The 142,433-nt window shown below is 37.2% G+C and overlaps 1 protein-coding gene and 1 non-coding gene across 2 annotated transcripts; one reads left to right on the top strand and one right to left on the bottom strand.

The window, feature by feature from the left end:
- Nucleotides 1–30,966: 30,966 nt before the first annotated feature.
- Nucleotides 30,967–116,819, bottom strand: ASZ1 (ankyrin repeat, SAM and basic leucine zipper domain containing 1). The gene is made up of 13 exons (XM_037064220.1): nt 116,706–116,819; nt 116,199–116,298; nt 109,663–109,785; nt 106,837–106,948; nt 67,254–67,365; nt 66,594–66,728; nt 57,095–57,219; nt 56,309–56,384; nt 55,215–55,271; nt 53,835–53,944; nt 40,729–40,834; nt 37,013–37,126; nt 30,967–31,435 (listed from the first exon to the last, which is right to left on the bottom strand). The coding sequence occupies exons 1-13, from the start codon at nt 116,808–116,810 to the stop codon at nt 31,283–31,285; spliced, it is 1,428 nt and encodes a 475-aa protein (XP_036920115.1). The 5' UTR covers nt 116,811–116,819; the 3' UTR covers nt 30,967–31,282.
- On the top strand, nt 98,646–98,778 carry LOC118999592 (small nucleolar RNA SNORA66). Its single transcript, XR_005069147.1, has one exon. It is a non-coding gene; the product is annotated as a small nucleolar RNA SNORA66 (small nucleolar RNA).
- Nucleotides 116,820–142,433: the final 25,614 nt, after the last annotated feature.

Here is a 142,433-nt window from a genome sequence, read left to right as displayed (position 1 = left end):
GGAAAGGAGGAAACAAAACTGTCATTGTTTGCAGATGACATGATAGTGTACATGGAAAATCCTATAGACTCTACCAAAAAACTGCTCGAACTAATAAATGAATTTGGCAAAACAGCGGGTTACAAAGTCAATATCCAGAAATCAAAGGCATTTTTGTATACTAACAATGAATCAGCAGAAGCAGAAATCAAGAAAAAAATCCCATTCGATATAGCAAAAAGAAAAATAAAATATCTGGGAATAAACCTAACCAAGGAGGTTAAAGACTTGTATGCAGAAAATTACACAACACTGAAGACAGAAATCAAGGAAGACACAAACAAATGGAAACATATACCGTGTTCATGGATTGGAAGAATTAACATCATCAAAATGTCCATACTACCCAAAGCAATTTACAGATTTAATGCAATACCTATTAAAGTGCCGATGGCATATTTCACAGACATAGAACAAACACTTCAAAAATTTGTAGGGAACTACAAAAGACCACGAATAGCAGCTGCAATTTTGAGAAAGAAGAGCAAAGTAGGAGGGATTACCATACCTGATATCAAACTGTACTACAAGGCCACTGAAATCAAAACAGCCTGGTACTGGCATAAAAATAGGCACATAGACCAATGGAATAGAACAGAGAGCTCAGAAATAAACCCAAATCTCTACAGTCAATTAATATTCTACAAAGGGGGCAGTAACATACAATGGAGTAAAGATAGCCTCTTCAACAAATGGTGTTGGGAAAACTAGACAGCCACATGCAAAAAAATGAAACTTGAGCACCAACTTACACCATACACCAAAATAAATTCAAGGTGGATAAAAGACTTAAATATAAGCCGGGAAACCATTAAAGTCCTAGAGGAGAACATTGCCCGGAAAATCTCAGACATTCCACGCAGCAATATTTTTACTGATATGTCCCCTAGAGCAAGGAATATAAAGGAAAGGATACACAAATGGGATCTCATCAAAATTAAAAGCTTCTGCATGGCCAAGTAAAACAGTATCAAGATACAAAGAGAAGCAACAGTTTGGGAAAACATATTTGCCAATGATAGCTCAGACAAAGGTTTAATATCCAAAATATACAAAGAACTCACTTGACTCCACTCAAAGAAGATGAGCAACCCAAGTAAAAAATGGGCAGAGGACTTGAACAGACATTTCTCCAAGGAGGACATAGAGAGGATCCACAGACACATGAAAAGATGCTCGATATCACTAGCTATCAGAGAGATGCAAATTAAAACCACAATGAGATTCCACTTTACACCGGTGAGAATGGCTATCATAAACAAAGAAACAAACAACAAGTGCTGGAGAGGTTGTGGGGAAACGGGGACCCTAGTTCACTGTTGGTGGGATTGCAGACTGGTACAACCACTATGGACAGCAGTATGGAATTTTCTAAGAAAACTAAAAATGGGCATGCCTTTTCACCCAGCAATTCCACTGCTAGGAGTATATCCTAAGAACCCTGAAACACCAATCCAAAAGAACCTATGCACCCCGATGTTCATAGCAGCACAATTTACAATAGCCAAGAGTTGGAAGCAACCTAAATGCCCATCGGTCGATGACTGGATCAAAAAACTATGGTACATTTACACAATGGAATTGTATGCTGCAGAAAGGAAGAAGGAGCTCCTACCCTTTGCAACATCATGGATGGAGCTGGAAAGCATTATGCTGAGCGAAATAAGCCAGGCAGTGAAAGACAAATACCATATGATATTTCCTTTAATAGGAATGTAAACAACAAAACAAACAAGCGGGCAAAATGTAACCAAAGACACTGAAATACAGAACGTGCTGACAGGGTCCAGAGGGTGGAGGGGAGAGAAGTACAGAGTAAAAGTGGATGGACTCACATGAATAAGTATGAAGGACACATGGACAATAACTAAGATGGGGGGCGGAGATGGGAGGGGGATGGGGAGCACTGGGGGGGTGCAGGGCTGGGAATACAAGAAAGGAAACTGTACTTGAACAAAAGTTAAATAAAAAAAAAGAAACATCCAATCAGAAAATAATGAAGAAACAAGAATTCAAAACAATAAGGAGAGGCTTAGGAACCTCCAGGACATCTTTAACATTTCAATATCCAAATTATAGGGGTACCAGAAAGAGACCAGGAAGAGCAACAAATGAAATAGTTATTTAAACAAATAATAAAGAAGAACTTCCCCAATCTGACAAAGGAAATACACTTCCAGGAAGACCAGGAAGCTCAGAGAGTTGGACCCAAGGAGGAATACACCAAGGCACACCACAATAACATTACCCAAGATTAAAGAGAAGGAGAAAATCTTAAAAGCAGAAAGACAAAAGGAGACAGTTACCTACAAAGGAGTGCCCATAAAATTGTCAGCTGATTTCTCAAAAGAAACCTTGCAGGCAAGAAGGAGCTGGAAAGAAGTATTCCAAGTCATGAAAAGCAAGGACCTACATCCAAGATTGGTCTATCTAGAAAAGCTTTCATTTAGAATAGAAGGGCAGATAAAGTGCTTCTCAGATAAGGTCAAGTTCAAGGAGTTCATCATCACTAAGCCCTTATTATATGACATGTTGAAGGATTTATGTAAGAAAAAGAAGATAAAAAACATGTACAATAAAATTATAGCAAAGTCATTATTATTAACAACCACACCTAAATCAAAAACAATAACTAAGCAAACAACTAGAACAGGAACAGAACCACAGAAATGGATGTCACATGGAGGGCTAGCAACAGGGGAGTGGGAGGAGGAGAGAGGGGGAAAAGGTGCAGAAAATAAGTAGCATAGATGGTAGGTAGAAAATAGAGAGGGGGAAGGCAAGAATAGTATGAGAAATGTAGAAGATAAAGAACTTATAAATATGACACAGGGACATGAACTAAAGTGGGGGGAATTGGGTGGGAGGGGGTGTGCAGGGTGTAGGGGAGTGAAGGGGGGAAATGGGACAACCGTAATGGCATAATCAATAAAATATATTTTAAAAAGACCAAATACCGAATTAACTTCCATTTCTAAGTTAGCAAAAAACATATTAGAACACAATAGGAAATTATTATTATGCTACTGGACATACAGTGAAGTCCAAGTATTTGTAACAATGATGAACAGAATAGAACATAAAATGCAGATCCATAAAGTCATAAAAAATTGGCATGAAAATATGGGACTCTTAAAATAAATAAAAAAGATTGTTCAAGAATGGTGGTGTAAAAATTGGTTCACTATACGGAAATAAATGCTATTAGACTCCTATTTCACACTGTATAAAAGCAATTTTCAGGTATATTAAAGACCAAAATATGAAAGGTAAAACTTTAGAAGAGAAGAATATATAGGTAGATTTTCTGAATGTCTGGACAACAAAGAATACTATTGAAAATGTAATAGGTAGGAGTCAATCACGTTACAGGTAAAGGATTATTTCAACTATTTAAAGGATTATAAGCTAAGAAAAAGATGATCCAGTAGAAGAATAGGGGACTTCTGTTCAAGATGGTGGTGTAGGTAAACATGGCTTGCTTCCTTGTACAACCACATCAAAATTACAACTAAAATATAGAACCATCACTCAGAACTGTCAGAGATAAAGTTGAATAAAAGTCCAACAACTATGGAATGACAGAAACCACATTCATCCAGACTAGTAGGAGGGGTGGAGAAAGAGAGACGCAGAGACATGGAATGGGCTGTTTCCACAGCCAGTGTGTGTTGGATAAATATGAGGAGAGATATCTCAGGATTGAGGGGTCTTGGCCCACACCAGAACCCCCAGTCCAGGGTTCCAGTGCCAGATAGATAAGTCTACAACTTCTAGCTGTCAAAATCAGCAAAGATTGAGTTTGTGGAAGAAACTGCTCAATTCCTGAGCAGTTCCTCTTAAAAGGGCCTGCACACGTACTTCCTGACTCATTTCCTCTGAGCTCCAGCACCAAAATAGCAGCTTGAAAAGCACCAGTGGCACAAAGGGGAGGAACTGAAGTGTCTGCCATCAGGTCGAGCTGGGGGACAGCTTTCTTCCAGACAGAACTGCAAACAGAAGCCATTGTTCCTTTTTAAAATTTTTTTAAATTTAATTATTGTTCAAGTACAGTTTTCTGTCTTATATTCCCAGCCCTGCCCAGCCCCCCATGCTACCCACCTCCTTCCCATTTCCACCCCCCACCTTAGTTATTGTCCATGTGTCCTTTATACTTTTTCCTGTGAATCCTTCCCCTTTTCCCCTGTGATTGTTCCTTTTCAGAGTCCTATTTCTACAGAGCCACAGAACTGTTAGGTGGGTACCATATCTAAGACTTCATCAACCTGGCTCTCACTTCATGCACTGTCCTAGTGATTCCCCGAGGCCCTGTGCCAACCAACTTATAGGCCTACCCAAGCTGTTAAGTGGCTTTTCCATTTGAATGGCTTGTCTTGGCTCATGTATCATATTTTCCTAAATCCTCTCAAACTAGCAACAGCCAGCCTCAATGAGCCCCCATCCCCCAAACCTCTTGCTGAGTGGCCACAGGCCCAACACTAGTGGCAACTGGCCTTGGTTCACAGCCTGTTCTTGCTTGGGTACTTCAAAGCTCATCACAAGTAGCAGCCATCTGCAGATCACTTTATAGTTTATGCCAAGTGGCCCCAAATAATGAAGCTGACCTTGGCATCACCTGGAACCCTAGAGACTGCACACCCAGTGGACAGCTACAGACCACATCAGAGCACCACCACCCAGCCATCTCCACAAGTGAAACATTCAAGGGGAAGATTCAGCAGGCTCCAGAGCTCTGCTGAAGTTATGCACTGCTCCATGGAGTGGGCCCCCATATAGCTGATCCTCCATGGAAGGCAGAGGTTGGTGGTCAGTGGTCCTTGCAGCTGACTGGCCTGGTTAAATCCCTCCCATAGACCTGCCAAAAGCAATCAAGGCTCAACTACAAGAGGAGGTGTATTTAGCCCACATGGAGGGCACACTCAAGGACCCAGCTTGGGTGAAAGGGGAGGCTGTGAAACTGGACCCCACAGAACAGCTATTACATTAGGCCTTGTTACCAGGACAGGGAATAATAGCAGCTCTACCTAATACACAGAAACAAACATGGGGAGGCTGCCAAAATGAGGAGACAAAGAAATATGGCTCAAATGGAAGAACAGATCAAAATTCCAGAAAAAGAACTAAACAAAGTGGAGATAAGCAATCTATCAGATACGGAGTTCAGAACACTGGTTATAAGGGTGTTCAAGGAACTTAGTACCTCAACAGCATAAAAAAGATCCAACCAGAAATGAAGTATATACTTATTGAAATAAAGAACCTGTGGGACACATGAAGCTCAGGATGGCTATGAATGCCCAACACAAAATCATAAATTTACTTAAAATATTATGGGATTTTTTGGTGATTGTGTGTCACAGTATATTGAATGTGTGGTCCAAGAAAACTGTCCTTCTAGTGTGGCCCAAGCACACAAAAAGGTTGGACACACCAAAAAGTTTGGACACCCCTGATTTATAGTGAATCAACAGAGTAGTAAATGAAGCTGAGAATCAGATTAATGATTTGGAACATAAGGACTCAAAATAACAGCCAATCAGAAGAACAAAAAGGAAAAAGAATCCAAATAAATGAGGATAGTGAAAGGCGCCTCTGGGACAACTTTGAGCACACCAATATTCTCATCATGGGGTGCCAAAAGGAGAAGAGAAAGAGCAAGAAATTGGAAATGTACTTGCAAAAATGGTGAAAGAAAGCTTTCCTAATTTGGTAAAGGATATGGACATGCAAGTCCAGGAAGCACAGAGAGTCCCAAACAAGTTGGATACAAAGAGGCTCACCCCCAAATACATCATAATTAAAATGCCAAAAGTTAGAGATAAAGAGACTCTGAAAAGGAGCAGGAGAAAAGCAGTTAGTTACCTACAGGGAAGTACCTACAAGACTGTCTGCTGAATCTCAAAAGAACTTTGCAAGCTAGAAGGGATATGCAAGAAATATTCAAAGTGATGAAAAGTAGGTACCTATAGCCAAGATTGCTCTACCCAGCAAAGCTATCATTTAGAATTGAAGGACAAATGGAGAGTTTCACAGACAATAAAAAAACTAAAGGAGTTCATCACCACTAAGCCACTATTATATCGAATGTGAAAAGGACTTATTTAAGAAAATGATGAAGTCTCTGAATAAAATGGAAATAAATACATATCTATCAACAACTGAGTCTAAAAAACTATGCAAACAAGAACAGAGACAGAGTCGTGGATATGGAGAGCATTTTGATGGTTGCCAAATGGCAGGGGAGTTTGGGAAAATGGGTGAAGAGGTGAGGGGATTAAGAAGTACAAATAGGTAGTTACAGTATAGCCATGGGGATGTGAAGTACAGTATAGGAAATGAAGGAGCTAAGGAACTTATATGCATGGCCTATGGGTGTGAACAAAGGTGTGGAATTGCCTGAGGGAGTAGTAGCTTGGTAGAGGGAGACAAAGGGGAAAAAATTGGGACAACTGTAATAGCATAATCAATAAAATAAAATTTAAAAAAAGAAAAAGAAAAAGAGGGAGATGATAGTAAAAAACTATCATGGAGAAAGTTTTTCTCAGGGGAGATAAAATGGTCCATAAACATCAACAGGTGCTCAATTTCACTAGTTATCAGAGAAGTAATGAAATAAAATCAAAACAACCAACTCCACTGAATCCATTAGATAAGAGAAAATGTATATCAGGTACTATTAAGTGTTGGTTCTGGCTCTGGGGTAATGAACACTCATATGCTGCTGACAGATTTGTAGATTCATGTAGGCTCCTGAGGGAGTGGGAAGCAGTGAGCAGTCAGGCTGTCACCTGGAAAAAGATGGCAGAATAATTCAAGGAGTTTTGATTTACAAGGAGACTATTTTTGGAGGTACGGGCAGAGGAGGTGTTACCTATCCCCCAACAAACCGGAAGGGACAGGGAGAGGGAGTGTAGGTTGCTGGGATCCGGAATGAGTAAATCTGGTAGAGGTTGTCTTGAGGAGCTGTGTCTTTCAGCTGAGGGACAACGATACCAATCTTACACAGAGTAGAGCCAGGTGAATACCTGGACCTCACACCCCCTCAGGTGTTCTGCTGGGGTTCCTTGTTAGGCATACTATCAGGAGCCGAAGGGTCCACTGCTGTCGTACCTATTTTCAGCTTCCCAGGGAGAGGTTTGAGTGGAGAAAGTACTGGATGGGGGGTGGAAGACAGACATACCTCGCAACATAAACAGTTAATGAAACTGAAAATATTTGTGCCTTACAAGTATGTACAGTGCAGAATTATTGAGAAGAATAAGTCAGAAATAACTCAAAAAATTTTATCAATGGGACAACAGGTAGGAAAAACATGCCATGGACATATGATGGAATATTATAGATTAGTTAAAAAGAATTACATCTTCATTTTTTAACATGAATGCATCTCAGAACAAGATTAAAGGAAGAGCAAATTGCAAATGAGACAACGTAAGTATTAACTCTATTACCTGGGAATGCCTTTGGCACCATAAACAGAAACCACAACCCAACCACAAACCCAACCACAGTAGTTTACAGGAAATAAGGGTTTATTTTCTCATACAGCAGAGTTAGACCACCCAGAGCTGGTGCAGCTGTTCCAGGATATACAAAAACAGGGTTCTCTCATTGTTCTTGGTCTATGGCTCCACCTTGTAGGTGGATACCTACAGCTTGCAGCCGTAGGTAGCAGCCCCTTTTGTGTGCTTAAAATTGAATTACTTCAGGTTATTTAGCAATTCCAAGTTAACTTGACTTTCCATCCATGCCTTTAGTACTAGTTGAAGTATACATGAAGTAGAAAAACATTTTAAAAATCAGGCGAATTTAATGAATAAAAAGCTGAAGAAATGTATACCTCCTAGATGAATAAGCTCTGGTGCCCACATGTTGTGTACAGGTTTCAGGGAGATGAGGTTCTCTGCGTGGCTGGAGAAGGTGAAAGTGTGTTAGGGTAGGTATGAAGCAGACGGTATGAGAATGAGTCACACACCTCACACCTCCACCAATTTAACCAAGGAACAACAGGAATGCAAACTCCGCTTTCTCCACTATCACATGTGGGTTTAAAAACACTTTATAGACAAGTGGTTTCTACTTCTAACCTGCAGCTGATTGCACATCTCTGCATTTGAATTTGGTACTATCTGTTAAATAAGGAGAGAGAAAATAGAGGGAGTCTTATCAGATATTTATTGTCTGCTTGACCTAATACCTATTTTTTACCTTGTGGATTGTGAATACATCTGTTTCAGTTTATAGAACTTAAGCAAATTTTTAAAATATTTTATTTATTTATTTTTAGAGAGAGGGGAAGGGAGGGAGAGAAATATCAGTGTGTGGTTGCCTCTTGCTTGCCCCCTACTGGGAACGTGGCCCACAACCCAGGCATATGCCCTAGACTGGGAATCCAAACTGCAAACCTTTGCTTTGCACTCTGGTGCTCAATCCATTGAGCCATGGCAGCCAGGGATAATTTAAGCATTTTTTTCCTCATGAGTGAGGTATTTAATTTTTCACATTTTATTGTTGTTTAAGTATAGTTGTCTCCATTTTCCCCCATCACTCCCCTCCCACCCCAGCCATCCCCACCTCCCTCCCTTGATTCTACTCCCCCCCCTTGGTTTTGTCCATGTGTCTTTTATACATGTTCCTGAAAACCCTTCCCCCTTTCCCCCCATTATCCCCTCCCACCTCCCCTCTGGTTACTGTCAGTTTGTTCTTAATTTCAATGTCTCTGGTTATATTTTGCTTGTTTGTTTGTTTTGTTGATTAGGTTCGACTTACAGGTGAGATCATATGGTATTTGTCATTCACCGCTGGGCTTATTTCACTTAGCATATGCTATCCAGTTCCATCCATGTTGTTGCAAAGGGTAGGAGCTCCTTCTTTCTTTCTGTTGTGTAGTGTTTCATCACATAAATGTACCATATTTTTTAATCCATTCATTTACTGATGGGCACTTAGGTTGTTTTCAGCACTTGGCTATTGTAAAACTGTGTCACTACATGATAGAAAATATTTCCCTTAAAATAAAACATATTATTTTAATGAAATAAACCATAGTGCTAGCAATTAGCAACATCTGACTTCTTTCCTATGTAGAGTACCACTTTTGGTGCAAGGCACTGTAATAAATGCTTTATGGTGAATAACAACAACAGAAGTTATACTGACTACTATTTATTCAGTATATGCCACATATAAGTCATTGTGGAAAATTCTTTATTTGCCTTAGTTCACTTAATCCATATAACAGCTTTACAGGTTCAATTAAATCGATTTTTAAAAACAGGTTTTGTTGTCCCCTATGGGGGGAGAGAGATAATGGGGGAAAATAAGGGAAGGGCCATCAAGGAACACATATAAAGGACACATGAACAAAGCCAAAGGGGGTAGGCTCCAGGGTGGAAAGTGGGGATGGGTGGGGCAGGGGAGCATGCTGGGGTGAAAATGGACACAACTGTACTTGAACAACAATAAAAAAAGAAAAAAAGAAAGAAGAAAAACAGGTTTTGTTGAACTAGCTAAATGACTGGCATATAGTAAATGCCCAATTAAAAGTAATTATTTATAGTATGTTTACCATCATCATTCTCATATTACAGATGAGAAGGCTGAGACTTAAGAGTGCTTAGATCTAAAATATTGCATGGCTAATACGTGGCAGAGCTAAAATTGGAACTCAGGTCAGTCCGGCCACAAGTCTGCATTAATTATGAAACTATAACTAACTATAACCATTTCTCTGTCATTACATTTGACATTTTAATCATAACCTGATCTCAGGTTAAGATTTTTTATCTTTCAGCTTAGAATACTGAATTTCAGAGAAAATAATTATTAATAATAGTATTTCATGACTCTTGCAAGACACTGATGGTCAGTGACAGCTTCCTTAAAAGCAAATACGGAGGTGAGGATTAGCATGTAGGATATTGATTAGGGAGCCTTCTGGAGAGCAACACCTTTGCAAAGGAAGGGAAGAAAACAGGTTTGGGCTGGGGGAGAAGATGGGCTGTGATACAATCTCAACGAAGGCCTCAGCCAGCCCCACCAGGAGCTCTGAAGCAGGATGGACCTTCAGAGTTATCCTGAGTTGAGGAGATGGCTCCTGAAATTGGGACCTTTAAGTTCCTATATTAATTAGTCATTCCTGGGAATAGGACCTGCTTTAGGGAAGGCAGCTTTCTTTACTAGAGAAAATACACAACAGGGCTTATCTGCTAGATGCCCTTCAAGCAGCAGTGGGAATAAGTCCTTTATTCCTGAACAGAGATCTGGATCCACTTCACAGCATTCACTTAAGTATACAAAACCTTACTAAGAAGAAAATCCACAATTTTTCTTTCAGTCTATGATGTTATTCCTGTTTTATCTAGAAACTGATTTAAAAACTTTGCATAACAACTCTAATCTTCATTTCCACATTTTATATCCAATCTTAGTAAACCACAGTTAGCCATGAGTGCTATTGTAATAATGCCATTAGCATGACAATTGATTGTAATATTACCACTAAGTGGGTAGTTACAGTATTACTACTAAAGGTTACATTGGGGGGTGGGAGATATTGTACATATGCAACTCCCAAAGTTGGATTACCACTAATAAACCTTGAATCCACGATAAGTAGTTTACTTTAAGTCTGGTCTAAATCTCTTTTATAAGATTTCACACATTAAGAACTTTGTTTATTTTCCCTCCCGTAGCTGTTTTTTGTAGGAGGGCATTGGCTGAAGTTGAGCCCTACTCCCACAAGGAAAGATAAGTGAATCTATCTCCACATTTTCAACTGTGGAAATTTTTAAAAAGTGCTCAACCACACCCTATCCTATGAAACAGTCTTATCAAGTGGTTTTAAAACAAAACAAAACTTATATCCTTAAAACACCACGGATCCCATTTTCTCTCTTAATACTAGCCACAATATTTAGGTTTTCTGATCGTATAAAATACATAATGTGTGGGTATAGTTTCTTAAATATATGGGCAAAAGTAGGTTTATAGTTCTGATTATTCAAGACAGAGTTTATTGTACTAATTTATTTGTATTCTAAATGTAAACTGACTTTTGCCCACCCCTGTATACTAAACACTTAGTAATTGTGTAGAGAGTTGAAATGTCATTACTAGTTTCCAAAAATATTATAAATATCAGCAATAACTGAACATTAAGAACAATTCTATCAGATCTCTGAATGAGAGATCAAACACAAATTGCTTAATGAGGGATTCAACCCTAGTGACCACTGATGTGCTCATGTTACCGAACAAAGGGTCCGAGGAGGGGCGGGCAATACTTGGCCCACCCAGGGATGCCAAAAACTGCTACAGAAAACAGGGGCCCCTCCCAAGGACGATACACTAATATCTATAGGGCTCTTCTGTCCGCCGCCAATCAATGCTAGAGATTTGTGAAAAGGAAACAAAATGTTTATTTAATGCTATTCAGGCCTAATGCCTTCCTTAAAATATTAAAGTCTTTAAGGGTATACACCTACACACACACACAGCGCTCCCTTCTCCCACTGTCCCAACTCTGGGTACCGTAAATCAGGAAAAGAGCCCACATCCGTTTTTCAGGTCGCTGGCATGTGAGCTGTGTCGCCTGCCTGTCCAGGCAGGATCTCCAATTAATCCAAAGTCATGTGGCACCTTTCACTGGCAAGAGTTCTTTGTACCAAGTTCTAGTCCAAGTCTCTCCTGGTTTCCAGGCCACTCAGCCAAAGGGAGCACGCCAAAGCTGCGTGGGCTTCTTCTACCAAAGCCGCACTCCACCAGAAGCACATCTTTCTTCTTCACCTGGCCACAGGGATCTCCATTCTGGCAAAGCTGCGTGGTTTTCCCTTTCACCTGGCCAAGAGGGGGTCTGCACTCTGCTGAAACTGCATGGCTCTCCCTCCTAATGGCTACAGGGGTCTACATCTTCCTAAATAGCGTGGCTCTCCCCCTCACCTGGCCAAGAGGGGGTTTCTTCACTCTGCTAAAGCCACATGCCTCTCCTGCAGGCACTCTCGCTGAGAAGCAGCCCCAGTTCCCGCCTGGTTAGCTGCCACTCACTTCTCCCTGGCCTAAAACTTGGCCACAGCTATTTAACATATCTATGAAACCAGTTAAAGGTTATAGATATGTTAAATGACCATGCCTGCGGTTAGCTGCAAAACTGTTGCTATGCAAAACAGCTCTCAGTGGTCCTGCTCCATTCGTTCCTTCCCCCAACTGACAGCTTGTTGGGGGGGGGGGGTGAGGATATCTTAATATTTCCTCTAATATTCCTGTACACTTTGAGTTCTGGACACCATTCCAAATCTTTTCTGGGCCCCCCCTTGGCTGCACCCTGTATCACTCACACTAAGCCCCTAAGGTTTTATTCTAATTTTAGAATTGTAAATTGGACCCATTTCTGAAGATGGCATTATTCTGATTCATTTAGTCTTAGAGATAATCTTTTCTGCAGATGAGGAAACCAAGACCCAGAGAATGCACACATTATTGACAACAAGGCCAGAACCCACTGCTCCATCTCACTGTCAGCAGAGAGGTAAAGGGCAGATTAGGGGTTGAGAGGGAAGAGGCAGCATGTTAACAGTAAACACATACTTCAAAATGAAAAAAAATAAAGATGATTAAAGTGTTAGAAAGATTCCAGGAAGGAAGGAAGTTCATGGAAACAATTACGAAAGATTAGTTGAGAGGAAAAAGGTGAATAATACTGTCTTATTGAGATAAGTCCAGAGATGGTGTTACTCTTAAAAATTTCCTTATTGTATTTATTCTACCTCCAGAAATGTTATATAGTATTAAAACCTTATTCATTTTATTTAAAATATTGATAATATAAACTTACAGGTAGAGAAGTGTAATAGAGCATTGCTCAAATGCTTCAGAATTAGTGTTTCTAATAACTAACAAATGTGTCACCTAAGTCCAGTATAACATTTTCATTGGCATGCGAAATAAATGTATTACTCACTAGTGGATGTGCCAAAAGGAAAATCCCCACCCTACTTCCACCCCCACTAATCCACAAATGATTATTTATTAAGTAGTGACAGAGCAGCTTGGAGTGCAAAACAGAAGTCATCATGGTTATCTGTGTTCCCAAATATTAACTTTTGCAGCACTAAGATCAAAAAAAAGTTTGGCACTATAAAATCACCCCATTAAAAAAAACCTCAATTTTGATCTGATACTTAAAATCATAGCTAGCTTCATTTTTGAAAGATAACCTTTTAGACTTCTAAATATACCATTTTCCATATTTAATAAATATAATTAATTAAAATGAGGTGTCAGCTGAAACACCTTTCAACAGGAAAGTTTTCAAAATTAAGAGTGTAGCCTTGACTTACCCATCATTTATTTAGTCCTAGTATATCGTGGTCAAACCTAGGTAATCTTTGCCTTTTGTTTCCAATAGACTTGAGGTAATCTTAGAATTTCAGCATCCTATGATATTAAGCTAGAGCCAGGTAAAGTTTATGTGCAAAGTACTTACCTAATGTTTCTGGCTTTGAAAAAAATCTTGCATACGGTTCTGGGTGAACCACTACACTAAGTACATAGCAGATACCCTAGACATACTGGTTAAGGAGTTTCACTGACAGTATGAAAATGTGAGGAGCTCCACGGTTGTACTCTAGAGAAACAAGCAAAACCAAAGAAAGCTATAAAAATACAACCTTTATTTGAAGTCTCTGGAAAGAGCCCTAAGGGATCAGAAAAATATGAAGATACAGTTATTCAAAGAAATAACTGAGCCACTAATAATACTGAGCCATGACCCATTCCCTCCCTTACGGCCAGCCCTCCACCCCAATCCCAAATCAGCTCAGTTTGGCAGAGTAATTTCATTCTGGGCATAATGTGGCCAAGAATATGGGACTCCTCCTCTCAGCTTCCAAACAAGGGCTATCATATCTTACCTGAAGGATAAACTGAGTATTTCATAACCCCGCCAACTCTAAGCTTACATACCTAAATTCTGGTAATTGTGTCTGAGCGGCAGAGGGCTCCTTCCACTGAACCCAGTAGAATGAGGACTACTCAGGAATGGCAGGCCAGAAAACTGAAACGGTGACCTCTCTCATCCCAGCTCACTCATAGAGCACAAACAACGGGAAGCAAACCCAGAGGATCAGAGATTACTGCCTTACCCAGCACCCAGAGAGTAGTGGTTGAGAGATTCTGCCCACAGGGAGAAGCAGTTCATAAGAGAGCATAAAAGTTATCCCCAAAGGAACCGACTGTATTTGAAAAAGAATGTGGAGAAAATTAAGCCTAAGGGTACACTTGCAGACTAATAAATCTCTTAATTAGAAGCACAAGCTAAACTGTAGGCCAGCTAGTTTATCAGAGAAAATCAGGGAATGAGACAGCTAAGAAAGGCCCTCCTCTAGTCAGAATAAACTTCAAAAGGTAGTTTTAAAAACCACCCCTGCCCAAATTTAAGTCTATCAGACTGCTGAGCAATTCATACCAAAACAATATCAAAAACAATAAAACAATCAACCACTAATTGGTTGAACCAGAGGGTGGGGTGTAATACCAAATGAGGCCAATAACTTTCCAGAGGGATCAGGAAAAGAGCTAGTCAAAAAGAACTTTGTAAAAATCACTATCATCCCAGGATGACTGTGTGCCAGAGTGCACCCTCTGAGAAGTGACATCAGGGGCTTCCTACTTTAGGGGAAACAAACTTTATTAAATAGTCCTGCCAAGTCACTCAAAAAATAAATGAGCAAACAACCACAACAAATATTCATTGGCAGGAGGGAAAGCGGAATTGCTTTCCAGAATTGCTATATTATCTAAAATATCAGTTTTTAACAAAAAGTTATGAGACATGAAAGAAACAGGAAAGTGTGATCTATGCACAAGAAAAAGAGCAGGCAACTAACTGTGAGAAGCACAACATGTCATATTTTATGAAAACTTCAAAGAAGCCATTATAAATATGCTCAAAGACCTAAAGTAAACCATGCTGAAAGAAGGAAGGTATGAAGAAAATGTCTCATCGTAACCCTGGCCTAGTGTGGCTCAGTTGGTCAAGCACTGTCCTGTAAACTGAAAGTTTCATCATAGAGAATATTTATAGATAGAAATCATAAAAAAAAGAACCAAATGGAAATTCCAGAGGTGAAAAGCACAATAACTAAAATTAAAAGTCCACTATAGTGGCTCAACAGTAGATGTGAAGTGGCAGAAGAATTACTGAAGATAAAAAGAAAGGAATAGAAAAATACATTAAAAGAAATAATGGCTGAAAACTTCCCGAATTTGATGAAAATCTTAATCTACACATATAAGAAGTTCAAGGAAGTCTAAGTAGAATACATACAGAGATCCATACCCAGACACAAGAAAATAAGAATGTTGAAAGGCAAAGACAAAGAGGAGACCTTGAAAGCAGCAAAATGACTTGCCATGTACAAGGAAACCCCAATGAGGCTAACAGGTGAATTATCATTAAAAACAAAACAAAACAAAACATGGGCACTAGAAAGCAGTAGGATGGCGTAAAGTACTGAAAGAAAATAAAAACCTGTTATCTTATAATTTTATAATTAGGAAACCTTTCTTTGAAAAATGAAGGCAAAAAGAAAAGAAATTTTCAGCTAAACAAAAACACAGAATTGCTCTGCCCTTACCCTACCCTGGCCACAGTGGCAGAGCACCCAAATGAGCTTGTGACCCCAGTGATGCACCACCGAACCAGCCGACCCCCCACCCCACTACCGCAGCAGTGGAGGACGGTGCACGCTAGCACCGCTGTTCTGGGACTGTGCTCCTGCTGCAGCAGCAGAGGCCGGGCTCTCACACCTGCAGTCCTGGGGACAGCACACACCCAAACCCACAGCCCAGCGGCTGCCCATCCTGCTGCAGCAGTGTAGGCTGAGTGCTCATGCCAGCAACCCTGGGGACGCAGTGTGCCAGACCCCCACCTGCCAGAGGCACCTTGCACCCAACCCCACCACCCGGGTGTAGCAGCAGAGGAGGTGTGCACCTGAGGCAGCCAGGGTGGTGCCCAGACCTGTAGGGCCAACTGGCTCTCTAAGAGGAAGGTGGAGAAGTCTGGGCAGACAGCAGTAGGGCTCGGGGAGTCAGCAATCCCCACCCAAAAAGACTTAACTCAGTGAAGGAGCCAAACTACTCTGAGGAGACTCTGAGTCCCTAGCACCTAGGACAGCAAAGAGTGAAAAGGTGGTGTGTGAGCTGCCCCAAATTGGTGCACCTCAGGGACAGAAAAACTGGTGGACACATAGCATAGGCTGGGCCCGAAAGGCACTGGGAGCCTGGCAGTGAAATTTGGAACTGGGCTGGAGGCTGGGCAACTGCGAAGAGTGTAACTCAGACCTGGGCCCCATCTTCTCAAAACCACAGAAAGGGAGAAAACCAAGAGCAATCCCCCTTCAGCCTGCTGCAGCCAGAAGACCAGCAGAACTGGCTTGGCTTGTTCTGCCAAAAGAGCAGGAGGCTTCTTTTTTTTTTTTTTAATTTCTTCTTCCTTCCTTTCTCTTTCATTCCTTCCTTCCTGTTTTTTAAATTCCCACAAGTGAGACAATAAAGCCTAGAGCTGTGAAAGGACCACAGACCCAAACAGGGGTCATCCTAACAACTGAGACAATGAAATAAATTTCACTTTGCTATTCCAGAGAATTTGCAAGTTATTGTATATTTATATTATTATTTTTCCATTATTTTACATCCTTTCTTTTATTAGCATTTTTTTATTTCTCTTCTGTTTAGTCTTCTTCCCTTGGTTTGTTAAATTGCATCATTTGATTGGTTTACCTTGTTTTCTTTTTAATAGAGTATTTTTAGTTTTCCATCTTTCATTTCACTTGTGTCCCAACAGCACACCACTCTAGGTCCTGTATTTCCTATTCTTGTTTCAGATCACATAGACTCTGTCATATGATTGTAGCTCCATTACTATTGTAAATAAATGCTGTTCTATACAATTGTAAATACTACACAGCATCCCTCTCAGGTTTTAGCCCACTTCACTGTTTCCAGAACTTTATTACTGTTGTGGTTAACTCTATTCTCTCACACACTGCCCATATTTTCTATCCTTTATCCTCACTTTAACTTATAATCTGACCTCCCACGAGCTCACTGCTTTCTAGATTCAACTCACAGTATTTCCCCATTATAACAAGAGTCTTACCTTTTTCTACCCTTTCTAAAAAGCGGCGAGTTAGGTGAAATATCACAGTTAACACTATACACATCCAAAGGACCTCCTACCTCTTCTGTATGGGTTGGTACTTTAAATACCATAGAATGCACACCTGCTGTCTTAAACCATTTTGCCTTTCCCCTCCAACTAATCACAAAAAAGAATAGGTGGGAGCTGTGAACACCAGTATACCTGCTAGAAGAGGAAACTCACCAACAAAGGAACCATCACAGATAAAAACAGAATAAGGTGAAGGATGGAGTGAAAGCCACACTAACCTTCACCCAGAACTGATCTGGAAATACAACTAAATGGTGGAGAAATTACCCAGAACAAACAACTGAACAATAGTGAGAGAGAAGCCTCAAAACTTCAGACAGAAGAACCAGCCTCAGCACAACCTGTCCACACCTGCACAAAAGAATACAAGATGTAGTGGACAGTGACCCTCAGTGAACCAGTCTGAGGGAAGGACCCACCAAAGAAAAACCAAAGAAAAACCAAAACCATAAATAACAGCCCAAGACCAGTGAGCTCAGGAGATCAAGGAGACTGCACCACTGAATCTCACAGGTCTTCTACCATAGTAGTTCACACCATAAACCCAGGAAGCAAGAACAGATCAATTTAACAAGCAAAGGCAACAAAAAAAGAGTTTCACAAACAATGGGGAGACAAAAAAAAAAAACAATCCCCAAATGAAAGGAGAGGAGGAAGACTCAGAAAGAATGATAAATGAAATAGAGACAAATCAACTATCAGATATTGAGTTCCAAGCTATGGTTATCAGGAAGCTCAATGGGCTCACAGAGAATTACCAGAAACTACAGGGAAACTACAGCGAACTCACTGCAAACTATATCAACATGAAAAAGGAAATAGAAACTATCCACAGGGGCCAAGAGGAAATGAAGAATACAATTTCTGAATTAAAGAACACAGTAGAAGGAATCAAAAGCAGACTGGATGAAGCAGAGGATCGGATGAGCGAGGTGGAGGACAAGGTAGAGAAACAAAGACCCGACCCAGAATGAGCCAGAAAAGGAAGAGAGGCTCAGAAAGAATGAAGAGGGGATAAGGGAAATGCAGGAAAACACGAAACATAATAATATCCTTATAATAGGAATACCAGAAGAAGAAGAAGAAAAGCAAGGGGTAGAAAACCTGTTTGAAAAAGTAATGATGGAAAACTTCCCTAACTTCATGAGAGAAAAAGTCACACAAATCCAGGAAACACAGAGTCCCAATCAAGAGGAACCCAAAGAGGCCCACCTCAAGACACATCATAATTAAAATGGCAAAATTTCAAGACAAAGAGAGAATCTTAAAGGCAGCAGAGGAAAAACATAAAGCAACATACAAAGGATTCCCCATGATAATGTTACTAGCTGACTTTTCAATGGAAACACTCCAAGCCAAAAGGGAATGGCAAGAAATATTCCAACTAATGAAAGCCACGGGCCTGCAATTAAGACTACTATATCCAGCGAGGCTCCCAATTAAAATGATTGGTCAAAATAAGGAGCTTCCCAGACAAAAGCAGCCTTGAAGAATATACCTCCTCTAAACCAGCTCTGCAAGAGATGCTAAAGGCTCTGCTTTAAGAACAGGAAGAAAAGCAGTGAGGAAGGAACACAGGTACAAAAAAATGGCAATGAGTAAGTACCTATCAATAATAACCTTAAATGTAAATGCCCCAATCTAAAGACATAGAATAGCTGAATGGATAAGAAAGCATGACCCACACATATGCTGCCTACAAGAGACCCACCTGAGGACGAAAGACCTACACAGATTAAAAGTAAAGGGCTTGAAGCAAATTTTCCAAGCAAATGGACAGGAAAAAGAAAAGCTGGGGTAGCAATACTCATATCAGACAAAACAGACACTTCATAATACTTAAGGGAAGAATCCATCAAGAAGACATAAACATTTTAAATATATATACACCCAACATAGGAGCACCCAACTACATAGAGAAAATTTTGGAGGACCTCAAGAAAGTTATTGACAGCAACACAATTACAGTAGGTGATTTAAACACCCCACTGTCAAAAATGGACAGATCTTCCAAACAAAATATCAACAAAGAAATTGTGGCACTGAACAATGCCCTAGATCAAATGGACTTAACTGATATATATAGAGCATTTCATCTCAAAGAAGCTAACTACACATTCTTTTCAAATGCACATGGAATATTTTCGAAGACAGACCACATGACAGGACACAAAACAAGCGTCAAGAAATTCAAGAAAATTGAAACCATATCAAGCATTTTCTCCAACCCCAAGGGACTGAAACTAGAAACCAACCTCAAGGTAAAAACTCAAAAACACTCAAACTCAGGGAGACTGAATAGCATGCTATTAATGGGTCAAGAATGAGATTAAAGAAAAAATCAGAAGGCTTCTGGAAACAAATGAAAATGAACTCACAACAATCTAAAAGTTAAGGGACACAGTGAAGGCAGTACTGAGAGGGAAGTTCATAGCAATACAGGCCTATCTAAAAAAGATAGAAACATTTCAAACAAACAACCTAACCCTATACCTACAAGAACTTGAGGAACAACAACAAAGACAGCTCAGAGCAAGTAGAAGGAAGGAAATAACCAAGATCAGAGCAGAATTAAATGACATAGAGACTAAAATCACAATGCTAAGAATCAATGAGTCCAGGAGTTGGTTCTTTAAACAGATAAACAAAATTGACAAGCCTTCAAGCAGGCTCTTCAAGAAAAAAAGAGAGAAGACCAAAATAAACACAATCAGAAATGAAAGAGGAAAGATTACAACTGACACCACAGAAATACAAAGGATTGTAAAAAATTACTGTGAAGAACTATATGGCAAGAAATTTGAAAACCTAGGTGAAACGGACAAATTTCTAGAAAAATATAATCTCCCAAAACTGAATGAAGGAGCAGCAGAAAGCCTGAACAGACCAATAACAGTTGATGAAATTGAAGCACTATTCAAAAAACTTCCAACATACAAAATCCCTGGATCAGACCGTTTTGCATGAGAATTTTACAAAGCATTTAAGGAAGGGCTAACCCCTATTTTATATAGATTACCCCCCAAAATTCCAGAAGATAGAAGACTCCCAAATTCTTTATGTTGCCAGCATCATCCTAATCCCCAAACCAGATAAAGACAGAACAAAGAAAGAAAACTTCAGGCCAATATCACCCATGAACATAGATATTAAGATCCTCAACAAAATATTGGCAAAATGCATCCAGCAATACCTTAAAAAAAGCATACACCATGACCAAGTGGGATTCATCCCAGAGATGCAAGAATGGTACAATATTAGCAAATCAATAAACATAATACATGATATAAACAAAATGAAAGACAAAAATCACACGATCATATTAATAGATTCAGAAAAAGCATTTGATAAGGCACAATACCCATTTGTGATAAAAGAACTCAGCAAAGTGGGAACAGAGGGAGAATTCCTCAACATAATAAAGGCCATATATGAGAGACATATAGCCAACATCATACCAATGGGCAAAAACTAAAATCTTTCCCATTAAGATCAGGAACAAGACAGGGGATACCTGCTTTCACCATTCCTATTCAATATAGTATTGGAAGACCTAGGCACAACAATCAGGCAAAAAAAAAAAAAAAAAGAAAGAAAATGCATCTAAAGTGGAAAGGAGGAAGCAAAACTGTTATTGTTTGCAGGTGATGTGATAGTGTACATAGAAAATCCTATGGACTCCACCAAAAAAACTATTCGATCTAACATTGAATTTGCCAAAACAGTGGGATGCAAAGTCAATATTCGGAAATCAAAGGCATTTTCGTATACTAACAATGAAACATCAGAAACAAAAATCAGGGAAAAAATCCCAGTTGCTATAGCAACAAGAAAAATAAAGTACGCAGAAATAAACCTAACCAAAGATGTAAAAGACCTGTACTCAGAAAACTATACAACACTGAAGAAAGAAATTAAGGAAAACACAAACAAATGGAAGCATGTACCATGTTCATGGTCTGGAAGAATTAACAACATCATTATGTCCATACTACTCAAAGCAATTTACAGATTCATCGCAATCCTTATTAAAGTACCAATGACATATGTCGCAGATACAGAACAAACATTTCAGAAATTTATATGAAACCATAAATGACCCTGAATACCCTCAGCAATTTTGAGAGAGAAGAACAACGTAGGAGGGATCATAATACCTGATATCAAATTGTATTACAAGGCCCCTGTAATCAAAAGAGTTTGGTATTGGCATAAGAACAGACACATAGACCAATGGTGCAGAATAGAGAGCCCAGAAATAAACCCAAGTCTCTATGGTCAACTAATATTCAACAAAAGGGACAGCAACATAAAATGGAATAAAAACAGCCTCTTCAACAAATGGTGTTGGGAGAATTGGACTGCTACAAACAAAAAAATAAAACTCAATCACTAACTTACACTACACACAAAAATAAATTCAAGGTGGATAAAAGACTGAAATGTAACTCGTGACACCATAAAAGTCCTACAGGAAAACATCGGCAGGAAAATCTTACACATTCCACGTGGCAACATTTTCACTGATATATCTCCTAAAGCAAGGGACATAAAGGAAAGAATAAGCAAGTGGGACCCTATCAAATTAGAAAGCTTCTGCAGGGATAAAGAAAATAGCATTAAAATGAAAAGAAGAGGGGACTTCCGCCAAGATGGAGGCATATGTGGAAACACTGTGCCTTCTCCCACAACCAAGTTTGAATACAACAAGGGTTTGGAGAAACAAAGACACAACCAAAGGACAGAAAATTGAATTATATGGAAGTCCGACTACATCTAACCGTTCAACGGGGATGGTAAGAGGGGCGGAGCCAGCAGCGAGCAGGGTCGGGCAGGACAGGGCCCCCCGACCCAGGTGCGCAGGCAGACGGGAACCAGTTGGGGTGCGGGGCAGACCGCGGGCGCATATTCGCGCACAGTGAGACAGACCACGCAGGCCCCAGGGGGCGAGGGCTGACGGCGCTGGCACACTCTTGTGCAGTGGGACGAAACACATGGGCCCGGTGATGGCAGCAACTGCGGCACCGGTGAGGGCAATGGCGGCGGGAAGCGGACAGGACACCACAGTCCCTCTCTGACCCCGCCCCCACATACAACGTCACAACCCAGCGACTTAGTTGCCCTGCGGCACCGGTGAGAGCCATTGTCCCTCTTTGACCCCGCCCCCACATACAACGTCACAACCCAGTGACTGAGTTGCCCTGCTCTGGTGAACACCTAGGGCTCCGATCCTGCTCCTGCTACGTAACAGGCACGAACAGCCCAAAAGATGGCCCAAGAAGAACTCAAAGTCCCAGAGCCGATAACTCTAAGCGACCAAGAAATTGCCAGCCTCTCAGAAGCCCAATTTAAGACACTATTTATCAGGATGCTCACAGAACTGGTAGATTATAGTCACAAATTAGAGGAACAAAGTCACAAATTAGAGGAACATATGAAGGCTAAACTAATTGAAATGAAGGGAGATGCACAGGAAACCAATAGTGATGGAAAGGAAAATGGGACTCAAATCAATGGAATGGACCAGAAGGAAGAACAAAACATCCGACCAGAAAGGAATGAAGAAATGAGAACTCAAAAAAAGAGGAGAGGCTTAGGAATCTCCAGGACATCTTTAAACGTTCCAACATCCGAATTATAGGGGTACCAGAAGGGGGAAAGAAACAGCCATGAATGGAACACTTATTTGAACAAATAATAAAGGAGAACTTCCCCAGTCTGGCAAAGGAAATAGACTTCCAGGAAATCCAGGAAGCTCAGAGAGTCCCAAAGAAGTTGGACCCAAGAAGGAACACACCAAGGCACATCATAATTACATTAGCCAAGACCAAAATGAAGGAGAGAATCCTAGAAGCATCAAGGGATAAGGGGACAGTCACCTACAAAGGAGTACCCATCAGACTGTCAGCGGATTTCTCAAAAGAGACCTTACAGGCAAGAAGGGGCTGGAAAGAAGTATTCCAAGTCATGAAATCCAAAGACCTACAGCCAAGATTGCTTTATCCAGCAAAACTTTCATTTAGAATGGAAGGACAGATAAAGTGCTTCTCAGATAAGGTCAAGTTCAAGGAGTTCATCATCACCAAGCCCTTATTATATGAAATGCTAAAGGGACTTATATAAGAAAAAGAAGATGAAAAATATGAACAGTGAAAGGACAGCAAACACAGAGTTATTAACAACCACACCTAAAACAAAAGCAAAGCAAGAGGACAGCTAGATCAGAAGTGGAACCATAGAAATGAAGAACACATGGAGGGTTAGAAACAGGGGGGTGGGAGGAGGAGAAGGGGGGAGAAGGCACAGAAAATAGCATAGATGGTAGGTAGAAAATAGATAGGGGGAGGGCGATAATAGTGGGGGAAATACAGAATCCAAAGAACTTGAGACACGTGGTTAAAAACTAAGGGGGGGAGAATGGTGGGGGAGCGAGGGTGTGGGTGGAGGGAAATGAAGGGGGGGAATAGAACAACTGTAATGGTGTAATCAATAAAATATATTTAAAAAAAAGAAAAGAAGAGAAACTATGTGGGAAAACATATTTGCCAATGATACCTCAGACAAGGCTTTGATCTCTGAAATATATAAAGAAATCACAAGCCCTGGCTGGTGTAGCTCAGTGAATTGAGCGCAGGCCTGTGAACCAGAGGATCGCGGTTCGATTCCCCGTCAGGGCACATGCCTGGGTTGTAGTCCAGTTCCCTGCAGGCCAACTCCCAGCAGGGGGCGCGCAAAAAGGCAACCATACATTGATGTTTCTCTCCCTCTCTCCTTCCCCTCTAAAGATAAATAAATAAATAAAATCTTTAAAAAAAAAAAAAAAGAAAAGAAATCACACAACTCCACTCCAGGAAGACAAAAAACGCAATTAAAAAATGAGCAAAAGACTTGAACAGACACTTCTCCAAGGAGGACATATAGAGGACTCAGAGATTTGAAAAGATGCTCAGCATCGCTAGCTATCAGAGAGATGCAAATTAAAGCCACAATGAGATACCACTTCACACCAATGATAATGACCATCATAAACAAATAAACAAACAACAAGTGTTGGAAAGGATGTGGAGAAAGGAGAACCCTAATGTACTGTTGGTGGGAATGCTGATTGGTGCAGGCACTGTGGAAAATAGTATGGAATTTTCTCAGAAAACTAAAAGTGGAACTGCCTTTTGATTCCATTGCTGGGATCATATTGTAAGAACCCTGAAACACCAATCCAAAAGAACCTATGCACCCCAATGTTCATAGCAGCACACTTTACAATAGCCAAGTGCTGGAAGCAACTTAAGTGCACATCAGTAAATAAGTGAATCAAAAAACTATGGTATATTTACACAATGGAATACTACAAAGCAGAAAGAAGGAGCTCCTACCCTTTGCAACAACATGGATGGAACTGGAAAGCATTATACTAAGTGAAATAAGCCCAGCAGTGAACGAGAAATACCATATGATCTCACCTGTAAGTGGAACCTAACCAACAAAAGAAACAAGCAAGCAAAATATAACCAGAGACTTAAATTAAGAATAATCTGACAGTAACTAGAGGGGAGGTGGGAGGGGATAATGGGGGGAAGGGTTTTTAGGAACTATGACAAAGGACACATGGATAAAACCAAGGGGGAGGGTTGAAGCAAGGGAGGGTGGTGGCTTTCTGGGGTGCAGGAGAGTGCTGGGGGGAAAATGCAGAGAATTGTAATTGAACAACAATACAATAATTAAAAAAAACATTAGGGTTAGGGTAAAAGAAAAAAACAATTGGTAGGAGACCCATCTTTCAAGAAATACTAAATAAAGTTCTTTAGACAGAAAGTAAACCTAGTTAGAAATCTAAATCCACACATAAAAAATTCCAAAAAGCAGTGGTAAAGATAATTATGTAATCATGAAAGACAATATAAATGTATCTTTCTTCTCTTAGTGACTGTATGTTTGTGTGTGTATATATTTATTTGTATGTATTGTTGGGCCTGAGAGAAATGTATTATATTTGAATATAACAGCACAAAGGAGGTAGATAGGAGTAAAGTTGTAGTGGAGGATGAAGATAACACCAGATGTTAATTTGAACCCACAGGAACAACTGAAGAGAAATAGAATTGGTAAGAGTGTAAATATAATACTGTATAGGAATAAACTTGATCATTTTTTTTCTTTTTAAGATTTTATTTATTTTACACTTCCAGCCAAGATGGAGTCATAGGTGGAAATACTGTACCTCCTCGCACAACCAAATATAAGGACAATAAAGATTTAGAAACAAAAGCACAACCAGAACAAGCAAAAAATTGAACTGTACCATAGTCTGACAACAAGGAACCATTCATCCACACTGGTAAGAGGGGCGGAGTTGGAAGCCAGCAGAGAGGGATCCGAGTAGGAAGAGGCGGTGGTTAGCAGAACGGTGTGGGGAGGAAACAAGCAAGCCCAGTGAGGCCCCCAAGGTGGTTGGTTGACCAGAGACATACATTTACACACAGATAAACCAGGCAAAAAAAAAAGGCAGTGAGACAGACCACCCAACCAAGCCCCAGTGTGGGGAAATAAAGCCTAAAACACCAATTGAAGAAACTTTCGGGAGTTGAGGTGCTTGGAGAGGCTCCCAGCCTCACAGGAGAGTTTGTTGGAGAGACCCACAGGGTAACAGAATGTACACAAGGCCGCCCACCCGGGAACCAGAACCAGAAGAGCCCAATTTGCTTGTGGGAAGCGGCAGAGGGGACCGAAATTTGAGAGAGTGGGCAAGTGCCATTGCTCCCTCTCTGACTCCGTCCCCACATACAGCATCACAACTCAGCTACTGGACTGATCAGCACTGGTGAACACCTAAGGCTCCATCCCTCATAGGTAACAGGTGCAAACAGACCAAAACAATATGTCTCAAACAGAAGAACAGTTCAAAGCCCCAGAGCCAATACTTTCAAGCAACCAAGAGACAGGCAACCTATCAGCTGCACAGTTCAAAACGCTGGTGATCAGGATGCTCACAGAACTGGTTGATTTTAGTTGCAAATTACATGAAAAAAATGAAGGCTACACTAAGTGAAATGAGGCAAAATATACAAGGAAACAATAGTGATGGGAAGGAAACTGGGACTCAAATCAATGGAGTGGACCAGAAGGAAGAAAGAAACAACCAAACAGAAAAGAATGAAGAAACAAGAATTCAAAAAAATGAGGAGAGGCTTAGGAACCTCCAAGACATCTTTAAACATTCCAACATCTGAATTGTAATGGTACCAGAAGGGGAAGAGAAAGAGCAACAAGTGGAAAACTAATCTGAACAAATAATAAAGAAGAACTTCCCAAATCTGGCAAAGGAAACAGACTTCTAGGAAGTCCAGGAAGCACAGAGAGTCCCAGAGAAGTTGACCCAAGGAGGAACACACCAAGGCACATCATAATTACATTACCCAAGATTAAAGAGGAGAAAATCTGAAGCAGCAAGACAAAAGGAGACAGTTACCTACAAAAGAGTGCCCATAAAACTGTCAGCTGATTTCTGAAAAGAGACCTTACAGGCAAGAAGGGGTTGGAAAGAAGTATTCCAAGTCATGAAAGGCAAAGACCTACAGCCAAGATTGCTCTATCCAGCAAAGCTTCCATTTAGAATGGAAGGACAGATAAAGTGCTTTTCAGGTAAGGTCAAGTTCAAGGAGTTCATCATCACCAGGCCCTTATATGAAATGGTAAAGGGACTTATCTAGGAAAAAGGAGTTAAAAATATAAACAGTGAAAGGACAGCAAACTCACAGTTATTAACAACCACACCTAAAACAAAAGCAAACTAAGCAGAAAGCTAGATTAGGAGCATAGCCACAGAAATGGAGATCACATGGAGGGTTAGCAGCATGGGAGTAAGAGGAGAAGTGGGGAGAAGGTGCAGAGAATAAGTAGCATAGATAGTGGGGAGAAAATAGACAGGGGCAGGGCAAGAGTAGTGTGGGAAATGTAGACAGGGGGAGGGCAAGAGTAGTGTGGGAAATGTAGAATCTAAAGAACTTAAGACATGAACTAGAGGAGCAGAATGTGGGGGGAGGGGAATGCAGGGTGGAGGGGAATGAAGGGGGGAAATGGGACAACTGTAATGGCATAACAATAAAATATATTTAAAAAGATTTTATTTGTTTTACTTTTTAGAGAGGGGAAAGAAGAGACAGAGGGAGAAAAACAATGTGTTGTTGCCTTTAGCACACTCCCCACTGGGGACCTGGCCTGCAACCCAAGCATGTGCCATTGACTAGGAATCAAACCAGTCTTTAATTTGTAGGCCAGCACTCAACCACTGAACCACACCAGCTAGGACTTCATCATTTTTCTTGTGTTTCTTAAGACATAATCTCACTTAAATAAAAAACTTTAACACTGTACTGTTTGATTTGTAACATAATTTGCACATTGCTATGGAAATTACGTAATTTGTATAACCATAGTAGTGCAAAAAGATGGAAGACATAATAGACCTATATAGGAGTAAAGTTTCTGTATCTCACTGGAATTTAGTATAAATCTAATGTAGATTCTTATAAATTTAAATGTATATGCTAAGCCCTGGCACAACCACTAAGAAAATAACTCAAACATTTTGGTGAAAAAATCATGAAAAGATATTTTTCTGTATGAGCCATATAGAAAACAAATATAAAATGAGAGATATTTCTGTCCAATATACCAGTAACAATGAATGTGAGTGGATTAAAACAATTCAATCAAAAGGCAGAGTTTGTCCGACAGGATAAAAATTAAAAAATAACTCATCTTTAACTGTGTGACATTAGGTTAGGGTTGGCAAACTACAGCTTGGTGTGCTGAATCTGGACAACCACTCATTTGTATAAATAAATTTTATTGTACCACATCTGCATTTATTAATTTGTGTATTGTCTACAGGTGCTTTTGTACAACAGTGGTAGAAGTTGCAACACAAACTATATGGTCTGGAAAGTGTAAAACATTTACTATCTAGCACTTTACACACAAAAGTTTGCTGACTTAACTGAAAGAAACCTACTGTGCAAATCCTTCAATGGATTCTGTTTCCCAGGACAATAAAAAGCAATGTCCTCATTTAAGAGTGAGATGAGGAGAAGGTCTTAGAAGTTTGAGGACAGAGAAGCACACATAATTATCCCCTGAAAAAGTTAGTGAATATGCCAGGGAAATGTAATAGATGCCATACAGCACTAAACATACCACGTAAGAATAGTGCCAATCAGATGTGGATTGCTTTTGACATGCAAATAAATATATTAAGAACCCTTGAGAAAGAAACCCAGCCACTGTACCAGACAGACTATAATACTTGTTCCTTCAATTGTCCCCTTATGGCCAATAGCACTTAAATGCCTACAGTGCTATCCTACAATTTCTGGAATTCTCATACATGGTTGGTCCTTGCCTAATATTAGAAAGCCCCTCATGTGTGAGAACCTATCAAAGTCTAATGCCTCCCTCTCTTACTTTGTAGTGGCTGTATAAATTTTCCTCTAGTTCTCTCTTCATTGGGTGTTTCTAAATTCAGTCCTCTCTTGGCTATATATCATAATTATTACTTTGGGTTGTCTTTTCCTTATGAATATAATTCCTGTGAGCAATTATTTTTTTGACTAAACTAAGAAATTCTCCTGGTATCTCCTCTTTGTGAGAATACTGTCAAGTCAAAAAAATTCTTGCAACATTTTCTATAGTAAAAGGAAAAAACTAGTGGCAAGTAAGCATGTTTCTCTTTCAAAGATATGTGCATCCCAACAGGTGCTTTTCATGGATTATTTGAGTTCCCAAGCTGGTTGAAAAGCTCTAAGGACATTTCTGATCTCAACCAATTAAAAATTAAATATCAATTAATACAAATTTTTCCTACTTACAAATGCATAAAATTAAAACTTAGTTTACAATATTTCATTCTGTGGTTTTAGGAAGGTTTCTATGGAACTTGTTTTGAGACAAGAAGAAAAATAATTTGTACTGAGCAATCTTGTAAAAAATTGAATGTTCTAGGAGAGATACCTTCCTCATAGTAAACTACTCTAATTAAGTCAAATAATCAGAGCAGAAAGAGACTTATACACTAGATAAAATAACCACTATCAAATCATTTGGATAATCTTATTTACTCTACTGATATTTTACCTATGAAGAAAAAATTTACTCACAATAAATGCTGCCCTACTTATTCTCAGTCTATAACCTGAAAATTATAGTGTGTCATGGGAATTAAAACAGTCAGATATGTAGATAAAATGGACTTTACAGTATATCTTTCCCTGGAGTAGCTAATTATATTAGAAGTACATTAGGGAAGATCATTATTTTAAGAAGTTCTGTGATAAATCCTTTCAGAAAGCAAATACCCTGCTAATTTTCATTTTAACAGTTTACCCTTGTATTAGAGAGATGTAGTTTGGTTTGACTAGAGGAAAAAAATAGTGGCCCTTGTTGCCAATGGATGATCACTTTCAAGATGAACTGAAGTAGACAACCAGGTAGTGTATCTGTCACTTTCCTACAGTTTTGTTAAGGAAACTAAAATTAACATTTATTAAATACCTACCATTCACCTATGTACTATGCTAGTAGTGAAACATGTGTTAAAAGAAGTAACTATTCTACTCATAGAATAGTTACTCCAGTTTAGTACTAAGACTTGAATCCATTTACATGAGGAATAGCAGGAAAAAAATATGTCTTGCTATGGCACTTAGGTTAAAATGTCAAGTACCAATTCTTTACAATGAAATATGGTTGAATATATTTTCAGAAACAGAATGATGATTCACATCTTCCTGCTTCAATATAACCAAGAGCAGAAATGGCTACTAATCATAGTTCCTTATACTGTTTGCTCTTCCTTTCCACAATTTTTTCCCTTTGCTTGATGTTTACCTTTCTGTGATTGTAAATCAACTGCATCTTTTCTAAGTATGGTATTGTGTCAAGCAACATTTAACTATTATAGCTCCTGCTAAATTAGGCCTACCCTTTGAAATACATTAAAATCTGAATATTCTGATTTTGGGAGAAAAGAGAAATTGTCTATTACTTATTTATACTGATATGAAAAATTATATGCCAAATGGCATTCATTTTCTTAACATCCTCAAGAATGTCACACCACACAGCACATGTCATATGTTCCCATTAAGTACATTACATATATTTTCTTCTTTTTTCAACTTTACATTTAAAATGCTTTCTCTAGATTTACATATACATACATACATATATATATATGTATATATATATTATTGTTGTTCAAGTATAAGTACAGTTGTCTCTATTTTCCCCTCATCACTCCCCCAAACCCTAGTCATCTGGTGCAGCCACTATGTAAAACAGCATGGGATTTCCTCAGAAAACTAAAAATGGAACTGCTTTCTCTAGATTTTTAATCTATGATTTGAACATTTTACATTTTATCTTTATCCTTTAAATTCTATACAATACTTTCGAATTTAGTAGTTTACATTACATAACTACAAAACTAAGCAAGAAATTCCTTATTACATAATAATGAGAGGAAAAAATAAAGACTAACAAAGCTTTTGATTAACGAACACTAGAAATTTTGAAAGATCCATTGTGACAAATGAACACACTTGTTTAAATGTCAAAGAATATCAGATAACTTTTATTTTGAATATGATTTAGAGTCATAGGATCAAACTTAAGAATCACTTATAACTTATTGTGTGATCAAAATTAACATAAAATAACACAATGCAATACACATATCATGCATCATGGAAATGTACACTTGGAACCTACATGACCCTGGGAACCAATGTCACTCCAATACATTTAACTATAAAGTTAACATAAAATATAACAAATTACATTTTAACTCAAACTGACAAACAGTTTCTAAAGAAAAACTTCCTGTTCTATGTTATCATAATTTTTCCCGTGGAGTATTGGCAAAGAATGTAGTTATACTGGGCCACAAATGGTTAAAAGTAACATTTCTAAGGTAATTTGAATAAAATATAGATATATTACTCAAAACAAATATTAGGGTTATTTTCTCTGGAAAGTTAGCTTGCAAATGTAAAGAAGAAATCCAAATCCACATACTGTAATAGCTGTCCTCTTCAAAATTCTACTATTCCATGTAGATACTTCTTCTATTAATGGCATATGAGTTGGATCATTTTCTCTTTCATTTTGCAACTAATATTTTATATAAGAAAAAAATAATTAACGTACAGTATACTAAAAATAGAAATATATTTGATTTAAAAATGAATATAATATTTATTATATTATATTTATTTCATCCATATATTTATTAAGTTATCCATGTTAATGCATGATTTAGATATAGCCAATGCAAGGTTCTTATGGAAGATTTAAAGTGAACACATGTTTTTAAATAGTCTTTCACCAGAATTCCATTACAGTAAATCATTAGTTTCACATTAAAACTAATTGCTCTATAGTAAATATATTTTAATATATTATAATGATTAATACCATATATTAGTATCATGAGATCATGTTAAAGTTTCTATTACTAACTAAGAAATGACATGTAATTTTTCCTTCTGTATTAAATATCAATAGATTTCTTACAAAAAAGTTAACCATTCTTATACCTACACTATGTCTGTAGGTATATTTTTATTTACAAATGTAAATACAAATATATATTTGTATATATTTGTATTTAATAAAATCTATAAGTTTTGATGCTAATACTAGAAATTTAATCCTTTATTCAAATATAATTGCAGGAACAAACATCAATAAAATCCTAATTGGTTCTTCTAGTACTTTTTTGCAATAAAAGTACATGACCCAGTCAGTTTCTTATCTTCTACACACAGACCTTTCTTGCTATAGAAGGACCCCAACTCGTGTCTGTGCATGCCCATGAGACAGTGTAAGAGAGGAAGAGGGGAAGGGGGGAGAGGGAGAGAAGACAGTTGTTGAGCAAGAGTAGAAGAGGGAGAATGAACAGAAACCAAAAGATCCTTGAATGATAAAAACAATCAGGCACATTTATAGAGTGATATTTACTAGAAGCATCTGTGCTGGAGTGGTGATAAATACTTTCATCATTAGCAAGAACAACTACTTCTAAAATCTACAGTGAAAATATTTAATTTTAAAAGCCTATAAAATTAATTTTAAATATATAGTAGAAACGGACTTCAGTGCCAATCTCATTAATACTGTATTCTTGGTCTAACTTCCAAATGGCTTCATTCAGCAACAGATTCCTTTTTGGCATTGATGCTCCATTTATTGAATCCTGAAACAGTCATTCCTTTTACTCACCAGTTACTTAGAACAACCCTTCTGACAGGAGCCTGTCAGTGTGTTGGTTTGGATGAGAGTGATGTGGTGCTAAAGTCCAGCCTTGACCTCTCCCACCCTCTCTGTTACCTCCTCCATATACTTATGATAACTCACATGGTTCTTTGTAAAAATTCCCTTCGGTTATTATTGGTAAACTTGGAAGTATCGTATAGTAAACAGGCATGACAGCTTATTCCCAAATCTGGAAGCTTTCATAGTTTTTTAAATCAAATCTCCTATGTGATTACTATTCATGCAAGACTAATCCAGAAAAAACAATGCACTAGCTTGCTCCAAAATTAATACTTTCCTTCCCAAAGAACTGTATCTGCTATTGTTATAATCCAAGAAATATGTTTTCAAGGCTAGTCCTCACAGAGAAATGTACAGATTCCAGGTAAAGGTCACAGAAAAAGGCCTTCCATTTAGCTAAAATTTCTGTTTATAGTACACATTAAAATAAATGCAGTATCTGGTTTATTTATGTTTTAGAGTCAAAATCACCCCTTAAAGCAATGTTTCTTAATTTCATTCCTTTAAGAAAAATCTGGTCTCTCTGGTTTCATCTCAATCCTCTAACCCCGCCCCCAACATGTTTTTAGTTCATCTTGAAGAAACCAAGTAATTATCAATGTGAGGAAAAGATATTGGGGAATTCCCCCACTAAACATTAAAGGTTGATGCTTTGCAGAAAGCATTTTTATAGAAATCCTTCCAAATTTCCTATGGATTCCCATAAAAAATACTACACTAAGTAAAATCAATACCATTTTCCTTAAATCCTTCCACACAATGCAGGGAGTGAAGATGAGCTATAATTTTAATGTTCTCAGCATATCAGGCTCTCCCTAGCCTGTGTAGCTTAATTTGGCTGACATATAGAAAGCAATTTTGTGTTTGCTGAATAAACGAATGTGAGAAATAATACAATCTCTAAGATGCCCTTCTCTGGAATGGAGTTATCATGTACAACCATTTTGAAATATATTGTCCATATGCTCCATTCGAATTAACTTTATTTCCCTATTTTTTGGTAGAATTTGCTTTACAAATTTCTACTCACTTTTTATTTTTTAATATATTTTATTGATTATGCAATTACAGTTGTCCCATTTCCTCACCCTTCACTCCCCTCCACTCTGCATTCCCTCTCCCATCCACATTCCCCTACTTTAGTTCATGTCCATGGGTCATATGTGTGTTTTTGGCTTCTACATTTCCCATACTATTCTTACCCTCCCCCTGTTTATTTTCTACCTACTGTCTATGCTACTTATTCTCTGTACCTTTTCCCCCTCTCTGCTCCTCCCAGTCCCCCACTGATAACCCTCCATGTGTCCTCCATTTCTGTGGTTCTGTTCCTGTTCTATTTGTTTGCTTAGTTTGTTTTTGTTTTAGATGTGGTTGGTAATAATGACTTTGCTATAATTTTATTGTACATGTTTTTTACCTTCTTTTTCCTAGATAAGTCCCTTTACCATTTCATATAATAAGAAATTGATGATGTACTCCTTGAACTTGACCTTATCTGAGAAGCACTTTATCTGCCCTTCTATTCTAAATGAAAGCTTTGCTGCATAGAGCAATCTTGGATGTAGGTCCCTGCCTTTCATGACTTGGAATACTTCTTTCCAGCCCCTTCTTGCCTGTAAGGTCTCTTTTGAGAAATCAGCTGACAGTCTTATGAGATCTCCTTTGTAGCTTAGTGTCTCCTTTTGTCTTGCTGCTTTTAAGATTTTCTCCTTCTCTTTAATCTTGGGTAATGTAATTATGAGGCGCCTTGGTGTGTTCCTCCTTGGGTCCAACTTCTTTGGGACACTCTGAGCTTCCTGGACTTCATTGGGGAATTTCTTCTTTATTATTTGTTCAAATAAGTTTTCCACTTGTTGCTCTTCCTGGTACCCCTATAATTTGGATATTGGAATGTTTAAAGATGTCCAGGAGGTTCCTAAGCCTCCTCATTTTTTTGAATTCTTGTTTCTTCATTTTTTTCTGACTGGATGTTTCTTTCTTCCTTCTGGTCCACTCCATTGATTTGAGTCCCAGTTTCCTTCCCATCACTATTGGTTCCTTGTACATTTTGCTTCATTTCACTTAGCATAGCCTTTATTTTTTCATCTAATTTCTGACCAAATTCAACCAGTTCTGTGAGCATCCTGATTGCCAGTGTTTTGAACTGTGCATCTGATAGGCTGGCTATCTCTTTGTCACTTAGTTGTATTTTTTCTGGAGCTTTGGTCTGTTCTTTCATTTGGGCAAATTTTTGGTCTTGATGTGCCTATTACATGTGAGAGGCGGAGCCTTAGGTGTTCACTAGGGTGGGTCAACCCAGTAGCTGGGTTGTGATGCTGTATGTGGGGGTGGGGTCTGAGTAGGAACAGCAGCGCTTGCTCTGCTCTCTGCTGGCTTTCAGTTACCTCCCCCACTTCCCACAAGTGAATTGGGCCCTTCTGGTGCAGACTCCCATTTGGGTGGATCTCTCCAATGAACTCTCCTGTGAGGCTGGGAGTGTTTCCTGGCACCTTAACTCCCACAGGTGTTTTGAGGCTTTATTTCCCAGAGCTGGGACCCTGGGTTGCACGGTTGGCCTTGCCCCCCAGTTTTGCCTGGTTTATATGCATGCAAATGTGGGACTGCCTGGTCCACCAGTCCCCTTACAGGCTGTGCCCCTCGATAATCCGCCACCTCACTGGATCCACCAGCTGGTACCTTGTGTGCCTGGGGCCCACCAGTCACCTAGCCTGGAGCACTCTCCACCCTGCCACCCAACTCCACCCTGCCGCCCAACCGCACCCCTCCTACTAGTATGGATGAATATGTCTATTTTAACTCCTTGGTTGTCAGACTTCCATACAGTTCAATTTTCTGTCAGTACTGTTTTTTTTTAAATTGTTGTTGTCCTTATTTTGGTTGTGCAAGGAGGCACAGTGTGTCTACCTACACCTCCATCTTGGCTAGGAGTCTTCTACTCACTTTTTAAAAAGACTACTTTTGATTGGAATATCTGTTAATAGCTAGAATGCAAATAACCTGGAACATATATAAAATTTATTTTGAGGAAAATTTTTTGTTGAAAATAATGGAATACTAAATTAAATAATGAAATATTAATTTTATTGGTTGATGCTATAAAAATCTAATGCATAATCTATACATCATATATTTTAAAAACTTTATGTATACTAAGCTTATTTATAAATAGTCTTAAAGAACTCAAAAGTAAGTTCTTTAGTTAGGTGAGGGTATTTTCGTTTCTTACTTATCTTCAAAAGAGTTCCGTATCTCAGGATCTTAGATTTTGTTACAGCCTATTTCCTTTTATTTATTTATTTAATTAATTTTAATTTTAACTGTTGTTCAAGTACAGTTTTCTGCCTTCTACGCCCATCCCAGCTCACCTCTCTCCCATTTCTACCCCTGCCCTTGTTATTGTGTCCATGTGTCCTTTATACTTGTTCCTTCAAACCCTTCCCCTTTTCCCGTGAAATTCCCTCCCTTTTCCCCTCTGGCCACTGTCAGCCTGTTCTCAATTTCAGTGTCTTTGGTTGTATTTTGCTTGTTTGTTTGTTTTGTTGATTAGGTTCCTGTTAAAGGTGAGATCTTATGGTATTTATCTTTTACCGCCTGGCTTATTTCAGTTAGCATAATGCTTTCCAGTTCCATCCATGCTGTTGCAAAGGGTAGGAGCTCCTTCTTTTCTTAAAGGGAAAAAAAGTCACCTGTCTTTGAGGCCAGATGTATACTTGTATGTGTATATAAAAACAAGATTTAAAAAGCCCACACTTTTTTAAAAAGTTAAATTACAAAAGATATTATAGAAGGTCTAAAAAATAGAATATTTTATCCACAATCCTACCTCATTAATACAGCTAATAAACTTTCATTTTGGTAATATTTTACCTGCACATTTACATATAAGTAAAACCTACAAATATAACTTAGTATCTTTAAACAAGTTGATAGCTGATTTTCATTATTTTCTCATCTGGCTGCACATCATTATAGTAAAAAAAGGGTACCATAATTTATTTAGTCATTCTGCTAGTATAGGATATTTACGGTACATACAATTTTGAAATCATTTAACTACTATTGAAAGATACAAATATTTTTACGGTTCTTGACAGACCTTGTCAAACTGTTTCTAAAAGAGGTTGTGACATTTGTCTCACAGGAGAATATCAATTTGATTAACTCTAATAAAAGATGGGTAGAGATACATTTATCCCTGTTAACTTAATGGATGAAAATAATGTATCATTGCTCTTCTCACATGCATTTCTTTGATGACTGACAAAGTTTGTTTGCTATGTATATTTCTGCCACTGGAAACTGTCCTCTTTCCAATAGTTTAGTGGGAGCTTAAGTTGCTCTTGTTAGAATTACTTCATTATCTAATATACTAGGCTGCAAATCATTTCCCCCCTTTTGATGTTAAATACATACCTTCTGAATTAAGTCTTTTAGTTTGCAGACCTCTTCACTCAAATCTTCAACATTACTAACCAGTTCCTCACAAACTGAAGTAAAACTCTGGGGAGAAGCCCATTCAAGGACTATCTGTTAAAATTTTCAAAAGTTGCAATTTAAAGAATGGGAAACAACTTTCAAACTTTAAGTCCACAAAAATTAGATGTTAAATTATTTAACTAAAAAGCATTTTTTGTTTAGGATAAATCCTGACACCAAAACGAAGTCAGTAAATTGATATAAACAGTCAAATCAGTTTCCTGAATGCACTTACTAAATATATATAGTATATACATATAACTTTATATTATATAACTTTAAAACTAATATTGGAGACCAATATTAGAAATAATAATATTTATGACAAAAATAAATGCATAAAAGTTTAAGAATGACATGATTGCCATGTCAGTGTTACATAAATATCACAGGAAAACGAATACATTAATTTTTTTTGCTATAAACAAATAACTAAAGCCAAATCACATGAAAAACTCTCCAAAATAAGTTTGCATTTGATGTGAGTTATTTACATTTTCTCTAATTACAATTTATGCCCTCCTCCCACAACCACATCAAAATTACAACTAACCTACAGAACCATCATTGACAGCTGCCTGAAATCTGGCAGAATGAAGTCCTACAACTAGGGAATTAAAGAAGCCACACTGAAACCGGTAGGAGAGTTGGAGATGCAGGATGAGCTGGTTCCATACCCACTTCAGGGGGACAATAATCAGGAGAGATTGCAGCTGCAGAGGTTCCTCCTGAGGAGCAAAGCATCCTACCTCAAACCAGGCACCCAAAGCAGGATTCTGGCTGTAAAAACCAGTAGAGATCGAAGCTTAGAGAAATAGAGGGCTTCTGGAGCCCCAGGCAGTCCTTCTAAACAGCCCATTTACAGACGTACTCAGACACACTACCTTTGAGCTCCGGTGCTGAGGCAGTAGCTTGAAAGGTACCACAGATGTATGATGAGGAAATGAACTGTCTGGCATCAGGATGAGAACTGTAGGGTCAGCTTTCTCCCAGAGAAAGTGCTGGTAGAGGCCACTGTTCCTTTAATAAGCATTCCACCACACAGAGGCAAGCAGGTGTCATATCTGAGACCCCATAAACCTGGCTAACACTGTTTGCCCTGCCCCGGTGATTCCCTGAGGCCCTGCCCCACCCTAAATTTGGGGTCCACCCTAGTGGGGATCTATACTGTATACAGTGGCTTTTCCATATGAATATCCTGTCTTGGATCATGCTTTAGACTTTCTTAAAATCTCTCAAACAATTAGCATCTGGCCTCAGCACACCCTGTACCTCTCACTAAGTGGCCCCGGGGCTAGTACTAGCATTAGCTCATCTTGGTTGACTGCCTGTCCTCACCTGGGCACCTCCAAGTCCAGCACAAGTAGCAGCCACCTGCAGATTGCTTTTCAGCTCATTCTGTGTGGCCCATACCACACACAGGCAGTGGCTGACCTTGGCCTGTACTTCCCAGGAGTTCTCAGAGCGAGCACACCTAGGGACAGCTTCAGACTACATCAAAGCACCACCACCCTACCACCTCCACAAGAGACATGCTCTAGGCATAGACTCAGCAGGCACCAGAGCCTTGCTGAAGTAAGTCCTGCTCTGTAGGGTGAGCCTCTGTACAACTGATTCTCTATGGTGGTTGGAGGTCAGTGGTTGCAGCCTGTCCTTGCAATGGATTGGCCTGGGGGTAAATTCCTCCCATTGACATGCCAACAGCAATAAAGGCTCAGCTAGAAGATGAAGGTGTACACACCCCACACAGAGGGTGCAACTTGAGTACCCAGCTTGGGTGATGGGGAAGGCTATGCCACTGGATCCTATAGAACACCTACTATGTTGAGTCATGCTACCAAGCCTTGGAAACACAGCAGCTCCACTTAATACATAGAAACAGCACGGGGAGGCTACAAACACGAGGAGACAAAGAACCATATCCCAAATGAAAGAACAGAACAAAACTCCAGAGAAAGAACTAAACAAAATGGAGACAAGCAATCTAATAGATGCAGATATCAAAACACTGGTTTATAAGAATGCTCAATGAGCTTAGTGAAAGCTTCAAGAGCATAAAAAAGGACCAGTTAGATACAAAGGATACAGTAACTGAAATACAGAATAATTTACAGGGACCCAACAGTAGAGTAGTACATGAAGCCAAGAATCAAATCAGCAATTTGGAATATAAGGAAGCAAGAAATACCCAATCAGAACAGTAAAAGAAAAAAGCAATCCAAAAAACGGGGAATAGTGTAAGGAGACTTTGAGACAACTTCAAACATACCAACATTCACATCATAGGGGTGCAGGAAGGAGGAGAGACAGCAAGAAATTGAAAACTTATTTGAAAAATAATGACAGAAAACTTTCCTAACTTGGTGAAGAAAACAGACATACAAGTCTAGGAACTGCAGAGAATCCCAAACAAGATGAACCCAAAAAGGGCCACATCAAGACACATCATAATTAAAATTTCAAAGGTTAAAGATAAAGAGAGAAGCTGAAAACCAGCAAGACAAAAGCTACTGTTTAGAACTGAAGGACAGATAAAGATCTTCCCAGACAAGAAAAAGCTAGAGTTCATCACCACCAAACCATCATCAATGAAATGTTAAAGAGTCTTCTTTAAGAAGAAAAAACCTGGCTGGTGTAGCTCAGTGGATTGAGCATGGGCCTGTGAAGCAAGGTTCACCGGTTCGATTCCCAGTCAGGGTACATGCCTGGGTTGCAGGCCAAGTCCCCACTAGGGGACACATGAGAGGCAACCACACATTCATGTTTCTCTCCCACTCTTTCTCCTTCCCTTCCCCCCCTCTAAAAATAAATACATAAAATATTTTTTAAAAAAGAAGTGATGTGAAAACAGTTAAGTTCATTTAAAAAAAGATAAAAATATGAACAATTAAAAGGCAATAAATACATACCTATCAACAACCGAATCTAAAAACAATGAACATGCAGAACAGACATAGCCTCATAGATACAGAGAACACTTTGACAGTTGCCAGATTGAATGGATGTTGAGGCTATGGTAACATGGTGAGGGGATTAAGAAGTACAAATTGGTTGTTACAGAATAGTCATGATGATGTAAAGTACAGCATAGGAATTACAGTCAATAATATTGTGATAACTATGTGTGGTGTCAGATGGGTGTGAGATTTATATATATGATCACTTAGTAAGTTATACAATGTCTAATCACTGGGGTGTACACCTGAAACTAATAAAATAATGTATGTCAAATGTAACTGAAATGTAAAAATGATTTAAAAAACAAAATAAATTTTTCCTGATTAAAAATCCTTATATTAATAGGGCTTGTAATAACATTCAACCCTCTGGTTTGTGTCAACTTTCACTTGGGTTTCCTGTCACTTTTTAATTTAAACAATTAATTTCCTTTAAGAACAAATGGTAAGTTCAATACACTGATTAATTTAATTTTTAGTCTGACTTACCTCTTCTTGAGGGATAGAAGGCTTTTTCCAATTAATTAGTACATAAAGGAATGACATTAAACATATTAACTTATTTAGAGCTTATGCAATTTTGTAAAGAGAAATACAATTTTACCAGATCACTATTGTTTACTGAATTATCACTGACTATCTGGAATATTCTTCAGCATTCATAATTTTCTTCACGTAGGAAGTTTTGTACAATACCTTGTGAGAATTTACAGGCAGCTCAGTAATGATATTCTGTACTGCTGTTATTAAATGGCCACATTGTTTGTTCAGTTTCAGAAGAAAGTTGAGGAACTCATCACCACTTAAAGAGAGGAAACAAACAGAAATCACTCATAGGAACCATTTACTTCATTCTGCTGTGCTACTCAATGTCTACTCATAACATTTATTAGATTCTCTAAAGTATATTTATAGAATAGCTAATAAGTACCAGCAATTGAAATAGACACTGAGTATACAAAGTAAACAAAATTTTTGATCTTGAGCATCTCCAAGTTCGGAATGTGGGGCAAACACACAACTGTATTATAACATCGTTATTCACAGAGTCATATAAGGGAAGAATATAAAAGTACTGATTTTGAGTATTTTTAAATTTATTTTTTCATCACCATTTATCCCCCTATACCTACTTCCACCTACATCCATCCCCTTTCCCCCCTGCAATCACCACACTGTTGTCTGTGTTCATGAGCTCTTTTTTTTTTTGTTTTTTGTTCAATCCCTCCAAAGACACTGCACTAGTTATTTTACATTTAATTCCTCTTAACAATTCCTTTAAGATAGATGTTGATAACCTAACTTTATACTTGAGGCATCAAAAACTCAGAAATAATTACTTTATTTAGTATAATGGGACTAAGGATTCATAGTGCTTCATAGAGATGATAATGTAGGAACTGAGTCTGGAGTTTTAGAATAATTTTGCTAGATAGTTAAGGAAGAGAAGGAATTCTGGATGGAGAGAGTAAGAGGTGCAAAAGTATGGAAGTAGGAGGTCTCCAAGATATAACTAAAGCAAAATGACGGCAAAGCAGTAAGAAAGGGAGATTGACCTACCATTCATTTAAAGAGCTTTTGTGACATGCTATGGAACTTAATTTTATCTTTTTGATAATGTAAAGTTATTAAAGGTGTTAAAACATAAAAGTAGAATATAAGATTTCTGTATAAGAAAGCTTACTTGAGGAGTGGTATGGATCAAAGGAAGAAAAAGTGAAAGTAGAGAGAATAATTAGGAGACTAATGGAAAAAATCCGTCTAAGGCAGAGGTAAGCAATTTTCAACCAGTATGCAGCAAAAATTTTTTAAAAATGTAATTCCTGACTATTTAGTCAGGGACACTCATGTCTTTTGTCTTAGATTGTTAAATAAAAAAAATGATGTCAACACAGTAATAGCCATCCAGTGTGAATAAATCAAAATTATACCTATTTTTTGTGAGACTGGCAAAACATATATTTTGGGGTATGTTGCAGAATTTTAGTAATTAGTTTAGGTGTGCCATGAGATGGAAATGGTTGAAAATCGCTGACTTAAGATATGATAAAGAAAAGCTTAAACTAAATATCTGGCAGTGCTGGTTTGATTGGGGGAAGGGGTAGAATTTTGGTTTAAGAAACATTTTGAAGCATAAGCTGAAAAACTTGGTGATGTGTTGCACATAAATGAAAAGAAAGAGCCTAGGATAATTCTGTTGTTTGATTGTAGTGGAAGTTGGTACCACCAAGCAGAATCTTGGGGTGGGTAAAAGAAAGTAGGGTAAAGATAAAACATTATGACATAACAATTAAGAACAAAGACTCTAGAGTCGGGAAGACCTGAATCTGAATTCAGCTTCCATATTCACATTCTTGGGCAAGCCTGACTTTCAGCCAAATGTTTCCATATCTCTGAAATTGAGATAATAGGACAGTAAAGAAGACTAGAGGAGATATATATGATGTATGAAAAGCACCTAGCATTTTGTCTAGTATATAGATGGGATTCAAATAAACTTAATTATTATGATAACATCAATGATATGATATATGTAGGTGGAAACGACCAGCAAGCAATAGAAAATGTAAGTCTTGTAGGGGTACTTACCTTAAAATCCACAAATTCATAAGGCTAGATAGAACTCAGGGAGCTGGTAAACTTAGACAGGAAAAATTACATCTTTATTTTCACTAATCTCTAACAGAAATTCAGTCTTTCTTTCAATTTTGAATGGAGGCACAAACCACAGTAGTATTAGAGGGATCTGTAATTTTGCCACCAATAGGAATCAAAATTATGATCACAGAGAAGATATAAAAGAAAAGTAATACATATTGTGAAGAGGGACGAACTGACAGGAGTAGAAGTAAAAGGCTATCAAAAGAGAAGTAGCCTAAAAAGAGAAAAATCAGGAATTAAGGTCTATTATGAAAGGCAATGAAGGGTATGAATTCAAGAATGAGAAAAAGGTCAAGCATGTTAAATAATTATGATAAATCCACTGATTCTTGCAATGAAGAGACAGTGTGATTAGATTTGTTTCAGTGACAGAAACCAATTTACAGTAAAAACTACTCAGAAATCTAAACAACCTAATACAAAATTGTACCATGGCTATGAATAGATAATTTGAACAAAAAGAGAAAATAAAATTTAAATGTATAATAAATAAGGGATTACAATAACATAACATGTTACCTTCTAGTGGAATGAGAAAAATTATTATTATTATCAAGAGTTGACAAGTACCTTTCTGTAGAGTTATTTAGCGGTATCTACTATAATAAAAATGCACACAAAAACTACTACTGTGGGACCAAAAGGTACTTCTGAGTCCAAGAAAAATTCCTATAAGGCAGAAGTTTTAACTATACACTATACACAATTCCATTCATGCTGTTTCTAGGGAAAATAGGTTATAAAAAGTAAGCATGGTCTGCTTCCAAACTTTTCTCCAAGACACATTGCTAAAATTTACATAGTATTTTAATTTAAAAGAAGTATTTTCTTCTTAACTATTAGATTGAAAAAATAGTTTATATAGAGTACTTTAAACTTTATGAGCAAAATAACACACTTGATTAGATGGATTTAATTGATATCTTCAGAACATTTCATCCCAAACCAGCAGAATATACATAATTTTCATGGTCATATGGAAGAATATTTTCTAGGATAGACCACATGTTAGGCACAAAATTAGTCTCAATAAATTTAAGAAGAATGAAATCATATCATCATATCTGACTTCAATGGTATGAAACTANTTTATGAGCAAAATAACACACTTGATTAGATGGATTTAATTGATATCTTCAGAACATTTCATCCCAAACCAGCAGAATATACATAATTTTCATGGTCATATGGAAGAATATTTTCTAGGATAGACCACATGTTAGGCACAAAATTAGTCTCAATAAATTTAAGAAGAATGAAATCATATCAAGCATCATATCTGACTTCAATGGTATGAAACTAGAAATCAATCACAAAGACATGGAATCTAAATAACATCTACTAAACGATGAATGGGTTAACAATACTATCAAGGAAGAAATCAAAAGTTACCTTGACACAAAGTGAGTCTGAAAATGAAAACATAACCCCAAAATCCATGGCACATAGTAAGAGCATTCCCAAGAGGGAAACTCATCATTACAGACCTATCTCAAGAAACAAGAAAAATATCAAATAAACAATCTAATCTTACAAAAAAGGAACTAGGAAAAAAACAACAAACAAATCTCAAAGTGAGTCAAAAGAGGAAATAATAATTAGAGCAGAAATATACAAAATAGAGTAAGAAAAAATACAGAAGATCAATGAAACCAAGAGTTGTATTTTTTTCAAAGATAAACAAGATAAACTTTCAACTAGACTCGTCAACAAAAAGAGAGGACCAAAATAAATAACATAAGAAAAGAAAGAGACAGCTGACATTTCAGAAATACAAAGGATTATAAGAAAATGTTATAAACAAGTATAAGCCACCAAATTGGACAGTCTCAAAGAAATGGATAAACTTCTAGTAACATATAATTTCCCCAAACTCAACCAAGAAGAAACAGAAAATCTGAACAGGCTAACTGCAACTAATGAAATTAAAGCAGTAAACATAAACTTCCACAAAACAAAAGCCCTGGGCCAGATGGCTTCACAGGTGAATTTTACCAAACTTTCAAGTAGAACCAATAGCCTAGAGCTGGAAGCAACCTAAGTGCCCAGCAGTAAATGAATGGATCAAAAAACAATGGTACATTTACACAATGGAATACTGTGCAGCAGAGAGCAGGAAGGAGCTCATACCCTTTGAGACAACATGGATGGAACTGGAGAGCATTATGCTAAGTGAAATAAGCCAGGAGGTAAAAGACAAATAGTATATGAGCTCACCTTTAAGTGGAACCTAATAAACAAAACAAACAAGCAAGCAAAATGTAACCAAAGATATTGAAATTAATAATCTGAGAGTAACCAGAGGGGAGGTGGGAGGGGATAACGGGGAGAAAGAGGAAAAGGGTTTCAGGAATAACTGTAAAGGACACACGGACAAAAACAAGGAAGGGTGGAATAAGGGTAGAGGGGTGAGGATGGCTGGTGTGGTGGTGGAAAATGGTGGGGGGTAAATGCAGACAACTGTACTTGAACAACAATAAAATAATTTTTAAAATATCTGAGTATAAATACTTAATGAAGGACAAAGTATTGCAGCATAAAAAAGAAGAACCAACACCTATCCTTCTCAAACTATTCCAAAAAATTCAAGAAGAGCAAAGACTGCCAAACTCATTTTACAAGGTCAGTATTATACTAATTCCAAAGCCAGTAAACACTACAACAGAAAAAATTATAGACCAATATCCCTGCTGAAAAAAGATGCAAAATGGATCCAATAATACATTAAAAAATCATATACCATGATACAGTAAGGATTGCTGGTACAATATCCAAATCAATTTCTGTGATGTACTACATAAACAAAACGAAGGATAAAAATCATATGATCATATCAAAAGATAAGGAAAGCCATTTGAAAAAAATGAGCACTATTCATGATAAAAAGTCTCAGCAAGATGGGAAGAGATGGAACACACATCAACATAATAAAGATCATATATGACAAACCCACAGCTAGCAGAACACTCAATGTGAGGGGTGGGGAACTAAAGGCATTTCCCTAAGATCAGAAAAAAGAAAGAGATGTCCACTTTCACTACTCCTATTCGACATAATACTGGAAGTCTTAGCCACAGCAATCAGACAAGAATTAAAAATAAAAGGCATCCAAATTAGAAAGGAAGAAGTAAAACTGTCCTTATTTGCAGATAATGTATATACTGTATAAATGTATATACTGTATACTATATACAGTATACTATATACAGTGTACTGTAAACAGCCCTAAAGATTTCAGCAAATTATACAACTGATAAATAAAATTAAGTAAAGTAGCAGGATACAAAACAAATATTCAGGAATCAGTTATATTTTTATACACTAATAATGAACTATCAGAAAGGGAAACTGAGAAAACAATCACATTTATAACTGTCAAAAAATTAAATAAAATACCTAAGAATAAATTTAACCAAGAAAGTAAAAGACCTGTGCTCTGAATATTATAAAATACTGAAGAAAGACACTGAAGGAGCTATAAATAAATGAAAGCATATACTATGCTTATGGATAGGAAGAATCAGTATTGTTAAAATGTTTATGTTACCCAAAACAATCTATAGATTTAACACAATTCCTATCAAAATACCAATGGAATATTTCATACAACTAGAACAAATAACCCTAAAATTTATATGGGTTATTTGTTAAAATTTATATGGGTTATTTGAACCAAAAGTCCCTGAATAGCCACAGAAATATTGAAAGAAGAAGAAGATTGCAAGAATCACACTACTTGACGTCAAACTACACTGCAAAGCCATAATTATCAAACCATCATGTTACTGGCATAAAAACAGACACAGAGATCAATGGAATAGAGTAGAGAGCCTACATCTATATGGTCAATTAATATTTGACAAAAAAGGCAAGAACATACAATGGGATAAAGACAGTCTATTAAATAAATGGTGTTGGGAAAATCGATAGCCAAGAGTTGGAAGCAACCTAGATGCCCATTGGTCAATGACTGGATCAAAAAACTATGGTACATTTACAGAATGGAATTCTATGCTGCAGAAAGGAAGAAGGAGTTCCTACCCTTTGAAACATCATGGATGGAACTGAAAGCATTATGCTGAGTGAAATAAGCCAGGTGGTGAAAGACAAATACCATATGATATCACTGTTAACAGGAATCTAAACAACAAAACAAACAAGCAAGCAAAATATGACGAAAGACACTGAAATACGAAACAGGCTGACAGGGTCCAGAAGGGAGAGGGGAGAGAATCACAGGGGAAAAGGGGAAGGACTCAAATGAACAAGTATAAAGGACACATGGACAATAACTTAGGTGGGGGGCGGAAATGGGAGGGAGGTGGGGAGCACTGGGCGGGGAGGGCTGGGAATGCAAGACAGAAAACTGTACTTGAACAAGAATTAAATTTAAAAAAAGAACTCATAAAACTCAACATCAAAAATCCAACAATCCAATAAAAAATTGGCAAAGGACCTGAATTGACACTTCTCCAAAGAAGGCATACTGATGGCCCATAGACATATAAAATGATGCTGAGTCACTAATCAGAAAAACGCAAATTAAAACTACAATGAGATACCACCTCACAGCTGTCAGAATAACCATCATTAATAAATCAACTAACAAAAAGTGTTGGTGAGGATGTAGAGAAAAGGCAATCCTACTGCACTGTTGGTTGGAATGCATATTGGTTCAGCCACCGGGGGAAGCAATATGGAGGTTTCTCAAAAAAATTAAAAGGAAACTGCTTTATGACCCAGCAATTTCACTTCTGCGTATGTTATTGGAAGAAGCCCAAAACATGGATTTAAAAGAATACAGTATATACACTTCTATGTTCACTGCAGCAATATTTATAATAGCTAAGCTATAGGGCAACACTAGTGCCCAACAATGAATAAAAAAGATGTGGTATGTATATACAACAGACTATTACTCTGCTATAAAAAAGAATGAAATCTTAACATTTCTGACAGCATGGATGGACCTAGTGGGCATTATTTTAAGTCAGTCAGAGAAAGACAAATACCATATGATTTTACTTATGTGTGAAATCTAAAGAACAATATAAATTAGCAAAAAGAGGATAGAAACAGACTCATAGGTAGAGAGAACAGACTGATGATTGTCTGTTGGGAACTGCTCTGCCTGGTTTCAGGAGTTGTAACTGCCCCCCATGGGTAAGGCTGAGTGAGTGACCTCCGGACTGTGAGCCACTAAAGAGACAAAGCTTACCTCTGGCAGCAGCACTGCTTCTGCTTCATCCTCTGCCCCCAACACTTGGTTGGTTAGTCAGAGACCAGTGAGACCCCCCTCAGAGGGGGGGCAACCTAAGTCAGACATGATTGCTTGGGAGGCCCTCAAGGAAGGACTCGAAGGGCTGCAGCAAAGAGGGAGTGATGGACCCTCGCCCCTCGGCTATTCTGACAGCCTGAGTCCCCATTTCTGTCTGGGAGAAGTACTTCCTGGTTCTAATCCACATAAGCCTAAATACCTATGACTGGGAAGGCAGTGTAGCCCTTTGCCAGCTAGAGCGAGTTCTGGGATGATCGGGCATAAGGAAGAGTTCCTAAAGTCCTGTGAAGCCTTCTTTGCTAAGAGTGCTTTCATTCATATGATAAGGGTCCCAGCAGGAAATGAGTATGTCTCCCAAAGTTTTTGCAATCCCCTTACCTGACAGACACTGACTCAGACTAAGCCCTCAGATTTCTCTGAAATGTTATCTATTGTTTGATCCTTGCCACCTGACATTGATTGATGAACTTTACCTGTATTCCTGTGTATTACAATCTAATAGAAGCGGCTGAAGAAGAGGTTCTTGGTCTTTCTTCTGTGACAGATTAACCACCTCTCCTTCCCAAGCAGATCATGTCTTGGTAGTGTTTACTTTCATCTGTGGCAGATGGGGGGTACTTGCTGGCAAAGTTGCCCCCACCAGTTGCCATAGTGGAGGGAGGTTGGGAGAATGAATGAAAAGTTGAAGGAAGTAAGAACTACAGATTGGTAGTTTCAAAATAGTCACGGGAATATAAAGTACAGTATAGAAAATATAGTCAATAATATTATAATAACAATGTATGCTGCCAGGTGGGTATTGGAAATATCTGGGGGAACATCTGTAAAGTACATGATTGTCTATCTATTATGCTGTATACCTTAAATTAATATGAAATAATATTAAATATAAACTGTAGTTGAGACATATAAAAATTAATAAAATATTTTTAAACTTCATGAACATACTATATGTAATCAAGCAACCAACAATCAAAAGTATCTGACGGCTGCTGTATAAAGGCAAGTTAAAATAATAACAGCCAATTAAAGTTTAAAAATTTAAATAAGATCTTGTTCTATATAGCAAAAGTAGTATTTATAAAGGCATTTTCAAAACAAATATAATTCTTCATTTCATTTTCTTTCTGATCTTTACTCAAAACAACAGTAGTCATTACTTATATCAATTCTGTTTCCATGTAATATTTAGATAAGGTACACTGAGTGCTCTTTAAATACCCAAATTTCATTTATTATCAATTAAAAGAATGAATAATTTCTCAAAGAGTAATTCATTAATATCCTGTGTATTTTTTATTTAATGAGCTCAAGGAAATTAAGATCCATTGAGAACTATCATTCAAAATATTAACTGAGCCCTGGCCAGATGGCACAGTTGGTTGGAGTGTTATCCCATACACCAAAAAGGTTGTGGGTTTGGTCCCTGGTCAAGGCAAATACCTAGATTGTGTGTTAAATCCCCAGTCAGGTTGCATATGGGAGGCAACTGATCAATGTTTCTCACAGCGATGTTTCTTTCTCTCTCCCTTCCCCTCTCTCTAAAATTAATAAACATATCCTCGGGTGAAGATTAAAAAAATAAACTGAGAGCAGTTGTATATAATTCTAGATAGGCCCTTTACACATATATACGAAACAGAAACTTATCAGTTCTTATTCAGAAGAAAGAATGGTAAGAACTCAGTTCAAACAAGCAAGTAATATTATAAACAAAATTACAATCTTAATAAATAAAAGGAAAACATATACCATTCTCGTGATGTATGATGTTCAGAACCACTGAATACGGATAATAAGAATAGTTAAATTAAAAAAACCCCACAACCTTATACTGATTCATTGTACCCTATGTTAATGACTACCCACCTCCACCCCAGAGCTGTAGAGGATTCTCCCTATATGCACTTCCCGGCAACAATAATTCAGTACCTATTCAAACAATCAAGAATATGCAGATAGGTCATATGTATGGCAGCTTATACTACTTGATGAAATTATCATGTACGTTCTACTTAGCCAAATACTATAAGGGCTCTCTCTGCCACAGGATAATACTTCATGCCCCATCGACATACAGTTGGCCATGTGACTTGCTTTGGCAAATAAAATATGACTGAAAGTGTCTGTTTTGTACAAAAGCTTTAAGAGTGACTGATTGCTTCTGCCAGCAGTCCCCCCTAAAGAGGGACCTTAAGAGAATCCCTCTCTTTTCCCTTTGATACAAGAGCAGCATGCCTTGATTGGAACTGTTTCTCTAACTTGTTCTAAGGATAATAACAAGGGGGAGGGCCACTGGCAGCTGACACACCATACAGGTGATTAAGACATAAACTTTGTTACTACTACTCATTTAAATTTAGAAGCTATTTGATACTGCGGAATAACATAGTATAAACTGACTAAAACAACAGGCCATATTTTAAAAATGTGAAGTCAAGTAATAGGATACAACTATACTTTAAATAAAGGCACTCCAAATAAATGTACTGTGTGTTCATTATAGAATATCTTAAAAAGTTAAAATTACCAATACTCTGATCATCCAAAGATAATGACTGATAAACATTTTTTAGAATGTTTTCTTATAGTACATATTTTCTTTCAGTATTTGTCTTATGCACATACACAACTGGCATTATACCTCATACTCTATTTTATATTGTGCCTTTTATACTCATTGTGAGTGTTTTCCCATGACATTCTCAAAATAATTTTAATGACAAAATAATTATATTGATGCAATATAATTCAATAATTTCTCTAATGTTAAATAGTTTCTGGTTTTAGAATGTTTATAAACAATAGGTGTGAACAATATATTTATTTTATTTTATTTTATTTATTTATTTTTTCAGAGAGAGGGGAAGGGAAGGAGAGAGGGAGAGAAATATCAATGTGTGGTTGCTTCTTGTGGGTCCCCTGCTGGGAACTGGTCTGCAACCCAGGCATGTGCCCTGATTGGGAATCGAACCATGATCCTTTGTTTCATAGGCCCGCGCTCAATCCTCTGAGCTACACCAGCCAGGGCAAGACATGAACAATATATTTTTACATAAAATTTTGTATCTATACAGACTTTTTCTTTTGGGGGAGAGTTTCCTTAATGGACCTAAGTCTTTTTTTGAAAGATCTCATTTATTTATATTTAGAGGGGAAGGGAAGGAGAGAAGGAGAGTAATATCAATGTGTGGTTGCCTCTCATGAGTCCCCTGGTGGGAACTGGCCTGCAACCCAGGCCTGTGCCCTGACTGGGAATTGAACCTCGATCATGTGGTTCACAGGCCCACACTCAACCCATTGAGTTACACTAGTCAGGTGGACATAATTCTGAGATGCCTTTGAAACATTCTAGTAGATGTCAGATAGATTCAGAGAAAAAGTCTGGGCAGAAACTGTTGAAAATGTCAAGACAGGAATGAAAACAACTATTGATGTATAAAATATCTCAAAGTAGTAATAGAATGGTTATTAATTCTTGTAAATTGCATTCTATAAATCTATAAATATACTAAGGTCAAATGTAGGAAAAAAGTAAATGTATGGTGCATGTGGTTCTGTAGAGGAGAGTATTTTAGAAAATTTAACAATAGAAGAAAAGTACCTTAAGAATAAATCAGTAGCTAAATTGTCAAAATCACATTACCAGAAGATTATAATCTATCAGTTCAACTTTTCCGGCTGTTAGTTTTCTTATGACTTAATGACTAATTTCTTCTTTAAAGAATGGCTTTGAACAAATGGGAAGAAAAACCTTTTCCATAACAGCATGTAAACAAAGTCTATGATTTAATAACAAGGTAAAATTCCTGAAATATATGTCTGCCAGTTTTACTTTTTAAAAAATTCAGCAGTTTTAATAAGTGAACCATTCAGGATTCTGCATATTCTTTAAGTGTATTATATCTATAAAAAAATTCATACAGGCAATTCTGCCATCATACAATTAAGTTATATTAAAACATTTAATTTCTAAGTCAGTATATAAAACTTAGAATATTACTTCATAGAAACAATAAAACAAGAAAATGAACAAAGTAATAAAGGTTTCCTGATTTTAAGCCCTCACAAGAGAAATCTTTAGAATGTATTAAAAAATAGGAGCTAATGTTATTTCAAAACAATTATGAGATATTATTTTGAAAACAGATCATCTTGCTATAAGCAGATATATTAAGAGAAAGGGAAATAATTGAACTTCACAAAAAAGTTTTCTAAAAAATCTGGGTCATGTAAATTATACTCTGGAAGACTTCTATAAATTTTAAAATAGTGTGGAAATTTATTAATATGTGTTTAATGTTTACCATAGTTGCAATGTTAGCTTTAGTCAGGCTAACTAGTGATGGTACTGCTGCATTTGTTAAGTATTGTACTTTGTAGGATACAACTTTGATGAACCTCAAGGAAATTAGGCTTACTGAAAAAAGCCAATAACAAATACATCCTGTATGACTCCATTTATATAACATTCATTAAATAACAACAAAACAGGTAACAGCCCTGGCTGATGTGGCTCAGTGGATTAAGCACCAGCCTGCAAAACAAAGAGTCACTGGTTCAATTCCTAGTCAGGGCACATGCCCAGGTTGTGGGCCAGGACCCCAGTTGGGGGCACACGAGAAGTAACCACACATTGATGTTTCTCTCCTCCCTCCCTTCCCCTCTCTTTGAAAATAAAACAAATAAAATTTTAAAATAGATAACAAGTTATTCACTGCTAGCAGTTAGCAATACAGGGAAGGAGATGTATAGCTATAAAGGGATAGTATGAAGAAAACTTGCAGTAACTGTGATAGTGTTTACATGAAGCTACAATATGTAATAAAACTGCAGAGAACTATACACATACAAACAAATTAGTACATGTATAAATGATGAAGTATGTATGAGGTATGTGGACTGTACCAATATCAGTTTTCTAGTTCTGATATTTTGATATTGTGATATCTTGTTAAGCAAGATATTAACACTGGGTGAGATGGGGTGAAGGGTGCATGGGACCCTCCAGGTATATACTCCTGCAAAGTTTCCTGTGACCTATAGTCACTTCAAATAAAAAGTTGAAAGACTTTAGTGCTCCATAATATATCAATAAAATAAAAAATTCTTTTCAATATAGATTATAAATTATATAATATTACTAATAATCAATACTTGACTAGTTTATAATATTGAAAATGAACTTTGTATATTGGTAACACAATTTCTTATAAAATGAAGCTGAAGATAGAGATGAGTTACATGAGAAACACTTTCTTATTGCCCTCAGTAAAAATATCACTTCTTGGCCCTGGCTGGTGTAGCTCAGTGGATTGAGTGCGGGCCTGCGAACAAGACAATCGCGGTTCGATTCCCAGTCAGGGCACATGCTTGGGTTGCAGGCCAGTTTCTGGCAGGGGTCAGTTCCCTGCAGGGGATGCACCAGAAGCAACCATACATTGATGTTTCCTTCCTCTCACCTTCCCTTCCCCTCTAAAGATAAATAAATAAAATATTTAAAAAAATATCACTTCTTCAAATTTTCAATTTGACACTTAAAATGATTTAAAGAGGGTAAGAGTTATACTATGAAAAACGTGGAATCTCTTATATCGTTCATTTAACAAAATGCGATTAAAAATAAAACATGTTTTTATGTGAGTTAACATGAAGAGCCATTGTTTTGCTTCTTGGTAAACTAACTCTTTCAAAATTGACTTTATAAAGTATCTCCCATTTCAGAATATGGTATTGCAATATGAACTGGTTCCCCAGGGAGATGATGGCATCAAGTAAAACAACTGAGACATTATCAAAATTAAACTAAAAAAGAACAGTGTGTTTTAAACGATATTAATGTAAACCAGTAAGTTAATTTTACCTGATTTCCAACTTTGCCACTTCAGGCAATTCTGCAAATTTTATCTCTTCTACATCTAATTCTTTAAGAGCAGCCAGAATTTTCTGCTGGTCTCTATTGGTAATTCCATTCTAAATATAAACAATTTCAAGGTACAATAAGATAGTCATACTTGAATAATATTCAGAATTACTAAAGAAATTTTATACTTGATTACTTCACATCTTGAAAAAAGGTGCATACTGAAGAAATAACAGTGAAAAACATGATTTGTTTGTAACTGTGACTAAGGAGCTTACATCATTAAAATATTTAAATATGCAGTAACTTTAAATAATTTTTATAATACATAACAGTTGTGATAGATTATAAAAATAGAGGACTAGATTTTCATATATAAACTTTCTGAAAAACCACAGTAATACAAGTTCTCATTCAAAATATCATTTAAATTATCAGTAATTAAGGGAGATCTTCTTCTTTGTGTGTATTCCACCCTTAGTATCAACTAAATTTTCTACCCAAGATTTGGGGAATTAGTATATTTATTTTGATTTTTAGTGATACTAAAGATTTTAAGTTTCCACTATCTTCATGCCAATGTGTTCCCATGTGTCCAGAAAAATCATTACTTTTTAGGTGTCCAATTCATTAAAGTATGTCTCATATTTCCCACAGTATTTTCAAATTGTTCCTTAATAACACCAGATGATAAAATAACAGGTCTTGATCATTGTGAGAACCAAGCAAAAGGTTGCATTTTGGTAAAATATGTTCATAAAATATGTTCACCTCTTATTTCTAAGTAACCTGTTTTGAAAATTTAATTTATATTTAGAAATGAAGCAAAAGTTTTAGTTGAAATGTTATGACCAAATCTAAAGAAGACAAAGACAAATACCATATGATCTCACCTTTAACAGGAATCTAAACAACAAAACAAACAAATAAGCAAAATATGACCAATGAGACTCAAATATGGAACAGACTGACAGGGTCCAGAGAGGAGAGGGGAGAGAATCATAGGGGAAAAGGGGAGGGACTCACATGAATAAGTATAAAGGACACATGGACAATAATTAAGGTGGGGGTGGAAATGGGAGGGAGGTGGGGAGCACTGGGGGGGGCAGGGCAGGGAATATAAAACAGAAAACTTGAATAAGAATTAAATAAAAAAAATAAAGAAGAAAACAACTCTTGAGACCTTAAATGTTCTTAAAAATACTTAGTAATGTAAGAGAAGATTTCAGATATAGTTATGTATAATCATATCTAATCAAGAACCTAGCAAAAGATCATCACTCAGTCTATAGCCCTAGGATTTTCAAAATAGAAAATAAAGGGCTCTACAATTAAAAAAATATGAAAGATAATATCTGTAGTTTTTAAAATAAATACTACCTTTGTAAATTCATCTTTTCTCATGGTCAAAAGATGTCTTAAAGTTATATCCCTTTCCTGTTGAAAAGGAAAAAAAAACAACTTTCAATATAAATAAAATAGTATTAGAGGAAGTAGCCATGTGTACATAGGTTAATCAGTTAGTTACATGCTGCCTTCCTAAACAATTTTCAATGTTCTAGAGGGGATAGGATATACAGATATTGAATTATACTACTGGTACAAAATAATAAATATCATAGTATGTATAATTACCTTAAAAGTATAAACACAGTTAGTATTCCAGATTCAAAGAAAATGATTACAATTTATATTTGCTTACATAAAAAGAAAAACAACTCTATAAAATTGGATAGAAACTGTTTTACAAATATTTAAAATTTCTATTTCTCTCACATTAAACCATCCTTAATATTTAGTTTTACTCAATATATGTCAAATAAGAAGTTTCAAGATTGTAAAATGAAGCCCAATTCTAAATTACTAAAACAAAATGTGCATATTTCAAAGGACAGCCTATTTTAAACAGTGCTTTAATGCTTCAGTATGAGCTAATTGGCTGGTAACTGTCATCTACTCAAATCCCATAATGCATGCCTCAAGTACCAATAATAATGCTTGGCATATGAGTTTAATCTTTACGACAACCCTACACTAGGTATCATTATCCTTATGAAAAACAGTCAGAGATTTAAGTAACATATTTCAGTTAAGCAAGAATCTGATACCAGTTTTGTTTGCTTTAAAATCATGTTTCTTTGAGTATTTTATACAGTAAGATGCACAACTACAAAAACAAACTAATGGCTTAGATGTACAAGCAGGAGTTCTGTGAAGCTAGGTAGTAGGTAGAAAATGCTTAATCAGGCAAAATTCTAATTTAGGTAAATTTCTAGAATAATAAATTTTCAAAATGCATATAAGTCCACATTGTTGAAACACTTATAAGTATGAATTTACAAAATGCTTATAATTATAAATTACAGAGAAAAGTGCATTTGGGATTCTCTCATAAGCATGTTTATAGATATTTAATGTTATGTTAGCCAACAAATATACATATGTAACTCTCTGTAGCTTATACGATATCTTACCTTTAATAAGTCTGTCATATGTTCAAGTCCAAGACCATGTAAAAATACTTCCAGATCTCCAAATGCTGTATATGAACTATATATATTTATAGTAATGTCAATTTCAGAAAAAGACTACAAATGCACAAACAACAACTATGTAGAGAATAAGAATGAGTAAGAATAAATATATCTACATATTTACATACCAAATCTACGTTACATCAGGAATAAGAAGAGTTTCTGGAGTGAAGATGTAAGTAAACATGTGATAGTAAATGGTAATACTAAAATGTAGTTCATTTTTCCTAAGAATGAAAATAGCTGCCCATGTGTATATTCTTTGTGAGATCTTATACATGAAAATCTTTAATTGTAGGAAGCAAGAATTTAATAATAATTTTAAATGTGAAAAGAGAATAATTATGTGGTCTGTACTAAACAGTGTTCAGAGAAAAATATGTATTTTTAATTTTAGTTTATAAAATCAGAAATATGCTAAAAATGTGTTAAAAATGAACACTAATAAAATATAATCTTAGAACCTTTTAGAAATAAATTTTATTATGGATAATTTATTTAAAGTCACAAAATATTTTCATTATTGTTAGTACACATATATAACATTTTTCTAGATTCTAGAGCACAAAGCACTTAATATCCAGACATTTCTAAATGATATTTAAAATTGCTTTAAGTTTAAAATATCATATATTTTAAGTGTCATCACATTTACTAGAGGTACTAAAAATATCAACAATTTCTACTAATTTATAGGTATTTTGTTGAACAAAAAAATGTTGTTACCTAAATATGTGATCTTTTTCTTTATCAGAATCTGTTGCCAGTAGTTTGCAAATAGTCTCTTCTTTAGTTTGCTGCTGAATCTTTCCTTTCAATGGATTTAAACTCAGAGAAAGCAAGCTGAAGATCTGAAAAAAGTTGAACCATTTGAATATAATAAACAATATTATATACTATTGTAAACAATATTATATACATACTATTATATACTATATATATAATATCACTTACACTTATTATACTATATATATAATATCACTTACACTTAAAAGAAAGTAAATGTGATTATTTTATACCTAGAAGGAAAAATTTTCCAAGGCGAGAGGGACAGAACTTTCACAAATTACTACCCTGAGAATAATTTTTGAAAAATCAAATAAATATTGACTTGATTAAAATACTAATCAGAAAAGAAAAAGAAGTATCTATAACTAAATGAGTAAAAATTAAAGAAACACAGTAATTATTAGTATTTTCTACATGATATAAAACAAAACTAAAAATTCCATTTTGGTAACTGACTCAGATTAAGAACTAAGGTTAACTTTAAATACATTGTTAAGAAGGGAAGAAGTAAGAAGCTTCTTACTAAATGTATACAAATCCCAACTCTACACCTCAAAGAAATAAGGAAAAATTCCTTAGTCTTAAAATCTACCTTTTTGGTAAGTCAAGGTTGGGTTACATAATCAGACAAAATACAAAATTAAATCTCACTTTAAGAAACAATTTATAATTCAAAATAATCTTTAATGTTCATAAATTTCTTTGTATTTTTTTTGCCATTCTCATTTACCTCCCTTATACCTCCCACCACCCTGCAATCACCACACTGTTGTCCATGTCCACGAGTTCTTTTTCCTCTTTGTTCAATCTCTCCACCCCCGAACCATTCCTCCCAGAGCTATTAGCCTGGTCTCTGAGTCTGTCTCTATTTTGCTTCTTAGTTCAGTTCGTTTATTGTATTCCACACATAAGTGAAATCATATGGTAATTGTCTTTGACTGACTCATTTCAGTAAGCATAGTATTTTCCAGGTACATCCATGCTGTCAGAAAAGATGAAATTTTCTTCTTTTTTAAGGCCTTCTAGTATTCCATTGTAGAGATGCCTCATAGTTGTTTAATCCACTCATCTACTGATGGACACTGCGGTTGCTTCCATATCTTGGCAATTGTAAGTAATCCTGCAAAGAACATAGGGTGCTTATGTTCTTTCAAATTAGTGTTTTTGATTTCTTTGGATATATTCCCACAAGTGGGATCACTGGGTCAACAGTTTCATTTTTAATTTTTTGAGGTATCCCCATAGTGCTTTCCACAGTGGCCGCAACAATCTGCAGTCCCACCATCAGCACACAATGGTTCCCTTTTCTCCACATCCACGCCAACAGCTGTTCGTTGACTTACTGATGATAGCCATTCTGGCCAGTGTAAGTGATATCTCATCGTGGTTCTAATTTGCATTTCTCAGATGATTAGTGACACTGAGCATCTTTTCATGTCTATTGGGCATTTGCATGTCCTCTTTAGAGAAGTGTCTACTCAGTTCCTTTGCCCATTTTTTAATTGTATTGTTTGTTTGTTTTTGGAGTTGAGTTTTGTCAGTTCTTTATAAATTTTGGATATTAACCCCTTATCAGATGTATTGGTGAGTATGTTCTCCCATTTAGTGGGTTGTTTTTTATTTTGTTGATGATTTTCTTCACTGTGCTAAACTTTTTTAGTTTGAAGTAGTCCCATTTGTTCAATTTTTTTTTCCTAACCTGAGGGGATATATCCAATAAAATATTGCTATGAGAAATGTCCAAGATTTTACTGCCTATTTTTTCTCCTAGAATTATTATGGTTTTGAATCTAACATTTAAGTTTTATGACTTAAGATTTTAAGTTTTAATTAATGATGTTAATTTTTCCTATTCATGAACATGCTAACCTCTTGTATCTTCTTCCACTGTACCTTCTTCAATTTCTTGCTTCAGTGTCTTATAATTTTCTGAGTACAGGCCTTTGCATCCTTGGTTAGATTTATTCCTGTTATTTCATTCTTTTTAAAAAGATTTTATTTAATTTTAGAGAGAGAGGGAGGGAGGGAGAAAGAGGAAAGAGAAACATCAATGTATCATGTCCCCAACTGGGGACATGGACCACAATCCAGGTGTGTGCCCTGACTGGGAACCAAACCAGCAACCATTTGGTTTGCTGGCTGGCACTCAATCCACTGAGCTACACCAGTCAGGGCTATTTTATTTTTTTGAAGCAATTTGAAAGGGTTTGTTTTTTCCATGTTCCATTCTGATCGTTCATTACTGGCATATAAAAATGCAACTGATTACTAGATATCAATTTCATATCCTCCTACTTTACTGAATTCATTGATCAGTTCTAGTAGTTTCTTGGTGGAATCATTAGGGTTCTCTATGTGCAGTAGCATGTAATATGCAAATAAAGATGGTTTTGCTTCATTCTTTCCAATTTGGATGCCTTTTATTTCTTCTTGTCTGATTGCTATGGCTAAGAATTCCACTACTATGTAGATAGAATAAGACGTGAAAGTGGACATCCCAGGCTTATACCTGATCTTAAGGGGAACCCTGTGGTTTCAGCCGGCTGAGTATGATGCTGGCAGTAAGTCTATAACACATTGTCTTTTATGTTTAGTTAAGTTCCCTTTGTTTCCACTTTGATGAGTTTTTATCATAAACAGGTGCTGGATTTTATGAAATGCTTGTTTGCATCTACTGATGTGATCATGTAGTTTTTATCCTCTGTTCATGTGGTATATCACATTTATTGTGTGAATGTTGCACCAACCTTGCATTCCTGGAACAAATTCCACTTGATTGTGGTATATGATCTTTTGATGTATTGCTGTATTTGGACTGCTAATATTTTGTTGAGGACTTTAGCATTTATGTCCATCAGGGAACTTGTCCTGTAATTTCTTTTCTTTGTAGTGTCTCTATCTGGGTTTGGGATTAGGATAATGCTGGCCTCATAAAATGAGTTTTGGCATCATCTTTTATCTTGAATTTTTTGAAATAGTTTAAGAAGGAGAGTTGTTAGTTTTTTTCAGAATATTTAGTAAAATTCACATGTGAAGCCATCTGGACCAGGGCTTTTGTATTCCATGAGTTTTTTTATTACTGCTTCAATTTCACTAGGTGTAATCTGCCTATTCAGATTGTGTGTTTCTTCCTGATTTAGTTTTGGGAGATATATATTTCTAGGAGTTTATCCATTTCATCTAGGTTGTCCAAATTGTTGGCATATAGTTGCTCATATTTTCTTATAATCCTTTGTATTTTTGTGGTATCAGTTGTTATTTTTCCTCTTTCATTTTGATTTATTTATTTGGGTCCCCATTCTTTCTTTCTTGATGAGTCTGGTTAAAGGTTTATCAATCTTGTTTATCTGTTCAAAGAATCAGTTCTTGGATTCACTGACCATTTGTATTATTTTTAGACTCCATTTCTTTTATTTCTGTCCTGACCATCATTGTTTCCTTCCTTCTACTCACTTTCAGTATTGTTGGTTGTTGTTTTTTAAGTTCCTTTAAGTGTAAAGTTAAATTGTTTACTTGAGCTATTTTTGCTTCTTGAAGTAGGTCTGCAATACTATGAATTTCCCTCTTAGGATTGCTCCCCCATGTCCCACAAAGTTTTGGATGTTGCTTTTTCATTTTCATATGTTTCAAAGTATCTTTTGATATATTCCTTAATGTCATTGTTGACCCATTGATTGTTTAATAACATTATTTAGCTCCATGTCTTTCCATGTTTCTTCAGTTTTCTTCTTGTGATTGATTTCTAGTTTCATAACATTGTGGTCAGGGAAGATGCTTGATATGATTTCAATCTACTTAAATTACTGAGATCTGTTTTGTGTCCTATTATGTGGTCTATACTAAAAAATGTTCCATGTGTACCTGAAAAGAATGCATACTATGCTGCTTTGAAGTAAAATGTTCAAATTAAATCCATTTGATCTAGTATGTCCTTTATGAGCACTGTCTCCTTGTTGATTTTGTACCTAGAAGATCTACCCATTGATGTTAATGGTGTATTAAATACCCTACCATGACTGTATTTCTATCAGTCTCTCTTTTTATGTCCACCAATACTTGCTTGACATATTTAGGTGCTCCTATATTGGGTACATAAATGCTTATTATGGTTTTATCCTTTTGTTGGATTATTATTTTTGTATAATTATGTAGTGTCTGTTGTCTCTTACTATAGCATTGGTTTTATTTTTATGTAGGTTTTATTTTTATTTTTTAAATAATACAATTTTGATTATTTTTTATTGTTCAAGTACAGTTGTCTCCATTCCCCCCCCCCCACCAATCCCCCCACCCCAGCCATCTCCACCTTGGTTTTAAAGTCTATTTTGTCAGATATAAGTATGGCTACTCTAGCTTTTTTTTCTTTTCATTTGCATGCTACAGCCTTTCCATTCCTTTACTTTCCTATTCCTTCACTTATATTGAGAAACTGATTCTCAATATATCAGTATTTATTGCCATTTTATTTTTAACTATTTTCCTCTTTTTTTCTTTCTCTTTTTCCTAAAGCAAGCCCTTTAACAAATATTGTGATACTAGTTTGGTGGTAACAAACTCCTTTAGCTTTTTCTTGTCTGGGAAGCTCTTTATTTCTCCTTCAGTTTTAAATAATATCCATAATGGGTAAAGTAGCCTTGGCCCTTACTTTTCATCAACCTGAATATTTCATGCCAATCCCTTCTGGCTTTAAATGTTCCTGTTGAGATATCAGAACAGTCTAACAGAAGCTCCCTTATAGTTACCTGTGTTTCTCTTGCGGCTTTTAAGATTCTCTCCTTGTCTTTAAGTCTGATCATTTTAATTATGATGTGTCTTGTTGTGGGCCTCTTTCAGTTCATATTGTTTGGGAGTTTCTGCATTTCCTGGACTTGTGTGTCTTCTTCCTTCACCAGATCAGGACAGTTTTCAGTCATCATTTCTTCAAATAGATTCTCAATCCCTTGCTCACTCTCTTCTCCTTCTATTCCCATGAAGCAGATGTTATTACACTCCATATTGTCTCAAAAGCTTCTTAAACTACCCCATTTAAAAAATTTTTGTTTTCTTTTTTTTGCTGCTCCGAGTGGGTGTTTTTTTTCTACCTTGTCTTCTAAACTGATGATTCGATCTTCTACTCCATGTCACCTATTGTTTATTCCATCCAGTGTATTATTTATTTCAGATATTGTATTCTTTATTTCTACCTGGTCCTTTTTCTATCATTTCTATGTCTCATTTCATGCTGTTGAGCAAGTATCCTTATAATCATTACTCTAAACTCTATAGCTGATAAATTGTTTGCCTCCATTTCATTTAGTTCTTGTGGAGAATTCCCTTGTTTTTTTCATTCGGGGCCTGTTTCTTTGTCTTCTCATTTTGGCTGTCACTTGTGTTTGTTTCTAAGAATTAGGTAGATCTACAAAGACTCTGGTGAAGCCCTATGTCAGACATTGCCTTTGGCCCTTGGCAACCTGTTCGGAGCTATCAGTGATTCACAGCTTCTGGGTATGAACAGACAGAACCAAGCTGCATACTAAGGATGGCTTTTACAGAGCATTAGCCTGAGGGAGGTCTGCTAAAGTCTTAGTATTCCCAGAGATCCACCTTTGGGTGGATCTGTTAGGCTTAATCACTAAAACAGCCTCCATATGTACTCATCAGCAGGCCAGTTAAGCTCCACAGGGTGAGGCCACTGCTTCCCCCAAGCTGATGCTGCAAGGAGGGGAGTGCTCTGCCCAAGAAAGATGTCTTCTGCAGTAATAGGGAAAGGCTCAGCACAGGGTTCATGGTGACTGACCCTTCAGCTGTCTTCCCAGAACCACCAACCTCAGACGCTCCTCAGTTGTCTCTAGTCCACTTTGCCCTCCCTCTGCTAGAGCCCAGTGTAAGTGGCTGCAAAGGAAATCTTGTACATTGGCCTTTTAAGAGTCTTTCTATGTCTCTAGCCATCTCTCCGTTGTGGACAGAAATCTCACTGCTTTTCACAGCCAAATGTTATTGGGGTTTCTTTTCTGGTTCTGGTGCTCTAGGCTAGGGAGACTACCTTCAGGTTTTTACCCCCACACTTCTCAGGGGAACACCCCAGGCTGATGAAATATACCCCCAGAACTTCAGCTGCTACCCATGGGATCCCAGCCAGCCCTACTGTGCCTCCACACTTCCTACCAGTCTCATTGTGATGGTGTGGTTTCTTCCGTAAGACCTTGGTTGTAAGGCATCTCTTCAGCTAGTATTCAGTTGATTATTCAGGATGATTTTTCTATAATTTAGTTGTAATTCCAGTTTGGTCCTGGGAAGAGGTTAGTGCAGCTTCCACCTATGCTGCTGCCATCTTGGATCTCTTATAAATTTCTTTAATATGTGAAATTCAAGGTCATGTACCCTAAATTTAATAATGCAGTAAACTAATTTAAAAGTCTTTAAGTGTTCAAAGCTTAGGGAAAAAATAATTTTTTTTCTTGAAGTTTCCCAGGGATTTAATGATCAGCATTTACTCCAGACAAATTTTGGAAATATAGATTTGAGGTATAAAATGCTAAGTATAATGATCAGATAGGTATAATGTATCAGTAAGCTATTTTCCATGCATTAAACGTGACAAGGTCTGATTATTATGATAGAATCTTTGAAAAGCCGCATGCTTTCAAATTGGAAATTCAGTTTTAGAAGTTCTTGAATGATATAACTTTTACAGTTGTACTGTATTTGATCCTTGCTTAGAAATACTACAAAACTTTGGCCAAAAGTTTTAATATTCAGAACAAAAGTTTATATCAAGAAGGTAATTTAATGTATGGGAATATTTACTATTGACTTTATTATCTGAATGACAATACATCACACACCCAATTATAACTTTATTATATCTATACCTTGTCATAATTTAGGGGTAAATGTAGTTTAAAGGATTTAATTTTTAAATTGTCTAATATGTATTAGTTAAAAGTTAAAAAGAATATTTTAATTACATGTTCAAATTTTGAAAATTTTGTTTGCTATCTCAAAACACTAATTAAATTTTCAAAATCCAGACTAGCTTGAAATGTTTAAATAAGCTATTACAATTTTATTTCTAGGACCAGAATATGACTTATTATCCCTTCAAAGAGCTTTTAAATTGCCACATTATAAACACCCCTTATTTAGTAGAAGGTGAATATTCTAGCAAAATAAAGTTTTCCTTACCTAACTAAAAAAAAATGCACATTTAAATACTTAGTAATAGTCAGATACACTATTATTATAGTAGTGAATCTACAAAACACACATATAAGGACTTCTGGCCAAGATGGAGGTGTATGTAGGTAGACACATTTTGCCTCCTCCCAAAACCAAAAGAAGGACAACAACAAATTTAAAAACAAAAAATAATCAGAACTGCCAGAAAATGGAACTGTACGGAAGTCTGAAAACCAAGGAGTTAAAGAAGAAACATTCATTCAGATTGGTAGGAGGTGTGAAGATAGGCAGCTGGGGCAGAGAGGCCACCTGGCAAGGTGGCAGCTGGAGGACCCAGCAGGTGAGCAGGTGGTGGCTGGCAGACTGGGTGGTCCAACATTTGCGGATAAACAGAGAGGAACAAGTGGGGAGCAAGACAGACCCCACAACTCAGGGTTCCAGTGCGGAAAAAGAAAGCTTCAAAACCTCTGGTTGTAAAAATCTGTGGGGGTTGCAGGGGTGGGAAAAACTCCCAGTCTCATAGGAGAGTTCACTGGAGAGACCCACAGCATCTCAGAATGTACACCCACCCACCCACCCACCCACCCAGGAATCAGCTCTGGAAAGGCCCAATTCCTTTGTGGGTTATGAGGGAGGTGACTGAAAGCCAAAAGGGACATTGTTCCCTCTCAGACCCCTCCCCCACATATAGTGCCACAATGCAGTGATACTGGCTGCCCCACTCTGGTGAATACCTAAGGTTCTGCCCCTTACAACTTAATAGGCACACCAAGACAAAAAAATATGGTCCCAATGAAAGAACAGATCAAAGCTTCAAAAATAGAACTAAGCAATGAAGAGATAGCCAACCTATCAGACACAGAGCAAAACACTGGTAATCAGGATGCTCACAGCAATGGTTGAGTACGGTCATGAAACAGAGAAAGAAGTGAAGGCTATACAAAGTGAAATAAAGAAAATATACAGGGAACCAACAGTGAAGGGAAGGAAACTGGGACTCAAATCAATGATTTGGAGCAGAAGGAAGAAATATACATTCAACTGGAACAGAATGAAGAAACAAGAATTCAAAAAAATGAGGAGAGGCTTAGGAACCTTCAGAACACCTTGAAACATTCCAACCTCTGAATCACAGGGGTGCCAGAAGTAGAAGAAGAGCAAGACAATGAAAACTTACCTGAAAAAATAATGGAGGAGAATTTTCCCAATTTGGCAATGGAAATAGACTTCCAGGAAGTCCAGGAAGATCAGAGTGTCCCACAGAAGAAGTTGGTTCCAAGGAAGCACACACCAAGGAACATCATAATTATATTACCCAAGATTAAAGATAAGGAGAGAATCTTAAAAACAGTAAGAGAAAAGGAGGTAGTTACCTACAAAGGAGTTCCCTCAAGACTATCAGTTCATTTCTCAAAAGAAACCTTACAGACAAGCAGGAGCTGGAAAGAAGTATTTGAAATCATGAAAGGCAAGGACCTCCATCCAAGATTATTTTATCCAGCAAAGCTATGATTTAGAATGGAAGGGCAGATAAAGTGCTTCCCAGATAAGGTCAAGTCAAATGAGTTCATAATCACCACGTCATCATTATATGAAATGTTAAAGGAAATTATATAAGAAAAAGAACAAGATCAAAACTATGAATATTAAAATGGCAATAAATTCACAACTATCAACAAGGGAACCTAAAAAAACAAAAACTAATAAGACAAACTAAGCTAACAACTAGAAAAGGAACAGATTCACAGAAATGGAGATCACATGGAGGGTTATTAGTGCGGAGGGGCTGGGGTAGATGGGGGAAAAGATACAGGGAATAAGAAGCATAAATGGTCTACAAAATAAACAGGGCTATCAAGAAACAGGTATAAAGGACACATGGAGAAGGACAAAGTTGGGTAGGACCGAGTGTGGGAGGTAGAGATGGCTGTGGTGGCAGGGAGTGGTGGGGGAAAAATGGAGAGAACTGTACTTGAACAGCAATAAAAAAAGATTAAAAACAAGAAGCATAAATGGTAAGTACAAAATAGACAGGGGGAAGTTAAGAATAATATGGGAAATAGAGAAGCCAAAGAACATGTATGTATTACCCATGGATATGAACTAAGGGGTAGACACTGGTGGAAGGAGGGTGCAGGGTAGAGGGGAAAATGAGAGAAAAAATGAAACAACTGTAAGAGGGTAATTAATATATTTTAAAAATGCATATAAAAGCTCTACAAATTACAAGAAAAGATGTCATAGAAAAATTAGTTTATATTAATATATGGAAGAATACCTCAAGATGTTTATTTCTTTTTGCAATCTCGCTCGGTATATTTCCATCTTTTGTTTGTAGCATTTTATCAGCTCCAAGTTCAAGCAACTTCAAAACTACATTTTTATGACCCTGACGTGCTGCCCATGTTAAAGCCTATAAAAATAGGGGAAAAGAATATTGTTTAAAAAGAGGGACTGTATATGAGACAGAGAACTGTATTTGTGGCACACTAAAAAAGTTAACATAGTTAATTAATACAATGATTCAATCTCTTCATTGCACAATTTAATGTAAACATATTTCCAAAGTTGTAATCGCAAAGCAGACTTCCAGTGCTCATTGATTTTATAAAACCAAGTGGTTTACACACTCAAGCTGTATTATATAACAAAATGATTTATCTGCCGCTGAATTGTTTTCCATAAAACAGAATTCTAAGTGTATTCTAGAGCCCAGGCTTTGTTTTGTATTATAGGTTCTATAACAATGGTGAGGATAAAGAAAGTCAGATGATTCCTTTTTTTCACATTTCAGCTGTTACTTTTCTTTATCAAACAGCAATTATATCCTAACCCTTCTTTAAATTTTATTTCTTAAAAAGATCTGTGTGGCCTACTACTAATAACAAGATATCAATGTCTTAGAAATAAAAAGGAACATTGTACAATCGATTCTCACAGTGTAACCATTCTCATCCTGGGTATTAACTTCTGCTCCATGAGCAACAAGGAGAGCAACAACCTGCGAGTGACCATCTCGTGCAGCGTACATGATTGGGGTCATAAGTCTCCTGAAGAGGAGGAAGAAAAGAAATATTTGTGTTAATGCTGTCGTTAACAGTTACTTAAGTTCATGTACCATCAGTATTGTTTTGAAATTAATTTAAAAAAGAAATGAAAGTTTTTAATAAATCAGGTGATTTAAAAATCCAATTTCACAGTAAATAAGAAAATGAATACTTGAGAGTATAGCATGTTTACACAGCACCCTCTAGTGAAGAAAAGTGTTTAAGAAATAGACCCACCAAATAAACCACACTATACTTTGTGGTTTCATTAACTTACATATTCATGTAGAAAAATATCAGAGTTCTCTCTTTATGCTTATTCTTTTTAAAAATATTTTATTTATTTATTTTCAGAAAGAGAGGAAGGGAAGGAGAGAGGGAGAGAAATATCAATGTGTGGTTGCCTCTCACGTGTCCCCCACTGGGAACTGGCCTGCAACCCAGGCATGTGCCCTGACTGGGAATGGAACCGTGATCCTTTGCTTCACAGGCCCACGCTCAATCCACTGAGCTACACCAGCCAGGGCCTCTTTATGCTTATTCTTGACATATAGTGATTAATAATGCAAATAAGGTCCCAGTCCTCTGAGAGTTGCTCATGCTAAATGCTTACTACATTTTATTTAGCAGTTGGCTGAAATAAAAATGTAAGTTTAAAACTTCCCCTAATTATTAATATATTCTATTACAATTCTACTTCATGATGGAAAGAATTTTACTGTAATCAAGAACGACATCAACTAATAGTTTAGCTAGATTCTCTGAGACTATTTCCTGAAAAAACACAGTGGTTTCTCTCTAGTGTATCATTTTCCAAACTTACAGATTTACCTCTCTACCCCTAGAAGTTAGTCATCTTCTGAATCTATCATGAAGGGCCCCAAAAAGATTGTATCAGTTCTACTTCGGCTGACCTTGGTATCCTGGTCTATTTTAAAGGAAGTCTGGGATCCTGGGACCAATCTTCTTGAGTCACCTCAAATATATGATTTAAATTCAAAGAACTTCACAAAACAACAACAAATTTCAGAATTCTCTATTTTGATCTCATTAAGAAGTTCAACTTGGTTACTCACATTACCTGTACTACCTATAAACAGAATATTTTGCTATCCTGACTCCAATCACTCCAAACCAATGTCTTTAGCACAAAAAAGATTCACATATTTACCCATTTCTTCTATTTCCTAGTATATTACAATTTCAATGTTTTATTAGAAATTATATGCCTCTTTTACCTTGAATATCTCCTATTATTCAATAGGAAACAACCTTTACAAGATGGAGAGTCAAATTCCTGGGTAACTTAAACAAATATATAGAAAATACATGCAGTAGAAAAAAATCATTTGAATCAACTAATTCCTCAAAGTTTTAAAAAGTATAAATCAGATCTCTTAATGCCTCTCCTCCACCCCATTTCCCCCACAATAGCCCAAATCTTCTCTTTCCAATATTCCCTATTTCACAAAGCTACCACAGTCACATTACTTAGGCTTAAGACTAGTAAGCATTAGCCATGTCTACTCTCCATCACTAAACATAAAAGTCATCAGCAGATTCTACTGGCTTGACCTTCATAATATATGAATCTAACCACTTCTCACTACCTGGCTGGTCATAGGTAGTTAGGGCTATCATTACCTTTCTGACATATTATTGTAAGTCTCATATAACTGCTCTCAATGCTTCCTTTTTGGTTACTTTCAGTTTATTCTCTGTGAAAATGCCAACTTATTTTCCTTTTAGGGATCAGCAAGTGCTGTTCCCTCTACTTTTCCTCAAGTTTTCGTATTATACATTTCTTCATCTTAGTAAGAGGAAAAGATCAGTAAAATTGACAAACTTATAGACAAATTGATCATGATTAAAAAACCACAAATTATCAATATCAGGAATAAGAGAGGTGACATTAGTACAGATTCCCCAGATTTTAAAAGTATAAGGAATATTATGCACAAATTCATGTCAACAAATTAAAACAATTTCAATGAAATGGACAAATTTCTGAAGACTCAAACTACCAAAGGACACTCAAAATAATCAGAAATTAAAAACCTTCTGCAAAGAAAACAACAAGCCCAGATCGCTTCACTGGTAAATTCAGCAGTTAATGAAAAAATCATACTAATTCTATACAAACTCTTTCAGTACATTGAAAAGGAGAGAATGCTTCCCAACTCATTCATTGAGGCAAGAAGTACTCTAATAAATAAAAAGCAGAGAGAGAGAGAGAGACATTACAAGGAAAGAAAACTATACATCAATAATCTTTACTGAACATACATTCAAAAATTCAAAATTTGGCACACACAATTGAAGAATACATAAAAAGGATAATATATCATAACCTAGCATAGTTATCCTTGGATAACTATACAAGGTTAGTTTGACATTTAAACTAACAAGAAAAACCAAATAATTATCTCAATAAAGGCAGAACAAATATTTTACAAAATCCAACTCTTATTAAAACAGATATTAGAACTTCTGGTAAATGTTTCTATGTCTTACTTTTTCCTTTGTAACTTTTTGTATTGTATTTGCAGATTTCCTCACATCTATCTTCCAGTGTACTAATCAGCTCTTCAGTGGAGTCCCCCTCTGCTATTTTTCATATATACTTAGTTTTAATATTCAATAATAGTTTATGTTTTTCATAATTTATTAGCATTTGTTTCACAATTTTTGTTTGTTACTTCACGGAAGCAAATCCCTCTCTTACTGCTCAGAGGAAGAAAGTTGTGTTTACATTCTTCTCTTTTTCCCCATTTCTCTAGATTGAATCAGTCTTTCGTTGATCTTGCTGTTCTTCTTTTATGATGTTTGCATTCTCCATATTTTGGTGATTTGTGGTTGTGCACTCATCTTCTGGCCTATTAAGTCCCTCCAGGCATGGAAGAAGACTCAAGCCAGTAACCTAGGCTGAGCCTATCAGTAATACAGTTTTACAGATTGCCAGACAGAGATCCTATGTTTCTTTCTATAGGAAGTTACTTCTTTTCCATTCCACAGATAAATAATTCTTTTTCTGTTTCAACAGAATTTATTAAAACTTTATGGATGTTTAAAATTTGCAGTGAAAGGGCAAGATTTTAGCATATGTTCAGTTTAAGATCTTGAAATCATAAACCTATTTTCCATAAAATTCCTGGTCTTTTTGGTCACATTTTCTCTTAAAATTTTAAGAATCATTTCATCAGCCCTGGCTGATATAGCTCAGTGGATTGAACACGGGCCTGCAAACCAAAGCATCAAGGTTCGATTCCCAGTCAGGACACATGCCTGGATTGCAGGCCAATTCCCAGCAAGGAATGAACAGGAGGCAACCATACACTGATATTTCTCTCCTTCTCTCCCTCCCTGGCCCTCTAAAAATAAATAAATAAAATCTTTAAAAAAAAAGAATCATTTCATCAAGTTGAAACAATCCCCTTGGTACTTGAATTGAGAAGTCTAATTTCACAAACTAATTTAGATTTTTTTAAATCTTTTTTTCCATAATGAGTCATCCTAGCTGAGAACTTAATGAGTTTATTTATTCAATCTCTTCTTCTAATTCAGTACATTTTTAAACTTCTCTTGATTTGGGTCCTACACATTTCTTTGTTGTATTGGTATGATGCTCTAACCAATGGAGCTACCTAGTCAGGGCTAAAACACACCAATTTGTTGTGCCATTTATTTATACATTCATTGGCTGATTCTTATATGTGCCCTGACTGGGGACTGAACCCAGAACTTTGGTGACACATTTCTTGTACACATACTTTCAGATATTTATTTATTTTTTATTGCTTTTGAGACTGGGCCTATTATCTCATTGTGTTATCAAGGTGGTTATTACTTCTAAATTGGAAACAATATGAATTTTGCATATTGGTATTAAAAAGAAACTACATCACTTTATGATTACTATTTCTAACAGTATCTTAGTTGGTTATCTTAGGCTTACCAAGCATGTATTCATATAATTTTGCCCCCCCTTCCCTAATAAAAAAGGCCTAGCAGTTTAATCAAAGATAACAGAGTCCAAAGATTTAGAACAGGGATCGGCAAACTTTTTTCTAAAGTTTTTTTTTCCTGTAAATATATAGGCTTTATGGAGCACACTATACTGTGGCATAACCACTCAACTCTGCTATCTTAGCATGAAAATAGCCATAACAATGGATAAACAAATGAATGAACAGGACGCTATTCTGATCAGACTTTAGAATTTATAAACTCCTAGTTTATACAGTGTAAGTGATATACATGTAACTATACATAAAGTCAGTCTGCCTAAATCAAACCTAGTCTTTAGCACTTATTGGCTGTACAACCTTAGGCAAGTTTCTTAAACTATTACTGCCTCAATTTCTGTAACTTTTTATGGTCATAACAATAGTTTTTACATTAGTGGCATCTATTTGTGGTATTATCATAATCTGTGGTAATGGTATGAGAATGTTCAATAATTAGAACAGTACTAGATACAAAGTAAATGTTCTGGCATTATTAGCTACTTGTATTATTTATATCTCTTGTTTTCTTTTCTTATATAACTGAATTGACTTATAGATTCCAGAATAATGTAAATGCACAAAAAAAAGAACATTGAACAAGTAACCTGTCTTGCTCTTGAATTAATGCAAATGCTGCTGGCATTTCTCTGTTAAGCATATAACTTGTTTTGTTTTCAGATATACGTTTATTAAATTAACTCAGGTTATAAAAATTGGATTTTGCCTTTAATAAAATCACCCTTCCAGCACCTATTAGAATAATAATCCACTTTTAAGAATCTTGACCCATTTATAAAACTTATTTCTCAAATACTGAACCATTTTTCCACAGTTAACTTGCATCCCATTTGAATCACTGGATATTATTCACATAATTTGCTGATGACATTCATTTTGCTGATTTACTCATTATGCTGTGATCATTCATTATACTATGGAACTATTTAAATTATATTAGTGCAATCTATTCCTTGAAAGTTAAAATGAAGTAACCTGTTGAAGTCTTTGAACCTGGGACTTTTTAAATTAGCTTTCTGTCAATTTTTCTCAAAAGAGAGATAGAAATCACAACATAAAAATTTAAAAACAATGAAAACAGTATAAACAAAAATGAACTAAAGTTATACTAACCTCCTCCCAAGACCAATCTGGAATTACAACTAAATTGTGGAGCCAACAACTGAACAAGAAGTTCAGCCAACAAGAGAGAACAAAAGAGAAGCCTCATTACCACAGACAGACAGAAGAAACAGCTTGAGCACAATGTGAATGGCAGGGAGTACAGTGCAGGCATGAGAGGGCTGGCTGAGTGCCTACAGGTGGTGGCAGAAGTCCTGGAGGGATATTTAAGCAGTCTGTAGGATCCCTCTGAGAAGTGTGGGGACTAAACTCTAAGCTGGGATCCCCAGCCTAGAGCACCAGAGCCCGAAAAGTACACAGATAATATCCAGCTGCAAAAAACAGCAGGGTTTCTCTCTGCCAGAGATGGATGGCTAAAGACACAAAGAACAGTTTAAAGGGTCAAAGTACAAATTTTCATTTTCAGCCACTTACCCTGAGCTCCAGCAAAGGGGAGCAGAGGTAGAGTGGACTGGAGACTGCAGTTGGAGACTTTGGGGAGAGAACTGAGAGCAGATACCCAGATCCTGGTGCTGAGTCAACCCCCAACACTGCAGCAGCCATCTTGCTCAGGCATACCACCCCTCACTCCAAGAGGCAGCAGCCTGAGGGGAAACAATAGCCCAGACCCCAAGAGGGATTCTGCCCCACCCTGTAGTGCTTAAGCCTCACTGCTGAGTGCAGAGTGATTACATTAACAACTGAAGGAGTCAGCCACAGACAGTAGATCCCTGGTAGTCTCAAATAGGCTGCCTAAGGGCAGGTGGGGTCACCATCTGATATCACCAGAGGCAGATTCAGAAAGAAAAAATTAGATGCTACTGATACAAAATCTACTGTGGTCTTCTCCATGATTCGTGATATTTTCTTTTCTGCATAGCTTTTTAACATTCATGTCTTGTCCAGCAAATTTGTACATATTAAGTCAGTACATTTTATACTATAGTTTATTTCAATTCACATATTTTGGCCTCCTCTCTCTTACCCCATTTTACTGTCTTCTTTACTCACATTATTTTCATTTTATATTTAGTTTTGTTGCCCTGAATACTGTGGCTCAGTGGATTGAGTGCTGGCCTGCAAACCAAAGGGTCACTGGTTCAATTCCCAGTCGGGGCACATGCTTGGGTTTCAGGACAGTTCCCCATTAGGGGTCATGAGAGACAACCACACATTGATGTTTCTCTCCCTCTCTTTTCCTCTCCCTACCAATAAATAAATATAATCTTTAAAAAATTTTAGTTTTCTCTCTTGCTACAACTTGTTTTCATTCTATACTTATATTTCACTGCAGTCCAGCATCTTAAAACCAATTTTCTTGTCAAGAGTCATCTCACCTTTTTATCTCCTGACTTAAAATACCAGTGTTCTCTCTCTATCTTTAGCAATCGTTGCCCATTCTTTATGAATAGGGTAGTTGTTCCATATTGTCATTTCATCTCTAGACCTTCACTAATTTTATATTTCAAAACTCAAATTTTACCATTCCCCTCTCTTACTCTTTTTTTTGTCTCACATTTTTCCCCTCTTAGACTGTTTTCTTCTTTTTTTTCTCTTTCATCCTGTCCCCCCCCTTTTTCTTTTTCTTTTCAATTCAAATTTTACTTTTTCCCTGCCTCAGCCTGGTTTTTGTTCCTCACTCTTAGTATTCCCTCTCCCTCTATCATCTCAAAATCACCTCTTTTTCCTGTAGACATCTCTTAAGCTTTTCTTTCATTTTTCTCTCTTATTACCATCCCACATATAATTAATTTTAGCACACTTGTTGTAGATAGCGCTGTGATAAATCTTCTCCAGTTTGGTCCTTATTTTTGCATTATTTATTTATTTATTTATTTTTTTTCTCTCTCACTTTATCATATGTTTTAAATTTCTGTTTAAACCTAATACTATATGCTTCCCTTCTCTTACTTCATTCAACTTTCTTTACTCCCTTCTTTATTTGATGTCAATTTTAGTTTCTTTATTCATATTGCTCCAAATGACTACTTTTATTAGTGCTCCACACTCTATCCACTCATAGTGTCATCTCATATTCAATCTCCTCTCTTATAATTATCTTAATCTCTTTAAACCCATATTAATACTGGTTAATTTGCTATTGATAGTGGGATTGCACGAGGGAGTTATTTTTGTGGGTGTACATTTGTTTCCTGGGCTTTATGGTTTTGTTCTAGCAACACCTGCACAACAGCACAGAAAACATAGGTAGACTGACACTTAGTCAACCAGCTGGAAGGAATTGCACCAAAGAATGACCCAACAACAGTTAAAACTGTTACACCTAGAGTGAACATAAATGGCATAAAGGGGAGGCTAAAAGCATCCACCTCAGGAGATCAAGGGGACTGTACCACTGAGTCCGAAAGGTCTCCTACCACAGATTTCACAACATCAAGATAGGAAATTAAAACAGATCAATCAGAAATGCAGAAACAAACAAGAAGAGTCACCTAAAATGGGGAGACAAAGGAAGGAGGAATCCCTAGAAAGAGGGCTAAATGAAACAAGCAAATACTACTATCAGATATTGTGTTCAAAACAATGGTTATCAGGAAACTCAATGACCTCATGGAGAATTACCAAAAACTACAGGGAACCCATGAAAAACTTACTGTAAACTATATCAGCATTAAAAAGGACATAGAAACTAGCAACAAGAGCGAGCTAATGAAGAATTTCTGAATTGAAGAACACAGTAAAAGAAATCAAAATCAGGTTAGATGAAGCAGAGTATCAAATCAGAGAGCTGGAGAACAAGGTAGAAAAAAACTCCCAGAAAGAGCAAGAAAAGGAAAAAAGACTCAAAAAGAACAAAGAGGGGTTAATGAAACTGCAGGGCAAAATTAAACACAATAATATCTGTATAATAGGGACACCAGAAGGAGAAGAAGAGGAGCAAGGGACAGAAAATCTGTTTGAAAAAATAATAATGGACAACTTCCTTAATTTCATTAGAGAAAAAGTCACAAATCCAGGACACACAGAGGGCCCCAATTAAGATGAACTCAAAGAGGCTCACTTCAGGATAAATCATAATTAAAAAAGCAAAATTCAAAGACAAAGAGAGAATCTTAAAGGCAGAAAAGGAGAAATAGGAAGTAAAATATAAGGGAGACCCAATAAGGCTAGCAGCTGATTTCTCAACAGAAATACTGCAAACGAGAAGGGAATAGCCAGAAATATTCAAAGTAATGAGAAGAAAAGGCCTGCAGCCAAGACTACTCTACCCAGCAAGTCTGTCATTTAAAATGGAAGGCAAAATAAGGTGTTGCCCAGAAAAAAAAAGGTTAAAAGAATACACTTCCACTAAGCCAGCACTGCAAGATACGCTAAAGGGACTACTATAAGATGATAAAGAAAAAGAGGGAAAGAGAGAACACATGTGCAGAAGGGAAAAATGACAATGAATAAGTACCTATCAATAATAACCTTAAACATAAATGCATTAAATGTTCCAATCAAAAGACATATGGTAACTCAATCAATAAGAAAATATGACGCAAACATATGCTGCCTAAAAAAACATACTTCAGAACAAAAGGCCTAAACAGAGTGAAAGTGAAGGATTGGAAAAAAAATATTCCATGCAAATGGACAGGAAAAAAAGGTTGTGGTAGCAATATTTATACCAGAAAAAACAGACTTCAAAACAAAGGACAATAAAAGGAGACACAGAAGGACACTTCATAATACTCAAGGGAATAATCCATCAAGAAGACATAAACATTGTAAACATGAATGCACTAAATATAGGAGCATCCAATACATAAGGAAAATCTTACAGGACTTCACAAAATACACAGACAGCAACATACTTATACTATGGGATTTTAAGACCCCGCTATCAATAATGAATAGATCTTCCCTGGCTGGTGTGGCTCAGTGGATTAAGCACTGGCCTGTGAAGCAAATGGTCAACTGGTTCAATTCCCAGTCAGGGGCACATGACTGAGTTCTGGGCCAGGTCTGCAGTTGGGGGCGCATCAGTGGCAACCACACATTGATGTTTCTCTCCCTCCATTTTTTCCTCCCTTACCCTTTCTCTAAAAATAAATAAATAAAATATTTTAAAAATAGTGAATAGGTCTTCCAAACAAAATATAAACAAAGATACTGCAGCACTGAATGATGCACTATATCAAATGAACTTAACTGATATATATAGAACCTTTCATCCCAAAGACACAACACATGCTTTTCAAATGCACATACAACATTTTCAAAGTTAGACTACATGATAGGACACAAAACAAGCCTTGACAAACCAAGAAAACTGAATTCATATCAATAATTTTCTCAGACCACAAGGGCTTGAAACTAGAAATCAACCTCAAGGAAGAAATTAAAAAACATTCAAAATTATGGAGACTGAATAACATAATATTAAACAATGAATGGGATAATAATGAGGTCAAGGACGAAATAAAAAAATTTCTGGTAACAAATGAAAATGAAAATACAACAGTCAAAAACTATGTGATACAGCAATGGCAGTTTGGAGAGTGAGGGTCATAGCAATACCTCACTCAATAGATGGGCACGAGGCCCATCTAAAAACATATAAATATTTCAAATAAACAACTTAACCCATCTAATACAGGGACTGGAGGAACAACAACAAAGACCAGAGTGAGTAGAAGGAAGGAAATAATCAAGATCATAACATAATTAAATGACAGAGACTAAAAGAAAAATTCAAAGCATAAATAAAATCAGGAGAAGGTTGTTTGAAAAGATAAACAAAATCAACAATCTTTAACCAGACTCATCAAACAAAAAGGAGAGATGACCCAAATAAATAAAATCAGAAATGAAAGAAATTATAACTGAGACAACAAAAATACAAAGGATTGTAAGAAATTATTACAAACAACAATATGCCAAGAAATTTGAAAACCTGGCTGAAATGCACAAATTTTTAGAAATATACAATCTTCCAAAACTGATTCAAGAGAAGAAGAAAATCTGAACATATTGGTAACAGCTAGTGAAATTTAAGAAGTAATAAAAAACTCCTGGCACATCAATGCCCTGGACCAGATTCACAGGAGAATTTTACAAAACATTTAAGAAAGAAGTGACCCCTATACTTCTCAAAAAATTCCAAAAATCCAAGATGAGGGAAGATTCCCAAACTCTTTTTATAAGGCCAGCACCATCCTAATCCTGAAACCAGATAAAGACACAACAAAGAAAGAAAACTTCAGGCCAATATCTTTTATGAACAAAGATGCTAAAATCCTCAACAAAATGTGGCAAACCACAACCTGCAATTAAAAAGATCATACACCATGATCAAGTGGGATTCATCCCAGGGATGTAAGGACGGTACAATATTCACAAATCAATAACTGTAATATATCACATAAGTAAAGGAAAGACAAAAATCACATGATCAGACCAACAGATGCAGAAAGAGCATTTGATGAGGTAAAGCACCCATTTATGATAAAAACACTCAGAAAAGTGGGAGTACAGGAAGAATACATCAACATAATAAAGGCCATATATGAGTAACCTACAGCAATATCATACTTAACTGGCAAAAAATTAAAGCTTTCCCCTTAACATCAGAAATAAGATAAGAGTTTCCCCTTTCACCACTTTTATTCAACATAGTATTGGAATTCCTAGCCCCAGTGATCAGACAAGAAAAGGAACTAAAAAGCATGCAAACTGGAAAGGAGGGAGTAAAACTGTCATTGTTTGCAAATGAGATGACAGTCTACATAGAAACCTCTAAAGATTCCACCAAAAAACTACTTAACCTAATGGGTAATTTTGCCAAAACTGTGGGATACAAAGTCAATATTCAGAAATTGAAGGCATCTGTGTACACCAACAATGAAATATCAAAAAAAGAAACTAGGAAGAAAAATCCCATTTGCTATAGCAACAAGAAAAATAAGGTACCTAGGAATAAACCTAACCAAGGAGGTAAAAGACCTGTACTCAGAAAACTATACAACACTGAAGAAAGAAATTAGAGAAGATACAAATAAATGGAAGCATATAGCATGTTCATTGGAAGAATTAACATCATCAAAATGTCCATACTACCCAAAGCAATTTACAGATTCAATGCAATACCTATTGAAGTATCAAAGGCATATTTCACAGACATAGAACAAACACTTCAAAAATTTATATGGAACCATAAATGATCCCGAATAGCAGCCACAATTTTGAGAAAAAAGAGCACTGTAGGAGGGATCACAATACCTGATATCAAACTGTATTACAAGGCCACTGTAATCAAAACAGTCTGGTACTGGCATAAAAACAGGCACATGGACCAATGGAACAGAATGGAGAACCCAGAAATAAACCCAAGTCTCTACGGTCAATTAATATTCAACAAAGGGGGCAGCAACGTAAAATAGAGTAAAATAGCATCTTCAACAAATGGTGTTGGGAGAACTGGACAGCTACGTGCAAAAAAAATGAAACTTGAGCACCAACTTACACCATACACCAAAATAAATTCAAGGTGGATAAAAGACTTAAATATAAACCGTGACACCATTAAAATCCTAGAGAAGAACATCAGCAGGAAAATCTCAGATATTTCATGCAGCAACATTTTTATTGATATGTCCCCTAGAGCAAGGGAAGAATAAACAAATGGGATCTCGTCCAAATAAAAAGCTTCTGCACAGCTAAAGAAAACAGTATTAATATAAAAAGAGAACCAACTGTTTGGGAAAACATATTTGCCAATGATACCTCAGACAAAGGTTTAATCTCCAAAATATACAAAGAACTTACTTGACTCCACTCTAAGAAGACAAGCAACCCAATTAAAAAATGGGCAAAGGACTTGAACAGACACTTCTCCGAGAAGGACATACAGAGGATCCAGACACACATGAAAAGATGCTCAATATCTCTTGCTATCAGAGAGATGCAAATTAAAAGCACAGTGAGATACCACTTTACACTGGTCAAAATGGCCATCATAAACAAAGCAACAAACAACAAATGTTGGAGAGGTTGTGGGGGAAAAGGGGACCCTAGTTCACTGTTGGTGGGATTGCAGACTGGTACAACCACTATGGAAAACAGTATGGAATTTTCTCAGAAAACTAAAAGTGAATATGCCTTTTGACCCAGCAATTCCACTGTTAGGAGTATATCCTAAGAACCCTGAAACACAAATCCAAAAGAACCTATGCACACCAATGTTTATAGCAGCACAATTTATAATAGCCAAGAGCTGGAAGCAACCTAGGTACCCATCAGTAAATGAATGGACAAAAAACTATGGTACATTTACACAATGGAATTCTATGCAGCAGAAAGAAGGAACTACTACCCTTTGCAACAGCACGGATGGAACTGGAAAGCATTATGCTGAGTGAAATAACTCAGGCGGTGAAAGACAAATACCATATGATCTCACCTTTAACAGGAACCTAAACAACAAAACAAGCAAGCAAGCAAAATATGACCAAAGACACTGAAATACAGAACAGGCTGACAGGGACCAGAGGGAGGGGGAAGGGAATTTCAGGGGAAAAGAGGAAAGATTTACAGGAACAAGTACAAAGGACACATGGACAAAAACTAGGGGAGGTGGAAATGGAGGGGAGGTGGAAATGGGAGGGAGGTGGGAATGGGAGGGAGGTGGGGAGGACTTGGGGGTGGGCTGGGATGGGAGTAAAAGACAGAAAACTGTACTTGAACAACAATTAAAATAAAATTTAAAAAATAAAAAATAAAAAACAAATATAAAAAAAGAAAGAAAAATAAAGTACCCAGGAATAAACCTAACGAAAGAGGTAAAAGATCTATACTCAGAAAACTGTATAACACTGAAGAAAGAAATTAAGGAAGATACAAATAAATGGAAGCATATAGCATGTTCATGGGTGGGAAGAATTACATCATAAAAATGTCCATAGTATCCAAAGCAATGCATAAATTCAGTGAAATCCTTATTAAAATACCAATGACATATTTCACAGATGTAGAACAACCATTTCACAAATTTATATGGAACCATAAATGACCCCAAATAGCCTCAGCAATCTTGAGAAATAAGAACAAAATGGTATCTGATATCAAACTGTATTACAAGATCACTGTAATCAAAACAGTCTGGTACTGGCATAAGAACAGACACATAGATCAATGGAACAGAATAGAGAGCCCAGAAATAAACCCATGTCTCTATGGTCAATTAATACTTGACAAAGGCAACAGGAGCATAAAATTGAGCAAAAATAGCCTCTCCAACAAATGGTGTTGGAGACCTCGGCAAGTATATGCAAAAAAAAAAAAAAACTTGGCCGCCAACTTACACCATATGCCAGAATAAACTCCAGTGGGCTAAAACACTTAAATATAAATCATGACACCATAAAAGACCTACAGGAAAGCATAGGCAGGAAATTTTCAGATATCCCACATGGCAATATTTTCACAGACTTATCTCCTAGGGCAAGAAATTTAGGGAGAAATAAATGAGACTACATCAAATCAAAAAGCTTCTGCATGGCTAAAGAAACCATCCTCAAAATGTAAAGGGAACTGATCACATGGAAAAACATATTTGCCAATGATACCTCAAACAAGGATTTGATCTCCAAAATATATAAAGAACTCATATGACTTAACAGCAGGAAGACAAACAATCCAATTAAAAAATGGATAAAGGACCTGAATAGACAATTCCCCAAGGAGGACATACAGATGGCTCACAGACACATGAAAGGATGCTCAACATCACTAGCCATCACAGAGATGCAAATTAAAACCACAATGAGATATCACCTCACATTGGTAAAATGGCCATCATTAATAAATCAACAAACAACAAGTGCTGGCAAGGATGTAGAGAAAAGGAAACCCTAGTGCACTGTTGGTGGGATTGCAGACTAGTACAGCCATTGTGGAAAACAGTATGGGATTTCCTCAGAAAACTCAAAATAGAACTGCTTTTTGACCCAGCAATTCCACTGCTAGGGTTATACCCTACACATCCCAAAACACCAATTCAAAAGCACCTATGCACTCATATGTTCATAGCAGTGTTATTTACAATAGTTAAGTCCTAGAAATAGCTTAAGTGCCCTTCAGTTAATGAGTAGATCAAAAAACTGTGGTACCTTTACACAATGGAATACTATGCAGCAGAAAGAAAGAAAGAGCTCCTACCTCTGTGACAGCGTGGATGGAACGGGAGAGTATTATGCTAAGTGAAATAAGCTGGGCAATGAAAGCCAAATACCATATGATCTCACCTAAAAGAATAAACTCATGAATAAAACAAATGAGCCAGAGGCACGGAAACAAGGAACAGGCTGACAGTGAGCAGAGGGGCTGAGGAAGGGCAGTAAGGGTGGAAAGAAGGGGAAGGGACTAGTTAAAGAATATGTATGAATTACTCATGGACATGAAGAACAGGGTGGGGATTTATTGTGGAAGTGAGGGGTGAGATGGGTGGAAGAGAGAAAAAGGAAATAAATGGAACCACTGTGATAAAACAACAGTAAAATATTTTATTAAAAATCAATTTTGACAGTAACTAGTATAAAGGACACATGGACAACAACTAATAGGGGTAGAAATGAGAGGGAGGTGGGAAGCACTGGGGTGGGTGGGCTGGGATGGGAGATGACAGAAAACTGTACTTGAACAACAATTGAATAAATAAATTTAAAAAAATAAATATATAATGCAAAAAAATCAATTTTGAAAATTATCTTGAGGTATCATATAACTAATTTTCTTCCAATTCAGGCCAAAACTTGCTATTTTCAATTTTGAATATGTAGTCCATGGCTTTGGTTAGAACAAAAGCTTTGTAACTGGACCTTTTGGCTCCAGTTTATTCTCAACCTGGTGTCAGAATAACCTTTATAAAATAATATGTTCATTTAAAAATTTTTCCAATAGCTTTCAGGATAGAATTAACATTTTTTAGCATAGATTATACATTTTTATGTAGCCAATGCTGAATTCTGCTCATTTTCTACTGCAAAACAATATCATCTGGTTATATACCTTGTAATTGCCTGAATGAAATGTGCTGTTTCTCTGCTTAAATATGAACCAACACTAAATACTACTTTCTACAATATTTAGTTAATTAACTTCTACTCATTCTTTAAACCTCAGTTCAAAGGATAAACCTCTAGGAAGCTTCTTCCAGTTGTCATCTCCATCTAAGTTAAATTCTCATAATATCTATTCCCAGAGACATCCTGTACTACCTCTAATCTTATTATGTTGTAAATGCCTTAAAGTTTTGTAATTTCTCCTACTATACTGTCACATTCTTCAGGCTGGGTCTTTAATTTTGTATTTTCTAGCATTTAGCATATAATCTTTAACCAGTTGAATTTACTAGTAATAGTAAGTTGTTTTTTTCTTCATCTATCAAATTTCCTCAAAATTGTTAATGGCAAATAATTGGTTCAAAAGAATAAGGTTTATGTCAGTTACCATAATTTAAAAAATTATTTTTGAATGATACAGAGCTGCTTTTCATTCATCTCACTTTCTTATTTCATTTCAATAAAATCTCCACTAGATGGCACAAATGAAAAAGTATAAAAAAACCCTCTCAATATGAAGGGAAAAAATGGCTGGTTTGTGTTCATGTCACAGTTTCACTGTATAATTTAGTACTATCTGCTTTTAGTCTACTTAATCAGCTTTTAGCTGGGAGGTTAAAGAAACTTATGATAAAGAAGATTTTGAGAATGATAAAATGCTATAAATAGAACATCTATTTCCAGCTATCAAAGTAGTTTTGTTACATCAACGCTTCCACTAAAAAAGGTTGTAAAAGCTGATAAAATACAAACTATGTTTGAGGGCACTACAGAAAACCCACGGCAGCCAGTACATGAGAAACCAAGACCAGGGGTAGAAAAGAAGCATTTGTTGAATTGAGCCCTACATTTTCTTACACTTCTTCCCTTAAGATATTTGCCAGTTCCTGGGTAGTATAAGCAGAAAGCTATGGCCTGTCGCCTAGGCTTTCTCTTGGGGCTGGAGACACAAAAATTAGAGTTTAGGGCTACCAACCAAGGAGTCGAAGAATTAAGTGCAGAAAAAAGAAATACATATTTCATATACAATAAATAAATACATACGATAAAGTGTAGCAGAAAAGTAATCCTGCAGAGATGTGATTGTCTATTGGGCTTTTTTTTTTTTTAAACTGAAGGCATTTGCAGATTTCCTAAAATACACAAAATATGTGTGGGGAGGGAGGAAGGAAGACTACAAACTAGTTGCTAAGAAGCTGACAAGCTAAGAAGGGCTTTCATCACTTCCATAAAGCTGAGGAGACAAATTTTTGGCATTCATGACCCTGAGCAAACAGTGAAGATGGGGAATATATAAAATGGAGTCACTTTAATCAAGTTGTTAGAATTAACAATTTAACTAACGTAAGTTAAAAAAAGAAAATATAAGACCCTAGTAGGCTTTCTAGAGAAGGAAACAATAAATATCAAATATTTATATTCTATAATGTAGAATTTATTAAAATTTGTAATGTCAGGTAGCAAACAGGGATAGGAATAGAGCAATACTATCTCAAAGATGTTTTTTAATTTCTAATAGTCACACTTAAAAGGTAAAAAGAAAGTGATAGCCCTAGCTGGTGTGGCGTAGTTGGCTGAGTGTTGTCCCAACAGAAAAGTTTGTGGGTTTGATTCCCCAAGGCACATGCCTGGGTTGTGGGTTTGGTTCCCAGTTGGGGTATGTGTAAGAGGCAACAGATCAACTGAGGATGTTCAGGGCAAAAACCGCCTGGCTAATTTCCATGGCATGGATCTTACCCATGACACCATGTGCTCTATGGTCAAAAAATGGCAGATCATGATTGAAGCCCACGCTGACATCAAGACTAATGATGGGTCTTTGCTTCATCTACTGTGTTGGTTTTACTAAAAAATGCAATGATCAAATTCAAAAGACCTCTTATACTCAGCATGAACATGAAAAGACTTCTGGATTATGAACCTAAGGGTTGCTGGTTCAATTCCCAGTTAGGGCACATGCCTGGTCCCCAGTTGGGGGTATGCAAGAGGCAACCACACATTGTTTCTCTCCTCTTTCTCCCTCCCTTCCCCCCTCTAAAAGTAAATAAATAAAATCTTTAAAAAAAAACCACAATGAAACACCACTTCCCACCAGAGTGACTCTCATAAAAAATTAACAAAAAGCAAGTGCTGGCAAGGCTGTGGAGAAAAGAGAACCCTGGTACACTGTTGGTGGGATTGCAGACTGCTGCAGCTACTGTGAAAAGTAGTACGAAATTTCCATGAAAAACTAAAAATGGAACTGCCTTTTGACCTGGCAATTCCACTCCTGGGAATATACCTTAAGAATTCTGAAACACCAATTCAAAAGAATCTACGCAGCCCAATGTTCACAGCAGTGCAATTTACAATAGCCAAGTGTTGGAAACAGCTTAAGTGCCCATAAGTAAATGAGTGGATGAAAGAACTGTGGCATATTTACACAATGGCATACTAGGCACAGAAAGAAAGAGGGAACTCCTACCCTTTGCAAGACAATGGAGAAGGAGGACTGAATATGGGGGTGTATAGGGCAAGGGAGAGTAATGGGGGGAAATGAGGACAACTGTAATTGAACAACAATTAAAAAAGTGAACTAAAAAGTATGTGAAAAGTAACAGTTTTTCTTGGTATAAATTTATGTTCAAAATTCAAAAATAGTTATTGCTTTACGTATACAGTAAAGAGAAAATATTATAGCTATGGAGAAAACATATTTAGGCAGTAAAAAATCAGGGCTGCCCCCCATTATTGCTGATTGCCCTTTTGTGAAAACAGTAAGATTAGACTTTCTCATTCCCTTGGAGTTAGATATACACATGTGACCACAATTAATCATAAAAAATTGCACAGGCCTCTTCAAGGTAGAAATATTACTTGCTCGCAACTGACCCCTTGTGCCAGACACAAATAAGACAAAGTCAGGTCAGAATGTGAAACGTAGTTTTGTTTCTTTTTTTTACATTTTCAGTCTTTGCTTCTGTGCCTGTGTCAAGGGCTTCCTTCATCTCCACTCTGTGCTTTCAAAAGGACCAAGCAGATTTCCAAGTATATAAATAGCAATATTAATGTTATGCCCTATTCACACAAGGTAACACTAAGATATTAGTAACCATCTGCATAAAAGTAAAACTGCTAAAAAAATACAATTGGCTCCTACAGGAAGATAAAGAAAAGACAGGGAAGTAAAACAATAAGCATAGGATATGCAGAGGCAATTATCAAAAAAACAAAAATAAAAAAACCAAAAAAACAAAAAAATAAGGCATTGGCCAGCGTGGCTCAGTTGGTTGGAGTGTCCTGTAAAATGAGTGGTCACAGGTTCCACTCCTGGTCAGGCTATATGCCTACGTTGCAAGTTCAGCCCCCAGTTGGGGAGTAAACGAGAGGCAACCACTTGATGTTTCTCTCTCACCTGGATCTTTCCTTCCCTCTCTCTCCCCCTCCCATTCCCTTTCTCTAAAATCAATAAGCAAGTTCTTAGATGAGGACTAAAACAAGAAATACAGGAAGAAAAATAATCATGAAATAATGACTTCTAGTAATGTTTTCTAAATAAGCTATTAAAAACCTCTTTCTGGCCCTGGCCAGTGTGGCTCAGTTGGTTGGAGCATCAACCTGTAACTGAAAGGATGCAGGTTCAATTCCTGGTTAGGGCACATACCTAGATTGCAGTTTAATCCCCAATCCAGACCCAGGTGCATATGATCCCTGGTCTAGATGTGTAATGGGGGCAACTAATTGATGGTTCTCTCTCATCAATGTTTCTCTTCCTTCCTCTCTCTAAAGGCTATGGAAAAATGTCCTCAGGTGAAGATAAAAAAAAAAAAAAACTCTGAAAATATTTTTGTGACCTCAGCAGAAATGTCACATATTTCCTTATAACTAAAAGTAAGTTAATATTGTAATTCAAAATTACATCCCAATTTACCAAATTGCTTTGCTAACATTTCCAACTACATTTATATTCTGAGAAAGCAACATTTTTGCCAGAGTACTTTCTATTTATTAAAACAGGCAATAACATTCAATAAGTTAACAATCACATAATGATTATGTCAAAACCTTGGACATTAGTTAATGTGTGCTGTCTTACCAACAGTAATAAAACAACTAGTGAAATTAAAGTGCCATATCATTTTATAAAACATTTATTTCATGACTGAGCAATCTAAGCAGAACAAACTCTTCTGCCAGAAAAATTGCCTTCTAAATGAAAAAAAAATATTTTCAAGAAAATGGTTTTGCAAACTGGGAAAACCCCACATAATCCCTAAAAAGAGAAGTGTTTACTACTGAATATATATCAGTAGTAAACAAACAAGTAACCAAAATAACTTTTTAAAGATTTATTAAGCTAACAGTAAAAATGTCAACTCCAAATTTAAGGCAAGACAGAAGAAGGTTTCAAATTGTATCATGTATCAAATCATCTAGCATAAACCTTTTAGACTTTCATAATTTATAATATCTCACTGCATAATATGTCACTGCATTATCAATACAAAAAGAAAAAAAAAGAAATGTTAAGTCCATAGTTTGGCACAACTGCCAAGTTCCAATTAAGCTGATTGTAGGCCATGTTGTTCTCAGGACTAAATATTATTAAGCTGAATCAAAGTGCTTAATATTTTTGTTTACACACTTCCTTTTGCAATCTGTGGAGTTTTTTAATCAAAAGCTCCACAGTTTTAACATCCAACTACCTACAATAATTTTTGGAAAGAGATGGAAAAAACATAAAGATATAAGGCAATTTAACACAAATGTGTTTTGCAACAATTGGAAAAGATGTCACTTAATCCTAAATCTAGACAAAATGGAATATATAACTGCATTCCAATGGTAGATCCTGTTCAGAATGAACCTCTGCTACAAAGTCTTAAATACTTTAGTTTCAATTTTCTGTCTTATACAAATAACATGGCATCTACTTCTAGTTGTAAAGAATATATCAGATAACACATTTAAGTGCAATTAACACAGTAACTAGCATACAGAAAACATTTAATAAATGTTTCATTTAAAAACAAAATTAAAAACCTCAGCCTAGAAACAAATTCTAAGGCCCAAATAAATAAACAAGTATTAAATTCCCACATTTGTTAGACATACTACAATGTGCTAAGTTTGTCCATAGCCTGATCCAAGAGAAACATAAGGTATGATTTATGTTAATTTTGAAATGACTTTCAAGTTGTCATGTTTCGAGCCTTAGTCCTACAGGAAGAAAAATAAAATGAATTTTTAAAAGTAAGAAAAAATAAAAGAGCCAGATAGATCTTTATATACTAATATAGAAAGTTAATCATTAAATATTAAATCAATGCTATTTTTCACAGGATTAGAAAAGTCTATATGGAGTACAAAAAATTAAAGAACTAAGAGAAGATACATTAAGTAAAAAGCAGTTTAAAAATTTAGATGATGCTAAGGATACACAGAGAAAGTCATGATTAGACTGATAGAAGGAGCAGAGATGCTCAAAGGGCTAGTCCCACACAGGTGTCGTGGTTAAAAATCCAGAAAGATATCTCACTTGCAGACAATCCCTCCTTAAGGAGCAAGGGTTTCCAGCCCCATACTAGGTGCCCCCAGCCCAGAGAAGTCACCATAACTTCTAGCTGTGAAAACCAGCAGATTGGCAATGAGTGACATAGTGGCCTTCCGGAGCCCCAGGTATTCCTCTTAGAGGGTCCACTCACTTACTTACTGACAGACTCACTCGTACTGAGCTCCAGCACTGGGGCAGCAGCTTAAGGCTCCAGAGACATACAGGGAGGAACTGAACTGTCTGACTTCAGGGCGAGGGCTGTATGGGCAGCTTTCTCCCAGTCAGAGGTGCTGGCAGAGGCCATTGTTCCTCTGTTGAACCCTCCCCCAAGCCAGCCTACACACACAGTTGGGCACCATATCTGTTTTAGTCTGCATCAACCTGGCTAACACCTGGCTAGCCGACCCACCCAAGAAAATTGCAGTGGCTTTTCTATACAAATGACCTGTCTTGGTTCACGCACTGGTCTTTCCTAAAATCTCTCAAAGGTTTACAATCCCCAAACAGCAGCATCTGGTCTCAGAATGCCCTATACCTCTTAATACACATCCCTAAGTCTAGAACTAGAGGCAGCCAGCTTCACTTCACAGCCTAGCCCTCTCCCAGGTTCCTCCAAGCCCAGCATAAGAGGGAACCATCTTCAGATCATTGTGTACCTCACACCAAGTGGCTGTGGGCAGGCACAGGCAGCAGTTTACCTTAGCCTGCCCCAGAACTCTTCCCAAGAGGCCACGGAACTAGCACACTAGATGGCCAGCTTCAGACCACAACAGAGTACTACCTGACCACCTCAATAAACCATACATGCAAAGGGCAGACTTGGCAGACACAAGAACCCTGCTAAAGCAAATCTTGCCCTGTAGAGTTAGGCCCTGCACAATAGCTCCTCCACTGTAGTAACTGTCAACCCTCACAGCCAATCAGCCTGAGTTTCAATCTCTCCCATTAATATGCCAGCCTGAGTCAAGGAGGGCACAAACAACCAACAAAAGAGAAACACCTGGAGCACTCAGAAGTGAAGCTGGCTGCTTCTAGGTGACCAGGGAGACCGTGTCAGTGGACCCCATAGGATACCTAATACATAAGGCCATCTACCAAGATTGGGAGAGGTAGCAGCTGTACCTAATAGAAACAAAACACAGGAAGGCAGCCAGGAAGTGGGGACAAACATGGCCCAAATGAAATAACAGAACAAAACTACAAAAAGAACTAAACAAAATTGAGGCAAATAATCTATCAGGTGCAGAGTTCAAAACACTGCTCAAAAGGATGCTCAGTGAACTTAGGAAAAGAGTAGATGAATTTAGAACTTCAACAAAGGGATAGGAAACATAAAAAAGAGAAAATATAAAAAAACTGTCAGAAATGAAGACTAAAATAACTGAAATGAATTCACTAGATGAAATCAAGAGTAGATCAGATGAAGCAGAGGATTGAATTAGAAATTTGGAAGACAAAGTAGTAGAAAACACCCACTTGAAACAGCAAAAAAAAAAAAAAAGAGGGTAGTTTGAGGGCCTCTGGAACAACATCAAGCATAACAACGTTCACATCACAGAGTATGAGAAGAACAGAGAGCAAGATATTGAAAACGTACTTAAAAAAATAATGATGGAAAACTTCCCTAAACTGGTGAAGAAAATAGACACACAAGTGCAGAAAGAGCAGAATCCCAAACACAAAGAGACCCACACCAAGCTACATAATTTAAGTGCTGAAGGTTAAAGGCAAAGAGAGAATCTTAAAACCAGTAAGACAAAGAGCGTTAGTTACCTACAAGAGAGTTTCCCATGAGAGTACAAGCTGACTTCTCAACAGAAATCTTTCCAGCCAGAGAGGTTTGGCATGAAATATTCAAAGTGATGAAAACTAAGACTTACAGTCAAGATTACATTAACCAGCAAGACTGTCATTTAGAGTAAAAGGAGAGATAAAGCATTTCCAAGACAAGAAAAAGCTAAAGAAGTTCATCACCACCAAACCAGTATTATAAGAAACATTAAAAGGAGTTCATTAAGAAGAAAAAATATAAAAATATAAATAATAAAATGGCAATAACTACATTTCTATCAACAATTACTTTAACTGTAAATGGATTAAGTATTCCAATAACAAGACATGGGGTGGCTGAATGGCTCACAGAATACCATTACATATGCTGCCTACAAGAGACTAACTTCAGATCAAAAGACATACAAAGATTGAAAAGTAAGGGGGTGGAAAAGTATTTTATGAAATGGAAACAAAGAAAAAACAAGAGTAGTAACACTTATATCAGACAAAACAAACTTTAAAACAAAGAAGAACCTAGCAATTCTACTCTGGGTGTTTATATGAAGAAATCCCAGAACTAATTAAAAAACACATATGCACCCATATTTTCATTGTAGCATTATTTACAATAGCCAAGATATGGAATAAACCTAAGTGCTCCTCAACAGATGCATAAATAAAGAGAAAGTGCTACATATATACATGGAATATTTCTCAGCCATTAAAAACTATGAAATATTGCCTCTGCAACAACATGAATGTACCTTGGGGAATTATGCTAAGTGAAATAAGTCAGAGAAAGACAAATAGCACAGAATTTCACTGATATATGAAATCTAAACAACAAAATAAAATATCCTTGATGAATATAGCAGTAATAACCCAAGTAATCATTAGCAAACTGAATTCACCAATATATTAAAAAAGATCACACAATGTGTTCAAGTAGAATTTGTTCCTGAGATGCAAGGTTGGTACAATACCAGCAAATCAATTACTGTGACATACTGCATAAACAAAATGAAGGCTAAAAATAATATGATCATATAGATTGTAGAAAAAACATATGACAAAAATCCAGCAAAGGGGGAATAGAGAGAACATGCCTCAATATAATAAAGGGTGTATATATATGTATATATATGTGTGTGTGTGTGTGTGTGTGTGTGTATATATATATATATACACACACACACACACATATATATACATATGACAAACCCACAGCTAATGTCATACTCAATGAGGGAAAACAAAAAAGTATTTTCCTTAAGACAAGGAACAAAAAAAGATACCCATTTTCATCTTTCATACTGAACATAGTACTGAAAGTTCTGGCCACAGCAACCAAACATAAAGAAGAAATAAAAGGCATCCAAACTGGAAAGGAAGAAGTGAAACTGGCACTATTTGCAGACGACATGACACTATACATAAAGAACCTAAGGATTCCACCCAAACTGCTAGAATTGATAAATGAATTCAGTAAAGTAGTAGGACAAAAAATAGATATTCAGAAATCAGTTGCATTTTTATATAACAATGATGAAATATCAGACAAAGAAACTAAGAAAACAACCACATTTACGACAGCATCAAAAAATAAAATACCTAGGAATAAATTAACCAAGGAGGTAAAAGACCTGTACTCAAAAAATTATAAGACACTGAAGACAGAAATTAAAGAAGATACAAATAAATGAAAGTATATATCACGCTTCAGATAGGAAGAATTAACATAATTAAAATGTCCATACTACTGAAAGTAATCTATAGATTCAATGCAATTCCTATCAAAAAGCCAATGGTGCTTATCACAGAACTAGAACAAATATTCCAAAAAACCGTAAAGAACCACAAAAGATCCTGAACAGCCACAGCAATCTTGAAAAAGAAGAACAAAGTTGGAGGTATCATGACCTGACATCAACCTATACTACAAGACTATAGTAATCAAAACTACATGGTACTGCCATAAAAAAAGACACAGAGATCACTGGAACAGAATAGAAAGCCCAGAAATAAACTTTCCACACCTACATGGCCAATTAATATTTGACAGAGGAGACAAGAACATGCAATGAGGTAAACACAGACTATTCAATAATGGTATTGGAAAAATTGGGCAGATACATGGAAAAATAAAACTAAACCACTTTGTTACAGCATATACAAGGATAAACTCAAAATGGATTAAAAACTTAAATGTAAGACTCAAAACCATTAACTCCTAGAAGAAAACATAGGCAGTAAAATCTTGAACATTTCTCTCAGTAATTTTTTTTCTGCTGTATTTCCTTGGGAGAGGAAACAAAAGGCAAAATAAACAAATAGGACTACATCAAGCAAAAGTTTTTACACAGCATCATCAACAAAAGAAAATCTGAATAGAAGAAGATATTTGCCAATACTACATCTGATAGGGTTTAATATCAAATTTATAAAAAAACTCATACAACTCAACACCAAAAAATTAAACAATCCAATTAAAAAAGGGACAAAAGATCTGAACAGACACTATTCCAAAGAGGACATACAGATGGCCAATAGGCATATGAAAAGATTGTCAATTTCATTAACAATCAAAACAATGCAAACTGGAACCACAATGAGATACCACCTCACAACTGTCAGAATGGCTATCATCAATAAATCAACAAACAAGTGCTGGCAAGGATGTGGAGAAAAAGGAACCCTCATGCAATGTTAGTGGGGCTGTAAGTTTGGCAGCCACTGTGGAAGGCAGTATCAAGTTACCTCAACAAATTAAAAATGGAACTGCTTTATGACCCAGCAAATCTACTTCTTGGAATATACCTGAAGAAATTAAAAACACCAATTTGAAAGAATATATGTTCTCCCCCTTCCCCCAGAAATAGGGGAGGGTTTGAGATTTGCGTGAGTGACTGGAGACCATGCCACCTTGTTAAACATGGTAGCTGGAAGAGCGGAATGGCAACCATGGACAACACTGACTTTCACTAGTTCAAATGCTGAACACCCTTGCTGGCTTTTGGTGCACATGGGATTCTAGCAGAGGACTTTTGAAACAGAGAGCACCAGGAAGCAAGAAGTTAGTTGATTCTTTCCCCTTCCCTGGAAGTGGGAGGCATGGCAATACCTGTCAGCTGGCCTGCCAGTGGTGGCCAGGGCCAGTGTGGGCTTGTGAGCAGAGACCTAGGGGCACAGGTGGACAGCAAGTGCAGGCAAGCAAAACCACCTATATTCATGGTACTTTTGTGTGGGAAAAGAGGTTCCTGGATCAACCTTGAATCAACTGGCAGAGAGTGACAGGGTGATTTTCTCTTTGGTTGTCTTAGAAGGAACAGGATTTGAGGCAGAAACTTATCATGATTTCCAAAGACCTTGGTGAAAACAGTAAGCACTGTAAACAGATTTTTGTTTTCTGTTATTTTCAGTTCTTGAACCAATGTAGGAGTTGTAATGACAAATATTTATATGGCTATTTTTGATGTCATACTCTGACTTTTCCTTGTCCTTTACTTTTGTTGTCCAGATATTTTAGTAAAAAATCAGCCATAAATTAAAAGATTCATTTCTTTTCCACCAAACTCCAACTCTGGAGACTTGCGTGGTAGGTGGCGAGTAGTGAGATCTCCCCTACTGTTTGGATTTGGTAACACTATGTTCATTGCAGCATTATTTTCAACAACCACGATATGGGAGCAATGCAAGTACCCATCAATGGAGGAGTAGATAAAAAAGTAGTGGTACACTTCCAGCCAAGATGGAGGCATAGGTGGAAACACTGTGCCCTCTCCCACAACTAAATTTAAAGACAGCAAAGTTTTAGAAACAAAAACGCAGCCAAAACAGTGAAGATTGAACTGTATGGAAGTCCGACAACAACAAACCACTCAGCCAGACCTGTAAGATGGGCGGAGTCAGCAGCAGAGTGGGGTCAGCTTGAAAGATCCTTCGGTCCGACAGACCCAGGAGCGGAGGCGGAGGCAGTTGGTGGATCCCAGGCATGGGATGGTGACAGACCCATGGGGGCGCAGGGTGGACCCACTGAGGGCGCAGGGCAGCTGGCTGACTATAGTCACACATTCATGCACAGATAAACCAAGCAAAGGAGCAAACAGTGAGACAGACCACTCAGGCTAGGGCCCCAGCGATGGGAATTAGAGCCTGAAAGCATGAACTAGAAAGACTTTCTCCGCGTCAAGGGGCCCGGAGAAGCTCCCAGGCTCACAGACAGTTCATGGGAGAGACCCACAGGGTCCTGGAGAGTACATGGGCCCACACACCGGGGAACCAGCACCAGAGGGGCCCAATTTGCTTCTGGGAAGCTGCAGAGGGGACAGAAATCTGAGAGAGAACGGAGCGGAACAAAGCGCCCTTTTTTTTTCCTCTCTGACCCCACCCCAACATACAGCATCACAACCCTGCAACTGGGTCGCCCAGCTCTGGTGAACACCTAAGGCTCTGTCCCTCATACATAACAGGTGCGAACAGACCAAACTTTATGACTCAAGAACAGCTCAAAGCCCCAGAGCCTATAATTCTAAGTGATCAAGAAATAGCCAACCTTTCAGATGCACAGTTCAAAATACTGGTGATCAGGATGCTCACAGAATTGGTTGATTTTAGCCACAAATTAGAGGAACATATGAAGACTAAACTGATTGAAATGAAGCGAAATGCACAGGAAACCAATAGTGATGGAAAGGAAACTAGGACTCAAATCACGGGAGTGGACCAGAAGGAAGAAAGAAACAACCAAACAGAAAAGAAGGAAGAAACAAGAATTCAAAAAAAATGAGGAGAGGCTTAGGAACCTCCAAGACATCTTTAAATGTTCCAACATCAGAATTATAGAGGTACCAGAAGTAGAAGAGGAATAGCCATGAGTGGAAAACTTATCTGAGCAAATAATAAAGGAGAACTTCCCCAGTCTGGCAAAGGCAATAGAATTCTAGGAAATTCAGGAAGCTCAGAGAGTCCCAAAGAAGTTGGACCCAAGAAGGAACACACCAAGGCACATCATAATTACATTAGCCAAGATCAAAATGAAGGAGACAACCCTAGAAGCAGCAAGAGATAAGGGAATAGTCACCTAGAAAGAAGTGTCCATCAGATTGTCAGCGGATTTCTCAAAAGAGATGTTACAGGCAAGAAGGGGCTGGAAAGAAGTATTCCAAGTCATGAAATCCAAAGACCTACAGCCAAGATTGCTCTATCCAGCAAAGCTTTCATTTAGAATGGAAGGGCAGATAAAGTACTTCTCAGATAAGGCCAAATTCAAGGAGTTCATCATCACCAAGCCTTTATTATATGAAATGTTAAAGGGACTTATCTAAGAAAAAGAAGATAAAAAACATGAACAGTGAAAGGACAGCAAACTCACAATTATTAACAACCATACCTAGAACAAAAGCAAACTAAGAGGACAGCCAGATCAGGAGTGGAACCACAGAAATGGAGATCACATGGAGGGTTAGCAACAGGAGAGTGGGAGGAGGTGAAGGGGGGAGAAGGTACAGAGAATAAGTAGCATAGATGGTAGGTAGAAAATAGACAGGGGGAGGGCAGGAATACTATGGGAAATACAGAATCTAAAGAACTTGTGACACATGGACATGAACAAAAGGGGAGGAATGGTGGGGCAGGGGTATGCAGGGTGGAGGGGAGTGAAGGGGGGAATGGGACAACTGTAATGGCATATTCAATAAAATATATTTTAAAAAAGCAGTGGTACATATATACAACAAAATATTAGTTGACCATGAAAAAGAATGAAATATTACAATCTGAGATAACATGGATGGCCCTAAAGGGTATTATGCTAAATTAAATAAGCAGTCAGAGAAAGAAAACTGCCATATGATTTCACTTATACATGAATGGACTGTAAAAAACAAAATAAACAAACAAAATAGAAACAGACTTATAGATACAGAGAACAGACTGATGGTTGCCAGATGAGAAGGGGACTGGGGTTCTGAGGAAAAGGTAAAGGGATAAAGAAATATAAGTCTGTAGTTACAAAACAGTGATAGGGTTGTAATGTAATGCATAGGAAATATAGTCAATAATATCGTAATAACTATGTACGGTCACAGGTAGGTACTGTAAATATCAGGTCGAACACTTTGTAAAATATATGATTATTAATCCCTATGTTGTACACCTGAAACTAATACAAAATAATATTGAATGTAAATAAAATTTTAATTTAAAATGATAATATAAGAAAATATTTTGGTCGGAGAACAATACAAATAAAAAACAAAATAAATGAACAGACAAAACAGAAACAAATTCATAGAGAGAGAACATTTTGATGGTTGCCAGATGGGATGAAGGTTGGAGGGATGGGTGAAAAAGGGGAAGGGATTAAGATGTACAAATGACAGTTACATAGACAATAATATTGCAATAATTATGTATGGTGCCCAGTGGATACTAGACTTTTTGGGGTGGTCACTTTTCTAAGTTATATAAATGTCTAATCACTATGTTATACATCTGAAACTAACAATGTATGTTAACTATAATGAACAATAAAAATTTATTTAAAAAATTTAGATAATACTGATTTCTACTTCCAGTAATCATAAACTGGATAATCTGTACTAAATCTGTGAAGGCATCTAAATCAGCTAAATAAAAAATTGTTCATTTCTTAAAAACTAAAGAACTAATAACATGAGTATATTGAGGAACTACTTAACCAAAATTTAGATGGCAAAATCCTAAAGTGGCAAATAAACTCAGCATTCTCAGTTGCTTTTGCCTTGAGGGTATTTTTCAGTCCTGAGGAACACAGTGGAAAAATGGGCCATAGCTTCTTCGGTGGTGCTGAACCTCAAGAGGAACAAAATTCAAAGCTCTGGGCCTATACAAAGTGGAGAGTTACATAAATCATATGCAAGACACATTAAGTCAAACTCTAAGGCTACACCATCAGAGGCAGAATAAATCAGAGATAAACCAGCTCTTTAGGTTTATATCACCAGAATGGTCCAGGGAACTTCAACCCTGAGCTCAGATTACATTGAGTACTGGACTAATACTATTAGTGCAGTATTAAGGTGCCCCAGGCACCTTTGAGAAATACACAAAATCCTTTCTGATGGAGCAACCTAGGCCTCATATTATTCCTGTAAGAAAGTTTTAAAATCTAATGACTAGCACCTAGTCATAAATGAGAAGTATGAGAACTTATTAGTAACAAATACAACCTAAAAAGATTTCAGATATAAATGTTACATCTAGACTATATGTTTACCATATTAAAAAAGTTTTAATCTAGAGCCTGTAAATATTTTCAGGGAACAAGAACCTACATAAAAAGTGAACCCACCAATTTTAGAAAGAATCAAACAGAAATTATAGAAATAAAAGTAACTGAAATTATAAGCTCAACTGATTACTTTAATGATAAATCAGAAATAGGTGAAGTGAGATTCAATGACCTAAAAGGCAGATTAGAAACTATTACCCAGACTGTTACACAGTAAAACCAAGAGATGTAAAAGAACAAAGACAATGAAGACACAATGAGATGGTCTAACAGATATACAGAGACCCAGGAAATGGAAGAAAGAATAGAACAGAGTTAATATTTGAGCAGATAATGAATGAGACTTCTCCAGAACTGAGGCACCAATCCAAAATTCAGAAGATGCTTGTCATAATGATGTTTGACATGGCACAGGGATGCTGTAATGATACCACATTAAACTGATGCTTTTCACTAGCTATTTTCAAGACGAAACAGTAGTAATGTTGGAAAAAAAACGATGTTTTGTAAAAAAAACCTTGACATCTAAGAATCTAACAATATTAGCAGACTAAAAATTCTACTTACATATAAAATTTGAGGGCAAAATAAATCTTCAAGCAAATGACAGTTGCTCTATAAATGTTTACTATAATAATGAGCTATAACGGCTAAAGAAGTAAATGAAAGCTGAAAACCATATAACAGCACTTAGTGATACTGATGTTCAACACATATGAAGCAAAACAAACAACAAATACCAAATGTCATTCCCAAAAAAACAATTCAGTAGGTAAAACAAAGCAGCAGATAGTTATAGCTACATGTAAAACTTACACAAGGCTCTTGTCTCTATTTAGCTTAACTGGGAACTCAAGCTAGAAAAGTAGGCATTGTTCAAAAGAAAACTGCAAGCCTCAGATGCTTGAGTCAAAAATTTACAATTAAAATATACGCTAAATTGTACAGTTAGTAGTGGTTAAAATGGCAAATTTTGTTAAATGTATATTACTACAACAAACAAATTCAAAAAAGAAAGGAAGGAAAGAGAGTTAGGGGAGGTAGGGGAAAGGACAGGCAGAACTTAACAGTTTTATGGAACCTTTGGGGGAAATGGTACAAGGAATCTGGGAAGAGTGTGAGAAATGAGTGATGTGTAAATCACTGGGGAAGCCAAGCCAAAGGACTGGCTGGCTACAGGTGCTTGGACCTAATAATCAGAACTGCTAGGGACAGAGAAATATGTACGATGTTGTAGGCACTCACACTGCCTTACCACAGAGCCTTAACATACCTTCATTTCTGCCTATTGAAGTATTCCAACAATTTTATAGCCTTTCATATATTATTGTTTTTCTGGGCTACTGAATTGTCTTTAAATTCCCAATCCAATCAGTTCCTTTTCTAAGGTCATAAAGACTTCTTCACATCTCTTAAATTTATTATGTAATATACATACAGTAGAATAGAATTCAGCACTAAAAGTAGTGAACTACTGATACAAACAACATGGATGAATCTTTAAAATATTACCCTGAGTGCAAACTCGATCACTAACTCTGCATGATGTTGCAGAAGTGAAGGGAACCAGGTTTGCTGAAGTAACTGTTGTGATAGAAATGTATTGGCCTCAGAAGCTACTGAGGTGGTCGATTCTATCCTAGGACAGTGTAAAAAAATAAAATAAAATAAAATATTACCCTGAGTGCAAGAAATTACATAACACAAAAATACTGTATACATCTCTTTAGACATTTTATAATATCAAAAACTAGTTTATAGTGGTAGAAATAAGGTTCAGAGCACTGGAAAGGGGAATGGGTGAACTTCCCAAGATGACAGAGATATTCTAATTGGGTTATGAGTTACATAAATGTATGTACTCATCAAAAACAATCTGACTGTAACCTGAATAGTGGAATATTCTACTGTATGCCAATTATGCACGATAAAAAATTATAAATTAGATCTTCAGCCAAGATGGAGGTGCAGGTAGATACACTGTGCCTCCTCCCACAACCAAAAGAAGGACAACAGGAAATTTAAAAACAAAAATAACTATAAATGCCAGAAAACCAAACTGTGTGGAAGTCCGACAACCCAGGAGTTAAAGAAGAAACATTCATCTAGACCAGTAGGAGTGGAAGAGACAGGCAGCCAGGGTGGAGAGGACTTGTGGCAAGGGGGCGGCTAGAGGACAGGGATGGGTGGCCAAAACTGGTGGACTGGGAGGTCCCACATTTTTATGTGGATAAACCGAAAAGAACAACTGGGGAGCAAGACAGACCAGCAACCTAGGGTGAAAACCAGGGGAAATAAAGTCTCACACCTCTGACTGAAAAAACCTGTGGAGGTTGAGGCAGTGGGAGAAACTCCCAGCCTCACAGGAGAGTTTGCTGGAGAGACCCACAGGGTCCTAGAATGTATACAAACCCACCCACCTGGGAATCAGCATTGGAAGGGCCCAATTTGCTTGTGGGAAGCGGGGGAAGTGATTAAAAGAGGAAGAGAGCTGAGCAAGCAGCACTGTTCCTTCCTGGACCCTTCCCCCACATATAGCACCACAATGCAGCAAGGGTGGGTTGCCCCGCCCTGGTGAGTACCTAAGGCTCCACTCCTTATTACTAACAGGCATGCCCAGACACACACAAAAATGGCCCAAATTAAAGGACAGATGAAAACTCCAGAAAAAGTAGAATGAAGTGATGAAGAGACAGCCAACCTATCAGATGCACAGTTCAAAACACTGGTAATCAGGATGCTCACAGAAATGACCGAATGTGGTTGCAAAATGGAGGAAAGAGTGAAGGCTATGAAAAGTGAAATAAAGGAAAATATACAGGAAACCGCCCTGGCTGGTGTAGCTCAGTGGATAGAGCACGGGCCTGCCAACCACACGATCACGGTTCGATTCCCAGTCAGGGCACGTGCCTGGGTTGCAGGCCGGTTCCCTGCAGGCCAACTCTCCGCAGGGGACGCACTAAAGGCAACCATACACTGATGTTTCTCTCCCTCTCTCCTTCCCCTCTAAAGATAAATAAATAAATTTTTTAAAAAAAGAAAATATACAGGAAACCAACAGTGATAGGAAGGAAACCGGGACTGAAATCAATGGTTTGGAAAAGAAGAAATATATAAACATTCAACCAAAACAGAAAGAAGAAACAAGAATTCAAAAAAAAAAATGAAGAGATACTTAGGAACCTCCAAGACAACTTTAAACATTCCAACATCCAAATCATAAGGATGCCTTAAGGAGAAGAGGAAGAGCAAGAAATTGAAAACTTATTTGAAAAAAATAATGGAGAACTTCCTCAACTTGGCAAAGGAAATAAGATTTCCAAGAAGTCCAGGAAGCTCAGAGTCCCAAAGAGGTTGGACCCAAGGAAGCACACACCAAAGCACATCATAATTGCATTACCCAAGGTTAAAGATAGGAGAGAATCTTAAAAGCAGCAAGAGAAAGGGAGACAGTTACTTACAAAGGAGCTCCCCTAAGACTATCAGCTGATATCTCAAAAGAATCCTTATAGGTAATAAAGGGGCTGGAAAGAAGTATTCAAAGTCCTGAAAGGCAAGGACTTACACCCAAGATTACTCTATCCAGCAAAGTAAGCATTTAGAATGGGAGGGCAATAAAGTGCTTCACAGATAAGGTCAAGTTAAAGGAATTCATCATCACTAATCCCTTATTATATGAAATGTTAATGGGACTTATCTAAGAAAAAGGAGATTATCAAAACGTGAACAGTATAATGATAACAAACTCACAACTATCAACAGCTGAAACTAAAAATAAAACCCCAAAATTAAAAGAAACTAAGCAAACCATTACAACAGCAACAGAATCAAAGAAATGAAGATCACCGTAGGGTTATCAGCTGGGAAAGGAAGGGAAGAGAACGGGGAAAAAAGCACAGGGAATAAGAAGCATAGTTAGTATGTACAAAACAGAGAGGGACAGGTTAAGAATAGTATAGGAAATGAAGATTCCAAAGTACAACCCATGAACATGAACTAAGGGGGGGGAATTTAGGTGGGAGGGGTGTTCAAGGTGCAGAGGATAAAGGGGGGGAAATGGGAAAACTGCAATAGCATAATCAATAAAATATATTTAAAAATAAAATAAAATAAGTACAAATTGGCAGTTACAAAACAGTCACAGGATATAAAATACAGCATAGGGTGAACAACCAATAATACTGTATTAACCTATGCATGGTGTCAGATGGGCACTTGAAATATCAGAGGGATCACTTCATATGATGGTCTAAACACTATGCTGTATACCTGAAACAAATATAAAATAATATTGAATGTCAACTGTAATTGAAAAATAAAGGATTATTGGGTTGTTCAGAAAAAAATTAAACTATTACAGAATTCCCTTAATACTTTTCAGCAAGAACTCTAGGTATAGGGAATTCAGAAGTGTTCTCAGAATTTTTCTTCTCTCTTCAGTTTTTCTGCAAACAACCAAACCATACATTTGATTAACTGACTCACTTCTATTATAAGATCTAGAATAATCTGCCTGCTTCTGATACAGGTAAAAGCCTCCTTTTCCTTTTCCATTTTATATATAAACTAAGAACCTTTCTTTTCAATTAAGTCTAGCTCCTACCCTTTGCAACAGCATGGATGGAACTAGAAAGCATTATGCTGAGTGAAATAAATCAGGTGTTGAAAGACAAATACCATATGATCTCACCTTTAACAAGAAGCTAAACAACAAAACAAATAAGCAAGCAAAATAAAAACAAAGACACTGAAATAGAGAACAGGGGGACAGCGACCAGAGGGGAGAGGGGAGGGAATTTCAGGGGAAAAAGGGGAGGGATTTAGAGGAACTAGTATAAAGGACACATGGACAAGAACTAAGGGGGGTGGAAATGGGAGGGAGGTGGGGAGCACAGGGGAGTGGACTGGGATGGGAGTAACAGACAGAAAACTGTACTTGAAAAATTAATGAATGAATGAATTAATTAATTGAAAAAGAAACTAGAAGAGTATACTAAAACAGACTTCAGTCTCTAGTTTAGAGGTTGGTCTCCAAGACTTTCCTGTAACTTTCGCTTCATGAAACAAGACTACTGGTATCATTTTAGTTGTAAAAAAAAGTCATAGTTTAACTTCCTTTGCAACCTGCAAGCGTATGACCATTTAACTTTCATAAAACCCAGCCATTTATGAGTTTTATGGCCAACTCTTCCCTTGTGCTCTTATTCTTGAGAGGAAATTTTTCTAAGCAGAAGAACTATTCAACAAAAGGGGTATGACAACCTGTTGAAAATAAATTCCTCTAAATGTGTTTCTCTCCTTTAAATCTGAATAGTAGTTTCCTCACGTATCTCTGAATCCTTGGTTTCTTCTGTGCTGGTGCTTTGCAAAAGAAACTAAAACTTAAAATCTTCTCATAGATTTTGAATTTGGTCACTGCTAATGAATTACCTATATAATTCCCCTAATCTCATTGCACTCTCTTTGTGCCCTGAGATTTTTTTCTTTTACACTGGCAGCATGGTATCCTTCTATGCCCTAAATGCCATCCAATTTATAAAATATGAAACCTAAAAGCACTATTTGTCATAACTTATTCTCTTTTCAGCTCTATCAAGATCCTCACTTTCTATAAGAAAACAAAATTCAATCATTTCACTGCTTTATGATTTGACCATAAACACAAAAACTGCTGAATAGTTTTTAAGGTATTTCTCACGTGTTAATTAGATGTACATTAGTCTGGAACCACGCTATTGAATTCTCTATTTGAGTTGACTACATACTAATCTAAATCTTTTGCTCTTTCAAATTCAACAGTTTTCTGGGTTTCAGTTTTGAAATTGTGTGGTTGCCTTACAGTTTTAGCTTCAGATGTTAACCTTGTATTATTTTAACTTAAATGAAATATGTTTGTTTCAGATATACCCTATGCCTTCTAGTTATTAAAGCAGAATAATCTAGAACCTATGATACTGGCTTGTTTGACTTCTTCAGTGTGTTCACAAGAAAATAAGTGATTGGGAGGGTAAAGACTTTGCTATCTATAATATACCTTTTAGAAGTAATGAAAAGAAACATTTTTTGAAGAGCACCAGAAAAAAAAATTCCATTGAATCCAGAGGCAAGTCTTATCACAAGCTACTTCTAAAGGTACAAAACTTATACCACCCATTAAAGTTTACTTCAGCTAGGGGTCCTGGAGTTAAAAATTCCAAGGTACAATCAAATCCTAACTACAGATTGGATCACACACGTCATGAAAAAAGTTCCTCTGAATGATTCGCTAAAAATTTGAAGGAAGTTCCTTTCCTAAAACAAGTCTTCATTTGTTAAACACTGATTATCCACTCTATAAGCCTTGACTTTCCTCACAATCAGTCTCTCAATCTTGTCACTACTGATGTGTTGGGATGGATAATTCTTTGTTTTGAGGGGCTATTCTATGTATTTGTAGGATGTTTAGAAGCAACCCCAGCCTCTAGCCATTAGACGGCAGTAGCTTCTCCCAGGCTGACAATGAAAAATTTCTCCAGACATTGCCCATTGTCCACTGGGAGATAAAACAGACCTGGCTTTAAAACAACTTCACTAAATCAAAATCCATACATCTCAGGTAAGATCTGGGGATTATCTAAAGCTGTATGGTGCCTTCCAAAGCTGCTGTCCAAGTGCTGTAGAACCAAAACTTAATTAGAAAAAAATACTTCCAGGCAGTGTGAACATTTTAATGATGTTAATTCTTCCTATCCATGAACACAGTATGTGCTTCCACTTACTTGTATCTTGCTCCATTTCTTTCTTCAGTGTCCTAAAATTCTCTTGAACACAGGTCTTTTACATCCTTGGTTAGGTTTATTCCTAGTTTTAATTCTTTTTGTAGCAATTGTGAATGGGATTGTTTTCTTAATTCCCCTTCCTGTTGGTTTTTTATTGGCAAATAAAAATGTAACTGATTTATGGATGTTAATTTTGTATCCTGCTACTTTGCTAAATTAATTGATCAGTTCTAGTAGTTTCTTGGAATTTTTAGAGTTCTCTATGTACAGTATCATGTCATCTGCAAATAAAGGCAGTTTTACTTCTTCCTTTCCAATTTGGATGTCTTCTATTTCTTCTTGTCTGATTGCTGTGGCTAGAACTTTCAGTGCTATGTTGAATAAGAGAGGTGAAAGTGGATATCCCTGTCTTGTTCCCAATCTTAAGGGGAACACTTACAGTTTTTACCAATTGAGTATGATGCTGATAGTGTGTTTGTCACATAAGGCCTTTATTATGTTTAGGTATGTTCCCTCTAATCCCATTCTGCTGAGAGTTCTTTTTTTAAATCATAAATGGCTGCTGGATTTTATCAAATGCTTTTTCTGCATCTACTGATATCATCATGTGGTTCAATGCAATTTTTATCAAGATTCTAATGAGGTATTTCACAGAAGTAGAACAAATATTTCAACAATTTATATAGAATTACAAAAGGCCCTGCATACCAACAGCTTGCTGTTGAACAAAGAAGAACGAAGCTGAAGAATCATGCTGCCTAATAACAAGCTACACTATAAAGCCACAATAATAAAAACAAAATGGTACTGGCATAAAAACAAACACATTAGTTCAATGGAACAGAATAGAGATCCCAGAAACAAATCCACACTTTTACAGTCAATTAATATTTGACAGAGGAAGCAAACACATTCCATGGGCTAAAGATAGTTTATTCAATAAATGGTGTTGGGAAAATTGGAGAGATACATGCAGAAAAATGAAACTAGACCACTTACTTATACCGCACATGAGAATAAATAAAAAATCTACTAAAGACATAATGTTAGAGCCCAAAACATAAAAATTATAGTAGAAAACATAGGCAGCAAAATCTTGGACATTGCTCATAGACATATTTTTTGGATATAACTCTCCAGGCAAGGGAAACAAAAAAAATGAGACTACATCAGACTAAAAAGTTTTGCACAGCAAAGCAAACCATCAACAGAATTAAAACACAAGCCACAGAATAGGAGAACATATTTGCCAATATATCTGATAAGGGGTTAATATCCAAAATTGATAAAGAACTTACAAAATTCAACACCAAAAAAACAACCAACCAAATTCAAAAATGGGAAAAATGACTGAATAGACACTTCTCCAAAAAGGACATACACAGATGGCCAATGAAAAGATGCTCAGTATCACTAATCATCAGAGAAATGAAAGTTAAACCATAGTCACCCCACACTAGTCAGAACGGCTATTGTCAATAAATCAACAAACAACAAGTGCTGGTGAGGATGTAGAAAAAAGGGAACCATCGTGCACTGTTGGTTGGAATGCAAACTGGTGCAGCCACTGTGAAAAATGCTATGGAGGCACCTCAGAAAATTAAAAATGGATCTGCCTCCTGACCCAGTGAACCCACATCTGGAATATATCTGAAGGAACCCAAAACACTAATTTGAAAGAACATAAGCACCCCTATGTTCACTGCAGCATTATTTACAATCACCAAGATACTGAAACAGCCCAAATGTCCATCAGCAGATGAACAGATAAAATAAATATGAAACATTTACAAAATGGAATACTACTCAGCCATAAAAAAGAAGAAAATTTTACCCTTTGCAACAGTATGGATGGAGCCATTATGCTAAGTGAAGTAAGACAGTCAGAGAAAGACAAGGCTATATAATTTCACTCATATGTGGAATCTAATGAACAAACTAAACTAACAAGGAAAATGGGGACAGACTCATAGATGGAGAGTAGGATGACAGCTAAGGGGAGTGGTAGGAGGATGAGGGATTGAGCAAAAAAGAAAAAGGACTTATGGACAACAGTGTGATGATTGCTGGGGGGAGGGAGGTAGAAGGGAACTAAATCCTAATGGAAAAAAATAAAGATTAAATTTTTAAAAAGGAAAAAAAGAGAAAATACTTCTAGTTAAGCATAGTTATTTCTATATTTAGAAATATTTGTTTGAATTATTAATAATAATACTAGATCATTATATTCAAATTAATGAATTGTGAACAATTAATTATTCTATTCATACTAAACATACTTCTGTCAGAGGGGCTACTTCCCTCTCTTCCTCCCCTCTCTTCATTTTGATTATTAAATAAAACAGAGATTTAACATGAAAATGGAGCCAGAGATGAAGGAAGTTAATGACAGACATTTTAAGTAATCTGGTTCATTTTTAAAAAATCACTGACATTTCAAAAGATGCAAGGTACATTTACTATTTGTTTTCTTTGCATCTAGGCACTATTAAATAAATGATAACATAATTGGAAAAGTTGTAAGAAAATGAAAATGTTTTGATTTATTATTTTGGATATATACTTTAGCATTTACATAAGATTGTTTAGTGGGTTTAAGCATTAGAACACTAAGTTAAGAGGCTTACTACTATAGCTCAAATATTCTTTTGAGTATGTGATTCATAGAAAATGATACAGTATACTGTCTTCCTCTCCCTTTCATTTCAAATTCTTAGGACATTGTTCTAAAAATTAAAAACTAAAAGATGATCTTCATAATACACGCTTTTTCCTTTGATAACCTTATAAAATTGAAACCATAACCTTAATACCTATTTTCATCCATCAACTATATGACCAAGTAAAAACACATTGTTTATAATTTTTAAAAAATCATATTATCAAATATTTAAGTCTGATAATCAAATAAAAGTATCCATAATTTCTGAACAGATAATAAGGGTCTTACCTACAAGCAACATTTGGATCAGCATTTCTTGAAAGTAGTAGTTCTACACACTTCACAATCTGTTCCTCTGAGCCACGAGCTGAACATGTGGTTATCAAAATAGTTTGCTTATCTATAGTCAATAAAAAAATGAGAAAACCTCTTCATCAGTAAGTGTATCTAACTGACTTCTTTTACCATTCAAAAGATGATAAAAATTACCGCACTCTTAAAATTCTACAACCTACTCCCAATTCTCTTTATCTTAGTAGAGAACTTTTTGTCTTCCTTCATCAAAAAATGAGATTAGGGATGAATTGCTTTAATCTCTAAATTATATCTATAATCCAATTCTTAATTTGCTTTCCCTATTCCTATTTCTTTTTAAAAAGATTTTATTTATTTATTTATTTATTTATTTTTAGAGAGAGGGGAAGGAAGGGAAGGAGAAAGAGAAGGAGAGAAACAGCAATGTATGGTTGCCTCTCATACGCTTCTATCTGGGGACCTGGCCTGCAACCCAGGCATATGCCCTGGCTGGGAATTGAACTGGCCACCCTTTGGTTCATAGGACTGCACTTAATTCACTGAGCTACACCAGCCAGGGCCCTATTCCTACTTCTTAAAGCCAAAGGGAGTAGGTTTGAGGGTGGGAGGCAGGGATGGGTGGGGTGGGGGGGCATGGTGGGGTGAAAAATAGACAACTGTACTTAAACAATAAAAAAAAAAGGATACCTCAGCCATCTTTGAAAATCTTACATATAACAGTAAAGTGTGTAATTTAAAAAATGACATTTTAAACAGCAGAGAGAAGTATGCAAATACATTTTTCAATAAAATCTAAATTTTCACACACACACACACACAAAAAGAGAATAGGAAAGTAGGTAAGAGCATGGATTAGGTATAGAGATATTGCCCAGAGTTGAACACTTTTTGGCTGCTGCACTTGCTGCACTCATGTTGAAAAACAATGATTGATATTCTCTGATTTTACTCCTACTTCCCACTCATTAGACAGCTCACTGAAATCTGGCTTATGCCCAAACCTTCCTACTGAAAATGATCTTCTCAATCCTCTTCTACTTGATCTCTCTGTGCTCACCCAATTTACTATAATACTTCTCCCCCTTGGCTCCTATGACATCAGCAGAGATCAGGGTAGATTTAAAAACCAAAAACACTTCTTAAGTAAAAATTGGGAATTCAAAATAGGTCATGGCAGCCATGGTTTACATTAGTGGTTCAATATTGACCAAGTATAAAGATACAGACTTTAGTCTCAGTTCTGCGGCCAATAAACTGTGACTACAGTGATATCTTAATGTCTCAGTAGGACCTAATCTGTAGATAGGAGCTCATATCTGCCCTCTCCATGATGAAGCTGTTGTTGAATACATAAGAGAATTTATGTGAACATTCTATGAAAAATATAAAACTCTTTCTAACTGTAAGGTATTCCTCTGATTACAAGAAGAAAAGAAAATGATTCTATTTTGAGCAGAATACTTTATATAGTTTTAAAAATCTCAGTCTTAAATTTAGCTTTCATTGGGTGATATTTTAAAATAATGGGATAAAAAGAAAAATTCATCACAACAGCTGGTTAAACATAAAACTGTTAAAATGGGAGAGGGCAGGGAATTTCAAGGGGAAAGGGGAAGGATTTATAGGAACTAGTATAAAGGACACATGGACAGCAACTAAGGGGGGTGGGAATGGGAGGGAGGTGGGGAGCACCAGGGGGGTGGGCTGGGTTGGGAGTAAAAGACAGAAAACTGTACTTGAACAACAATTAAATAAATAAATAAAATATATAAAAGAGAAAATTAAATATAAATGGCTTTACAAATATCTAATGTTGGTACAAATTTAATTGAAAGTTTGAAAATAAAACCTACACCTGAATTATAAAATGAATTTAATTGCTCATTTGAAACACACAAAAAACAAAAAGTCAGTTTTTCAATATAATAATTAAATTGGACTTGCACATATACTCCTATTTTTCAAAAGCTCTGAAAGAAGTACTCAGTAGAAATTATTTAATAACAAAGAAAGAAAAATATGGATTTAATAAACTATCTTAGAAACAACTTTAGAATAATTTAAAGTTTTAAGTTTCAAGCACTGATTTTCAAGTAATTTTCCACAAAATTATCAGCTTTTCAATGTTTTCTTCCAATGCATTTTTGCTTTGTAAAAATAACCCAAATCCTTTAGCATAGAAGCTAAAGATACATAATAAGACAACCAGTTATAAAAATAATATAAATACAATCTATCTCTTTGGGAAGGAAGTTTTTCAAAATTTCTATGGCTTTTTTTAAAAGATTTTATTTATTGATCTTTAGAGAGGAAGGGAAGGAGAGAGAGAAATATCAATGTATGGTTGCCTCTTGTGAGTCCCCTGCTGGGAACTGGCCTGCAACCCAGGCATGTGCCCTGACTGGGAATCGAACCGCGTTCATGTGGTTCACAGGCCCGTGCTCAATCCACTGAGCTACACCAGCCAGGGCAAACATTTCTATGGCTTTTAATTTGATTTTTTACGTTATTCACCTGATGTAACTATACAAAGAGGTTTTAAAAACTGCTTTAATTGTTTTCACTTGCGTAAAGCTGCTTGGGAATCAAGAAAATCACAGTAAACTTAATCAGTTACATTATCTCAAATACCTTACCCTTACTATTTTTTATGGGCAAAGGTTTATTTTCAAGTAAATATATGAAAGCAGAGCATGAAAAGTGTATATTACCACCCCTTAACAGAATATGATTAGGCTTCTAAACAAGGAAGTATACAAAGTAAATTTCCACATGTGTTAAACACTCAAAACATCTTACCCTTATCAAAGTTTGCATTAGCACCTCTGTCCAAAAGGACCCGAACCAGCTCTACATTGGAAACACTAGCAGCATACATAAGGGGAGTCCATCCATACCGAAAGCTTGCATCTACACTAATGCCTGTCAAAATAAAAACAAGCTTTTAAAAGCCTCCACCACACCACACACACGCCTCCACCACACCACACACACACACACACACACTGTCACCTTAATATGCTTAAAGTACTGGGCATGTGACATGACTATGTATACTTTATAATAGGAAAGAATTCTGTGGTAATAATGTCTTCAAAAATGAAAAATGGTTAAATCTAGACTTTAATAATTTAGCTAACTTCATTTTCACTTGTAGGTGCTATGTTTCAAGGGACCTAATCTGACAAATGTTTTTATCATATATTATATAAAACTGCTATACACATATTATAACGAGTTTACATGCTATCATTATTTCTCTAAGGCAGTTGGTAAAGGTTTCATAGAGGTAAGTTGTCTTTTTAATTAGACTATTATACATTTCTGCCCTGACCAGTGTGGCTCAGTTGCTTGGGCATCGTACTACAAAGCAAAAGGTGGCCAGTTCCATCCTGGTCAGGGCACATTCCTAAATTGTAGGTTCAGCCCCCAGTAGGGACACCTACTGGAGGCAGCTAGTCAATGTTTCTCTTTCACCTTGGTGTTTCTCTCCCTCTTTCTCCCTCCCTTCCCCTCTTTCTAAAAAAATGAAGAATATTATACATTTTTAAGATGGTAAGCACCATGTATATTATTAAAATTTCCTTAACTTCTTTTCTAACACAAAATTTATACATGGGGTCCTTGCAAACATGAAGGCTAAGGTTAAGGTTAAGGTTAGATTATGAAAGCTCTATTAAGAAATGTTAACTGTATATGGGATTCAGGAATTGACACCATTATATTGTTGTATTATAAAGACAACAAAGGTACCACTAGTAAAAGTGAACAGGAGGCAGGAAGAGTAGTAATGAGATTAGAATCCTATGTAAAAGTCACAGCAAGGGCAGTAGGGAGAAAAAGGATGTAATACAAAAGAACATTTCAAAGGTGGTATCATCAAATTTTAAAATTACTTTGAAGAGGAGAAGTGACAGAAAAGAACAAGTCAAAGTGACCATCATGTTCGGCCCTAAACAAATGAATGACAAGCAGTGTACTAGAACAAGAAAAGACCTAGATGAGATTATCAGGCGTGAGGAGCAGGGTTAAGTTTTAAAGCCACTATCCAGAATGGGACAGAAAGGAATAGATAAAAATTAGAAACAAGAGCTAGCTGAGGCAGCTAACCTTAACATCCTCAAGCCATTAGTGGTAAAAACCCTTGGAATCACCTGATTTTAGCCCAGATCACTGACTGAACTGATCATATTAAAAGAGAAAAAAATTGTTGTACTGAGCTAGGTTTGCACCTAGGACTGGGGAAGAGCATAGAAAATATGATACAAGAACAAAGATACAAAAAGGCAGCGAATGCAATCTATTAAAATTAAGTAGTCTTTTCTATAAAGAGATCAGGATTTAAGTAGTCATCCCTCTCTTCAAGCTAATAAATATTTGCTAATATTAAGAATAAAAATAGAATGTTTTTCTGTTTCAAAGAACACCTATATGTGAAAATCACTGAATATAAGCCTGCCTTTAACACCTTTTAATTTACAGTTTTATAGTCTCTGGCTATCAAGGGTCCCATCCACACAAAGGAAGAGAATATCTACATTAAGTTGTTGAAATATTACTCCCAACTGCCCAACTTTAACTGACATAAGGTGATGAGAATTACTGAAAGAAAACAACATAAAACCTTCTGAGTACATACATACACTGTTGGTACAACCTGTCCAATTTTTCTAACCAATTTTTCTCTTTAAATGGCTACAACTGAAAGCATATGGGTAAGATCAGACAAGCAACTTTTTCTCATTATTGTTTCTTTAATGACATTACTACTCAAACCATAAAAAGAAACAATGTAAAGAGAAAATTAAGCAAATGCAGCATGTTAGTATAAAAATTCTTAATCATCATCACCTCTAATTCAAAAAGGCATCCATTATGCTCTAGGCATAGTTTACTTTATTTGCTTTTTAATCATCAACTGAGGAGATAGTTACTGCATTAGAGAGAGATGAAGGAGGTTAGGAGGGAGAAAGACATTGATGTGAGAAACACCAATTAGCTGGTTTCTGTAAACCCCCAACCAGGGACTGAACCTGCAACCTGTATTACGTGCCCTGACCAGAGATCAACTGTAACCTTTAGGTGCACAGCACTCCAACAACTGAGCTACTGGGCCAGAAGGCATAGTATTAAAACATGAAGTTTAAGAAGATGGACACAATAGACATATTGAGTTGGCCAAAAAAATCTGTTCAGATTTTTTCCATGAAAGACACATTTTTCATTTTCACCAATAAGTTTATTGATTTGGATATTTTAAGTATGCTGGCTATCTCCCCCATGGTATAATGTTGATTGTTCTCAATTGATTGAGCCCCATCAACTTCAACTGGTCTACTCAACCATGGAGCATCATCCAGTTAGAAATCTCCAGCATGAAACTTCACAAACCACTTTTGACATGTTCAACAGGTCACAGCACCTTCTCCATACACTGCACAAATCTTTTTTTTTGCATTTTAGTTGCATTTTTACCTTTCTTGATATAAAAGCATAACATGCTGAAAATGTTGCATATTCCCTTCAATCTTCAGTATTAAAATGGCTGCATAATTTTAAGTTTTTGAAATGCATGCTGATATAACAGCAGTCACAATACAATCTAACAAAATTGTTTTAAATGAAGTTAAGACAACTAAATGCTACTAGAACAGTCTTACTGAAAAGAAATTTTTTTGACCATCCTAATATATTTTTAAATAGTTTTAAACATGTGTGTATTGATTTGAGAGAGGGGAGGAGGGGTGATAAAGAAAGAGAGGAACACTGATGTGAGAGAGAACCATCAACTGGTTGCCTCTCAGGGATCCAGCCTCAATCTAGATATGTGCCCTGACCAGCAATCAAACCTCCAGCTTCTTGGTTCACAGGACAATGCTTCAACCAACTAAGCCATGCCAGCCAGGGCAACACAATAAATTTATGTAACTCAAAAACATTAAAAATAACAGTATATTGTTTTGGGATATATACATGTAAAGTAAAAATCTAAAGATATGCAAAGGAAAGATAAATACCAACTACAGGCAAGGAGTTATCTCCAGGGAAAGAGAGAGATATCTCCATACCTTTCTGAATGTCTGAAATACTTAATAATTTTAAAAGAACTGAAAATAGTACATGGCGGAATAATAAAAACTGAGACACACTTGATTGAACTGTTAAAAGTGGAGTGGCTGACGAGTGGAAAACTTATTTGAACAAATAATAAAGGAGAACTTCCCCAGTCTGGCAAAGGAAATAGACTTCCAGGAAATCCAGGAAGCTCAGAGAGTCCCAAAGAACTTGGACCCAAGAAGGAACACACCAAGGTACATCATAATTACATTAGCCAAGACTAAAATGAAGGAGAGAATCCTAGAAGCAGCAAGAGATAAGAGGACAGTCACCTACAAAGGAGTACCCATCAGACTGTCAGCAGATTTCTCAAAAGGGACCTTACAGGCAAGAAGGGGCTAGAAAGAAGTATTCCAAGTCATGAAATCCAAAGACCTACAGCCAAGATTGCTTTATCCAGCAAAACTTTCATTTAGAATGGAAGGACAGATAAAGTGCTTCTCAGATAAGGTCAAGTTCAAGGAGTTCATCATCACCAAGCCCTTATTACATGAAATGCTAAAGGGACTTATATAAGAAAAAGAAGATGAAAAATATTAACAGTGATAGGACAGCAAACTCACAGTTATTAACCACCACACCTAAAACAAAAGCAAACTAAGAGGACAGCTAGATCAGGAGTGGAACCATAGAAATGAAGAACACATGGAGGGTTAGCAACAGGGGAGTGGGAGGAGGGGAAGGGGGGAGAAGGCCCAGAAAATAGCATAGAGGGTAGGTAGAAAACAGATAGGGGGGAGGGCAAGAATAGTGGGGTAAATATAGAATCTAAAGAAGTTGAGACACGTGGTTATAAACTAAGGGGGGGAGAATGGTCGGGGAGGGAGTGTGCGGGTGGAGGGGAATGAAGGGGGGAATAGAACAACTGTAATGGTATAATCAATAAAATATTTTTAAAAAATAAATAAAAGTGGAGTGGCTGACTCAAAGGAAGCTTTCATTTTTTTAACTAAACTTCTCAACTGGTGCAGAAATATGTATCAACAGGAACGACTTTGAAGGGCTGTTGGGGACCCCTCTGCCTGGTTTCAGGAATTGTAACTACCCCCCATGGCTAAAGATGAGTGAGCAACCTCCAGAATGTGAGCCACAGGAGACAAAGCTTGTCTCTGGTAGCAACTGCTGCCTCAATTTCCTCCCTGCCCCCAAAGTGTGGTCAATGTTGATGCCAGTAAGTCTCCTCACAGCGAGGAGCAACCTAAGCCAGACATGATCACTTGGGAGGCCATCATGGAAGGACTCAGGGGGCTGCAACAAAGAGCGAGTAATGGACCCTTGCCCCCCCGCCCTGGGCTATGTGACACAGCCCGAGTCCACATGTCCTCTGGGAGAAGCCCTTCCTGTCTCTAATCCCCTAAAGCCTGAATACCTGATGGGGAAGGGGTGCAGCTCCTTGCCTTGCTAGGGTAGATCTGGATCCAGCGGGAAAATCTGGCATCACAAAGAATTCCTAAAAAAACTGTAAAACCTGCTTTGTTAAGAGTGCTTTTATTCATATGTTAAGGGTCCGAGCAAGAAACCCTAAAGTTTCTGCAAAACCCCCTTCCTGACAGACACTGACTCAGACTAAGCCCTCAGATTTCTTTGAAATGTTATCTACTACTCAATCCTTGCTGCCCTGTATTCCTGTGTATGTTTTCTTACGTACCCAATAAAAGTCCCTGGAGGAAGGGGCTCAAGGCCTTTTTCCTCAGAGAAACTGGCCACCTCTCCTCCCCAACCAGATGTCTCGTAGTGTTTACTTTCATCTGTGGCGAACAGGGGGACCTGAAGGAAAAGTTGCCTCCACAAAGGGCAATATTTTAAAATATTTTAAGAAGTGTTAAATGATGACATCTGGAAGGGAACCAGGAAACACTAAAACTGGAATGACTTGTGAGAGACTTTAGAGGAATGGGGGTAAAAGGTATCTTTCTATTTATAATTATATATTATTATTATTGACTTTTTTATGAACTTTTGAAAATTTTGTAATTAAACAATTATTAAAAGTTGACTAAATTCTTACTTTACCAGTAGGCTCTTTTCAAGTCCTCACCCTTTAGGAGCCTCCTTCACTTTGTCACAAGTAGTCCCACTACTCCTAAGGCAAACTTTCTTTTCTAAACAAATTTCTGCATATTCCACTACGCACACTCCTGCATGTGTTTATATTAGGTTTTAAGCCTCGATTATTCAAATTTTATCCAATTTCATTCTTCAATTACAAACTCAAGTTCCACTGTCTACAGTCATACAGATTCTTCTTTTGTTGAACAGCTAATTTTTACACAATGCCTATATGGTCTAAGAACTTTATTAATATATTTTCTCATTTTAGTACCCGCCCAAGCAAATACCTTTGATATAATGTATCCCATTTAAAAAGGGGTGAAATTGAAGCTTTTGAAGGCTTAGTAATTGGTCAGGATTACAGAGCCATCCCGTGGCAGGACTAGTACTCAAATCCAGAACTATGCTCTTTCCAAAATGATTTACTTCCTGCTAAACCACAAAGCATCTCTAGCATAGAACACAAACATTTTTCTATACACAATATCATTTAACTATTTTGTATGTATATGTTTTGTATCTACAAGTAAGATGCCAAACAACTTTTATTCATTTGGATCATTTCAATCATTATTATCAACAACTCACATTTCTATGTCAAGGTAATTTTTAAAAATAATATATTTAATTTGATCCACAGAAAAATTATTGTGGGACCCAGGCCAGAATTAAGATGCTTTACACAAAGAAACAGGTTCTGCAAGTTTAAATGCCTTTTCCAGGGAACCACACTGACTAGCCAAGGGAACACATACAGGTATCCTGATTCCAAACTCAGGGCTTATTTTACACACACACACATACACACACACCAGAGCATAGGAAAAGAACATAGCTGAAATGTACATAACTAGAATAAATATTTGAGAAACATATAATAGACCAAGAAAATGCTAAGAAAAATGAGTAAGAATTATCATAGTAGGGTACAATTAGTCAGAATAACGCTTTTGAAAATGTGGAAGAACTATGGAAGGTAATAGGGTGGCATTCCAAATTAGAGTAAGAAAAGGCAAAGAGAACTCCGTCAAGAAAGATATGTAAGACACTGCCTATATTAACACTCACTGTAGCTCCTCTAGGGAGGCAACTCAAAACTTTTAAAATTAGAAAGAGTTGTTAACTTAGACAATTGAGTTGGGTTGAAACTATCCCTTATCTCTCACCAGAATTCAGGAGCTCTTGGACCAATGAAATATCTCCTGTGGTCAACGCTTTCTTAAATGTTTCATTCTTTTCTTCAGTGGGTAACAGTCCTTTTAACTTCTAAAAAAGAAGACAGTTTTTAAAAATCGTTTTACATATTTTCATTTCCACTTCAGCAGTAAACAACGTTCGGTCTTAGGTAAATTTTTTTTTTTTTTGACGGAGATGGGTTGGGCAACATACAAAGTTCGTAAAGAATTCATGTCTAAAATGATCTTTAAAAGGGAACAGGCCAGACGGGTCCAAATCAAGTGAAGAACTACTACACTAACAACTTTAAAAAGTTCTGTCGCCGTACAGCACAGTAAGGAAGGGCGAAAACTTCGCGGGTTTGTTTGAAATCCAAAAGCCTGTATTTCCACTGGAAAAACGAGTTAGGGGAACGGGTGAGGAAGAAGTTTCACGAAGCCGGGCCTTTGAGTCAGGAGAGAGATTTAGGAGTGTGAAGAAAAACCCTCCTCTGCTACCTGAGATGCCCGATCGAGATACCCAATCTCCCAGCCATCATCGTCACTCTCGCTACTCTCTCCTCCACCTGCCACTGCCAGGCCACGTAGCCTGCCCGCTGCCATGACCGCCGGCTTCTCCCTACCCACAGAGCTCCAGGTGCCCGTCCTTGCGCCTGCGCCTGCACCTGCGCATTGGGGCTGCACCGAAGGTGGCGCGGGAGGCGCGACGTGCTAGCCTCACTGTTGGGCCGCCAGGCGCAGGCGCATGGGATGGCACCGCGACCCTTACTTGTGTTTCCCTACAGCCCCAAGCCTGTGGGAGATGGAAGCCTGAGCGTCTGGCAAAGCTGGTGGAACTTACAGGGTATGTGTTTCGTGGAATTCTTGCTGTTTAAGGATTGCGCTACTTGAACCACGAGCAAAATTGGGATTTTCTGCCAAGAAAGACCAAGCTTTCCCCCCATCTCCTTTAACTGCCCTCCAACCCCCACCAAATCCCTTGTCAAGTGGGTACCCTGTGGTGTGAAAGGGACTACTGAATCTCTAAGGATCACCACCCATATATTCAAGAAGGCATCAGACAAATGGGAGGGAGCTCACAAAGGATCCAGAAGAATTCTTCCTTTAAATTGCGTGTCATCTTAGATGTCGTAGATTCAGAAACTTAAGAGCATTTAAACACTTTCCCAGCTAGACTGGGTAGACACACTGAAAGAAAAAAAAACAAACAAACCTTTTCAGCCAAGAAAAGGAAGGGGAGAGGTTGGAGCAAAAGAGCTGGGAAGAAGAAACTACTCAAATTTTCAGAGAGTAAGAAATACAAACAACTCCAGGTGAAAGCAGCCCAAATTCACTTTCCTGTCTCTGATGTCTATGTGAAGTGTGAAACATTGGTGATTCCATGATTATCTTGCCACCAAAGAAACGTAGATCCATCAAGGAATAGTGAACATTTATGTATCAAAAGTGCAATTAAAAAAGAATGTAGCCATGCTCCATTCTTTGAAAGTTTTTCAATACTTTTTTTTCTTAAGGAATGTCTTATATAAGAGTTTGGAGTTATTTATGTTGGGAACAAGAAAAATAGTCTCAGCCCCAAGGAGCCTGCGTCCCTAGCAAACATCCTGTAAATTGATTGCAATCTGTTTAGTTTCAAAATTTTCCTTTCAGTTGAGACAGACCCCACCCTGTTCCCGCGCTTGGGCTCTGTAAGCCAATAGCTAACTGCCACATCTGCTTCTGTGCAATGCTTGCTTGCTTGCCTCTATATAAAGACTTAGCTGTAAGCGCTGGGTGTGACTCTCATTTGCAGCCCTTGAGGGCACTGTGTCGCTGGACACTTTGAGAGTTCACCCCTGCGCAGGTTAAACTTGGCCAATAAAGTAACATCTTTGGAACCCTGAAAGTCTCCGACATTTGTTCTCATGGTTGGTGGATTCAACAATTTACATCGGAGGTTTTCACAGATAACTATGGTAGTTTGGTTATGTTGGGGCCTGCATGTCTTTCTAAATGCATTTATTCAATAAATGTTATGGATCATCTTCCTGACTGGTGTGGCTCAGTGCGTTGGGTGTTATCCCACAAACTGAAAGGTCACTGGTCTGATTCCCAGTCAGGGCACATGCCTGGTTTACAGGCCAGGTCCCCAGGTTGCAGGTATGTGAGAAACAACCTATGGATGTTTCTCTGGCACATTGGTGTTTTTCTCCCTCCCCCTCTTTTTAAAAATAAATAAATGAAATAATTTTTAAAAATGTCATGGGTCATTGAATACAGCCAAGCACAACTAGGCTTGGGAGACAACAACATCAAAGACAAACCAAGCTGCCTCGTGGAGCCCAGCATTTTAATGAAGAAAGACAATAAACAAGTATACAAACAAGACTGTTGCAGATCATAGATAACTGAAAGGAAATAAGCAAGTGCTCAGTGTCTTTTTTTTTACATCGTCTCCTGAGGATATGTTCATTGATCTTTGAGAGAGAGAGAGAAACATTGATGTGAGAGAACACTGAAGTTGCCTTTAGTATACCCCACAACTGGGAACTGAGCCAGCAACCTAAGTGTGTGCCCTGACCTAGAATCCAACCCTCAGCCTCTTGGTCTATGGGACAGAGTTCCAGTCAACTGAGCCACACTGGCCAGGGCTAAACTTTTTTTTTTTCTTTGCATTTTAATCATGATGTGTCTTGGTGTGGGTCTCTTTGGGTTCATCTTGTATATGAATTTCTGCACTTCCTGGTCTTACAGGTCTGCTATGTCTTCCTGCACTTACAGGTCTGTTTCCTTCACAGGTTAGTGAAGTTTTCAGTTATTTTTTTCAAATAGGTTTTCAATTCCTTGCTCTCTCTCTTCTCCTTCTAGCACGCCCATGATGCAAATATTCATATGATTCAAGTTTTCCCACAGGCTCCTTAAACTATCCTCATTTTTAAAATTCTTTTTTCTTTTCTTTCTTTTTTTTTTGGCCTTAAATACAAATTTAATATTTTACAGCTCAGGAGACCTGATATCCTGAAGTCAAGGTGTCAGCAGGGCCAATTCCTTCTGGAGGGCCTGGGAGAGAATCTGCTCTCTTTTTCTCTTTTTTTAAAGTATACTTTATTGCTCTGGCTGGTGTAGCTCAGTGGATTGAGCAGGAGCTCTGAACCAAAGAATCGCTGGTTCAATTCCCAGTCAGGGCACATGCCTGGGTTGCAGGCCAAGTCCCCCAGTGGGGGCCGCATGAGAGGCAACCACACATTGATGTTTCTCTTCCTCTCTTTTTTGCTCCCTTCCTCTTTCTCTAAAAATAAATAAATAAAATAAAAAAGTATACTTTATTGATCATGCTATTGCAATTGTCCCAATTTTCCCCCTTTACCCCCCTATTCCTTCAGTGCCCATCTTCCTTCCAGCAGTCCACCCACTTAGTTCATGTCCGTGGGTCATACTTAAGTTTGACCCATGAAGTTCATTTCCTATACTGTTCTTAACATCTCCCTATTTTGTTCCTACCAATTATGCTTCTTAATCCCTGCACCCATCCTCCCTCTTCCCCCTCCTAGCTGATAATCCTCCAAATGATCTCTATACCTATGATTTTGTTCCTGTTCTGGTTGTCTGTTTAGTTTTTTTTGTTTTTCTGATTTCAGTTGATAGTTGTGAATTTGTTGCCTTTTTAGTATTCATGGTTTTGATCTTTTTTCTTAAATAAATCCCATTAACATTTCCTGGAATAAAAGCTTCATGATGATGAACTCCTTTAGCTTTATCTTGTCTGGGAAGCACTTTATCTGCTCTTCCATTCTAAATGATAGCTTTGCTGACCAGAGTAATATTGGTTGTAGGTCCTTGCTTTTCATGACTCTGAATACTTCTTGCCAGTCCCTTCTTGTCTGCAAAATTTCTTTTGAGAAATCAGCTGAGAGTCTTATGGAAACTCCTTTGTAGGTAACTGTTTTTCTCTTGCTGTTTTTAAGACTCTCGCTTTATCTTTAACCTTTGGCATTTTAATTATGATGTGTCTTAGTGTGGTCCTCTGTGTGTCCATCTTGTTTGGGACTCTGTATGCCTCATGGACTTGTATGTCTGTTTCCTTTGCCAGATTAGGGAAGTTTTCTTTCATTATTTTTTCCAACAAGTTTTAAATTTCTTGCTTTTCTTCTTCTTTTGGCACCCCTATGATTCAGATGTTGGTATGTTAAAGTTATCCTAAAGGTTCCTAAGTCTCCCCTAAGCTTTTTGAATTCTTGTTTCTTCTTTCTGTTCTGCTTGAATGTTTATATCTTCCTTATGTTTCAAATCATTGATTTGAACCTTGGCTTCCTTCCCTTCACTGTTGGTTCCGTATAGATTTTTCTTTGTTTCACACAGTGTAACCTTCATTTCTTCCTTTTTGGTTTTGCCATACTCAGTGAGTTCTCTGAATATCCTGATCAGCAGTGTTTTGAACTCTGCATCTGAGGGGTTGACTCTCTCTGTTTCATTTAGTTCTTTTTCCAGGGTTCTGTTCTGTCCTTTCATATGTGCCACAAAGTTTTATAGGGCAGATCCTTAGTATTCACCAGGGTAAGGTGACCCACTTCATTGCTTTCTGGCTCTGTGTATGGAGAGGGCTTGGAGAGGACAGAGTGCTGCTTCCTGGCTTCTGGAGGTTTGACCAGCACTCACCCTATTTGCAGTCACTTCACCCATTTCCTGTATGCAACTGGTACCCTTCCAACTGTTACCCTGTTGGTAAATCCCAAAGTGGGTGGGTTTGTGTACATTCTAAGTCCATGCAGGCCCTTTAATCAATGAAAATCTGGCAGTTTCTTTTACTACCCCAACCCCTGCCCCCATGGTTTTTATATGCAGAGGTAATAGAGATTTATTTTCCTGGTGCTGGCATCCTGGGCTGTGTGGTCTGGCCTGGGACTGGGACTGCTTGCTCCAAGGTATTCCTCGTGATCTTTGGGCATCACACATGAATGTGGGACTTCCCATTCCCCTGCAGCCACCACTGCCGCCTCTCCGTGCCACACTGCATCTCCATCCGTCTCTGTGACTCTGACCCCTTCTACCTACCAGGATGAATGTGGCTTCTTTTAAATCCTTGGTTGCTGGATTTCCATAGAGCTCGATTTTCTGACAGTTCTGGGTGTTTTTGTTTTATGATCTGGTTGTAATTTCTTCTATGGTTGTGTGAGGAGGCGAAGCATATCTGCCTGTGCCTCCATCTTGGTTGGAAGTCTCTTTTTCTCTTCTGATTAGGTGTTTTTGCTTCCTTGTCTTGTAGATCACTGATTTTATCCTCTGCTTCATCTATTCTACAGTTGATTCCCTGTAATGTATTCTTCATTTATTTTAATGTATTTTTTATTTCTTACTATTTCTTTTTTTATGTTTTTTATCTCTATTTTTATATTTCTTTTTGTTGAAGTTATTATTAAGTTCATATATTCTTCTAATTTACTGAGCATTTTTATGGCTATTGTTTTGAACTCTTCATCTGGTAGAGTGCTTGTCTCCATTTTATTTAGATTTTTTTTGAGGATTGTTCTATTCTATTAAATGTTTCTTTGTCTCATTTTGGCTGCCTCCCTGTATATGTTTCTATGAATTAGGAAGAGCTGCTATGTCTCCTAGTCTTGGTATAGTGGCCTTATATAGTAGGTGTCCTGTGGCACTTGCAGCTTCCCTAGTCAACTAAACTAGGTGCTTCAGGGGCATACCCTGTGTAGGTTGTGTGCACCATCCTGTTGTAGTTGAGCCTTGATTGCTGTTGGAAAGTATCTACCCTCAGATCAATTGGATTTGAGAACTAGCCAAGACTACAGCAGATAAGCTGGTGTTAAGGACCAACCCCACAGAACCGGTCTCACTACAGAGGGGCTCTGATGCCCAGTGAGTTTATCCCTTGAGTATATCATTCACAGAGGTGATTGGCTGGTGCTTTGGTGTGATCTGAAGCTGTCTACCAATGTGCTGGTTCAATGACCTTCCCGTAAGTATAGACCAAGATCAGCTACCACCTGTGCCCCGTTCAGCATGAACTGCAGAACAATCTGCAGATGAATGCTACTTGTGCTGGGCTTGGAGGTACTGGGGAGATGCCAAGCTGTGAAACAAGACCAGCTGCCCCAGATACTGGGCCTAGGACCACTTAGTAAGAGTATGGCATGCTGCGGCCAAATGCTACTTGTTTGGGGTTTGTGAACCCTCAGAAAATTTTAGAAAAGTTTGTATGGAATATCCACTGGAAATGGCTTCGGTGGGCTGAAATATTGATTGGAGCAGGGTCTCAGGGTATCACTAGGGTGGGTCAAACAGTGTTAGCCACATTGATGGAGACTCAGATATGGCACCTACTCTTTGGGGTGAGGGGTCAGCAAAGGAATAATGGCCTCTGCCAGCACTTTTTTTCTGAAAGAAAACTGCCCCTCCAACCATTGCCCCAAAACCCCTTGAGCTACTACTCCCCACACGCTGGAGCTCACAATGAGTAAGTCTGAGTAAATCCAGTCATGGGCATTTAAGAGGAATACCTGGGACTCTAGAAGCCTTCCATCTCACTCATCCACAATTCCTGGCGGGTTTCACAGCCTGAAGTTATGGGCACTTTTTTTCCTGGCTGTGGAACCCTGGGCTGGGGGACCTGGTATAGGTCTGGGACCCCTTTGCTCCTCAACTCCCCATGGGGTACCTTAACACTGAAATATCCCTCACACTTTTTACCACTACACATGGGTGTGGGACCAGCATGCTTTGCTTCTGTGCCCCCTAGTAGCAGTGTTGATGTGCCTTCTATATCTCCTTAGTTTTAAGACTTTTGTTCATCTATATTTCAGGCACTTCTGAATGATAATTGTTTCAGAGTTTAGTTATTATTTTGTTAGTTATTGTTTTTATGCGTACTGCATTTACCTGCTCTGCCAACTTGACTGAAACCTTTTAATGTTTTTAAACTGATGAAAGACATGTTCAGCTGTGTGTGTTTGTATTTAAAGAAACTCAAACTTTCTTTAAGAGAAGATTTTTTTTTAAAACATCTGGTTAAATAGTGGTGCCATCTACTAGATGGAGGAAGACTAGATGATAAACTTGAAGGTAAAATGAGCATCTCAGAATTAGCATATTGAAAACAAAATACTCAAGTATAGCTGTCAAGTGGTTAGTTAGGTGTTCAAGAATGAATCTTAGGAGAAAGGCTGGTTTTGGAGATATAAATATGGCAGTTATCCATAATAATTGATTTTTTAAAGATTTTTTTATATATTTATTTATCTTTAGAGGGGAAGGAGAGAGGGAGAGAAACATCAATGTATGGTTGCCTTTTGTGCATCCCCTGCTGGTAGTTAGCCTGCAAGGAACCGGCCTGCAACCCAGGCATGTGCCCTGACTGGGAATCAAACCGCGATTGTCTGGTTCGCAGGCCCGTGCTCAATCCACTGAGCTACACCAGCCAGGGCTCATAATTGATTTTTAAGACTTTGGAATTTACCCAGCAAGATATTTTTGTAAATACAGATGCTGTAGACTGAATGTCTGTATTCCCACCAAAAAAAAATATTTCCTCTCTTGAAACTTAATCCCTAAAATGATGTTGTTTGGAGGTGGAACCTTTGTTAGATTCCAGGGCTTCCTCATGAATGTGATTAATGCTCTTATGAAAGAGACTCCAGAGAGCCCCTTTGCCCCTTCCACCATGTTAGGACATAACAAGAAGATACCCTGTGAACCAGGAAGTGAGCTCTCACTAGACACCAAATCTGCCAGCATCTTGATCTTGGACTTCCCATACTCCAGAACTAAGAAAAAATTTTGTTATTTATAAGCCACCCAATCTATTATGATATCTTATAAGCAGCCCCAGTGGACTATGACAGTAGATTATTCTAAGGTTTATGTGGAAAAGCAAAGAAACTAGATAGCTAAAACAATTTTGAGAAAGAAGAATCAAGATTGTAGGATAAATTCCTCTACTTGATTTTAAGACTTATTGTGTATCTATAGTAATCAGGACTGGGTTGTATTGGAGAAGGAAAATGTAGGTGAAGGGAACAGGATAAAGAGCCTAGAAACAGACTCACACAAGTACATCCAAATGATTTTGACAAAAATTTCAGAGCAGTTCAATGGAGGTTGGGTCATCTGCAACAAATGATGCTGAACCAGCCCTGACTGGAGTGGTTCAGTAGGTTGGGCATCATCATGCAAACTGAAAGGTCACTGGTTTGACTCCCAGTCAGGGGACATGCCTGGGTTGCAGTTCAGGTCCTCAGTTGGGGATGTGCAAGAGGCAATTAGTTGAGGTTTCTCACTCACATTGATGTTTCTCTCCCTTTTTCTCCCTTCTCCTCTGTCTAAAAGTAAATAAATGAAATATGAAAAAAAAAACAACTAATGGTGCTGGACTAACTGAATGTCCATAGATTTTTTAAAAAGAACCTATCAAACCCTCATGTCTTTTCAAATATTAACTCAAAATGGATCATAGATGTACACAAATGCTCACAGCAGTGTTATTAGCCAAAAAATGGAAGCAAAACAAAAGTTCATCAACTGATGAATGGATAAACAAAATGTTGTATATCCATATCATTTATATTAGTTTCCTAAGACTACCATAAGAATTACTACAAAGTATGTGACTTTTAACCATAGAAATTTATTTTCTCACCATTCTGGAGGGTTGAAGTCTGAAATCAGGATGTCAACAGCACCATGCACTCTCTGAAAACTCTAGGGGAGTATGCTTTCTTGCCTTTTCATAGCTTCTGTTGATTGCCAAAAATCCTTGGCATTCTGTGGTCATAAAGGTATCACTTCAATCTTTGTCTATTTAGGGCTCACTCTAATTCAGTATGAGCTCATCTAAACTTGTCTGCAAAAACCCTGTTTCCAAACAAGGATATGATCACAGATTCTGGGTGGACAAAAATTTTGTGGGGATATTGTTCAATCCAGGATATCATACATGTCTTCAAAATCCACATTGTAGCATATTCCATTTCTTCTTGTGCTAAATAATGTGTTGTATTGAGTTTAGAAGGGTATTTCAGGAGGACACAGGACCCACTGAAGGGCTAATGTGATTGCGAGTTAGAGATATAGCAGGAAAAATGGAGAGGAGAGCATGCATTCAAACTTTCTTATGAATTAGAATCAATAGTATTTGGTGACAGTGTATGAAGGATAAAGGGGATGGGTGTCAAAGGTAATGTGACAAGAACTCCAGAAAAGGAAAACGTTTTGAGGAAATAGAGATAAGCTTTGTTCTGCACAGAGACAGTCTGAAATGCCTGAGGAACATCCATGTTCAGATAAGGTATGGAGCTCCTAGAGAGACCTGGGCTGTCAATTCATCTTGGGAAATCATCTTTCTAAGAGTTAATAAGGGATATATTAAAGCAATGACATTGCCAAGGGAGAAAGGATAGGATGAGGAGATCAGAGGGTCCGGAATATATCCTTAGGGAATAACTACGCTACAAAGCCAGCAAAGGAAAGGAAGCAACAAAAGGGCCTGAGAAATAGAGATTAAAGAAACAGGAGACCTGGAACAGACCAATATCTCAAAAATCTTGCACTGAATTGTAACCTAAGATAATAATATTAGCAATAATAATGATAGTAAATTCATTTTATAGTACTTCCTACATTCCAACCACTGTTCTAATGGCTTAACCTTTATTAAGTTATTTAATACTCACACAACCCCATTGAGGTAAATACTATCTCAATTATACGGAAGGGGAAATGGAGACACAGAAAGCTAACGTCATCTGCTCAAGGTCACCTACCTGGCAGGGCTGAAAAAGGCAGGAAATAGCCCTATAGTCCATGCTCTTAGTCATTAGTATCTAACACTTATGTAGCATTTCCCTAATCACCTTACATCCATTAATTCACAAAATCTTCACTGTAACTTTTTGAGGTAATGGTTAAAATTATTATCTATATCTTATAGATGAGGAAACTGAAGTACAGAAAGGTTATATAAACACTCAAGATAATACAGTTGCTAAGTGGGATGGTCACAGCTCACTATGGGATTTCTGGTTCTGGAGTGGGTCTCGGGTTTAACTCAGAAAGTGAAAAGCTCACAAAAGCATGCTCTCTGTTTGAAGAATACTTGTTTCTCCTATGTATTTCACTCTCACTATAGCACTGTCTCTGAAGCATTCTTTTACAAAGCAGATATTATCTTCTAATCGGTAAACCAGACTTAAAATAAACCTTGACTCATTTATAAGTTAATCACAAGCTTCATTCCTGGCCATGTAAGACATTGGTAATTTGGGTTTGTCTGAAGAGATTTGGGAGTTGCCCCAGTGTGATTTCCTGGAGTAGTACATCAGAAAGTCACCCACACACTTTGTTAATGACTACAGGGTTCTGCTTGGTTTACTGATGACAGGAGACTGGTAAAACAAAGAGGACAAGAAACCAGATGGATATGAGTAATAAATATTACTTGAATTTAGGCAGCCCCTATTTCCTGGATTTTTTTAAACTTTTAAACTTTGTCTCAGAAATTTGTTATGACTACCTAATACAGTTCATTATACCATTACACACGATAATGCTGTATTTTTTTGGGGGGGGACTTGTTTTAAATTTAATGTTAATCACACTTTTATAATTCTTATTTTCCAGACTTCCGCCAAGATGGAGGCGTAGGTGGAAACACTGTGTCTTCTCCCACAACCAAGTTTGAATACAACAAAGGTTTAGTAAACAAAGACACAGCCAAAGAACAGAAAATTGAACTATACGGAAGCCCAACAACAACGAACCGTTCAACGGGGACGGTAAGAGGGGTGGAGCCAGCAGCGGAGCAGGGTAGGGTAGGAAAGATCCCTGACCCAGGCACACAGGCAGCCAGGGTAGCAATGTGGACCCAGTGAGGGTACAGGGAAGACTGACCCCGGTCACACATTTGTGCACAGATAAACCAGCAGAGTGAGCAGTGAGACGGACCGCACAGGCCCCAGTGGGTGAACCCAGCGGCAGAGGGCTGACCGTGGTCGCACATTCGTGCCCAGTGGGACGGAACGCGCAGGCCCTGGCGACGGTGGCAGCTGCAGCAGCGGCGGTGGTGGTGGTGGCAGCGGCGGCGGGAGGCAGCAAACAAGACCACCATTGCTCCTCTTTGACCCTGCCCCCATGTACAGCGTCACAACCCAGTGACTGAGTTGTCCCGCTCTGGTGAACACCTAGGGCTCCACTCCTCATACATAACAGGCACAAACAGACCAAAATATGGCTGAAGAAGAACTCAAAAGTCCCAGAGCCTATAATTCTAAGCGAAAAAGAAATAGGGAACCTCTCAGGTGCACAGTTCAAAATACTGGTGATCAGCATGCTCACAGAACTGGTTGATTATAGTCACAAATTAGAGGAACATATGAAGGTTAAACTAATTGAAATGAAGGGAAATGCACAGGAAACCAATAGTGATGGAAAGGAAACTGGGACTCAAATCAATGGAATGGACCAGCAGGAAGAATGAAACAGCCAATCAGAAAAGAATGAAGAAACAAGAATTCAAAAAAATGAGGAGAGGCTTAGGAACCTCCAGGACATCTTTAAACGTTCCAACATCCGGATTATAGGGGTACCAGAAGGGGGAAAGAAACAGCCACGAGTAGAAAACTTATTTGAACAAATAATAAAGGAGAACTTCCCCAGTCTGGCAAAGGAAATAGACTTCCAGGAAATCCAGGAAGCTCAGAGAGTGCCAAAGAAGTTGGACCCAAGAAGGAACACACCAAGGCACATCATAATTACATTAGCCAAGGTCAAAATGAAGGAGAGAATCCTAGAAGCAGCAACAGATAAGGGGACAGTCACCTACAAAGGAGTGCCCATCAGACTGTCAGCAGATTTCACAAAAGAGACCTTAACAGGCAAGAAGGGGCTGGAAAGAAGTATTCCAAGTCATGAAATCCAAAGACCTACAGCCAAGATTGCTGTAGGTCTTTCATTTAGAATGGAAGGACAGATAAAACTTTCATTTAGAATGGAAGGACAGATAAAGTGCTTCTCAGATAAGGTCAAGTTCAAGGAGTTCACCATCACCAAGCCCTTATTTCATTATATAAACTGTTAAAGGGACTTATCTAAGAAAAAGAACATGAAAAATATTAACAGTGAAAGGACAGCAAACTCACAGTTATTAACAACCACACCTAAAACAAAGGCAAACCATGAGGACAGCTAGATCAGGAGTGGAAGAAGTGAAGAAATGAAGAAGACATGGAGGGTTAGCAACAGGGGGGTGGGAGAAGGAGAAGGGGGGAGAAGGTACAGTGAATAAGAATATAAATGGTAGGTACAAAATAGATGGGGAGGGCAAGAATATGGCAAATGTAGAAGCTAAAGAACTTGTGACACATGGACATAAACTAAAGGAGGGAATGGTGGGGAAGGGGTGTGCAGGGTGGAGGGAAATGAAGGTGGGGAAATGGGACAACTGTAATGGCATAATCAATAAAATATATTAAAAAAGAAAAAATGTAAACATTTTTTAATACTTAAAATTTATGTCCATAAAACAGTCAATGGGGGAGTCAAGCAATTTTTTTTATTATCTAGCATTAATTGATTCCACAAATACTGTATGTTCTCCAACTATATTTCCTAGGCATGGAGGATGAAGTTGTAAAGAAGACATGTGAGATTCTTGATCTCAGAATATTTATTGTCTAGCCAGAGAAACAAATAAATGAATGTATAATTAATATCAGGTAAAAATAAGTTCTATAAGGAGAAATTAACCAGGTGAAGGGGACAGAGGGAGGAAAATGGGAATTTGAAATAGGAATTTCAGAGAAAGCTTCTCTGAAGTGTTATTCTCAGTGTGATAGAAATTAAAAGGATTTGATTCTTCGTTTTGAAAGCTCATTCTGGCTACAAAAAGAAAATATTTTACAAGAGCAAGAGTAGAATGAGGAAGGCCAGTTAAGCACCCTAATATAACAGTCTAGGTCCTCAACCCTGCCTGTATATTAGAATCCTCTGGAGATGATTCTAGCTAGCCCCAAATGAAATCAATTATATCAGAACTTCACAGGTTAGAGTCTAGGAGCTGATATTTCTCACGACTTCTCTGATGATTTTAATATGTATCCAGGGTTGGAAAAGGTTGTGGAAGAAAGATGTTGGGGTCATGTCTAGGCAGTTATCTGTTGAGTTGGCCAAAATGTTTGTTTTTTTCTACACAATGGCTCTAGTAGGACTTATTTGTCTTCAACTTAATTCAAGACAATTTTGTTAGGTTGTATTGTGACAGCTGTCATATTATCATGCATTTAAAGAAAAACTTATAAAATTGGTGAATTTTTGTGTACCTTTTAATATTGAAGATGGAAGAAAATAAGCAACATTTTTGGCTATGATGCTTTATTATTTCAAGGAAGGTTTTAAAAACACAACTGAAACACAAAAAGTGATTTGTGCATTGTATGGAGAAGGTGCTGTGACTGATTGAAAATGTCAAAAGTGGTTTGGTAAGTTTCATGCTAAAGATTTTTCACTGGACAATGCTCCACAGTCGAGTAGACAAGTTAAAGTTGATAGCAATCAAATCGAGACATTAAGTGAGAGCAATCAGTGTTATACCATACAGGAGATAGCCAACATGCTAAATATATCCAAATCAATGAAGTTATTGGTGGAAATGAAAAATGTGGCTTTTATTTTATAGAAAAAACAACACAAACTTTTTGGCCAACCCAGTGTATCTGGTAGGTAAATAAGGGACCAGAATGTTGAGGTTAAGCTACTAAACAAATATATATTCTTATTTGGACTTGTAATCTTCTTTAAGGAATACGGTTGGATCAGAGAACAAAAATCTTGAAGAGGAAAAATAATCATCAGGAAATGATGTAAATGGTTATCAGTTAAAAAGCTTTAACCAATAAAATGCCAGGAAATAATGCTTAATTAAACATTTGTTTGTGTTATGTTTATTTCTTCAGGTAGTCTAATATGTAGCCCATATTTGAAAATCATTGTAGAAGAAGGATCTGTGAAGCCAGGTCTGGAGCAGTTATCTTTGGAGGTGGCTGGGTACCAGATTCAGGAGAATAAATATACATAATGTTTTGTGGAGACAGCACAGATAGATGGGAAGTGGGATGAAAATGAAATAGGAGCTCAAAGATAACATCCAAATTTTAAGGTTCAAATATTGGGTGAATGGTGGTTGATTTACTCTAGTGGGGGAAAATAGGTAGAAGAGCAGAGGTGTAGGCGTGTGGGTGTATTGAAAGCAAGAGTATTGGCTTACACTTCATGTAAAGAATGTTAATAAACTCTGAAATAGAACATTGTGGGGGCAACTTTCCTCCCAAGTTCCCCTGTGTGCCATGGATGAGAGTAAACATGGCTGAGACGTGATCTTCTTGGGGAGGAGAAGTGTCCAGTTTCCCAGAGGAAAAAGGCCTTGAGCAGTGGCCAGTTTCTCAGGGGGAAAATGCATTGAGCCCCTTTCTCCAAGGGTGTTTATTGGGTTATAATACATGGGAATACAGGGCGGCAAGGATGAAACAGTAGATAACATTTCAAAGGAATCTAAGGGCTTAGTGTGTGTCAGAGTCTGTCAGGAACAGAGTTTTAGGGTTTCCTGCTTGAACCCTTAACATATGAATGAAAGCACTGTTAGCAGAGCAGATTTCACAGGTTTATCAGGAAGTCTTTGTGATGCCATATTTTCCCCCAGGACACGCTCTAGCAAGGCAAGGAGCTGCACCCCTCCCCAACAGGTATTCAGGCTTAAGGGGATTAGAACCAGAAAGCACTTTCTCAGAGGACATGGGGACTCAGGCTATCTCAAAGCTGGAGGGGGCGGTGAGAGTCCATTTCTCTTTGTTGCAGCCCCGTGAGTCCTTCCATGATGGCCTCCCAAGTGATCATGTCTGGCCCAGGTTGCCCCTCCTCTGACGGGGCTTACCCATCTGACCATGCTTTGGGGGCAGGGAGGAAACTGAGGCAGCATTTGCTACCAGAGAGAAGCTTTGTCTCCTGTGGCTTGCATTCCAGAGGTCCTTAGCCACAGGGGGTAGAGTTACAATTCCTAGAACCAGGCAGAGCAGTTCACAACAGGACATTAAATAGAGAATTAGATATAAGTTCACAATTGAATGGTTAGTTTCCTGGAGTAATTTTCTTTGATTTTATAATTTTATAATTTTCTTTGATTTCTTTGATATTCTTGTTTACATTAACTAGTAAATTTACTCAGTTATTTACTTCACTTGTAAAGGCATCCTTTCTAGATTTTCTTATCACCCATATAATTTTTTTCTTCCTAGACTTTTAATGTATACTCATAAAGCTACAGCACTGCAGATAGGCATGGCAGAAGAGAGTGCCTTAAAAGTATATTAATCCTTACTTCCAACAAAACATAGTTGTAGGCTCCATAAATGTCTGAACATTTTTTTTGTTAAAAATATTGCAAAAAATACAAGTAGAAAATGGATGGAAAGGTAGCTAATGGTGAAATTTCAGAGTATCACTTCCAAAACTTACTTAACTAAAGAGTACTTGTAAATAAGTAACCTATTGATGAACAACAAGAAGAGCTCAACAGATATAAGAGGCTCTTGATTTAAAGTAGATATCAAAAAATGGGATTTAAATACATTAATTGCTACAAGAAATTATCAGATTTATCATGTGTTTAAAATACAATGAATTTAAAATTATATTATACCTATGTTAAAATTATAACATGGGATACATAAACCAGAAAATTATGTATCACAGATTTAGTAAATATCAAGTTGATGACACACAACATGTGATTAACTGGAAAATAATAGAGATAAAATTTATTGATCATTTATTATGGCTAGTAACTATTCCAAACATCCTACATGCATTAACTCTGTATTAGAAATACTTTCAACTTCAAGAAACGATATTCAGTATCGGGCATGTAAAAATGTTACCGAACAAGGGGGGGGGGCATTACTTGGCCCACCGAGGGATAATGCCAGAGATTTGTGAAAAGGAAACAAAATGTTTATTTAATGCTATTCAGGCCTAATGCCTTCCTTAAAATATTAAAGTCTTTAAGGGTATACACCTACATACACACACACAGCGCTCCCTTCTCCCACTGTCCCAACTCCGGGTACCGTAAATCAGGAAAAGAGCACACGTCTGCTTTTCAGGTCGCTGGCACTGTGAGCTGTGTCACCTGTCCAGGCAGGATCTCCAATTAATCCAAAGTCATGCGGCACCTTCCACTGGCAAGAGTTCTTTGTACCAAGTTCCAGTCAAAGTCTCTCCTGCTTTCCAGGCCACTCAGCCAAAGGGAGCACCCCGAAGCCGCACTCCACCAAAAGCGCATCTTTCTTCTTCACCTGGCCACAGGGATCTCCATTCTGGCAAAGCTGCATGGTCTTCCCTTTCACCTGGCCAAGAGGGGGTCTGCACTCTGCTAAAGCCACATGGCTCTCTCGCAGGCACTGTCTCAGAGAAGCAGCCCCCAATTCCATCCTGGGTAGCTGCCACTCACTTCTCCCTAGCCCAAAACTTGGCCACAGCTATTTAACATATCTATGAAACTAGTTAAAGGTTATACATATGTTAAATGACCATTCCAGAGGTTAGCTGCAAAACTGTTGCTATGCAGAACAACTCTCAATGGCCCTGCTCCATTTGTCCCTTCCCCCAACTGACACCTGGGGTGGGGGTGAGGATATCTTAATATTTCCTCCAATATTCCTGTACACTTTGAGTTCTGGACACCATTCCAAATCTTTCCTGGCCCCCCCCCTTTGGCTGCACCCTGTATCAAAAACACATGGTTCATTTTTTTTTAATGTTAAAAAGACTGTGGCAGGTGGCATTAGTTCAGTTACACAATGGTTTCTGGTGACATGTATCCCAATCTGTTGGCCTTATCCTCACAATTGTAAGATGTCTCTCCCAGGTCCAAGCAGCATGTTTGTACTGAAGGCAAGGAAAAAAGAAGTAAAGGATGGTTTCAGCGATATCTATCTCCTTTTTTCAGGAAGTCAAAGCTTTCCTAGAATTTTCAACACATAGTTGTGCTTTTGTTTCCTTTGCTAGCACTGTCACTTAGCATCCCAAGTTGCAAAGGAGATCAGAGAATCAAGTATTACACTTTCTCAGATTTTATAATGGAGCAGGAGAAGGAAAAAGAAGGTTGAGAGTTGACATTGTGTTAGGTCACTGCCGCAAATCCATGCTATCCTTATGAGAACCCTACCAAATTGGTATTGTTTATCACCATTTCACAATGAAGAACTAAGACATAGAGAAGTTACGAGATTTACCAGGGTCCAACAGCTGAAAGATGACAGAACCAAGAGTTAGCATTGATGGTCTGTCTTCAGAACGCATTCTCTTCTCCACCACTCCACTACAGCATGAAAATTAAGCCCTAGACTTAACATTGTGTCTTCTGTGAATGATCTTTCATGTAACTTCTTAACATTCTCATGGATGGCACATTGTGTGCTATAATAGGCAAATAACTACATTAAAAACATGTTTGCTATTGCTCTCATTTTATTATTTAGCCAATAATAAATAAAAATAGCTCAAATTTGGAAAACCACTCAAATAATTCTAAGTATTTTCACCTGTCATTTCTTCATAAACCTGTGGCAAATAGAGGTAAATATTATGTTTTGCATTTGATAATTGGGAAACAAAACAAGCCTCAATCAATTCAATAAAACTGAAGACGTAAAGAATCTTCTCAGACCTTCTGAGCTTGAAACTAGAAACTGACCTCAAGGAAAAAATTCAAAAACATTCAAAATCATGGATACTGAGTAGCATGCTATTAAACAATGAATGAGATCATAAAGATCTCTCCTACTTTGTTGTTTCTCAAAATTTTTGAGGCTGTCCACAGTCATTTATGGTTCCATATAACTTTTTGCAGTGTTTGTTCTATATCTGTGAAACATGTCATTAGTACTTTAATAGGGATTACATTGAATCTATAAATTGCTTTAGGTAGTATGGACATTTTGATGATGTTAATTCTTTCAATCCATGAACATGGTACATGCTTCTATTTGTTTGTGTCTACCTTAATTTGTTTCTTCATTATTGTGTAGTTTTCTTAGTACAGGTTTTTTTTTACTTCCTAGGTTAGCTGTATTCCTAGGTAATTTATTTTTCTTAATGCTACAGCAAATGGGATTTTTCCTTTAACTTTTGTTTCTGATATTTCATTGTTAGTGTACAAAAATACCTTCAATTTCTGGATATTGGCTTTGTATCCTGCTGTTTTGCCAAAGTCACTTATTAGGTTGAATGGTGTTTTGGTGGAGTCTATAGGGTCTTCTATGTATACTATCATGGTATCTGCAAATGATAGTTTTACTTCCTCCTTTCCAATTTGAATGCCTTTTATTTCTTTTTCTTGTGTGATTGCTGTGGCTAGAACTTCCAATACTATGTTGAATAGCAATGGTGAAAGTGTACACATTTGTCTTGTTTCTGATTTAGTGGGAATGCTTTTAGTTTGTGCCCACTGAGTATGATGTTGGTGGTAGGTTTCTCATATATGGCCTTTATAACATTGCTCCCTCTACTTCCATTTTGCTGAGTGTTTTTTATCATAAATAGATGCTATACCTTATCAAGTGCTTTTTCTGCATCTATTGATGTGACTATGTGATTTTTGTCTCTCCTTTTGTTTATGTGGTGTATTACATTTATTGATATGTGAATATTGTACCACCCTTGCATCCCTGGTATGAATCCCACTTGATCATGGCATATGATCTTTTTAATGTATTGCTGGATGTGGTTTGCTATATTTTATTGAGGATTATAATGTCTGTGTTCATGGGCAATACTGGCCTGTAGTTTTCTTTTTTTGTTGTGTCTTTATATGGTTTTGGGTTTAGGATGATGCTGGCCACATAAAAAGAGTTTGGTAGTCATCCCTCTTTTTGGATTTTTTGTAATAATTTGAGAAGGATTGGGGGTAGCTCTTCCTTAGACATTTCATAAAATTCTCCTGTGAAACCATCTACTCTAGGGTAGATGGGAGTGTGATGCAAGTTCTTTGATTACTGCTTCAATTTCACTAGCTGTTATTGGTTTTTTCAGACTTTCTACTTATTTTTGGTTCAGTTTTGGAAGATTATATGTTTCTAGGAAATTGTCCATTTTACCAGGTTTTCAAAAGTCTTGGCATGTAGTTGTTTGTAGTAATTTCTTATGATCCTTTGCGCTTCTGTTGTTATCAGTTGTAATTTTTCCTCTTTCATTTCTGATTTTGATTATTTGGGTCTTCTCTCTTTTTTTCTTGATGAGTCTGGATAAAACCTTGTTAATTTTGTTTATCTTTTCAAAGAACCAACTCCTGGACTTATTGATCCTTAGAAGTGTACTTTTAGTCTCTGTCACTTAATTCTGCTCAGATCTTGATTATTTCCTTCCTTCTACTCACTCTGGGCTTTGTTTGTTGTTGTTCCTCCAGTTCCTATAGATGTAGGCCTAGGTTGTTTATTTGAAAATTTTCTGTATTTTTTTGGGTAGGCCTGTATTGCTATGAACTTCCCTCTCAGGAAAGTTGCCTTCACTGTGTCCCAGAAGTTTTCGGCTATTGTGTGTTCATTTTCATTTGTTTCCAGAAATTTTCTGACTTCTTCCTTGATCTCATTCTTTTTTTAAAGATTTTATTTCTTTGTTTTTAGAGAGAGGGGAAGGGAGGGAGAAAGAGAGGGAGAGAAATATCAATGTGTGGTTGCCTCTCACTTGGCCCCCACTGGGGACCTGGACCACAACCCAGCCACGTGCCCTTACTGGGAATCAAACCAGTGACCCTTTGGTTCACAGCCCATGCTCAATCCAGGGAGCTACACCAACCAGGACCCCTTGATCTCATTCTTAATCCATTCATTGTTTAATAGCATGCTATTCAGTCTCCAAGAATTTGAGTGTGTTTGAGTTTTTCCATTAGGTTGGCTTCTAGCTTCAAGCCCTTGTGGTCAGAGAAAATGCGTAATATGATTTCAATTTTATTGAATTTGTTGATGCTTGCTTTGTATCCTATCATTTGGTCTATCTTTGAAAATGTTCTCTATATATTTTGCTTCTTTGGGCTGAAAGTTTTGATATATATCAGTTATGTCCATTTGTTGTAGTGTATAGCTCAGAGCCTTTATATTCTTGTTGATATTTTGTTTGGAAGAGCTATCATTGTTGACAGTGGGGGGTTAAAGTCCCCTAATATACATGAGTTGCTATCTATATCTTTCTTGAAGTCCTCCCAAATTTCCTTTGTATGTTTGGGTGCTCCTATGTTGGGTGCATGTATGTTCATAATGTTTATGTCTTCTTGATGGATTCTTCCCTTGAATATTATGAGGTGTCCTTCTGTGTCTCTTTTTATGGCCTTTGTTGTGAAGTCTATTTAGTCTCATATAAATATTGCTATCCTGGCATTTTTTTTCCTGTTCTGTTTGCTTGGAATATTTTTTTCCAACCCTTCACTTTCAGTCTGTGTAGGTCTTTTGCTCTGAGGTGGGTCTGTTGTAGGCAGCATATCTGCAGGTCATGTATTCTTACACATTCAGCTTTCCTGTGTGTTTTGATTGGAACATTTAATCCATTTACATTTAAGGTCATTATTGATAGGTATTTATTCATTGCCATTTTCCCCCTTAGTATCTGTATTCTTCTCTCTCTCTCACTCTTTTCCTTCTTCTTAAAGCAGTGCCTTTAACATGTCTTCCAGGGCTGATTTGGTAGAGGTGTATTCTTTTAACCTGCTTTTTTCTTGGAAACTCCTCATTTTATCTTCCATTTTAAATGATATTCTTGTGGGGTAGAGTAGTCTTGGTTGCAGGCCTTTGCTTTTCATTGCTTAGAATATTTCTTGCCATTACCTTCTGGACTGTAGTGTTTCTGTTGAAAAGTCAGCTGCTAGCCTTATCAGGGCTCTCTTATATGTTAATCCTGTTTCTCCCTTGCTGTCTTTAAGATTCTCTTTGTCTTTAATGTTTGGCATTTTAATTATATGTCTTGGCGTGGGCCTTTTTTCGGTTCATTTTGGTTAGGACCCTCTTTGCTTCCTGCACTTACACACCTTTTCCCCACTCCAACTTAGAGTTTTCTGTGATTTATTCGAACAGGTTTTCTATTCCTTGCTCCATTTCTTCTCCTTCTGGTATTTCTATGATTTGAATGTTGTTACATTTTATGTTGTCCTGAAATTCCCTTAAGCACTCCTTTTACTTTTTGAGTCTTTTTTCATGTTGCTGCTCTATCTGGATATTTTTTTTCTTCCTTGTTTTCCAGATCACTAATTCAGTCCTCTGTTTTATCCAGCCTGTTTTAATCTCTTTTAGTTTATTTTTCATTTCAGGTATTATATTCTTTATTTTTTCCTGATTCTTTTTTGTAGTTTCTATTTCCTTTTTCATGTTGTTGTAGTTCCCACTTATTTCCTTGTCGTTGAGTTCCTTGAGCATCCTTAGGACCATTTTTTTAAATTCTTTGTCTGACAGGTTGCTTGCCTCAAATTCATTTATCTCTTTTACTGGGGGTTCTTTCCTTCCTTTTTATTGGGGGCTCACTCTTTGTCTCCTCATAGTTGGTGGCTCTTTTTGGTTATCGCTATGACCCAGGATGCACTGCTCTGTTATGTCTTCATGTGGTGGTCTTCTGTGGTAGGAGTTCTGTGTGACTTGGTGGTGCAATGTCTTTGATCTCCTTGGCTGGATACTGTAGGGTTGCCCTTTCTTCCATTAGTGTGGGCTCTCTTGTGCTTGGGTTTTACTTGCTGGTGGCTTCTATTTTGATGTGCTCTCCCTTCTGTGGGCTTGCTTGTAGTCACAACTCCCACCTTGTTTTGTATGCTATTGTATAGGTGTTGGTTAAGAAATCAGTATTATCAGGCAAGTGAACCCATGCCAGCAAATGGGACTACACTACTGCATGAGCAATCTCAGCTTCACTTGAGCAAATATTAAGATGAAGAGAGATTACAGATATTAAAAGATATGACAAAGTGAATGTGAGATGATCAAAAGAGGATAAAATCTTACTGAGTGGTAAGAGGGAGAAGAACTGACAAGAGTGAGGATAGAACTGATGCTAAGATAGGAAGAGAACAAAATTTTAAACATAAGTAAAACATGTAAGGACAATGGGAACAATAGGGCAAGAAAAGGGAAAAGTATACTGCGAGATCTGAAGTACAATTAAAAAGGTATTGGACCAGTGGGAGGGATATGGGAGAAAAACCACAGTAGGGTTAATAGCAAGGATAGCTGAAAGAAGTTTAATAAAGGTAGAATGGGAATAAGAATATTGTACTGAAGCAAAAACTCAATATATGATGTCTACCATAAACTAAAGGATTTTAAGAAGATGGAGGAAGCAAACTACTAAGGGTGAGGAGTAAAGCCATGATTGAGAGAGGGGGAAACAAAACAAATAAAAAAATGAAACAAGATTCCTCACTCCATTGATCAGGGTCAAGGGGAAGGCAAAATAGAGTAAGACAGGGGAGAGTTTTCTATGAGCTTGAAAGAACCAACAAAAAGTGAACAACTATGAATTCCATCAGAAAAGTACAGCAATAACTGTGGTATTTTGCCTAACTAGCTACTGTTTATAAAAGAGAGAAGAGAAATATGACTTTTATCATAGGGGTAGAAGAATGTGTGCTCACTTAAGAAAGTGGAGCACTTATGCAAGTTTAAATGGAGGAGCAATAGTGAGAGTAAGGGATAAGAAATCAGTGTAATGTGAGAGGAAATAAGTTTACCACAACAGTAATAAAGCGCAGGAGGATGGTGAAATGGATTATGACTGGGGAGGGGTACTGCGTGGTTTTTGGAATAACAATAATATGATAAATATATATATAATCTCAATAAAAATAATAAAAATTAAAAGACTAAGAGTAGTGTGTTATTTGGAATACAAGGGAATTAAAAGAAGAAAAGATACAATATGACAGGGAGAAAAACAAGCCACAGAAAAACAAACAAAAACAAATAACAATAACTTATATAAATGAAAATAAGAACAAGAGTACATTTTTTAAAAAATGCAAGTTGTGATGAAGAACAAGGTAAACTTTCTCTCAGGTGTTGGTTTTTGCCTTCTGACTTCTTTCTGTATCTGTATCTGGTTTTCTGTCAGCTCCACGACTTACTGTGTTACACTTGAATAAAAAAAAAGGAAAGGAACAAAAACACAAGATGCAATCGCATATTGAGGTTTCTCTTCTTCTCTTTAATCCCTCCCTTCCCCTCTCTATAAATACACACATACATACATACATACATAAAATCTTAATTAAAAAACAAAAAGAAAAAGACTTCTGGCCAAGATGGAGGTACAGGTAGATACACTGTGATTACTTGCACAAACAAAAGAAGGACAGCAAATTTAAAAGCAAAAACCAACCAGAACTGACAGAAAATCGAACTGTATGGAATTTCAACAACCAAGGAGTTAAAGAAATATTCATCCAGACTGGTAGGACGGATGGAAACAGGAAGTGGGGTGGAGAGGACTCACAGCAAGGCAGTGACTGGAGGACGTGGGTGGGCAATGTGGCAGCTGGCGGACTGAGTGGCCAAACATTTGTGTGCAGATAAAGTGGGAGGAAAAACTGGGGAGTGAGACAGACCATGCAACCCAGGCTTCCACTACAGGGAAATAAAGCCTCACAACCTCTTACTGAAAAATCCTGTGAGGGTTGCAGTGGAGGGAAAAACTCCTAGCCTCACAGAAGGGTTAATTGAAGAGACCCACAGGGTTCCAGGATGAGCACAAACCCAGCCACCTGGGAATCAGGACCAAAAAGGCCCAATTTGCTTGTGGGAAACAGAGGAAGTGACTGTGAGTGAAGGAAGTGACTAAGAATGAAGGAAGTGAATGAAAGCTACAGAGAGTTGAACAAGTGTCATTGTTCTTTCTCTGACTGCTCCCCCACAGAGAGCACAAAGATGCAGTGACCTGGGTTGCCATGCCCTGGCAAATACTCAAGGCTCCACCCTTAATACATAACAGGCACTCAGACCAAAAAAAAACCCCAAAAAACAAAAACAAAATGGCCCAAGTGAAAGAACAGATCAAAGTTCCAGAAAAAAACAACCAAGTGCTAACGAGATAGCCAACCAGATGCAGAGCTCAAAACACTAGTAGTCAGGATGCTCACAGAAACAGTTGACTATGGTGACAAAATAAAATGAAGGCTATGAAGAGTGAAATGAAAAATATACAGGAAACCAACAGTGATGGGAAGGATACTCGAACTCAAATCAATGGTTTGGAGCAGAAGGAAGAAATAAACATTCAGCCAGAATAGACTGAATAAACAAGAATTTAAAAAAGTAAGCAGAGGCTTAAGAACCTCTGGAATAACTTGAAACATTCCAAAATCTAAATTGTAGGGGTGCTGGAGAAGAGGAAGAACAAGAAATTGGAAAGTTATTTTAAAAAATAATGGAGAATTTCCCTAATCTGGCAAAGGAAATAGATGTCCAGGAAGTCCAGGAAGATCAGAGAATCCCAAAAAAGTTAGGCTCTAGGAAGCACACAGCAAGGTACATCATAATTACATTACCCAAGTTTAAAGATAAGGATGGAATCTTAAAAACAGCAAGAGAAAAGAGGACATTTACCTACAAAGGAATACCCCAAAGACTATCACCTGATTTCTCAAAAGAAATCTTGCAGGTAAGAAGGGGCTGGAAAAAAGTATTCAAAGTCATGAGAGGCAAGGACCTACATCTAAGACTACTCTATCCAGCAAAGCTATCATTTAGAATGGGAGGGTAATAAAGTGCTTCCCAGATAAGGTCAAGTTAAAGGAATTCATCATCACCAATTTCTTTTTTTTTTCTTATTACAAAATTAAAATATTTTATTTTTTAATTTTTATTTTTATTTAATTCTTGTTCAAGTACAGTTTTCTGTCTTATATTCCCAACCCTGCCACCCCAGTACTCCCCACCTTCCTCCCATTTCCGCCCCCCACCTTAGTTATTGTCCATGTGTCTATACTTGTTCATGTGAGTCCATCCCCTTTTCCCTATGAATCTCTCCCCTCTCCCTTCTGGACCCTGTCAGCCTGTTCCGTATTTGAGTGTCGTTGGTCATATTTTTCTTGCTTGTTTGCTTTGTTGTTTAGATTCCTGTAAGCAGTGATATCATATGGTATTTGTCTTTCACCACCTGGCTTATTTTACTCAGCATTATGCTTTCCAGAACTATCCATGATGATGCAAAGGGTAGAAGCTCCTTCTTCCTTTCTGCAGCATAGAATTACATTGTGTAAATGTAACATAGCTTTTATTTATTTGTTTGTTTGTTTATTTTTATTTAATTCTTGTTCAAGTACAGCTTTCTGTCTTATATTCCCAGCCCTGCCCGCCCCCTGCCCTGTGCTCCCCACCTCCCTCCCATTTCTGCCCCCCCACCCTTAGTTATTGTCCATGTGTCCTTTATACTTGTTCATGTGAGTCCATCCCCTTTTCCCCTATGATTCTCCCCTCTCGTCTCTGGGCCCTGTCAGCCTGTTCCGTATTTGAGTGTTATTGGTCATATTTTGCTTGCGTGTTTGTTTTGCTGTTTAGATTCCTGTTAACGGTGATATCATATGGTATTTGTCTTTCACCACCTGTCTTATTTCGCTCAGCATAATGCTTTCCAGTTCCATCCATGATGTGGCAAAGGGTAGTAGTTCCTTCTTCCTTTCTGCAGCATAGAATTACATTGTGTAAATGTACCAGAGCTGTTTGATCCAGTCATTTACCGATGGGCATCTAGGTTGCTTCCAACTCTTGGCTATCATGAATTGTGCTGCTATGAACATCGGGGTGCATAGGTTCTTTTGGATTGGTGTTTCAGGGTTCTTAGGATATACTCCTAATAGTGAAATTTCTGGGTCAAAAGGCACATTCATTTTTAGTTTTCTTAGAAAATTCCATACTGTTTTCCATAGTGGTTGTACCAGTCTGCAATCCCACCAACAGGGAACTAGGGTCCCCTTTTCCCCACAACCTCTCCAGCACTTGTTGTTTGTTTCTTTGTTTATGATAGCCATTCTGACTGGTGTTAAGTAGTATCTCATTGTGGTTTTAATTTGCATCTCTCTGATAGCTAGATATATCGAGCATCTTTTCATGTGTCTCTGGAACCTCTGTATGTCCTTCTTGGANTTTTGATTACTGCTTCAATTTCATTTGCTGTTATTGGTCTGTTCAGGCTTTCTACTTCTTCTTCATTGAGTTTTGGAAGATT

The sequence above is a fragment of the Sturnira hondurensis genome, unplaced genomic scaffold (assembly GCF_014824575.4).
Source record: "Sturnira hondurensis isolate 20B ecotype Veracruz unplaced genomic scaffold, ASM1482457v3 Scaffold0014953, whole genome shotgun sequence".
NCBI classification, from domain to species: domain Eukaryota; kingdom Metazoa; phylum Chordata; class Mammalia; order Chiroptera; family Phyllostomidae; genus Sturnira; species Sturnira hondurensis.
Note: the sequence above shows the minus strand (reverse complement) of the source record. Positions and strands in the feature narration are given on the sequence as shown.

Excerpts from the sequence above, each read along its gene's own strand:
- ASZ1 (XM_037064220.1), bottom strand. The coding sequence starts at position 116,810 with ATGGCAGCGGGCAGGCTACGTGGCCTGGCAGTGGCAGGTGGAGGAGAG. Across the intron at positions 57,220-66,593 it reads AAAGAAATAAACATCTTGAG|ATCTTCAGCTTGCTTTCTCT; the intron begins GTATTCTTCCAT and ends AACTTTTTTCAG. Across the intron at positions 31,436-37,012 it reads TAAAAGACTTAATTCAGAAG|TTGCAAAATGAAAGAGAAAA; the intron begins GTATGTATTTAA and ends ATAAAATATTAG.